Consider the following 144179-nt stretch of genomic DNA (forward strand, 5'->3'; position numbering starts at 1 on the left):
CCAAAGAGTCAAATTAGTTGGTTGAAAGGAATTAGTAGATTTTTGATACTTGACTGATAATGCTAAATTTCTCTTCAATAAAATTGTACTGAAAAAAATTCTGACATGGTATTTGAGAGGACAATCCTACTTGCCAACATTCTCATAAAAACATCCTTCTCAAAGGGTGTTAAATTACTTTGGTAAAGTAATTGACATCTGGTTTTGTTTTGAAAGTGAGAACGGACTGTTTTGTTTCCATTTGCATATGATCTTTTTCTTCTTTTATGGGTGAGTTGCCTAATTTATTTCTTTTTTGATTTTCTTGGGAGATCTCTTCAGCTTTCCTTAGTAATATGTTTTCCTATTGATTCTTATCATTCCTTCTTCATAAAGTACTGTAATTTTTAAGTGGCTATTGTAAGGTAGCATGTGTAAAGTAATGAGTTTCATGATGGCAATTTCATATGTATGTGCCAGCACATTTTGCTCTCATTTATTTCCCTTTCCCCTCTCTGGCTGGCTCCCTTAATTCCCCTAGATAGTTCCCACCTCATTCTGCTGTCTTATCCTTTGTATTCCTAATTTTTAAAAATTGAGTTTTCTTTTAACTACCTTTTTATTATTTATTTTCTATTAAACTTTCACATTTGTGTATTCAATCTTTTATCTCGCCTGGGAGTGATTCTTCAACATAACTTGCATGACAATCTCTGGTGGACTCATTAAACTGAGATTCTCAGTCCAACATTAGAATATGTTATTCAGTAATCCATTGCCATGGTTTTTCCCACTATTTTTAGCAAGAAGCCAAGATGATGCTGAGTGAAATAGTTTAATAAACTGTGTTGTCAAATATACTTTCATGGGTTGCACTTTTTTAATTCAACAACTCAAGGATCAAAATTATCCCCAAAGTGTAATTGTGTGTGTATTGAATATGGGCAGTCTTTTTTTGCCATCATTTACACAACATTTATTTGCATTTGGTATTATAAGTAAGAGCTGGCATAATATCAAAGAGAAAGTTTATATGTTGGATACAAATGCAGGTTATTGTATAGAAGATACTTGAATACCAGATGTTGGCATCTGTGGGGGGTCCTAGATTGAGTCCTGAGTGAATATTGGCAGGATTGCATCACATTAAAACATAGAAAGAGCATCACACAGTGATTTCTCATAAACATACATGTACTATTTTTGTATTCTCTCATGTTTTAGTTTTAGATATCTAGTTGTTTGAGTTATCTAGCATTCATATGTCAGAATACCTTACTGTTATAAGAACCATTTTAGCACAATTTACTGAGCAGACTGATAGGTCCTCAATAATTTACAATTTCAATTTTACTACATACTGCAACTGTATATATATTTGAGACAATTGCTAAGCTTGTTTTACTTTATTATTGATTTATTGGTTTATTAAAGTCTGGAGTTTTAACTGCTATAGAGTTTAGGTGCATATAGTGTCCTGAATGGTGACCTCTCCCTTACTTATCTCATTCAAAAGCATTTTTGGCAATTCTTACACGTAGAACTAAAACAATAGGCTGTTAAATTGATTGTCATGCATATTTTACATGCTAGTCACACTCACCTCCCTGCTTTCTCTTATTCCCTTTCCTACCATCACCTTGTCCCAACATGTTTCCACTCCCTATCGTCATATCTTCTTGTTTGTTTTTGGTTTGGTTTTGTGACTCCCTGGGTTTAACCATGGCCTCTTGCAGCAATTCCCCCTCTGCAGCATCCAACAGTTGTTCATAGCTCTTCAAAGAAGGGGAAGATCCCATCCATCTATCCATGGCCAAGTGTTTATGTGCCCTGTCACATGCAGGAATCCACAGCAGCTGTGAGGTCATTACTGCAATGGCCTTGTCATGCTTAGAAGACGGCATGTCCCCACCCTCGTCTCTGTCATGCAGATCTTACATTCTTTTTGACCCTCTTTTGTAATGTTCCCCATTGATGGCTGAGCATTCAATAGTCACCCAATCTCAGCATCTTGACCAACCAATAGCCTCTGCATTAACCTCTGTTCACTGAAAACAAAAGCTCGTTTGACACGGGCTGAAGGCAGCTGTAATCTATTGGTATAAAGGTGAGATTTATTTCCATTTACTGAAACCAAACCTAGGTTCTTCTGGTACCTAGGACTTCCCAAGTCATGGGCCTTCAACCAGGTCCACAGTACCAGGAATGAACTCTATTGGAATGGGTTTCATATCCAATCAGAATGTACCTGATTAGCCGCTTGAGCTTCATGCCATTATTGCACCAGTGAACACATGTTTCTTGGCATATTGTACTGTGGCATGCAGGTTCTGTAACTGGAGGAGAATCTTGATGACTTTTCTCCCTTAGTTGCTTCATAGTGAAGGGACCCGCTCCCCATTTCGGCAGCCATAACAGCCAAACACGTGCTTGTCTGACCTTGCCTTGGTCACCAAGAGGTCAGATGCCTGCCTCGTGGCAAGGAACCAATCAGAAGTTAGCTGGTGATGCTATGCTTTATGGCTCTGGGTGTGCTTTACGGACAAATGCACAGCAATGATGTAACCACCCTGGGAGGGCCTCTGGGCCATAACAACCAGTTGACCAATCAACACAGGGCAAGCCCTCCAAGCTTGATTGGGGTGACCGTGGTCCTGGGTGAGATCCTGGAGGTCTGAGCTTCCGGGGTTCTTACAATAGCAACTTCTAGAACTATGCAGATTAGAGTGTGGGGGAAGCTTCCAGCCCAGTTCCAGAATGATTTCTCTATGTTCAACATCTAAACATGTGGTACCTTCAGCCACAGGGGTTTATTGTCTACTTCTTGTGGACTCCTGGGAGCAGTGGAAATAGCCTGTGTTATTTTTGAGGATGTCTGGCACCTTTGTGGCTCACTATTTTGGAGAGGTATCCTGTACTTGTCATTGAGAGTTTTGTTTAGTGACTCATAGTGTCTGGATGAGCATTATCCACTCATGCAGGATTTCTCTGTCCAGACTCTGTTTTTTGAAAGTATATACATATCAGTTGTGTTAGAATTAAACACATAAATACATTAATTAGCTTAATTAGTTAATATGTATGCCAATTAGTGTTTTCATTCTCTATTGCTGTGATAAAACATCATGACCAAGTCAACTTACAAAAGAAACAATTTAATTTGAAACTTTTCGTTGCAGGGACTTGGAGTTCATGATGGCAAAGGAAGGACATGATGGCCTTTGCAGGGAGCTTACATCCTGATATGCAAGTTGGAGGCAAAGCCAGGCATGTCTTGTGGGAAGAAAGGGAAAATGTATGTCACCCCCACCCCAGTGACATACCTCCTAATCCTTCCTAAATAGTTCCACCAACTAGGCACATTCAAACTTATGAGACTATAGGGATCATTCTCATTCAGTTAGTTACCATATTGTTTCTTCATAAATCTCCAAGTTTGGTTAAATCTCCATTACTCCATTACTCCATCCCCTTGCCTTCATCCCTGTTTAAATCTTGCCATCCTTAGTAGTCTTTCCCTCTACTTTAATATTCTACTATCGGCATTCTTTATAAGTCTCCCCTCCCTCACCCCAGGCTCCTTAATAGTTTCCATTCTCTACAGATATTCCAAATTAAATTTACAAGTTAAAAATTTAAAACAATGATGCACGTATGAGGAAGAACATGTGGCATTTTCTTTCTTTCTTGGTCCAGGTAATCTCAGTAGAATATTCTTCAGTTCCATCCATTTTTTTTTTCCCACAAATATTTTTTCAACTTTTTTATTTGAATTAGAAACAGGATTGATTTACATGACAATCCCAGTTCCCTTCTCCCACCCATCCTCCCCTACCACCCTCCCCAACTAAAACTCTATCACATATCATTCTGCTCCCCATGGATGGTGAGGCCTTCCATAGGGTGTCATCAGAGTCTATTGTATCCTTTGGGATAGGGCCTAGGCCCACCCCCATGTGTCTTGGCACAGGGAGTATCCCTCTATATGGAATGGGCTCCCAAAGTCCACTCCTATGCTACAGATAAGTACTGAACTTCTACAAGAGATTTCCGAGGTTTCATCACAGAAACCCATGTTCCCGGGGTCTGGATCAGTCCCATGCCGGTATCCCAGCTATCAGTCTGGGGAGCAAGAGTTCCCAGATGTTTAGGTCAGCTGTTTCTGTGGGTTTCACCAGCCTGGTCTTGACCCCTGTGCTCTTTACTCATTCTTCTCTGAATCTGGGTTCCAGTTCAGTTCGGTGATTAGTTGTGGGGATCTGCTTCTACTTCCACCAGCTGCTAGATGAAGGCTATAGGATGGCATGTAAGTCAGTCATCAATCTCATTATCAGGGGAGGGCATTTAAGGTAGCCTCTCCTTTGTTGCTAAGATTGTTAGCTGGTGTCATCTTTGTAGATCTCCAGACATTTTCCTAGTGCCTGAATTCTCTGTAAACCAAAAATGTCTCCCTCTATTATGATATCTCCATTCTTGTTATCATCTATTCTTCCCCTTACTCAACCTTTGGCCCACAAATATTTTTAGCTTTGCCTTTCTTTATAGCTGAATAAAATCCCACTGTGTATATGTACCAAATGCACATTAGTTGATGGCTATCTAGACTGATTTTATTTTCTAGTTATTGTGACTAGAAAAACAATGAACACATATGTGGAAGTATTACTGAGGCAGGATATAAGTCCTTTGAGTATAAGTCTGACAGTGGTATAATTGGATCACAAGGTACTTCTATTTTCAGTTCTATAAGAAATCTCCATATTAATTCCCATAGTGACTGCACCTACCAACAGTATATAAGGATTGTTTACCTTCCTATGAACAGTATATAAGAGTTCCTCTTTCTTTACATAAAACTAATATTTGTTGTAATTTGCTTTATTAATAATAGCCATTACAATTGATTAGGAAGAGATATCAAAGTAGTTTGAATTTGTATTTCTTTGGTGGTTAAGACTGACCAACACTTTCCATGTGGTGGTGGCACATACCTTTAGTTCCAGCACTTGGGAGGCAGAAGTAGGTGGATGTCTGTGACTTTGAGACCAGACTGGTCTACAGAGTGAGTTCCAGGACAGCCAGGGCAGTTACACAGAGAAACCCTGTACCAAACAAAACAAAACAAAGCAAAACAAAACAAAACAAAAACAAAAACAGAAAAACAACAACAACAAAAAACCCCAAAACCCAGCAGCAACAACAACAAAAGAATGGCCAACACTTAAAAAAAAAAAAAGCGTTTGCTAGCCATTTCAACAGTTGTTCATTTCTTAATGTTTAGGTTTTTTAATTCTCTGTGTATTGTACTCACTAATCCTTAGTAGACAGTCTTCTCTGTAGGCTGCCTCTTTACTCACTGATTGGTACTTTCCTTTGTTATAAAGAATCTTCACAGTTTCCTGAGGTTCCCATCTATCAACTGTTGGCCTTATTTCCTGTACAGCTAGAGTTCTATCCATAAAGTCCTTACTTACATATTCTGTGTATCAAAATTCCTGTGTTTTCCTATAGCAGCTTCAGAATTCCTGATCTTACATTAAGCTATTTAAACTGTTTTAAGTTGAGTTTTATACAGAATGAGAAATGAGGATTTAAATTCAGTTTTTTTTTTACATGTTGATATTCAGTTTTCCAAGCAGTTTGTTTGTAGATACTATCTTTTTCTCTATGTATAGTTTTGACATCTTTATCAAAACTTGGACGAATGTGTAAGAGACTTTCTATGAAGCAGGATTTTGAAGGACTGTTCTACCTTGTCTTGGTAAAGTTTAGTAGTCTGTTTTCTTTGTGGCCTGCTTGTCCAGTTTGTACAATATACTGTCAGCAGTTCAGGCAGCCAGTTTTCTTCTTTTGAAATCCTTTTTACTGACTTCAAGTAGGTATTATTTCTTAAATTTTTTTAGATTTATTTTAAATGTTTCTATTTTAATTCACAAGTAAAACATTTTACCTGTGACCAGTTGGAAAGGGCTCCCACTACTGAGGCTCGTTTATAAGCAACGCTGGCCTGTAAAGGTTATCAGATTCATTATCACATGTGGAGAGCAGAATAAGAGAAGGGGAAAGCATATTAACCATATCAGTGTTTCCATGATCTCCAAGCCATGTTTATGACAAGGATTCACACATGACTATTTCTTTCTTTAAAAAGTATTATAAAACTAGAGGACTTGGGGGATCTTATTGTAGGACACATTGCATTACCTTTAGGGAAATAGAAGGAAAAAGAGCTACTGACTAACTCTGAGAGTGGATAAACCCTCTGAGTATGATCAAGTTTGCTCTGCTGTATAGAAAGATAGCCCATTATAATTGATTAGGAAGAGTTATCAAAGTATTTTGAGTTCGTTTTTCTTTGGTGGTTAAGAATGACCAGTACTTGCCATGTGGCACAGAGGGAGCCTTAGGAAGTTTCAAACTATGCTTATCAACTTGAGAAGCCTAACAAATATATGGTCATAGAATTGATAATTTGGGGCTATCTCAAGGATATATTAGAGACAGTGCAGAATCTTGTCCGGATGTAGTAGGGTCTCTTGAAAAAAACAAAAACAAAAACAAAAACATAGTGTGGAGCTCAGTGGACAGGAGGATGTTAAGGATGTGTGGTAAGTGCCAGGGCTTCTGTGAGAAACTATCCTAAGCCAGGATGCTGACAGCTATAGCAATCTATTGTCTTATAATTCTGCAGGCTATATGTAGCTGTTGGTAGCTACCGGCTACCTCTGCAATCTGTAAGATAACTCTTCTCTGCCTTTTCTTGTCCTCTTGTGGTTTGCCAGGAGTCTTTGATGTTCCTTGGATTGGGACTGCATAACAACCCTGCCTGTGCTATTACATTGTGTTCTTCCAGTGTGTATGTGTCCAGATGCACGTTTTCTTATAAGAACACCAGAAGTATTCAACGAAGGGTCAACCTACTCCAGTATGACCTCATCTTCTTACTAATTACATCTGCAACAGCTCTTGTTTCCAAATAAGGTCATTTTTTTTTTCCCTGGGACCCCGAAGGTGGGGTAGGGATTTAATGCAACTTTTAAAGGAAAGATATAATTTTATTCACAAAATATTAAATATGTGAGGTGTGATGTCAAAGACCTTGTATTTTTCGTCTAAGGAATGACCAGTGGCTTTTGAAACAGCTGAGATCAAAATGAATGTGAAGACAAGAAGAGTCCCTGTGATGAGAGAAGGGCATAATCAGACCGGCAAAAACTGACGGTTTGAGACTCTCTAAACATCCTAGCTGGTTATCTGTCTACAGGGAAAGGGTCTTGAGGGTTTGAGACTCTCCAAACATCCTAGCTGGTTATCAGTCTACAGGGAAAGGGTCTTCCGGCAGCAAAGATATTTACTGAGTGATGTAATATAGAATTAAATGCTCTGGCTCACTAAAATTTATATTTATACAGTTATGCATCAGGTTATATGCTTTCTATCAACATAAACTCCTATTCTTCCCAGTACTAAAATACTTGTATTGACATAAGCTGACTAGATTATCTGCACATATTATATTCACATGTTTATCCATATACATATAAATACACAATCTTTCATACTTTGTATCATTCTTCAAGATTGAAAATATTGATCCGTTACAGAAGGTAGCAAGCTTGTCATAGCATAGTGGTCTAAACTGGGAAGGACACTTACAGTTTACAACCTGAAAACATTGTGTTTCTCTAAGAGTCTAGAAAAATCACTCTATTTCATTTCTCTATGATTAAGTGAAAAGTTGTTCAACATTTGGGGTTCATGACAGTATGCAGACTGCTTGGTTTATGTGTACAAGACCCTGGGTTCAATCCTCCTCACCCCCGGAACTACAGAAACAAAACTGAAATCCCTTTGTCCAAACTCAGGAAGGCAAATAAAATCAACAGCCGTGTCTCCAGATTGCTCTTTTCCAGCTATATCCCTATGTTTAAATATATTTCATGTGTCATTTATGTTTCCCAGCAGAAATGGAATGTTTTCTATTGCTATTAGTACTTTCAGCAATTAATTAATCAATATGGAAACTGTGTATTGAAGGTTGCTTGATTCAGAATAGTAACAGGGTTTCTCTGTGTAGCTTTGGAGCCTATCCTGGCCCTCGCACTGTAGACCAGGCTGGCCTCGAACTCACAAACATCCGCCTGCCTCTGCCTCCCAAGTGCTGGGAAAGGCGTGTTCCACCAACGCCCAGCCAGTAATAACTTTTGATTCAGGATTCAGGAAAATTACTTAGAAATGAGTTCTATTTCCCTTTTCACATTGTCTCTCGAGAAAGCACCTGGGTAAGGATGTACTGAGCACTTCTTGAGGTGTGGCTAAAAGACTGTTTGGTTCACCTTTGGATCTGGCACATTTTTCTTTCAAGTCAATGAGGTTGTCCTCCTGAAAGCTCTGGCATTTGTCTTTCTTACAGAGAAGCCATACAGCCTGGAAGGGGAAAACCATCCTTGCCAGGTTCAATGTTGCCCCCCTCAGGAGCGTCTCTGCAATGGAAAGTTACAATTACCACCCAAGGGCTTGAAGGGCCGAGGTGCTGTCAAACCTCAGAACTTACATTTTAAAGAGCAAACAAAGTAAAATAGCAGAGACATCGCCGCCTTTCTCTATCTAAACTGGAGGCCCAAACAAATACTCTGTGCTTGCACGCACAGAACTGGCCCTGCCCCTGGGGGAAAGATGATGTCTTCCACAGCCTGGGAGGCAGCATTTTCTCCAACAGGCTGGCAGATGTAGGGAATTTTCTCGTGACTCACACTAGCTTGCTCCAGTCTAAGCTTAATTGGGCAGTCCATAATCTCTTCAGGTTCAGCTTTGGGAAACTGCCCTCCAATAGGCTTTAGGTGACAGGCAGTGTCTGGACTTAGGAAGCAGTGTAGCTGACTCTGAATGGACATGGGACTTTGGAGCCTTCTGGATAACATAGTTGCTTACCTTCTTGTTATCAGCCTGAAAAACTTATTCAAGTGACACATTTTCAGTCCCCTGACTGTCTCATGACCAACTGGAAGGTCTTAGGCAAAGCTCAATCCAGGAAGATTGTCATAAAATTGTTGACTGGACTCTGCCTCAGGAAAAGCGGAGCGTGTCCTGGCTTACGTTCATACCGCTGACTCTGAGTAGTCAAGGCTTTTCTTTGCCTTTTTATTGTCGCCTCTGCGGTCCTAGGAATGCACACACGGTAGGGAAACGTTCCATTACTCAGGTGTATCCCTAGCCTGAAGGATTAGTGGATTATGAAAAATAGCAATGTTCTGGAGCTCACGTAGAGATCCCCGTGTAGCAGATCCATTCTTGGTCTTACAGAGAGGCTGTGGAATGGAGGAACCATGGACTTTTTAAGGGTCAGTGATGGCAAGAATGAGGAAGGGTTTTTTACGTGGGAGAGAGACTCAACAAAGGCTAAGTCAACGCTAACATGCTTGCATGTCTCTCCTGTATTTCCACATGCCCAAGCTTGCCAGGCAAAAGACCCTGGAGTCCACTGAAGATGAGTGTTTTTTATCTGCTGTGATGTGACTGTCACTCTTTCAAGACATCTGCTCTGTTTCACTAATCACAATTTCATTTGAAAATACTAGTGCTTTCATTTTAATAGTAGGCTTTTGAGTATTTGGTTGAAGCTAAGATTTCTTTGTTAGACGAAAGAAAGAGTATTGTAAGATATAAAGCAATAAAATATTTGTTTTATGTAAAGAAAGGAATACTCAATTATTTTATTTACATTCCTGTACAGCTTGGGTCAGGCTGCCCCGTGAAGTTTTGTTTTCTAAAGGGTAAGTCTCCACAATGACCTCATCCCAGAGTCAAGTTACAGCAGAAATAAATTAAGTCAAGATTTTCTTTTACTATGCATAATTATTCTCAGTTTTATAGAATAAGACAAAAGATACGAAGTCTAAAGAATTTTGGACAAAAGTGACTTATTATCTAATTTAAAACGTTCATTTTTTTTTGAGATAATCAAGAAACGTTCCCTCCTCAGGTTAAAATGAAAATAGTAAACCAATCAGTTATATAATTTTAGATGCCACTTTATCAAAAATGTGGATCGTTAAATGACTGAAATATTTTCTTAACGATCCAAGAGAGTCAAGGCAGAGGAACACCTTTAAGAATTTATGTTTGTATAGTGCATTTATTTCAACTAAAGAGAAATGGGAGAAATCTGAAATAATTTTGGAAAGTTAAGCTGTGTTTTAAATATAGATAAAATAAAGGGATTTTTATGCCTTTTATTTTAAAGGCACAAGTAGGGCAGAAATAGGAGTGACCAGCAGGGGGCTTTTTAGGCTGCTGTTTACCTTTCAATGAACCAAACTGAAAGTTGACTTTACTCTTATTTCTGTAAGCAAATAGCAGTGGGGAAGCCAGTGCTACAGCGACCTTGCTGGTCCAAACAGTGTAGTTCTCCTCTGTTTAGTTATTTACTCTCTTCTTTTCCATCCCCGTTGTCTCTTCCAAGACCTGGTAGGTGTGACCTCTGCTGGACTGAGTTAGCACTCACATTCTGTCCTCACAATTCCACCCTTGAAAACTTCCTGAGGAGGAGTTTAATAACGGTTTTCACATAAGACATAGATTGAAAATTAGTTCGGAGCAAAAGGAACAGTGAATTTTATTTATGTGAATTTTGGGACAGTTACAGAAATTGGCTTTATCTGAACCATGCATTTGGGAGGGACTTTTTGCATCTGTGAGGAGTAGAAAGAGGGTTTGAGAATGGCATCCTTCTTGACTCATTTCATTCATTTATGTTACAGTTGCTGTTGTTTTGAGGCCAGGGCTTGATGTGAAGCTTAGGTTGGCCTTGAACTCCTGATCTTCCTGTCTCAGGCTATTCAGGTATGAGAGACACATAGTCTGGTTTTAATGTAACATTTGGAAAGAATGTGCTTTCTCAGTAATTTGGAAGTGTGTAAAGGCCTCCACTCTGGTGAAGCCATCTATTAAATTGTCATTGATTCTGTAATACAGTTCCCAATTATCTTTCCGTACATTCAAAAAATTCACTTGCTGTTTTTTTCTTTCTTTCTGGATCTATCGTATAAATGTAGGCACAATGTCTTTTAAATGAGGCAGAGCAATCCACAGAGAGTGAATACAACCTAGACATTTTGTGTTAACTGAGTGAAATCTCAAGAGAAGTTGAAGCTGACCTCATCTGATTTTTCAAATAAGAATTAAGTCTTGACAGAGACAGCCAGCAATATTTCTAAAATTAGCTTAGATGTTCCAAGTAATTCAAAAGTCAGGAATTCTCAGTTTAATGTGCAAGGCACAAAATTATTTTATGATTTTGTTTTAACTTAGAGAAAATGAAACTTAGATTGTTGAAATAAGGCAGATAGTCGAGAACAGCTTGCCTTAGGGTCACACTTACCAAACTGTGACACATGGCATTGGGACAGGGGTTATTATGACCAGAGGATGAGCTTGTGGCTTTTTTCATATGGTGGTAATTGATGTGTAAATTGGTATTGATAGCTACTGATTTAACTGACAAATAATTGTGTGCCTCCTTACACAGGACCTTGTTGTAAAGTAAAATTTAGAATTCAAATGGCCTATGACCAAATACATTCACTGAGATCCTCACCCCAGGGTGATGTAGAAATTCAGGCTGTTGTTGGGTGACTAGGAAACAAAGATAGAACCAACATAAATGTGACTAGTGCCATGGTGAAAGAGACCGCAGAAAGACCCCTTCATACTTTGTACCCTGTGAATACACAGCAAGAGGATGCCATATGAGTCAGTAGGCTGGGAGCTGAGGAGGTAGCTAACTCAATCAGCACTTGCTGTGTACAGTGTGAGTACCCTAGTTTGATTCCCTGCACCCACGTGGCTGACTGTGCTAGTTCATGCTTATAATCTCAGGTTGGAGAGGTAGAGACAGACAGCTCAGGTTGGAGAGGTAGAGACAGGCAGCTCAGGTTGGAGAGGTAGAGACAGGCAGCTCTATGGGGCTTACTGGTCAACCAGACTAGTCTGATTGGTGAGCTCTCGAATCCTGAGTGATTCTGTCACAAAAGCCAAGAAGGATGAGCATGGGCCCTGAGGAACAAGACCCAAAGTTGACCTCTGGCCTTCACACTCATGTATACATGTATGAACACATGTGTCTATCCTTGATGTGAATACAGAGAGAGAGAGAGAGAGAGAGAGAGAGAGAGAGAGAGAGAGAGAGAGAGAGAGAGAGAGAGAGAGGAGAGAGAGAGAGAGAGAGAGTCTCTCCTCAGACACCAAATCTAAATCTTGGAATCTCCTAATTTCCAGAATATTGAAAGAAATTTCCATTGTTCATCAGCCACCCATTGTTTAGAATTTTACTGTAGCCAGTGACATAGACAAAGACAATTAAACCATCCACTCTTAAGAAAATTTGACTATAAAGATCCAGTATAACTGGACTATCCTCAAATATATCAGCAAAATAGATATGTGGCAGGTGAAAAACCACATTTCTTATCTTTGAAGCATGGCTTGCTGATGTGATCTCTAGCAGGTCAGTTAGCTTTTCCTGCATCAGTAAAATTGGCCAGAGCTTTATGCCTGATTTAGTAATTATTAGACAATCGGTAGTATGGAGTTGAATATTACTTTAGATAATTTGTGAAAATAAAGGCATGCATATAAAATTTAATTCAATAATTATTAGACTATCTGTAGTATGAGTTGCATTTTACTTTAGATAATTTGTGTATATAAAGGCATATATATATATATATATATATATATATATATATATATATATTGTTTTAATCCAAAGCTTGGGATCCAACTGAATTGAAAAGGAGGGAGAGGGGCTGGAAGCAGAAGTATCATGACTTACTGCACAAGAGTAAGGGTGATTTATATGTGCTTGCATAGCTTTGTCCTTTACCATATCTTAGATCCCAGGGTTATCCTTCAAAACAGGGAGGGAATGTATTTTTATTACTGAATGATTTAACCAGTGGCCATGATTATATGACTTATAACCTTGGATTTTAAGATTGTCTTTAGGCGTAATTTGAGGCAGGAATTTAATAGGTTCCTTCTCTGGTTCTAAAAGAAGAGGTCAATAAGAAAAATTCTTTATCTCATTGCAGGTTATAAGACAATTCCTGGGAATGATATTGCAGTGAAATTACTTGGCCCAAATTACTACCAACTATCCCTGCATCTACCTCAAGGAAAGGATGCCCTTTGATGCTGTAACAGGCCTCTGATGATCACAAATGGGAATGTGCAACAGTAAACCTTCCAGTACCCTTTCTTCTAAGAAGTGCTGTACTGCTGTTTGTTCTTTATCTTTTATTTGAATGTGAATAAGAAATAAAATTTGGGGCTGGAGAGATGACTTCAGTTTGAGAAAGCTTGCTGCTCCTTCATAGCACCTGGATTCAATTCTCAGCACACACATGACATCTCAGACTTGTTTGAAAATCCCATTCCAGGGGTATCTAACACTCTCTATTGGCCCTCTTGGGCACTAAGCATGCAAGTGCAGGGCTCAACACCCATACAAATAAAATAAAGTCTTTATTGGTAAAATAAAATGATACAGACTTAGTTAAAACATTTGCCTCCCTACTTGGAAGTGTCTGAGGTAGCAGCAGCAGGATGTGAAGGCTCACCTGGGCCTCAGCAGCTAGACTTGGAGTCCCACTCAGCAGCTGAGGTCGCAATAAGATCACGTGCAGCCACTGTGCCATATGTTAAAAAAAATGTCTTTTCTCTGGTATCAGCTATTTGTAGTCAGTTACACATAACTAATTTTTAAATTTATTATTATTATTATTAATTATTATTATTATTATATGTTAACCTATGAATGGGCTCTGAAGTTTTCTCTCCTTCCTCTGTTGGCTCCTCTAGCAGTTCTCCCAACTGGGGTCATTTTGAGTTACTTGTTTCTGTTTCTTCTATGTGGATCAAGATGTGAGCTCTCAGCTACCAACCCATCTGCCTTCAGTTGGCTACCTCAGCTTTGTGTCATGAACTCTTAACCTTCTGGAACCCTAAGCCCCAAATAAACTTTATGGTCCTTAAGTTACTCTGGTCATGATATTATATAGAGAATAGCAATTAAGACAACTATCACCTCTACTCATGGCAAGCTCTTGGTGGGAGTTGCTTGACTTTTGGCCAGAGACTGGCCTTAGTTATGGCCCCTTCATCGTGGTAGCTTATTGTATCATAGCTCTCAAGAGAGAGAAAATCTGTCAGAAGTGTCAGTTTTCTGTAACTAAAGACCACTGGGAATTCCATCACTTTTACTGATTATGTTAGAAACAAACGATGAAGTCTACTACATGCAGAAGATTAGGGAGGCACATAGGACACGAAGGACAGTGGCACGGATTACTCGGATGCATCTTAGAAGTGTGCCTACTACAGCTGGAGTGATCTAGTCATCACTTTACGCTTCTTATCTATTATATTTAATTATGCACAGAATAAAATCACATCCAAATGAGACAATTTTCAGGCACATGCGTGTGCATACACACACACACACACACACACACACACACACACACACACAAACACTGGTACACCCCAAAACAAATGACATAAAATTTTCATGAAAGGGTCAGCATTTGTCTGTAGAGAACTCTAGTAGTGTTAGTGTCCAACAGTGTATTGCTTTCTCCTAAAAAGAGGAGAAAGGTGTTCTAATTGGCCTTTGATGTTAGGATATGGGGCAGATAAGAAAGGGAAAACAACATTACTGATTAAAAAAAAGCACGGTTAAAGAATATCATGATGTGTACTCACCACAAAGTCTTATTGTTTTTCTTGAGCTCTTTGATTTTTTAATAGCTTTGCAATAGCTAGAGCTGAGGAGTCAAAAATCTTTACACAGAGTACCAAAGTGAAGAATTCCCAGTATCAAGAATTCTCTGTAATTAACAATACGAGGAACAGACCATTTCAACAGAATGGCACACAGCACTGCAATGAAAGAGGAAAATTTGGACCAGGTCAGGTGAGAAATGTGTTGTTTCTGAGGGAGGCAAGGATGGGCAATTCTAGTGCTCACTAATAGCGTGTTCTTTCCCCATCTCCATTTACAGGAAGACACTACCTTTTCAGTTAGACAGGATCATGTAACTCTGGCAAGGAATTGCAAGCAAAAGAGATGTGCTGCTTCCTTGTCCAAAGTACAGAAGAAGGGACTGAGCTCTCCAGGAACCCCTCCTCTTGCTGTAGTGCTGACCTGTCCTCTTGGTTGACTATAGATAAGAAAAAGACCCTGTCACTGGCTGGTCTTGGATAAATACTTGAGCTATAATGGTGACCATTATGTTAAGGTAACTATTCTATTTTTAAGTTAATTCTATAATTCCCATGAATTGAGTGGCTTGAAATTGAGCGCATTTGTTATTTGTAAGTCTGAAGGGAAGGACATCTGAAATAAAACTGTAGTTAATTGTGAGTTCCTATTGGCTGCTGGTGGGAGAGTATTTTCCTTGCCTTTTCAAATTTCCTTCTTTCTTTATCAAGACAGGGCTTCTCTCTGTAACAGCTCTGGCTGCCCTGGAACTCACTCTGTAGACCAGGCTGACCTGGGACTCATGGAGCTCCACCTGCCTCTAGCTCCCGAGTACTGGGATTAAAGGTGTCTGCCACTGTACTCTGCTTGCTTTCTATCACTTAAAGGACTGAAGACTCACTTTGGCTTCTACTTTGGAAGTTTCAGCTCACAATTACCTAGCTCTTTGAGGGGAGGCAGGACTTTGTGGCAGAAGAACTTTTAGTGAAGTGGAATACCCACCTCATGATTGTTTAGGAGGCAGGGTGTGATGGAAGGAAGGAGGGATGGAGGGAGAGACAGAGGCTGAGAGACTAAGAAAGGGGAGGCAAGAGATCCCATTCCAGGCAGACCACAGTGACCTACTTTCTCCAATGAGGCCCGACCTCTAAAAGTTTTCACTGTCTATGAATAATATCCCACTTATATTATGAATTCAGTGCCTTGGAGCCTTCATGATCTAATAATCCTCCCCCTCTTAATTTTGCTGAATTGGAAACTAGGGCTTCAAAATGTGAGTCCCAAGGGGACACTCCAAACTCAAGCCATAGCATCTATCTTACCAGCGTTCTCTCTAGCTATGAAGCTGGCAGCATAGCATCTTCAAATCCAGCTTTTCTCATTTCTCTCTCTTTCTTATATACTCATACACATAAAAAATGAAAAAAGGGGGGAGGGACAAAAAGTCTTCTGTGGGAGGGACTTATAAGTTTCTTTAGTGAAAAAATAGATTACTACGGGAATGAATTAAATCTAAGAAATTTATGATAACATTGATTTACAAAGGTGCAAAGAGTCCTTTCCCATATTCCTCAGTGCTATAAATCTCTCCAAGAGAGAAGATTTAGAATAATTGAATTCTTCTGGGATTTTCCATTATTAGATAGAAAGTTTTATTGTTTCCTGATTATGCCATCTGAGGCCCATCTCCAGACAGGGAGGTGTCTGGTTGTCCTATATCCCACTGGGCCAAGCCTACCTTCCACCCTAGAGACAAGTCATTCTAGTTAAAAACAGTTATGTCTCATTTCAGGAGGTGGTATAAACTGGGATAAGGTATTTGACAAAATTGGGCTTTATATGATAGGAACTGTTAGTCACTTAACAAGGGACATTTCTAAAGACAAAAAGAGAAGAAAGACTAGTGGTTGGAGCAGACTCTAAGCCAGTCTATTTTTAGTACTGGGTCCCAGAAAGCAGTTGATTGAGGAACAGTGTAGATGTAGGTCCCTTGTGTACCTAGATAGCAGGATGAGGATGGCAATGGCCCACTCACAATCAGAGTCAGTTCTAGAAATAGAGAATAGAAACTACACATTGTCGTTAAGGCTCTGAGTGGCCACAATGTGATAATCCTTCCATTATATCAAGCTGCCCAGTGTCAGTTTCTCAAGTTGCAGGGGAGAGGTAGTTGTAGCTCTCAGTGATCAGTCAGAAGAGTGGGGGATAAACTGGGAATATTAAAACAGGGATCAACTGGGAATGCTGGTAAGGTTGTTATAATTTCCCATTATAAAACATTTCTTTTTCAATCACTCCCTTTCCAATAAAAGTAATTGACGTTCCAGTATCAATTTCATGTCATAACCTGACTATTTATATAAACTCAGCAAAATGAATGATTGGCTAAAGAGTCATTTTTGAGATTGCTTTGCTGGAGTTTCATAAGGGATCTTGGATTGGACTTTTAGAATCCTTTCGTCAAGAAATCAGGACTAAGAATTCACCTCCAGATTTTATTTCTTCTGCCCAACACTTGGGTAAATGTCCATCTTCTTGACATCCTTATGTGTCTTACAGTTCACAGATCTGCTGGGAAGTCAATCTCTTTACTTATCTATGATGTTGGCACAATAGCTGGGACCCAAAATGTTTCCAATGGCTCTAATACTGAAGTCTTGACTTGGGGCAATAGTGGAGCCTTTAAGGAAGATGTGCTATGTTGTTTCCTCTGAATTGAAACATTCAGAAATGAAAATGTAAAATGAAATTTACAAGGTTCAGAAAGTGAATTAGCCAGCTTCACCAAAAGAATAGAACTGAATGTGTGTGTGTGTGTATATATATATATATATATATATATATATATATATATATCTCAAGGCAGTTTATTAGTCTGACTGATAAGATGAAGATTCAGTTTCTAGAGAGCAGATCCTTATTGAATTTATGCAAATAACTATGTTGTCATGAAGTAGACTGCTTACTAAGAGTTTCCAAATTCTCAAGGGATCAATCAGATAAGAAGTGAGGAAGATAAATGCCTCATCCTGTGTATAAAGGATTAATCTCTGGGACTGTGATTTCACATATTACAAGAGAAAAAGTTCTCCTTAAACTTTGAAACGGAGCACGGAACCTCAGCAGTGTTCTATACTAGTCATAAAAGACACCAGCTCCAGACATTGTTCATCAGCTCACTTACTTGCCAGTAATTAATTCTTGTCTTGCTGGATCTCGGGTTCACGGTATTATAAACCTATCACTGTCTCCATTCATTCTGAAAACTGTTACAGACTTTAGTGAGACAACCTTAGGTTTCTTTTCACAATGTCATCAGAAGCTTGTACCCTGGAGTGCCTGTCACAGTCATTTCCACGGTGATTTAGGTAGTCCTTGCTGAAGACAGAGGGTTTTCGTTAGCACTCGATAGAGGTGCTTTCAGGAAGTCATGGAAGTGAATCAGTGACTGTAAATAATGAAATGTTTACAATGGCCATTGTGAAGGATCTGGTGGGAGGGCATGCTCATGCAGTTTGACAAGGAAATTTGTTTGCCCCTGGGTGCTGTAACACACACACACACACACACACACACACACACACACACACACGTCTATTCATCCCAGATGGAAGCACATGACAGACCAATGTATGCATAATGCAAAGTCCAACTTAGCAAACCAACTTTGAGTTTTATTGGAGTTACTTTGGAGTTACTTACATGAACTTAGGTGAGGGGTTACTTACAGGAACAGACATGATTCAAAGGCCACCTCCACCTGGTGACAGCTCATACAAGCTGGAAGCCTGGAGCACACTGTAGAGCCTGCAGGCAGCTCAACAGATTGGACAGTGTGTTCTTTGTTTTTTTTTCAGGCATCATCTTGGTTGCGCTCTCTCTCTCTCTCTCTCTCTCTCTCTCTCTCTCTCTCTCTCTCTCTCTCTCTCTCTCTCTCTCTCTCTCCTTCTTCAAAGCTTGGCGTGTCTGTGACTCGCAGTAGTTAGTAGTTTTTGTTGTTCATATACATTTGAGAGGCAGAGGCTTAGGGATTCTGGTCAGTTCCAGGGACTTCCTAAAGCTATTTTGAGTTGTTTGCTACCTCCCTTAACTTGCTGATTGGAATGTTTCAATGTCAGGGGACATTGTTGCTCCACAACTAAACAATGTGCAGCATTTGAAGAACAACAGGAAACACAATGTTGTGCCAGGGCATTGTTAGAGCAGAGGCCACAGTCAGTTTCTGAGGGCCATCTATAATTTTTGAAATACTCATCTTACTGTATATGCTCACAAAATTCATAAAATACAAATTGGGCTAGGAGTAGCTTCTCATTTGATTATGCTTCCCTTGCAATTTAGCAACCAAAAGAACTTAGATGGATAAACTTCTCTCTCCTTACAAGGTGAGATAAGTCTTTGACATTTTCCATGTACCATCTAAGGCATCTCAAAGTTTTCTTAAGGTCAAGAAGCTTTCATTTAGAATGGACCTGGGGGTCATTTGGGAAACCCCAAAATGTAAAAATGATCTAATCACCCCATTAAACAACACCACGGGTCACTGAGAGAAAAGAATTCTTCAGCCAAAGCACCAATAAAGACCAGGTTCATGTGGAACCTGTGTCTTTTTCTTAAGAGTTTTGAGATAGGGTCTCATTCTAGAGATCAAGATGGACTTTGGCTCATTCTAGAACTCAGGGCACCTTCAAAGCAGTGGTCCTTCAGCCTCAGCCTAGGATTGCAAGTGCTCAGCACATCCAGATCTTTTAATATTGAGAAGATCCAATTCTCCTAGGTGACAATGAGGCGATAAAGACAACAAAAAGCACAAAAACTGCTATGATGATTGACACACATGAGTTGCTGAAACACTAAAGAAAGATGTGAATTCTCTCTTGAAAAACAGACCAACAATTTAAGCCACTGTCCTTCTTTCCATCCTCCCCTTTCTTATTTCCTTCCTTCCTTCCTTTCCACCTTCCCTTCCTCCCCTCCCTCCCTTCCTTCCTTCCTTCCTTCCTTCCTTCCTTCCTTCCTTCCTTCCTCTTTCCCTCCCTCCCTCCTTCCCTCTCTTTCTTCCTTTGTCTTTGTGAGTTTCTTGTCTTTTTGTCAGTTGTTTGGTTGTATTGGGGACAGAATCAAATTTCTTAGTCCATGCAGGGCTTAGAGTCTTGACAGTTCCCCAGCCTCTGGCTCTGGAATGTGAGGACTACACACATGAGCCTCATTGCCCACTTTTTCAAACGCTTCCTTTTAACTCAGAGATAAACCTAAGCTCTGGTTTTACATTGGTGTCTCCTTGCTGTTAAGGTTCAATTTAAAACTTTATGATAATCTGCCCAATTGTAGTTGGCTTCCCCCTGTCTGCTTTCTCTATGTCTTTTGTTTTCCATAAGTTTTTGCAATGTCTGTGTACATTCAGGTTTCTGTCTTTCACTTTTTTTCTTTCTTTTTCTGGAAATTTTTTTCCGTTTTTTAAAATTTGAATTAGAAACAAGATTGTTTTACATGTCAATCCCAGATCCATCTCCCTTCTCTCCTCCCCTGCCTTCCCCCAACCAAAACCCTACCTATCACATACCCTTTCTGCTCCCCAGGGAGGGTGAGGCCTTCCATAGGGGATCTTCAGAGTCTGTCATATCCTTTGGGATAGGGCCTAGGCCCACCCCTGTGTGTCTTGGCTCAGGGAGAATCCCTCTGTGTGAAATGGGCCCCCAAAGTCCATATATATGCTAGGGATAAGTACTGATCCACTACAAGAGGCCCATAGATTTCCGAGGTTTCCTCACTGACACCCATGTTCATGGGGTGTGGATCAGTCCCATGCTGGTTTCCCAGCTATCAGTCTGGGAACCAAGAGCTCCCCCTTGTTCAGGTCAGCTGTTTCTGTGGGTTTCACCAGCCTGGTCTGGACCCCTTGGCTCATCAATTCTCCTTCTCCGCAACTGGATTCCAGTTCAGTTGAGTTCAGTTCAGTGTTTAGCTGTGGGTGTCTGATTCTATTTCCACCAGCTGCTGGATGAAGGCTTTAGGATGGCATATAAGTTAGTCATCAATCTCATTATCAGGGGAGGGCATTTAAAGTAACCTCTCCTCTGTTGCTTAGATTGTTACTTGGTGTCATCTTTATAGATCTCCAGAAATTTCCCTAGTGCCTGATTTCTCTTTACACCTACGTCTCCATCTATTATGGTATCTCTTATCTTGCTGTCCTCTATTCTTCCCCTGACTCAAATTTCCTGCTCCCTCATGTCCTCCTCTCCCCTCCTCTTCTCCCCTTCTCATTCTCCTAGCTCCCTCTCCCCTCCTCCATGCTCCCAATTAGCTCAGGAGATCTTGTCCCTTTCCCCTTCTCTAGGGGACCATGTATGTCTCTCTTAGAGTCCTCCATGTTTCCTAGCTTCTCTAGCGGTGTGTATTGTAGCCTGGTAATCCCTTGCTCTATGTCTAACTTTTAAATAATCCCAAACGGCCATTATTTCAGAACATGACTACTGCTGAACAAAATCACATCCTATGTTCTGTATTGCTTTGCCTGGTCTTTCCCCTCTTGGCCGTATTATTCCCAGCAGTTTAATTATGTGTATTCCCATTCTTAACCCTCATTACACTTTACTATCTACTGAAAATGAAAAGAAGACTTGTCAACAGTATGTAAGGAAGAAGAATTTCGTAAAAGACAAGGAAAGGCAGGGATACACTAAATCAGAACATCTGGAGACCTGGCTTTTACAGGACAACTGAACAATAGGGAGAAAATGTGCTTATCAGTGGACACAGACATCTATAATTTTTCTATGAAAATACATAGTCAAATGTAGTCCTCTGTTCAGCCATTAGTGTCTCAATATTTTATCTAACTCAGAAAAGACATACATAATTGATTTCTACTTTTAATTTAGTATGAATTTAAGTTCCAACTTAACAAAAATATCATGGAGCTAACTCTAGGCAGATTACAACATGTAATCATTACTGAAAAAAAAGCCTGCAGTAATGATTTGATTTAATTAACATCAAACCCCTAAGCTCTATACTCATAAAAGTCTAACAGACAAAACTACTTGTAAACTCAAATATTGTATGTTTCTACTACTTTTTTTGTTGATGCCTCTTTACATTCTTGTTTCTATTAAATAAGTAATACCAAATTAGTCTTATTGACTAATAATTTTCCAAAAACACATGAAGCTAAAACCACTTATGTATCAGTTTCTGTATTTTGCAGAGCTTCAGAGATACTTAATTAATGTGTATTTTATTCATTTTCTGAACCTTGGTCTCACCATGGCCTTGAACTGACAGTGCTCCAAGATTCCTATTCCTGAGACCTGGGATTATGGATGCCAATGGATTTATGCACACTTTTTGTTATAGCATAGACATCAGATGGAGGAAAGAGGGAGTCATATATTGTGGGAGCTTGCACTTTTTAAAAATGTATGTTGAGGCCTAGGCAGGATGGAAGGTCTATGATCGGCCTCCTTGAGACTAACAGCCTGGAGCAAATTGCTGTCTGAACATTTCTTTGCCTGAAACATAGTCCATCTTCTTATGTCCTGAGTTTTTTCCAATATCTGAAGTGTCTTAAGATGAACAAAGAAGTCTTTATGGTCAATAAGAAAAACGTGTGGGCTTTGAGTTATTCTTAGATACCCATTTCTGGTTTGCTTTGGTTTGTTTTTGTTTTTGTGTTTGTAGTGATATTTGATATTGACATTTAAGGCAAGAATTATTGATTTTTAAGTCCTTCTCTTCTCCTTTCTTACAAGCTATTTTCAAAGAGGTGGGGAGGCCTTTAACAATGACATTGGCCAACTTTTCTGGCTGTATTTCTTCAAGTGAAGAACATTTGAACAGAAAAGAGAGAGCTGCCTCCACTGAGGTAGGCGCAGAGCAGAGAATTGGGGTCTGACTGTTGGGACGCTGTCTTGGCCAGAGGCCTTTCTGCATCAGCTGTAACCTGGAAAGGCACACTCGTCACCATCGTCAAACTGAAGAAGAGAGAAAATAGTTCTATTCCTCCAATTATGTTGATAGATTTGGAGGTGAAATTAAATTGAGTAAATGTAGATTATCAAGAGAAAACAAAACAGAACCAAAAACCCTATTACTTATATTAACGTGGTAGCACTTGGAAGAGGAGACTCACTGAATGGAAAAGGTTAAAAGCACGCACACACACACACACACACACACACACACACACACACACACACACACACACACACACACACACACACACACACACACACACACACACACACACACACACACACACACACACACACACACAAACACACACACACACACACACACACACACACACACACACACACACACACACACACACACACACACACAACACACACACACACACACACACACACACACACACAACACACACACACACACACACACACACACACACACACACACACACACACACACACACACACACACACACACACACACACACACACACACACACACACACACTCTTAAAATGAGAAATAAAGGGAAGGGGAGAAAAAAATCAAGGGAAGAATACACACATTTCCGTAGGAAAGTCATATTCTTCTGTGGGCAAATAAGGCATGAAAAGGTTTGTGACACTGTTTGTTTAAACTGGTTTTTCTGGTCATTTTACAGTTTTCTTCACAGTCCAAAAGTCTTCCAGAATGGACTCCATCATAGATGGATTCTTTTGGGGCTTTCTGCTTTTTCCAGGAGGAAGGGGTTTGAGAAAGGTCTCCTCACAGATGAAGGCTTTCCTTCACCCCGCCACTACTGCATTAAGAATATTTGCCTTAGCAGGTAGGTTGACTCTGGAAATTGTCCAAGACACAATTTAAGATAGTCTCACAATTAATAACAGCAAACCCTGCTGTATTATTAAATACATCACACTTTATATATACTTCCAATCCTGACATAGTTGGAATGGTTGTGTTTTTTCCTCATGTTTGGTTATATTTGAAATGATGGTATGTTCTCGGAGATGAAGAAATCTTGATTTACACTTCAGATTTTCCCAATGCTGAGTGACGTTAGTGTCTTCCTTGAGACTTACTTTATTCTTACAGTATATGAGTTATTAATAGCCATCTGTAAGACTGATGCTAGAATTTTAAAGAAAATGGATCAGGAGAGGGCCTGGTGGGTAAAACCACCAGCAGTGCAATTCTGGCCACCTGAATTCAATTGCTGGAATCCACACGAGCATCCAGATGTGGTGGCACACATCTGTAATCTCAGGTCTCTGGTGCTGGCATGAGATGAAGAGATAGAAGAATTGTCTGGAAGCAGCCCTCTGGGGCCAATTGGCCTGGAGGATGTAGCCCTGGAACAGAAACAAGAGGAGCCCTGGCCCCCACAAGGTGGAAGGCAAGAGTCAACCCAAGAAATTTATCTTCTGCTCTCTGTACGATGCTACGGCATGCACATGAACACGCTGGCACAAAATAAATAAATAAATAAATAAATAAATAAATAAATAAATAAAAGAGATCGAAGGGATAAAATGAGATAAAGAACATTACAGGGCTTGACAGAGTGCCTGGTGTATAGCAGTGATTCAGCAAATTGCTGATGCCTCTCCATCTAGTTGAACACAGCTTTTCATGACAGGGATGACAATAACCCTATTATGATCCTCCCTAGTTTCCTTTTATCCCCTCTTTTTATAATTGTAATGTAGTTTAATCAAAGTAGAGATGCAACAGTGTGTTTTGCTTCTCAGTGGGCATTATCTGGTGTATCTTTACACTACATCAACACCACATTATTCCTGTTAAGGTCACTACACCATGTTGTCACTAAAAACCAGTCAAGTGGAATCACATAGTCATTTCCAAGCACTAGATATTTGTTTGGCAAGGTGGAGGCATAGACTTTTGGAACATAAATTAATGGCTAAGTTAATCTTCCTTTTTTAATTAAGAAAAGTCAACCAAGCATAAATGTTGATTAAACTGATGACAGACCCAGGAACCGAATATAGATAATATATGTTACACAAATTACATAGCCTGTATCTCTCCATGGAATGTAAAGAAATCAAGGTGATTACCTGAAATATGTAGGCATAAAATTTTACAAAACAATTTTTATTCCAATCAGTTCTATGATAATTTCCACTTATTGCCTGATCAGTTGGTTGAAAAAAATAACCCACTATTTTCTTCATAATTTTGTTTAAATATTTATTTTAATCTTTAAATGATGGTTTTTCTCTCCCACATTTTTAATCTATAAATATTGAGAAGCTAACACAATGCATATTTATCTCTTTAAAGGAGATACTAAGAATAAAGGAAAAATACAAATATAAAATTTCTAACTATTCTTGTTTTTGTTGGGTGTTTGCCTGTTGCTTTTCATCCTCATTTCTTAGTCCAAGGAGAAATGTTAAGAACCCAGCCTTAGTCATTTCTGTTAATGTCAGTCATCTGTTCTTCCTCCAAATGAGGCAGGTTGGAAACTGAAGTAAAAACTGTCCCAGGGTAGAGGTGGGCAACCTTCAGTGTGAAAAGTGACCTCTTTCCTACTCATCTTGATGCAGGGATCTGACAACCTCTAATTCTTTTCTTTTCTCCTCTGCCCTTCCTTTTTACAAGGATGGAAGGGATATAGGCAAAGGGGAAGGATTCAAAATTGAACCACTCAGTGGGTTCAGACTAAAGAAAATAAGGAAACAGGCGTTTTGTTCCTCTCCGTGAGCCCAACCGTTTCTGGGCCATTCTCCTACATTTGGCCTGTTCGGTTTTCTTCTGCTTTTTATTTTTTTCCTGTATGTGCTCAAACATCTGAATGCTGGTATCAGATTGCCTGTAAGCCTTGGGATTTGTATCCTCTTTCAAAAAAGCACAGCCTCTTGTTATAGAGAGCATTTGCTCTGCTGTGCAAGCAAGCGTCTCTCGATATCTGAGCTCTGAACCCAGAAAGGGGACACCTGCCCAGGCCCCTTCTGCTCTCTAGATCCTCCCAGTTTAAGAGCTTGCTGAGAACTTACTAGCCTGTGACCAGATGACTTCCAATTACAAGAAAACCTCAATTGTTTTATGTCTACTGGTTAAAAAAAAGTAAGACAACTGTAAAGTACCAAGATTTAGTTTACTGTCAACAACCATACCATGTAAATCTGCAGTTTATAAAGTCTGAGCATGATATCTTTAAAGGACTGTTTAGGAATTTCTAAGGTAAGAAAACAATAAGTAAACAATATTCTTACAGAATGTTCTGACGTTGTCTTTAATTGAATGGATATTTCTCCCCTCGCCCCAGCCAGTCTGGATTAGGGTATATTAAGGGAGGATTTTATTATATATTTACTTTTCTGTCTAGGACATTATTTCCTCATGTGACTTGACTTCTTTCTGTTCCTTTAAGTTTACACACTAATGCCACGGAAGGCCCTTTCCCTGTTGTCCTCAGGGCTTAGTCAGCCCTGGCTTCCAGCTCTTACCTGCTGTGTTACCTTTTTTGCTCCTAGCTTTCATCACTCATTTGACATTGTGTATATTTATTTATCTCTAGTCTTCCATTAGATTATAAACTTTAGGAAAGCAGGGATGACACTGGTTTTGATCTGCGCACTCCCACCCTCATCTAGAACAGCTTCTGGCACACAAGCCCGATAGAAGGGATGTTTGCAAAGTGACGAGGAAGTGGGATTTGCTTGGTTCTGATGCAAAACAATCTTGGAGTAGGGGAAATAAATAAGTTGATGAATGGTTGTTTGTTTGTTAACACACTAGGGGAAGGGCCTTCCTTTTCATTTGTATGCCTCACATCTGTTTGTGGTTTTGTTGTGCTCTGTTCAAATGTAGGCTCAGCCAGGAGGCTGTGTGCTGACTAATGAGGTAGAGATAGGGACCCAGCCCCGCAATATTCATACATTTGATATACGTTCATTTTTTCTCGGGTGACATTTTAATATATTTTTGGTGAAGATATTCCCAAGATAATGAGGATATGTCGAGTGAGCCTTGAAAGTGATGAGTCTTTTTCCCATTATGAAAGACAAATACAGGTGTGTAATATATGCGGAGCATTGAAAGTAGGAGAAGAAAATGAGAAAATCCCAATGAAAAGAAATTAAAGGCCTGCAGTAATTGACAGAAAGGCCAAGTTGAAAACATAAATCTGCGGTGTCGGCAAGGATTTACACTGATGTGGGCTGAGTGGACCTATGGCTTGCTTTCATGATGTGATTCATTTTGAGAGACTCTCATTTTCACTGCCAAGAATAGTTCATGGTGTAGTGAAAATTTCATCTTCAGGGTAATCGTATGAGCCAAGTTCTGGCCCTGTGTGTTATGAAGTGAAGAACGAACTATTCCTGAATTGTCTTTGGTATTCTAAACATAATATCATGGAGGGTAATCATAGCTGCATTGTAATCTTAGGGTACTTGCATTAGGCCATATGCTTTATTCTGAAATTTGCTTACAAAGCACATTAAACACAATGAAGACCTTTCAGCACAAATTTGGACATTATCCAAATGATGGGGTAAGACGTGAACTCAGAACAATGTTGCCTTGATGGTTAGATGAAGGATATGTGAATTATTTTCAGTGAACTGGCACATCAACTCGAGGGGGGGGGGCTATAGAAAGTTTATTTCAAAGCCAAGTCACCTCTGAATTGACCTGTAGAGATGACATCACAATGAAGATATGGCTTTAAAGGACAATAGCCATTGATGAATTTATTATGAAATTGATCATGATGTAATAGGTTAGACTAAAATATTTTTCTCTGATTACTGTCTACAGTGGTGCTGAGATGAGCAAGGAGTTTGCTTAGTTTCTGCTAATGTTTTTGTTTGTTTTCTACTAATGTTGAGTTTAGTTTTGCTTTTTCAAGACAGGGTTTCTCTGTGTAACAGCCCTGGTTGTCCTAGAACTCACCATGTAGATCAGGCTGGTCTCAAACTCACAGAGGTCCACCTGCCTCTGCCTCCTGAATGCTGGAATTAAAGGCATGTGCCACTACTGCCCAGATGTGCTGATGGTTTTAATGATTAAAATGAATGTAACTTTTACTAGGAGGATGGGGAAGGTATTTGAGTGGCCAGTTAGAGAGTAGAGCTAATGGAAGTAATATTCACAAGTGTATTCACTTGTAAGTCTTCTATTGTCTTGTAGAGCAAAACTTAATTTCAAATTTCAATTTTTCTAATGATTGAGCTGTTTAATATAATGAGAATTGATGTTCAAATTCTCTGGTGGGAGTAGAAGAACACAATAGCTTTTCCTTCTCTGCATCTTTGTGCTTTGTGATTTTAATCACTCTTCATGGCAATGAAAAAAATCACAAATAAAAAACTCATTAGTCTTAAATTGTGTACTGTTCCAAATAATATAATGAAACTTCACATATTCCCTTTCCACTATGCCCAGGGTATGGCCACCACATTGTTGGACATATCATTACTGTAGGTACTACCCATCCATTAATGGCTTAGTAGTCATCTTGTCAGAGCAACCGCTGTGTATAGTTCGAGTAAGTCTTCTATGGTAGCCTAAGACTATATCACAAACTTGTGTCACTCACCTCTCTTCATCTCTTCTCCTAAGTAAGGATGCTCTCTGACGAGCTGCCTCAAGCTCCTGCTGGCATCATTTTCCTGCCATAGTGGACTGTATCCTGGAATCGTGAGCCAAAGTAACCATTTCCTTCCTTGAATTGCTTTGGTTGGGATATTTCATCACAGTAACAGAAATGAAACTAATTTATTACATCACTCAGGAGGAATCTAGCTCAAGCTGACCATGACATTGTTACAAGTTGTGATGACATCACAGGTGATGCTCTCTCTGTGTCTTCATGCACGTCTGTCAGTTGTTTTTGTAAATCCACTGAGGCTTTGTTTGTTTGCTTATTTACAGAAGGATGCAGGTACAAACCAATATAATAAAATGTCATTTTTCCAAGCTTCAGCAGATCCTGTATTTCTATTGATTCTAGTCTGAATCCTGTCACAGTGGCCAGCTTCCCAAATCTGACTTAGCAAATAATAATATAAATTAAAACACACACTTGAAAAGCTTGTTGTATAGAGTAGGTTTTCTAACATGACATCTAATCTATATCTTTTTGAGATAAATTGATCTAATTACACTGTTAATTTGAATGAAATACTCAGAATACAGACTAAAAACAACATATAATTAGGTTTCAGTGAACTTGTAGTTTTCTCTAGCAGTCATGTATGGGAAAGAAAACACAGCCACGTAAAGACTTATTTTCCTGAAGTCCCATCTGTTATTTTTGTTTGAATTAAGCTCAGTGATTTAAAGGTTATGAATACTGTATAGCAATTAACATCATTACGGGAAATGTGTTACTTTTATACGTTAGACTTCGACCATTTATCTTAACTCTAATGCAGTATCCAGTTAAGTCTAATTTTACAAAGGACAGAGTTTTAATTGAATTCAGGGTTGTGGAGACACAAGGTAAAGGGGTACATTTGGTGACGCCCTTTGTGTTGTCCATGTCCTGAGATAAACCAGAATATCACACAGAAGAGACTTGAAGTGTGCATGTGGGCATCTATATGCTTGTCTGGTCTCTCGCCCTCTTCTCAGGAAGCCACCAGGATTCAACCAGGAGGCCTTCACATTAATGAATGTCTTGATCTAATCCTACCTGATCACTTCCTAGAGGACACACTTCTAAACAGCATAGTTAAATTAAGTTTTCACTGTCTCACTATCTCTCAAAGAAATCTCCTCCTTTACTATGTGACACCTTGGGGTACACTTAAGCCATATTCAAACCATGTCAAATGCCAAGAGTATTCTGAAACCCCCGATTTTTCAGAACTATGAATTATTTTATTGCTTTCTCTGTAATAGAGGCAGTCAACAGTGCAACAGTAATTTGTTTGTTCTAAAACAAAAATAAAGTTGGAAATTGTTTTGGATATTTTCCATGGGTTTGTTTTCTTTCTATACTGACTTCAAATAAAGTGGTTACCAAAATGTTATCAAATATTCATAAATTCTAATGATTTTCTAATGAAAGTGATATTTGTTGTTAATTATGAGAGAATTACATCCCTTACCCTGAAGAGACAATTTCAATTTTTCATTTTCAAACTTTAATTTTGTATATGATGTAAATATCACAAAATATTTACATCTTTTTAAATTAGGAACAAGCTTCTTTTACATGTCAATCCCAGTTCCCTCTTCCTCCCCTCCTCCCCTCCCTCCATCCCCATACCAAACCCTTTCTGCTCCCCAGGGAGGATGAGGCCTTCCATGGGGGAATCTTCAAAGTCTGTAGTATCATTTGGAGCAGGGCCTAGACCCTCCCCTGTATATCACAAAAATTTTACACATTATTTTTATCCTTGGGCAATAAAGCTAAGATACTCTTTTGAAATAATTTTGTAGTAATCTAATTGCATGGCATGTAGCTATGGACATTTTAGATTTACTTATTGTTTTTATGAGTATGAGTGTTTGCCTACATGTACATGTGTGTTGCACATATGTGCTTGGTGCCCACAGAGTATAAGTTTCAATGGAGCAGAGTGTGTGAAAACCCACAAGATTATACAGCAAGGCAGTGGTCTGGCCATGAACTTCATGAGAATCAGTACTGTCACTGGGCATGCTGATGAGTGTCAGCGATGGCCACCTGGTTAATTCATCCAGTGGCAATGATCATAATGATATATATTACTCAGTGTGTACTGAGTGCTTTACATAAATTAACTCATTTCATTATGACAACAAACGCTAAATGGTAGGGGCCAGTATTATCTCCCTTTCACAGGTGAAGATGCGGAAGACGTTTTATGGTCACAGGGGTAGTGAGTGAAAGACTTACATAATATACTACTGCTCGCTTAGCTTACAATTAGCAGAAATCCATTGCTGGTAGTATAGTGCCCATATATATTAAAATAATTAATTAATATATGTTAAATATAATATATATTAAAATCACCCTTGAAACAAATTCAAAACAAAGTTAACTGATATTTATATACAAGCCAACACACATATACGTATATATGATTTATATATTATTATAGACGTATATATAATTTCATCTATCTATCTATCTATGTATATATAATATATAAAATTTTTGGACACATTCTGGATACCTCTTCAAATCCAAGCAAGTCTGGACAAGAATAAAGAATAAATTGAACATTTTTTTTTGTTGAAAAAGTTTGGGGTGAATATGTACACTGTTTGCCACAGTTGAGTATTTGACAAATCCATTCTCCATACACAGTATTGTGTTCATGATAATCCTCACACAGGTATTTGCCATCAGTCTATCTTGTATAAGTTGTGCAATATAAATCAAGAAACAGTCCACTGTACTGACTTGGGAAAGCACCTGCCTTGCTTTTAAGAAAATTTAATTTTGGCTCAAATTAAATAGTGGCAGAGGTGTGTCTTCTCTCCTGAGAATCGGTGCGAAGTTTTAAGGCCTGTTCAAGCTCTCTTCTGTGCGCCCATTTTCAGTTCTATAATCTGTCCTAGAAAATAATGGTAGAAACGAAACAGCAAAGGCAGAATGACAGTTCTAACTATTTTCTGAGTTTCACGTGTAGGTTAGACATGTGCCTGCATCAAGTATGAACATTACACCTAAGTGGCTATTTCAGGGACCTTTCAGACAGAATTGCCATCATATGATTTGAAACGAGTACAGTCCACCTTTGGGAGAAAATCACATTTTTATAGACTGATAGGTTACAGAAATAGCCGTAGTTTCACACAAAATTCAGGGGCATGTTTTGTGGAATCAAGTCAAAGTGAGGCTCTGAGAAATGTCATTGCAACTACATAGCAGAACTTCAACCCGTGACCTTTGTCATGCTCTTTGGAGTCTCTATAACATTTCAGGTGACATATACAATTGCGCTTTATGGTCCCCTGAGAACTGCTGTACACCTTGTATGTTAGTAATGTAATTGTGAAATGATAGAGGATTGCAGGCTGATTCGGTCTGGCAACAGATCGGGTAGTGGGTAATTTATGGGCGTTTGATTGGGTCTCTGGATGTTGAGGTATTTGGCTAGACATTTTACTAGATATATTTGGGAAGGCATTTTTTTTAATGAGTGCTTCATATTTAAGTCAGTTGACTAAAGTAGATTGACCTCCGCAGTATAGGCTTGGGTCATTCCATTCAGTTAAAGACCTAAATAATACAATGTTGTGAGACAATCTTTTTGTACTCTGTGAAAATGTGTTTTGTCAAGGCACCTTCCGATTGGTTTAACAAGGAGCTGAATGGCCAATGGCTAGGCAGGAGAAAATAGGTGGGACTTCTGGGGAAAGAGAGGAACTTGAGATGAATCTAGGATTGTGAGAAACACCAGCGAGGCATTGAAGAAGTCAAACATATGGTACAGAGGAGAAGTAACCGAGCCAGCCATGTGGCAGAACATAGATCAATAAAAAAGTTTAATTTAAGTTATAAGAGCTAGTTGGGAAAAAGCCTAAGTTATGACCGAGCTTTCATAATTAATAATAAGTCTCCATGTTGTTATTTTTGACCTGGTGGCCCAAAGGAAAGTCTGAGTACAATATACAGAAAAAGACCATGCCTCCCCAAGTAAGAGGGACCTCTTCCTGCCTGAAGGCTTTGGTCTGGCATGCTGGTGTTCTCTCTTCTTGAGATTTGTATTTTTGGGCTTCTAGACTGAAATGATATGATGGTCATTCTGAGCCTCTGACACTGCCTACCACATCCTGCTACTCCTGGTGTGAGGACAGCACTTGGATCTTCCCGTACAATTTCCTTGCATACTGGCTGTAAGAGGCATCCTTTACACTCTCCCAATATGGGGGTGGTGTTGGCACTAATTTCCTCAGGAAAGTTTAATATTGCCATGGCAACAAGAGGAGTGCAATTTGAGCCCTAGCTGATCACACTCACACCTCAGAGATGTCATGTCACCTCTCACTTAGCTCAGCCTTGATAATGAAATATTGCTACAATAGCAAAGGAGAACAGCAGGCAAGACATGGCTGAGGGGAAGACCGAAGCAGGACTCAAAGGCAAGAAGAAACACAGTAGTCAACTTCTGTGCCAGCAAGAGACTTGGGCTCCAATAAGCAGGAAGTTAGAGCCCAGAGAGAGGCAGAAATCCTCACCATGTAGCTGCTCATCTTTGAGAAATTGCCCATTCATTTTCAACAAGAGAGAGAGAGAGAGAGAGAGAGAGAGAGAGAGAGAGAGAGAGAGAGAGAACATTCTAAGTTTAATACTGTGATCAATGTTGAAGACTGTGACTTGGCAAACCATTCTTTACACAGGAAACCTAGGTACCTCAACATTTCTACAAGAAAGAAAAAGCAATAGCAAAACTCAATTTTCTAATACTTAGCACCTATTGATCAGCAAACATTTTCTTTTTTTTCCATTATTTTGTTTAAATTAGAAACAAGATTATTTTACATGTCAATCCCAGTTCTCTCTCCCTCCCCTCCTCTCCAGACCCCCCCCAACTGACCCCCTATCCCAAACTGTTTCTGCTCCCCAGAGAAAGTACAAGAAGCCTACAGAACACCAGAGTGGACCACAACAAAAGTCCCCTAGCCGCATAATAATCAAAACTGCAACATAAAGAATAAAGAAAGAATATTAAGAGCACCTAAGGAAGATAGCACACATTTTCTTTTTTTATTTTTTATTTTATTCTTTTATTAGTTCAAATTAGGAACAAACTTGCTTCACATGTCAATCCCTTCTCCCTCTCCCTCCCCTACCCCCCACCTGCCCTTAGCCATCCCCCCTCCACTCCCCAGGCAGGGTTAGGCCCTCAAAAGGGGCTCCCCAAAGTCTACCACATCATCCTGGGCCAGGCCTAGGCCCTTCTCCATGTGTCCAGGCCAAGAGCGCATCCCTTCACATGTTCTAAAGATCTTTCTTTTTTCTTCAAAAAGCTAACAAAAATAGATAAAAGTTTGTAATCCACTTCTCTTTTTCTGCTTCTGTCCTCTTCACACATGTATGCATATTTGTCTCACCAAGTACCATTTATCCACTTATTAGTTTATTCATTCAAGACACCTTAAATTCTACTAAGATCCAAGTGCTGGCCTCACACCAGGAGTAGCAGGATGTGGTAAGCAGTGTCAGAGGCTCAGAATGACCTTCATATCATTTAGAAATGATATGATGGTTGGGCGGTGGTAGCGCACACCTTTAATCCCAGCACTTGGGAGGCAGAAGGAGGCAGATCTCTGTGAGTTCAAGACCAGCCTGATCTACAAGAGCTAGTTCCAGGACAACCTCCAAGGCCACAGAGAAACCCTGTCTTGAAATCCGTCTTAATTTTACTTTAAGATCATCGCATGAGCATATTTGGGCATATATTTGATGTTGGTTTTAAAATATGATTTCTATAGGTTGAATTCTTAGGAACTAGATCACTGGGGAGAACAATAGGGGTGTATTTTTCCTTTGTTTCTTCTAAGCCATTTGTTGTTATTTATACACAAGATATTAGGGAATGGATTTAATCTTAAACTTGGTGAATAAGATGAGAGAATTCTGCACTGAAAGCCTTTGTGAATATGGCTGGTTATGCTGTTCAATTGTTTTGAGATTGATCCTTTACTTCTCACATGGTTCACTCGAGATGGAGTTTCTCCTAGAGTGGGTGTGATTCCCAGCCAAAGTAGGCTCTTGACTTTATAGTTCTGCTGCTTAAGTGGCATTTGCATTTTTTGTCACTTATAATTCTTATAGAAGAAGAAAGCCAAGTGATGGTGCTATGAAACATTGAGAAAGTTAGGGTTTATTCTTAGTTTTGTGAGTTGAATGATGTCTCTTATTGAAAGAAAAAGTAAGTTATATTTTTGAAGTATAGCATCCATATGCCATTTATTATCAAAAGTTTGAAATGGAAGAAGCGTGTTCCTAAACATAGCTAAGTTATAAGATGAATCACAATATCATTTACTAAAGATTATTATTTTAAAAGAAATCCATAAGGAGATGAATCTACTACATAAAATTTGACAATTTGTGCTGAAATAATTAAACTCCATTCAGTGGCCTAATACTGATTATACTGCCTTTTCTCTGCTAGTGATTTTACTTTTCAGTTTTCAAGAGGTAGAAGACACCCAACATGCGTTTGGCTCATGTGTTTGAATAGGTTTCCACAGGGAAAATGATATGGTTATAGCTACTGCTTTTTAGAGACCCCTTCCTTTGAGTGGCTGCCTTAAACAGCATCTTTCATCACATGAGCACAAGTCCATGCATGGAACAGAAAAGGGCAGGAAGGAGCAATGGTTTGCAAACTAAGACTTAAAATTGCAAATCTCAAACTGAAGATGATTATTTTTGATGAAGTATGTGATGGCTTTACCATTTTTTTTTTAAATTCTAATTCCACAGTATTATTCTTTCCTATAAACTATTGCCTTTTGGCTTGAGAATTGGAGCCTTGGTCCAAAAGGCATCTCAAAGGACTCACTTACAAAAACAGACCATAGGGCCAAAATTCTTCATTACCCCTTGGCCTCTGATGCTACTGCAAGCCAAAAAAAAAAAAAAAAAAAAAAAAAGCCACACACTTCATCCAGCTCAAAATCTTATTATAAATATGATGTAATATAATTGGAATTATAATATAAATTGTTGATATTAGTAGATGTAAAGTTTATTCTTGCTTAACCAAGGTATTAGGCAGAGTGAAAACACAGTTTATTTGTGAGATGGAGCAAGAAGTGGCTTTTAGCCTAGAGTAGCCGAATCAGCTGGGATCAGAGCTGATGACAGCATCCACACCCTTCATGAATTCTTTCTCAGAGTTTTGCATCTAGAAACTTGTGGGCTCTGCAATAATAGTAAATACTAAAATTATACGTAGCAGCCTGAGTTGCATTTACATAATTTCAGTGGATATGATTAATACAAATTATATTAATTGCTTGTTTTACTGTCTTCGGCAGATTGGTTGATTTAGTAGTGGCTTTGGCATGTTTAAGAAATGATCTGAATTATCTTTTCATTTAAGTTATGGGACTAGTCACAGAAAATACACATTGATACATGGACGGCAAAAGTTCATTAACAGATGGTTTCCTTGGCTTCCTAAGTGAACTCTTAAATGAAACTGCAACATGTGTTTGGAGAGTTTTGCCTTATTTGACTGTTTCTCTGAGCTGAGTACCAGTCTTTGAGTATACATTCAAAGAAGATAAAGGTATATCATAAAAAGTTCATTGCGTCTCACTGTCTTCTTTTTTCATGTGACTCTGTATGCAATAAACTCTCAAATAAAATGTTGAGAGCAAAGCTTTTTTAAAATATACTTTTAGACCCTTTAACTTAATATTGTCAAAGAAATGAGTATTGTTTTGTCCTTAGTATTATTATTATCTAGCAATGATTAGCAGACAGTATGGTAATTGTTGAAGTATGTGTGCACACACCACCAACAAACCTTCTGTTAAATTGTAAGGAATTTATTATGCATAGGCTTCGTATACTTAATTGTAGTTTTCTGTCTATAGTACATTTACATACTTCGATCATATTCCTTCCTTCTCATTTTTGTTGGGTTTTCTCAAACACCATTTTTCAAAATTAATGTTGCTACTGACAGAAAAAAAATAGTTTATGGTTGTTAACAGTAAAATGTAATTGTGATTTCGAAGGTGGTGGAATTATAGTTTCCTATTTTCTTTATGATATGGTGTTTGGAATGTAGCATTCCTAAAACAGTAAGTACTCTGGGGGGAAATAAGTTGAGTAGATAATCAAGTAATTTGTCACATAAAACAGACTAAGATAGTGCCATCTGGCTAAGCCATTAACAGTATCTATGTAGTTCTAAGTGCCCATTAGAGTGACCAGTCAGAGCCCATCTACTTTATTCATGCTGATCTAATTGTACAGTCTGAATAAAGAGAGATTTGCTTCATTTTTTTCTGTTGGCTATGGGTGGAAGACATCAATTTCTTGTCTCACTTTTATCTTAATGGGTTGAAATAAAGATTCACATGCATGGCTTTTCAATTTCTGTTACAATTTTATTTTATTACTTGGTTATTTTAAGGTCAAAGATTTCCATTTCTAAAATACATAACAGAAATAATAAAGCAATAAAATGTGGACTTAGATAGTATGGACATTTTTCTTAAAAGTGTCAACATGATTTACAAATTATTAAAAAGGCAGTAAAACTTGAACTTGTATAGCATACACTTTACCTTAACCTGTCAGATGCATGATTTTATTTTATTAATGTCACTAATATTTTTCTTATCAATGTAGAAAGAGAAGTAAAGCCCACTTATCTAAGAAATCATGGGACCTGCACATGCTGGAAACTCCTATGTTATATAATTTGCATTCATTCCCCCAATGTCTATATTCACTTTATATATAACTAAGGGCCAAGTCGATATGGTCAACAGATGAAAAATATGAGGTTTTCTAGTTTCATTGGACTCCAAGCATCATTTCTGTATAACTTATCTGGGCAGTTTAGATGAGGAGATACTTTAGTTGGTAAAATGCTTGCCCCACAAGGAGGACCTGAGTTTGATCCTCAAACTTATCTAAGCTAGATATTTCTAATGCCAGTAATGGGCAGTAGAGACGACAGATCCTTTGGACTCATTGACAGCCAAGCTTTGTCCAGTGACTCTTTCTCAAAAAACAATGTGACAGTGACTACACAAAAATACCCCAAGTTGACCTCTGGCTTCTATATGCTCAGGCACATTCATGTGCATGCACACTGGTGCCTTCACACACATACATGCATACACACACAAACACACACACACACACACATACACACACACACACACACACACACATGCATGCTCACACACACACACACATTATCTAGAGACTTCATTCAAGAGCTATCTATACGACATGATGACGTCAATTTTCTGTTCATCTAACTTATTCTGGCCACAGGCTATCTGTTTCTCCAAAGTGGGATTGCAAACTTCCTGCAAAATTTGAAAGAGTGTTTTTTCAGATAGGTCACTACAACAGTATTGCAGAGATCCATTTGAAAAATAGTGTCTTCTGCATGTCTAAATTTTTTATGAGAAATGTATTACATAAGAAAACAACAGGCCCATTACCTTAAGAACATGTTAGTGAGGCAAATATGCTTTCTTTATATCAGCTATTTCTCTCAGACAATTTTTTTCAGAGAAGTCTTTTCAAAGTAGAATATAATTGGAAATAAGGAGACATGGTTCTGTTGAGAACCACTAAGTGACAAGACAGCAAGTAAAACTCACCCATTTCTGTGAGAATGGCTTGATCCCCAGGAGGCTTGGAGCTTTGGCTGTTGTAGAAGTGAATGCTGAAGGAACTGGATTTTCCCAACTAATGCTCTCCAATCACAGCATCTTTGCTGTCTCAGTACCGTGTTGTCTTACACAGTGCTTCTCAACCTGTGGGTCACAACCCCTTTCGGGCGAAGAGTAAAGACTTTTTCACAGGTGTCATCTAAGACTATTGGAAAACACAGAGACTTACATTACAACTCATAACGGTAGCAAAGTTGCAGTTATGAAGCAGCAGTGGAAAGAATTTTATGGATGAGGGTCACCACAACATGAGGGACTGTATTAAAGGGTCACAGCATGAGGAGGCTTGAGAACCACTGCTCTAACAAGTGGCATTCAGTGTATATAAATATAAATAGTAGCCAGATGTGACAAGGAAGAATTTCCTTCCCAACACCTGCTGCCAATGATCACTTCCCCTGGGGAGCGATAGGAAAGTCTTCCTTAAAACAGTACCACTGTTTCACAATAACCTTGCGCAGTTCATCCCTGGGAGCCCTCATGAAGAAGAAGAAGTACTCGGGCAAAGTGCTTGAAACCTTAGGGCACAGCAAAGATGGTTTTGAAATTTTTTTTTCTCAAAATGTATTTGTTGCCAGGACATTCCTCCTTTTCCATTTTACAGTCCACAAGTGGGGCGCTTAAAGCATTGTAATACAGGTCTCCCATTCCACATTGGGCAATTTTCAAGCTCTCGAGTCGGTAGTAAATGAACTGCTTGGCAGAGTGGTCCACCTCTCAGAATGCCCCTCTCCGTTATAGACAATTGCTTTCTACAGCAAAGGCCAGCCCTACAGACTGATTATAAAAACAGCGCTGCCGCGTTTGTGAGGTAGGCAACAGTAAAATGGGAAATGCAGCTATAGAAATATACTCACATATGTTCTCTGCACCGTTTACATACAAATGCTGCTAATCCTGTTTACTCAAATTAGTGACATGGTGGTTTATGCATAGCCCTTTGGAGGCTGCTATTGACCTTTGATTGGCACTATTTCAGACATAAATAGCACATTAGAGCACCCCTATCTTTTATAATTAAATTTCAAAATCATTGTCATGATACCTTGGAATATTGAAAAAATTCAAAAAATTGATTGATTATCAATTTTCACTGTGGGGGACTCGTTTTTTGTTTTCTGTTTTTTTTTTTTTTTTTTTTTTTTTTTTTTTTTTTTTTTTGGTGGCGGTGGTGGTGGAATCTTATTTCTCTTTTGACAAAATACCTGAGAAAAGAATTGTGAAGGAAGACTCTGTTTTGGCTCATGATTTATTTGCAGGTACACGGTAGGGAAAGAATGATGGCAGTTCTGTGAAGAGAGGCATTTGGTCACATCCCATTCACAGACAGGAAGTTGAGAAAGATGAATCCTGGTGTCCACTCTCTTCTCTGTTTTCATTTCTATTCATTATGGGATATCTCCCTGAGGGATAGTACCACCCTCATTCAGGTAGAATTTTCCTCAATTCCACATCTCTGCAAATGTCTCTGTTTTTTAATATTATAATTTAGTTACATTTCTCCCTTAATTTTCCTTCCTCCAAACCATCCCATATACCTCTCTCCAGGCTTCTTCAAATTCACAGGCTCTTTTCTGAGTAATTGTTATTGCACACATATATGTATGTGCACACACATATGTAGTCCTAAATATAACCTCTGAAGTCTATATAACGCGACATGTGTATGGATGCTTTCTAGGCTGGATGTTTGGCATTGTACAACCAGTTGGCATGCTTTTCCTGGAAGAAGACCTCTCTCATCCCCAGCTTTCCACAATTGCCTAGAGTTCTTTGTGTAGGATTGAGGCCTTGTGGGTTTTTTCCTGTCCAGTTTGACATATGTATTGGTATAATTCTTTTCCATGCTTGGGCAGTCATGTTGGGGAGACTTTCTGTGTGTAGCTTATGGTATTAGTAGGAGAGGGGATCGCACAGCAAACTCCCCGTGCCTCTATTTGTAACAATCATTCCTAGCCCCTTTCCACAATGTTCCTTGAGCCATAGATGAAGGATGGTTTTGTAGTTGTATCCATTAGGACTGGACTCCACAACTCTGCATTTTGATTGGTTGTGGTTTTTGTAGTCTCCATGCCTTGCAAAAAGAAGTTTATTTAAGACATTTCCAACTATTTCTGGCCAGGCAGTGGTGGCAAACACCTTTAACTCCCAGCACTTGAGGCAGAGGCAGGTGAATTTAGGAGTTTGAGGCCAGCCTGGTCTATGGAATGGGTTCCAGGTTGGCTGGGGCTACACAGAGAAACCCTGTCTCGAAAACCAAAACAGAACAAAACCCACATTTCCAGAGGTATGATTCTAAATCCTGAGAAGGTGACAGTGACTATTAATTATCATGGGGAAGTTTCTATTGCTTCTCTGAGAAGAATGTATTACTGGAGTAAGTCCCATTCTATGAGGGACACAGGAAAGCATACAGACACAAACATACATGAACTCACTTGGCTATGCTTTAAGAAAATACACTAGGTACAAGAAAGGTCTTCAGTAACAATAATAAACATGAATTCCCATGTGTTCCTTGCTACTGCCAGGGATGCATATGTTTTAGCAAGGGATCTTTTGAAATAGGTACTATAGGGACTATTCTGATCCCCACTCGATAGCTCAAAGAAAGGGAAAAAGGGTTAAGCAACCCCCTAGTAACTTGGCTGGATGGTAAGAGCTTAGACTTCAGCCCTGGGCTGTCTGACTTCAGAATCAATCCACAGCCATGCTCTATCTGCAATCTTGGATCATATTTGACCACAGGCTTCTAGCCATGCTGTCTTTTCTGCAGAAATTTTATTGGATTATTTGGTCTAACTTTGTTACTCTCTCTCTTTTTCTTTTCAGGAGGCAAGTGAACAAGTATCCATGTGGGTTTTCATATTTTCGTCTTAATCGAGTCTACAAAAACAATTTTGTAAACAGTAATAAAAAGTCACAGTTACTACTGAATTCCCATGTGAGTCAAACTTTCAAGAAATTTGTTCCAAGGCTTCATTTGTTTCTGGCTTCACTGAATCATCAGTCATGAAATCTGAATAAAGCTGATCTTATAGTATTGTCATTTTCAGGTCTTTAAAAATAGCTGTTGGAGGACATGACCTGCAGTTCTTATGGATTCTATTGAATGATGAGCTCAGCTCTTTGTATAGATTATTCTATTTGCTTTCTTCTTTAATACTGCTTATTGGCAAATCAGTGAGAAGTATTTTCCTTCTGTTACTGCTTAAAATAAAGGAATTTTATGTTAGCAAAATATAGTGTTATATTTTAACTGTCTATTACAGATAAAACCAGTAGCGTTTGCTGTGTTGTCACTATATTTTAATTGGAATTATTTTACAAGTGAATAAATAATACATTATTGGTGTTATTACTTTGACATAATTTTCAATATTGAGTTAAAGGAGCACAGCTAAATTCAGAATTTAGCAAATGGCCAAAGGGAAAAAATGACCTTTTGATTGTTAGATCAAATGCAGTTGAACTCTGACCTGTGTGTGCTGGCCTTGCCCACACTCAGTGACAAAATTGAACTATTTTGTTGTTGTTGTTGTTGATTTGGGATCTTTTTTATTCTTGGTCTGCTTTTAAGATCAATTTCACCTTATTGCTCAGATTGTCATGTCATTTATTTGATTTTGTCACTGAAGAATGAAGGACAGCTCACTTGTTAGTCAAGTAACATCTCAGCTAAAAAGATAAAATGAATATTGGATTACTCGGTGGATCAAACCAGTGGTTTGAGGACTCTAATTTTTTAGTATTTCACTTCATTAGACTGACTATTATATTTATTTCATGATAATTAATAAATGACTTTTGGTGTTTGGTGATGTTCTAAAATGCCCGCCAAGTCAGCTAAACAACCTCATAGCTTTGGGGTTATGAAGTGTCACAGAAAAGAAAGCATAATTTTAAATGCAAATTTAAATAATGGCTTTGTGTGGTACGAAGGACCAGATAATAGTCTTTAACAAAGGGGGTGAATAGGAGGTCAACTCTCCTTCTGGTTACTCAGAAGTAGTTCATCAAGCAGCTAGAAAAAGAGAGAAATGCCTATTAGTTGGCTGTATTTTAGATAATGAAGACATTCTAGGAGTAGCCTACACCATGCAAAAGTAGGCGAAGTAAAATGTGGACTGAGCAGTAAACTTCAGTAAATAGAAGGCAGAGCTAGTAAGATCTTGCCTATGTCCTCTGAAATCAAGTGATCTATACGTGAGAGTGTTGTGAAAACCCATGCTATACCTAGAAAGAATGTAAGGATTGTGTTCTGTTCAATTTCATTCTGTTCTATATTCACTACTAAGATTTTTTTCCTGGAGTGTTTCGATAACCTGTGGTTGAGGTACCTGTATTTGAGGTACCTGGAAAACTCATTGACATTTCATTTATACTTGGTGATAGGCAGATCATTTCCCAGAACATTGTCTAAATACTGCTGAGAGATGTAACTTGACTAGTAAATTAATGTTTTCTGGTGATGTTAATGTTAACATAACATTCCGAGGCATCGCTCATCAGGGGTGCGATACTGTGTTTCTCAAGATGCATGAGACAAAGGCACTTAATGAGTTTTGGCTGCGCTGCACATATTGTGCACAAGCCTGTTCAAACTGTTACCGGCTTCCTGCCAAGACATGGAGGAGAAATTGCTTAGAAGATTAGTAGAGAAATGGCCTCATTCCCTGCTGTGTATCCCTGTGAATGGTGTGTCAACAATGGTAGGAAATGTGGAGTATAGCAAGCAGTGTTGGTTCTCAAGAACCCTAGCTGCCTCAGGATAACTTAAGAGTACAGGGCCTCCTTGCCTTATGATGTATTTGTATTTAGATAACATCATTGTAAACTGAAAATATTAGGTCAAAAAATTATACAAGATATCACTATGGTGCTTGCATCTTGGCAGTAATCAACAGCTGTCTATCTGGATGTGCAGCCCATTCAGTGGGATTAATTTCATGCCCAGTACTGCGGATCTGGCCATCTACCCATGCTGGAGAGGTCACACACCTCAGAGGAAGACCTACTACTGCTCTTTTCCTAAACGAGTATAACTTCTAATTGTATTCTAAATACCATCCTTTACCCATAGATACATGTTGCTCTTGCTCTTATGGGAAACTTTTTATTGCAACAGATGGCAACTGGAACAGAGATTCACAACTGCCCAGAATGTGCTCACAAGTGTCTGTGGTGTGTTCAACTCCAAACAATACATAACTATACTTAAGGCTGTGGGAACATTACAGGAAGGAGGGAAGAGATTGCAAGAACCAATGGACCAGGATGCCTGTTGCTAGATAGTATATCCTAGACATGGTAGGAAAAATGCACCCATGAATCTCAACAATATGCTTGACTGAACAAGATTGGCATAGGCATAGTGACAATACCAAGTGATGCGCCAATGTGGATGAAAGAAATCATACAAAGTCAAACCCCTAGACGAAGTGCTCTAGGCAATTAATGGTTGCTTAAGAGGAGAATCAATTTCCTCTATGGGTGAAGTGTCACATAGATTGTCCAATTCCAAGTGGTCCACGCTGGATACATGTACATATAAGCAAAACTAAACGGACCCTGTAGGTTGTATATACATATGTATGCATGTAACATGTACATATGTGTGTGTAACATTGTATTACATATATGCCTATATGTTATTAAATCTTTCTTCCAAAAGCCGCTGAGCCCCACCACCACGAGTAAGCTTTTTGCCAGCCACCCGCCTGAGTTAGGCCCAAATGAATACACAGAAACTTGAAACTTGTATTAGGTTCAAAGCTGCTTGGCCAATGACTAGGATTCTCATCTGTTAGCTGTCTCAATTATCATAAATCTATACATTTTATAAGACTTATCTTATCGGATGCCTTATTGACGTCCCTCCTTGCTGGTGGATTACATCCTGCTGCTGGAGGAGGCAAAGGGGAAAGAGAGGCCCTTCCTGTTTCATCTTCGCTTAAATATGAGTCTCCTTGCTATGTCACTTCCTGCCTGGATCAGCACTTCTCTACTACATTTCCCAGAATCCTCTTTGACTCCTAGGTCCCATCTACTTGCTGTTTCATTGGCCAAACAGTATTTTATTTAACAATCAATAAGATAAACATACACAGTACATTCCCCATCACCTATATATAATGCCTACATCTATATGCCTATAATAATCAAAAAAGAAGTCAGAGTTTAGGAGGGAGAATGGGGAAACAGAAGGAGCTGATGATAGTTACATAGTTGTAGTACTTATATATAAAGTTCTCAAAAAAATAAAATAGTGTGAAAAATTGTACAAAAATTTCAAGGAATTAATACAAATATTATCTCAAAAAACACTTTTAGGGCTTAGAGAGATGTCTCAGTTGGGAACATTCTTGCCATGCAAGCATGAAGACCTGAATATGGGCCCCAAGCATGCAGAAGCCATGCAAGGAGGTAGGGTCTGTTACCACAGCTCTGGGAGTCCTGACAGCAAAGCTACTCAAATGGGAAAGCTCTGTGTTCAGTGAGAGACCCTGTCTCAAAAAAAAAAAGGTGGAGAGGGATAGAGGAAGACACCCAACAATAACCGTGAGCCTCCGCATGCACACACCACATCCATGCTCATTCATGTCCATTTGTACCTCCCACATGCAACAATATAAAAACATCACACACACACACACACACACACACACACACACACACACAGAGAGAGAGAGAGAGAGAGAGAGAGAGAGAGAGAGAGAGAGAGAGAGAGAGAGAGAGAGAGAGAGAGAGAGATGTGTGCAAACTGATGAACACTGTGGCCTATTCTAGGCAACCTTAACTGTGTTCAGACCACTTATATTACCTAGCCTAACCACTGGGTAAAACTACCCGTCACAAACCCCACTATATATAAAGTGTTGAATGTGTCATTAACAGAGTGACTATTTCTCTTTACAAAAGCCCTGTCACACTGTACATTGCTGGGTAATTTGAGGAATGGAATGGCACCAATTGGAGGCTGGATTGTGGCTTCTGGCTGGTTCATGGGAGCCGGCGGGGGGGTATCATGTTATGTATTCCTGGTGTAGACAACATTCAAAATTCCAAGGACAAATTTCTGTTGAGTACTACCGCTTTCCCACAACTGTAAAAGTAAAATGAAAAAATCGTAAGTCCAACCATGTAAAGTCAAGGACTGTCTCTAGTGAGTAGGACTACTTCATAGTAAGCTATGACTCCAGGCAGCAATGGCCACACCTAGTCATTGTTGGTATTCATTCACCCTCTGCATGAATATTTCCTGTGGGTAATTCATTTGATATACTTCTTGAAATTGGGATTGGCTAGGTAGGTTGCAATTTTAATATTGCATTTTTTGTATGTATAGCAAAAAGTTAAATTATTCATATTTTCATTAAATTTTAAAAATAAAAAACAATTAAATTTCATACCCATTAATCATCTGTAAATGAAAGCTAGCAAAGGCTGCTATCCTACGGGGCCGCCTGCTTGGAGGACACAGATGTGAAAGCTGTATTTCCATGTTGAAGAATCACCACAGGATAGAAAAATGAATCATCTATAAAAATTTAAACACAGAGGGGATGATTTTGTTTAAAATTTAAAAATCTTTCCCATATTTCTTTTCTAGTTATAAACATTTTTATATAGTTTAAAAAATAAAAATTCCCACTTTACCTATGTGTATACATCTATTTTTTTCAATATTACAAAAAATGAGTTGACATTTATTAAATGTTTGTTGTATGTCAGGAGAACTACTCAAGTGCTTCATTTATAGATACATATAAACATGTGCACACTCACACACACACACACACACACACACACACACACACACACACACACACACACAAAATAAGTCATTTAAAATTCTCCAAGGCCCTATGATATAATTACCATTACTGACAACAGTTGATACATGGAAAAAGTAAGATACTGAGAAAGTTGGGAACTTGTCCAGCATTTACAGTTAGAGATTGATGAAGTGAGGGTTCAGTCCTCACTGTGTATTTACAGGCTTGTGCACATAACCATGTTACCCGGGGTAGGTAGAAATGAATGGGTGTGTTTGTAAGGTGCATATATTCTATTTTGGAAGACACCGTACTTGGGCTGAGCTTGGTGGCACCGTTTTGCGTTTGGCACTGTGCTTTAACTATTTTAACCATTTCCACAGGATGACTCTGTATCATGGAGTACAGTCTTGCTGTTGGGCAGCTGTTACCACTGTCCATCTCTGGACATCGTTGCCAAATGAAATGTAGAAGGAACAGACCCAGGAAACAGCAGTTCTGTCCCTGTCTCCCCCATTCTACTCAGTTTCTCTCTTGTCCTATCTACTTTCTGCCTCAGTCGTCTCTGTGTGCACATTTGTTGATGTTATTATGAAGTACTCAGTTTCCATTCACTTTATACAGACTGATATTTTTAACGTATTCACATTTCAATTCTCATTCAGAGCACAGAGTTGAAGTTCAGCTCAGCCTTTTGCTGGATTATCAGGAAGTCCTTATTAAGTGCATTTAGATTACTGAGGCTTTACCAATAATTTCTGTTATGTTATCCTCCTACCATGACTGCTGTGCGTTAATTGAATATTGTTGATGCTAACTCCGTGTTTTAGACTGGGATGCTTGTTGTAATATGGCTTGTCTTTGACCTTCAAAAATATACCGGTCATTCTCGTGAGCGCTTGCAAACTATTTTAGATTCTTTTCAATCCTCTTAGCCTTTTAGATTATCAGAAGCATGAGGATTACCCATCAAGAACCAAATGGCAGATGTCAGGGATTCTGCCTATCTCTTTTAGAATGCCCAGACCATCAATTTCTTACATTATTGTTTTCAGGAACTCTGGGTTCCGAGGAATGGAGAAGAATGTTGATTTTGATGGAATAAAGCAACAAGGTTATAACTAACTCTCTCAAACAACCTCGGAGGAATGCATTTATTCTATTTAAAGACATAGTAGTAGAGCTTGGGAGATGGCTCAGTATACAGAAGTGCTTGCTACTCAAGCATAAAGATGAGAGTTCAAGTCTCCAGCACCGCCTTTAAAAGGTTGTGTAGTCAGTGTACCTAAAATCCCACTTCTGTGGGAGGAGGGTAGAAAGACAAGGACTACTGAAGCTTGCTGGCTACTAGCCTATCTGTAGGTTCAGCGAGAGATCCTGTCTCAAGGGAGAAAGAGACATAGTGAGAGATCAGTACACAGTAACCTCTTGATACAAAAACATGAACGTGTGTGTAGATACTACACAATTTACATACACAGATACACACACAAGGGGGTATAGTTGGAAAGAATGACTAGTATCAGCAAAATCCATCTCTCCTCTTATGTCATGATATGAGCTATAAGTCAAGTAATTCGGTGTGGCTCCTCCACAATGTGTGTGTGACGGAAAGGAAACTGCCAAACTAACTCGATATCCCCACCTACTAACTAATATTGACTAAGGGATTGCATAGAAAACAATCATGGGAGGACACTGGGTTTAGATGAATCTACCTGATGTCTTCCAGGGAACATTTCCTGGGCCTGGGTTTTCTAAATCATCCATTTAATGTCCTAGGAAGATCACTCCTCTACACAGGAAACCAGTGCCATCCACTGGGCCTCACATGGTAACTTCAGTACGTAAACTCAGATGTAGCTGAAGACGAATTGCAACAGAAAGGGAAAAATTACTTTATCTTAGCTTGAACATATTTGTTACAACATGCCTGGCAATATTGTTCCTTGAGGAAGAATAATAAAGAAAATTAGGTTTGGCATCATCTTTTATTATAGATTTGTCTGATTACAAGGAAGGAATCGGAAGGTTGAGTTTTTCTAAGTCGAACTCACGATGATTTGAACTGCAACCATCTCATTATTATCTTCTTACCAAAGACAAATGTTGTCATGATGCTGGCATGCATGCTTGTACACACACACACACACACACACACACACACACACACACACACACACACACATGTGCAAGTAGCATAGGAGAGGCAGAAGAATAAGTATGTTAGCAAGAATGGAATAGATAATTGCTTACTAACAGTATTTCTGGGAGAGGAGAGACAGAGAACGAGAGAGACAGAGACAGAGAGGGGGGGGGAGTCTAGCTTGAAAGTTGTGGTTGTATGAATTACAGTGCACTTGAGACTGTTTTAAGTTATCATTGTCCCTTCCAACCAGTTTTTCAGGAATTAAGCTAGAATTTTCAAAGGGTGATAGCCTGTACCATTTACAAAAGTCCCTTGGTGATTGTGTAGCCCTTAACGGTCACCCCAGGAACTCTTGACATGACCTGACACTTTAGCATTCAGGTATCCTTTGAGAGTCACTGACTGCACTTATCCTACTAACTAAAAACAAACAAGTAAACAAACAAAAAAATTGAAAAAAATCTAACCAATCAGTGGTGAGCTCAGTTCAGTTCATTTTTTAGAAAGTTTGGAACAAATATGACTTGGGATGTTTTTCAACTACATTCCTGCAAGACTATTGTAGAGCAACATGGAGAATTAGAGAAAGTTCTAGTATCTTTATTAAAAACAAACAAACAAACATGTATTGTCTAGGAAGGATGGACTTGAGAACTTAAAGCAAGAGATTTAACAGTCTGAATTAGATGCATGAAAATGAGCAAAAACATCAAAGTAAGACATGTTAACATAGACATTAAGTTATTTAAAGTGGTGTGACATCAATCACCTATTTTAAAATTTTCAACTGTTTTGGATCCTGGTCACTCCTTAGAGATGAATGTCCCATGTCACCAGCTTGCCTTGATTATCTTGGGACCCTATAATTAGCAGTGAAACTCGCATGTTCTTACAGTCCCTTCAGCCCTGAGTATTTTAGAATGACTTGCTGCTCCAAGTTTGAGACACCATTTTCATGATCACTACCTTATGACTTGTATGATGTACAAATGAATTTAATTTTGTTCTGTTTCATCAGCTTCCTCTTACTGTGTAAGAAATGTAATGAGTAGCAAATTGGTTTCGAAGCATGCATGCTTGCTTTCCAAGGAAGGAGACAAAATGCTATTGAAAGCAGTTATATTTGATGCTTAAAGTGGTCGCTCCTAAACTGGGATGCTTGGCCAGTGATCAGATATTCCAGAAAAGCATTTTAATTGATCACGGTGTCTGGCTTTGAAATGCCCTTGTATGTGCCTGGGAGATCCATTTTTTGGACACATATCTTTCTTAAGGAAAATTCTCTCCAAGGGAAAGGAAGAAGGAACAGGTGTGAAGTCATGTTCTCATCTAATTAAAGACTAAACATTTCTTTTTCTTACACAAGTGTTTCATACCATTCATTTCTCTCTAAGCCTTTTAAAAAATTGTATCTAAATATACATTCTGATGTCTTCTGTTGTCATTTTGTGAAATTTAAAAGCTAATATTGGACTGGAGATCAGGCTCACTAGCAGACAACTCGTTCAGGGCCTGACATCAATTCAGAGCAACATGATCAAGTTGTCTGTTGTTTTCACTTAATCATCAATCCACACGATATTTCAAAATATAATGCTTGGTCTACATGCATCACTATTGATGTGGTGCTCAACTCCGTGGTGGTAAAAAGTTCTTCTGTGTTTGGGTCTTCTTATTTGGTTTAAATGTCTTTCTTTTGTCCTATTTTTGTTAGATAAAAAATAACATAGATACAAATAAGTACGTTGTGGCACCATTATACTTAATATAATATAAATAGATAAGTATAACAATTACATATTTACTTATATGTGATAGCATCATATATTTACACCAGGTTAACCATCTTGATGACCCCATGGTGAAACATGCAGTCCACTTCCCTCTACCCTCCGGCAGGTGCAGGATATGAGTGCTGTCTGCATGAGGCTCATGTGCATCATCCCACCAGAACTGTTCTGTTGTTCTTAGCCTCTTACTCTTTGAACACCTCCTTATTTCTCCCTCCCCTCATCATTTGCCAGCTTCCAGAACTGCTACTCTCCTCTCAACTTCTATGGAAGTTCTTAAAGAGATGCTTACGCGAGTGAGAACATGTGCATCTTGTGTCTGTTTGCATAGTTTATTCAGGTCTATTGATGTCACACATGACCGGATTTCAATTTCTGTAGACAAATAATATCCCATTATGTATACACATCACATTTTCATTATGTCTTAGTCAGTTAATGGACATTTACAGGCTTTTGTTCATAGAACTGCAGTAAACTTGGATGTGTAAAATCTCTGTGACATAATGAGTCATGTTCTCTAGATACATACTTAGTAGTAGGATTGCTGAATGACATGGCAGTTAAATCCTTAATTTTTAGGACCCTTCATACCAATTTCTACAATTGTTGTATTTGTTGACGTCCCATAAACAGTATACAGGATTTCCTTTCCCATACTTGCTGATGCTCACTTATTATTATTATTCTTACAGCTTTACTTATTGGAAGAACAGAATAATGACATTTTGATATATATCTCCTGGATGTTGAGTTCTTTCATACACCTGCTGTCCATTTGTAAGTCTTTTGAGAAATGCCTACTTACATTTTCTGGTTCTTGGTATACCCAGAATGTCCTTTGCAGGTGATAAGAAGGTAGAAAGAGAAGTATTGGAAAACCATAGTAGTGAACTTTTCATTCATACCTGGGAAAACATTAAAGGAATGGTGTTCTGGGCAATACCACAGCCATAATGCCACAGTTTGCTAGAGACGCTGTCCATGATCTTTCAAGTAGTGATGAGGCCATTGACACTGGCTGTGATGATCAGAAAGATGCTGAAGTTGTGATGGGTGATGTTGGCCAGTGTGGCCTGATAGTTGGTGGTACAGGGACATTGCTGATACTCTTGATTTGAAGGTGTCTGTTTTCTTCAAAACTTTAACTTCATCTCATTCTCTGTTGACTAGTAAAGTTTCTGGGGCTAAATCTGGAAATGGTTTGATAATTGTTCCCTTGCATTAGAGTATCAATTTCTTCTTACTGCTCTTTCATAATTTTCTCTTTTCCTTTAAGTTTTGACAACTTAATTATAACATGCCTCCTTTGAGTCCTTGTTGTGCTCATCCTTTTAGGGTTCATTTGTTTTTGTGAATTTGGGTACAATTTTTTCTTGTTTTATTTTCCTTCTTTTCCTATTTTCTTCTTTCCTTCTTTTTTCATTGTTCAACTTACTGGAAATTTACAAGTGATTTCCCTTTCATTTGGTTCAATTAAATCTGTAAAAAACTTTTACTTGATTGTTTTGTTAAGATATTGAACTATCTACCTCTATTATTTCCATTTGGTTCTTTTAAAAACTACTATTTCGGTTATTTTTAAATATTTATTTATGCTCTCTGTGTGGGTTTGTGTGTGTGTGTGTGTGTGTGTGTGTGTGTGTGTCATGCAGAGGTATGCATTTATTCACATATGAGGAGGCCAGAATTGGGTGTTCTCTTCTGCCACATTGATGATGCTTTGGGGTAGAATGTCTCCTTGCAGCTCATGCTTTCAGAGAGAGACTAGAAACTAGTAATCACCAGTGATCCTCCTTTCCCTGCCCTTCTCAGAGCTGAGAATCTAAGTGTGCACAAGATGCCTGCCTTAGTACAGTGATTCTGGGATTTAAACTTTGATCATCCTGCAAGTATAGTGTATACTTAATAATGTATCTATCTATCCAGTCTTTACCACTATTTTAAGGAAGGTTTAATCTCTAAGGAAATAAATATTTAAGGTAAATCATGTGGATGAACCTTCAGTTGGTGTTTCATAGGGTCAAGATATTTTGGGAGAAAGATATGAAATAAAGTTTGAAACTGGACTAAACATGGGATTTTTGCACAAAAGTTTTGTAACAGTGTCTTAATATTCAACACATTGGGTTAAGATTTCTTGACTGAATGAGTGACTAAATACATGAACAATGAACAATGTTATACATACCTAACTTTTAATAACCAAGAACAATGGTTTGCAAAACAGGCAAACATAAAAGATTATGATTTGCATTTTGGCACTAAGAGGATTTTTGGATGACAGAGGGTTACACTTCTGCTACCAAATTTCAACTTTGCTAGCAATTAACTGTGTATATAATTATGTAACCTCTGAGTAGTATTTATACAATTGTTAGATGGATAACTCTAATAGTAGTGACTGGGATTTTTTCCAATGTTAAATAAAAGTCATTAATATAAAGACTCATCATTGGTCAATGAGCAGAGAGGAAGAGACTCTGGAAGGTTGATTTTTGAAAGAGACATCTATATCATACTCCTTCACTGCAATGTTCAGGGATCATTGTGAAGCAGGATCAAAAAGATTGTAAGAGTCAGAGATAGTAGACATCTGCCTCAAGGCAGTATGTGGGGGCCATCACAGGACCATAGATGTGTGAACTCCCTGTGGCTGTGATTACAAGCTCAGAACCCAGCAAAATCAACATAACCAAAATCGCAGCATGGAAATGGGAAGGGCTCAGGGAGTCCCCCTGCTTGTTGGGGATTCATTGGTAGTTGATGGCTGCTGGTAGATTGAAAGTGAGGTTTTCCTAAGGATGTGTTCTAGGAAAGGCTACATACACTCCAGTAGGTGGTCATCTACCCATGCAGCAGCACTAAATAGACTCATGGGTTTAAAAACGGGAACATAAAGTTGTAAAGGAAAACTGTTAGCCGAATATGGGCGGGATTGGAGAGAAGAGGTTGAGAGGTAGTTCAAAATTTATTACATGAAATTATTACATGAAATAAATAAAATAGTAAATGCAAATCTTTAGGAAGGATGTTTACAACTGTCATTATTGAAAGTATTTATAAAATCATTTTATCAAATTTTCAATACTGTTGAGGTCTTTCATAAAGATGGTTACTTTAAGCATACTCTAACAGTGTATGTAAACACACTCTTTGAACCTGGCCTTGAGAGCTCAGGCCAATGCGTATCAGAAAAATAATCTAAAAGTAATCTTTTACTGTTGTTATAAATGATTTACACTTGAAGATTATAATCACTCTTTGTCATGTTTGGTGACCTTGGCTTATTTACATCATTGTCAAAGCTCAATCATTATTGTATTTGTGTTCTTGACACCTATCTAGTGACTGCTCGAGTCGTCTTGTGTCTAATGTATTTGTGTTTAGAAGAATGAGCCTCTCCCTAATTAACTTTAACTGCTACGAAAAGATTATGCTGTGGGTTGACACTGCCACTCTATTTTATGTCGCTGTTTATTTGGCGCTTAAGGGTGCACTTCATCATTTAGTCTAATAAACTATCAAATGATAGATTGTTCTGGAAGACAGAATTGGCTTTGATAGTTAAAAACAGACTGCTTTACATAAAAGTGTTGAAATAATCTTGAAAATCATCACATGTCTAAAAAATGAAATCCATTTAAAAGACATTCAAAACTTTAATGAACATTGACACACTTCTTGAAACTTAGTTTTGTAAATGGCAATAAATTAGTAGAAAAGATGAATTTTGATGGTGAAGAATAGATTGTCTTTATGGGCAGGGATATTGTAGTTGACATTTACATTCAAGATCATGAAACACAAGGAGTATATGAGAGGGGAGAGATAAGAGCTTTTGATGTGGAGATTAGCATTTTGGTTATTGCTTTTTTAAAAACACATAATCCAGCATACTTATGAAAATGCTGATACTGGTAATGAGAAAGCAGACACAGCAAATAGAATCATAGATGTCAAAGAACTTATAGTAGGGTGAGATATAGCTACAGGCTGATAGATATGGGAATGAAGTCCCACTTAACCATGATACTTTGGAAATAAGAAAATTATATGCTATTTTTAGTAAGTCATAGAGATGATTCATTTTTTTTAGAACTTAAAATTTGTTCTTTCTATATTCAACAATAAAACATTGCTGTTCACTATTGTCCCCTCCTGTGAAATGGGCATTATTATCATGATTTGTATGTTTTGTCATAGTCACTGTGGGAATTAGATAAGAAAGAACCAAGTGTTAATGGTTCAGTATGTGAAGCTGTCATCATTAGTACTATCAGCTGCTCTACAGCCACCTTCACCATCATTATTGGAAGCCCTGAAGTCTCTTGGTCTGTGTAGGGTACCACAAACTTGGTAACTATGAGGAATGGAAATGTCTTTCACATAGCTTTGGAAATTGAGACGCTGAGCCCAACATGGCAGGAGATTCTCTGTGTGGTCCAGGTGTATTTTTGGGGAGTATAAGGAAAGGAGAACGATTGTAATTAAATAATAATCAGACAAAATTGTATCAGTGTGCTCATACTGAATCAATGATAATCCTATATTCTAGATATTCTCTATTACATTTATCTAAAATGTGGAGAAGTGTTGTGGCCTCCCTTTTGATCTGAAAGAAACAGTAGGGCCACTATTTTACCACAGCATGCGACATTATTCATCACAGCAAAATGAGTTGCACAGTATTAAAAGTAGAGGTTAGAGAGAGTGAATTTTTATATTGATAGGCATTGACTCATGTTTTAATATGCATATTTACAGACTTGACTTGCTATTGTTGGTTCTAATAAAAATTAGAAGACCCATACAATACTGATGTTAATTTAATGTTTAGGAAATTTTTGAAAGAATAAGAAAAAGGGATTTGTGGGTTTTTTGCTAACAAAGGTCCAACAGAGGGCATATTATACAGCCATCACTACAAAAAATCACTACAGCACCTTAAAACACACATTTATTATTTTGTATATTTTGGGGGTGAGAGTTGCTTAGCTGGATTGTTCTGGCTCAGGACCTCTCTTGCTTTCAGTCACTGTTGATCAGAATAGCAGTCTCCTCTGAAGGTTCCACCAAGGCCAATCTCACATGGCTGTGGGCAATTCTCAGTGCTTCAGACTGTTGCACTGGTAACACAGTCTTGCTGGTGGCCAAAGTCTGCTCATTCTCAATTCTGTGCCTCTCACAATCTACAAGCTGGTCATGGTAAAATGGGTAATCGATGAAAGAAAGGTAGGAAAGCATGAGGTAGAGAAGTAACTACCTACTCTTGCAAATGGCAATCTACCACTTATGGCACATTCTGCGTCCATGGAGACCAGCCCTGGTACAAAATAGGAGAGTCTTCTACAGATGTGTAAACAGCTGGAGGAAGGAAACACTGGGAGACTGTCATCCTCTGAGGTATTCTTTAGTTTGTAACTTCTGAGAAGAGCTGCTTACTCCTTCAGGAGACTCTCCAGGCTTTAGCGTATCTTGGCAAATGCATGAGAAACTTGTCCACACAGATGCTACTTTTCTTTTCTTCATTGAAGTTCTCCATGGAGGTCTTAGCTTGCTCTGCCAGCCTTGCAAAGATCTGAACTCTCCCCATAGCAAGCTGGAATGGTGCTTTATTGAGGCATTTATATAAGGTACTAACACACTGTCTGCAGCATTTCATCACTGGAGAACCCTCAGAAAGCTCTTTGTACTCGAGGCTTTAAAATAGCTCTTTGGAATTTAGGAGCCACTTTTCTTTTTAATGTATAAAAGAAGAGTGATCAACCTGTCACATCTCCAATAGATTCTATGGAGGAGGTCACAGTAAATTACTTTTGTGTCAAGTTGTCATGTAGAAGAAGTTTTGGTGAAGATAATTCAAAAATAATTCATATATACATATACATGTGTATAATATTCATGGCTTATGGGTACAATTGTAGTTGGTTAAACTTGGAGAAGTTTATTAAAATTATGTATGTTTTTCCTTCAGAGCAGATAAGTTGAGGCATATTTGCACTCTCCTTCCAATTCAACCTGGCTCTGCTTTGATCTTCAGTTATCTTCTTAACATGCAGACTTCATCCTTGCTGAGTAATTGATTCTAAGCATTTGATACATGACAGGCAAGCCACAACCCCAAGTTCTAAAGCCATAGCACTTTACATATCTATCTGTCTATCCTGTGTTTTACAGCTGAATGTGAAGAGTTATATAATTACACCAAGGGAGCAGTAACTTCTTTTCTATTTCCTTAAGCTGCGAATGGCTTGAGAATGGTGTCCAGGGAGAGAATAGCCTGGGTTTGAAGAACGATGCTTCTCTTTCAGCTTATTAACCACATGCGGTGGGTGATATTATTGTTCCCGGTGGTGTGCTCTTCACGTAAGACATGCATCCATCCCTTTGCCATGTGAATGCCAGTGTCTTCTACCAGGCGCAATGTACTTCCCATGCCATGTGATTTTTATCTATACAGCAGGATATAAATCACAACCCATAAACCCTTGTCTAGAAGAAAAGAATTCTCCATCGGCTTGAGCCCCGAACATACTTGTGGCAGGAACAAGCAAAGCTTCAACTACTCTCACTTCTGTGGGAGGGAAATAGACGGATGCTGTTTCAAACTACAGCGATTTTGAGGTTGCTTGTTTGCATAATCAAACAGAGTATGGTTGAGCTGTGCAGGAATCAGGTGCTGCCACGGACCGTGCAGACAACGATGAAGGCTGTCAATCATAAGATGTCTTGTTGCATTTCCTATAAAGAAAGAGCTGCTGTCTCCATCCATCACTTCACACACCATAAAATAGCAAGCAAGAGCACATTCAACTGTCAAGGATATTCATGGTCCTGCATTTCCTCTTGCTCTATAAAAGGTAATCAATAGGCAAGGGAGTGAGAGTTGAAGTTTTGTGTTGTGACCCCAGGGGGTTTAGCCAGCAGAGGGCGCTGCATATCTTCACTGCTCCTTGTCCTTGGTGACCCCAGGTGCAATGTGACCAGCTCCTGTGGCTGTGACCTTGTGTTTCTCCTCATCTATGACAATGGCGAAGTTTTTTTCTTTTTTTTTGATATTTCAAGACTATATTGACTTGATCACTTGATCATAAATAATTACTAATCATTGTAAAAACAGATCTACAATGAGAAAGAACAAATGAGGTGTAAAGTAATAGAAACACTCAGTTTAGAGAGGAAAGTAACATTTGCAAATTAATGTTGTAGCCCAGGGTTGTGCATACAAGGTGACAGATTAGTCCTATTCATCACTGAAATAAAAGGGCAATGGCAGAGAAGCGGGCTCTTACCCAGCAGTATACAGGCAAAGTTTGTTCTCTCAATGTTTTAAATGCAGACAACGGTGAAGTTTTGAGATGCTTAAAGAAGTGAATCTTGGTGCTGAATTTGCAGAGGAATTATCTCAACGTAAAGCTTGAGAACAGTGGCTCTCCATAGCTTGTTAGATAAATAAAAGTTACCAAAATATGGTAATGCTTTATATGAAATAAGTGTATTAGAACTTGTAATGTTATTCAAATACTGAGGTATACTTTTTTTTAATCAAGAGGTCTGCTAACATGTTGTGGTTGACATTCTTGGCTATGATGTTTTTGTTATTTTCATTTACGTTATGTATGTGTTTCTGTGTGAATGTATGTCACATGTATACATTCTTGAAGAAGACAAAGATCCCTTGGAGCTGGCATTTCAGGAGCTGCCTAACTTTGGTGCTGGGACCCAAACTTCAGTCCTCTGCAAGAACATCACATGTTTCCATCGAGCTTTGTTTCCAACCAGAATTTTCCAAACCAGAAAATTCCAAACCAGAATTTTCATTCTAAAGAGATAATCTAACTAGGTTGGCTCTCAGGGCATGGGGCAAGCCTGATTGTCCTCTAAGACACAGCTTCATGCTGTTGTTTTTCTCTGTAAAATGCTTATGCCTGTACAATATAATCTCAGAAGTCAAAAGGCATAGCTTGCATCTATTCATAGTAATTTGCACCTGGATTCTAGGATAGCTTGACTGTTGGTCCAAAAATTATGCTCTATTATTAATTGCATTTTCATATGTGAATTTGACACTTCATTTATAGGCACCATCAATTTAATATGAAATAGAATAACACTTCCCACGTTTAAAAATATTTCACACATACAGGCACCCAAACTTTGCAATGTTGGGCTGGTGGTTAGAATATATGTTATGGAGGAAGACAGAAATCATAATGAATTATCCCTTGCAGATGTATTTTTCATCAAATATGGGAACTCGTGATGGCATCATTTCTTTTCATTGTACGATAGCTGTTTTCCTATCACACTCTGGAAATAAGCACCATTAGAAATGTAGTAGGGACAGACATTGACAAGCCTGGCTTCCCGTCATGCTGCTTGTATTATTGTGCAGGAGGCATCAAACCTCTATAAAATTAAGATCCCTCTTCTGGAACATTTAGATAACCATTTAACTCATGGGATTATCCGTGTAAACTTGTTGTATAAGTGACTCAGCACAGTGTCTGTCACACTGTGAGTCAAGTGTTATTCAAGGATTTATTTTGATGAGCTTCTGTGTTCAGTGAAGGAAGTCTATAAAATTACATAAAAATCATCTCTATTCCACAGTCTCTTAATATGAGCGAATGTCGCACTAAGTGTGATGCCGCTGACCTCTTGAGTCCTTTCCGTTGTAAACTAGGACTGATGCTATAGTCAAAGGACTGCTGGACCTTATGTCAGGAGTATTCAATTTTTTGTAACTACTACTTCTTAATTTTTACAAATCTATATATTATTTTCCCTGGCAATTTGTGGGAGAAGACTCTTTTGTGGTAGTTCTTTATAAGTCCACCAAAGCGTCTGCCTTGCTTCCTGAGAAGACAACTGGCAGGGCAGGACAGACTGTACTCCCGAGTCTTGCATCCTCAATGGATGAATTGCATTGCACCTTGTAATGATCAGTTTGACTTGTCATCCCAATGGATCCTTTTAGCATCTGGGAGATGGACTTCTGAGCATTCCTGTGGGGAGAATTATGTCAGTTACCTGAATAGATATGAAGAGAAGCATTTCAACTGTGGGCAAGAGCAACCCCTAGGCTGGGGATCCTGAACCATCAGCATCAATTCCTCCTCCTCTGTTTCTCATGTCTTCTGACTCAGGAGGCCCGTGTGACTAGCTGCTCTGTGTTCCTGATGCTGTGACTTCCCAGCCATAAAATCCTGTAACCTGTGGAACTGTGTGTCCAATGAGCCTTTCTTCCTTTAAGTTACTTTTTTCAGGGTATTTTATCATAGCAACAGAGAAAGAAACTAAAACATACCCAAATTCATATGTTAGAGTCTCACCCCCCTCCCCCAATAATTCAATAGATGACTGTATTGAATATAGAGCCTCCAAAGAAGAAAGCACAGTTAAATGAAGTTATTGGGGTAGGCCTCAATTCATATGACCAGTGTCTCTGTTGAAGATTAGTATCCAGACCTGCACTGAGACAAAGGTCTGAAGACCACAGGAGAGCAGCTGTCTATAAGCCAAGCAGTTAGGCCTGCATACATAAACAATAACTAATGAAACCTTACATCTTTAATTATGAACTTACAATGTCCAGAACCATGAGAAGTACATTTGTGTTGTTTAAATCGACACGTTACAGAAACCTGACTTGCCCGCTTTGCAGCTACAAGTATATTGACACCTTTGCTCGCAGGCTCCTTCTCAGCATGACTGCTGTGATGGGGGACTCTGACATACACAGATCTTGTGAACTTAGGAGGATTTGCCTTTGTCTTGCCCTTTTATAAGCAAGAATCATATGCACCCATTTTACTTACTAAGCAGCACTCATTCAAAAGACTCCATTTTCCTTTAGGTGTCATGGTCACACAGTAAGTCACATATTAAAATCCTCCAAGACATGGTCATGGAGCAGACTGCTCACAGTCATTTTCCTCTACACAGAAAGGCTGTCTGAAACTGTGGAAAAAAGAGAGCAGACAGGCTGCTCTTTCTAGTTCGCAGACACCGACACATGGCTGTTAGATGCTCTCCCTAACCTAACAAAGACAGTGTGCATGCCCTCAAGACAAATATGCTCAGGAGTGCTTGTTTTTAGAAAGCTGAGGGAACAGCCTGGATCTTTTGAAGGTTACAAAAGCTCACTAGTGAAGACCTCGTGTTCTGAATGATAAATCACCTGTGAGCTCCTCTGCTGCCAAAGGGAGCAAGCTCATTTCCAACATGTGATGAGTGAAGCAGCTTTGTTAACATCAAACTCAGTGCATGCTTGCTGCTGCTGATACCAAATTGCTACCAATGCCAAGTTGAAAACAATATCAAGCCCATTGTCTTATAACCCTTGTTTCATAATCCAGGACCAGAGTCGCTCAGCCAGGTCCTCCCAGCTCTCCTGGTTACAAAGACTGATGACAAGATAATTTCCAGGCAGGCCCCTACTTCTCTGGAGATAGTCCACTTCCACTTACTAGTTGGTTTCAGAATCCAATTTCTCGAAATCAAGGAGCTGACATCTCTACTTCTTAGATCCCTGGTTCCCATCATACTCAAGCAAACAATGGGAGGTCAAGTCCTTTTGTGCCCTGACCCTTCAGTTCTCTTCTGTCTTAACCAGAGAATGAACACTGATCTCAAGGGTTCTTATGATTAGTGATAGACAAATGGACAATCGCCCAACTTTAAAGTTAGGCATTAGTAGCCTTATTTATGATTCTGGCAATGGTTGTCCTGACATTAAATGCATTCCTGGAATTAGCGAGGGAGAGTGGGTACAGGGACCTGGATTCTGCCCTCCACACAACCTTAGATGACCTCCTCTGTTTACTTGCATGAATCCTCATTACATTCTGGAAGACCTAGGAACGCGCAGGATTGTTACAATGGTGACATTTGGCTTCCAGAGGGGAGCTTTTAACTAATTTCATGTGACATAAATCTCTATTTCTTCTTCTGACTTAAAAACTCAAGCTCACTTCAAGCTGTTGGTACCAGTGGCACTTCAGGATTACCCAGGAAGCTCACTAAAGCATGGCGAGCCTGTTTCCATCAATTGGATGGAACCCTGACAGTTGGCATTTATCTGCGAGTTCCTACTGATGCTGTCATTTCCCACCAAGGGTTGAGAAAACATTATTTTTGTTTTATCTCTGTTTGCTCTGTGGACAAAACTCTCACAAATTTGATGCTTTGTGGTTTCAGGTATTTCTGAAAATATATGGGATTATTTTATACTTACCCTATCAACTACCATTTAAATGACAGAAACCTGAGGTGGGAATGTGAAAAGGAAGAAGTCTGTTCCTTAGTGATACTGAGGACATTTCCTTAGACGCTTACTTAATCACCTATTTATTTTCTTACTTTTTGTAAATTTTGCTCTAGGAAAACCAAGCATGGGCTACTGACGGGAAGGGCCAAATAGGAGCTGCAGAAAACAAACTGAATTGCTAATATTCAAGTGTTTCCACTGAAAGCAGGCCCTAGGAATACTGCTGTGCAATCTGATCTCAAGCCCATGCTTCATCGTGTTGTTGTATTTGAGGAGCAGGATGGGCTCTTTCTTATCTTCTAAAGAACAGTGAGCGAAAGACAAAAGTGACTTGAAACAATAAACTAGGCTTTGGATTCGCAGAATTCTATCAAGAAGACGTACAGCCCATCCACATCTTCATGCACCATAGTACCTGGTACTAAGGAAGAAGGAAGGCTAGAAATGGGTACCCATGATGAGCCAGGCACTAGGGTAGCCATGATAAGTCAGGCAGTAGGGTACCCATGATGATGAGTCAGGCAGTAGGGTGAGGCACATTTTGTTCCAACACTAATCAGTCTGGAAAACTGAGATGCAGAAAGGTCATGATGGGCTGTAATGCTGAGTGCATCTTGTCAAAAACCTGTTTTGCTTACCAACCTTCTACCATGATCTTACTGTATAGGCCTGTCAGTGACTCAAAATTCAGCCACAGTGACTCAAAACTGTCTCACAAGCAAAACAGTGAGCTAGCTTTAGATAAACTAGCTAAAGTTTGAGTATGAAAAATTTGTTGGCTTCCCAGGACACAAACACAGTTTCACAAGGGCACTGTTGGAGTCTCCAACACTACTTTCAACTAAGAAATAATTTCCCCCAACTTTGTGAAAGCCATCACAGCCATTTAATTTCAGTTTATGCAAAGTCCTTTGGGTGGAAATAAATGAGATGTTTTAACAAGGCAATTTCTTGCAGAAAGTAGGTAGCATAACAAATAACAGAACAATTGACTCCAGGAATAACTTTCTTGCTTTTTCCTTATTCTAGATGGGCTAATTTATTTTCAGTCCTTAAAAAGACTAAGGTACATTGAGCATGAATCTAATTAAAGTCCTGTCACAAGTGCCATAGTAATTTAGACCTGCTTGGAAGTCGGGATGCCTATTGCGGAGCTCAAACAGATCTGTTTCCCCCATTCTCTAGCTCATTCCCACATCTCATTTGAAGTATCCTGCTCCTTGCTGTGTTTTCAACATTCCAGGCTTCACTGAGCCCAGATCTTCCTCTAGTCCCTGTAGGTATCTTCCTGGTTTTTCCTTAGCTTTGCCCAGGTCTAGCCATTGAAGGTTCCATACCACAGGGGAGGACTGCTCTCTTTCTTTTCTGTCTTCCCGTTCCCTTTAGCTGTCTTCAAAGCCTTGGTGACTACATCACAGAACACCTTGCTTTGTATTGGTTCCTGCCTTCTCCCTCTGCCCAGACTCTAGACTTCCAGAGGTGAAGGACTGTGGTTATTTTGTTAGATGCATCTACTCCAGCCCCCATCACTGGACAATCAACACTGCATTTGGTGAATGTCACAACAGAATGGGCTAGTCTATGTGGCATTTCTTCAAATGTGTTTGATCTGAATTAAACTCATTGTAGAAATCAGAGATCAAGCAACAGGATTAATCGAAAAACTTTTTTCTCTGGTTTATTTATTTATTTGCCTTAAGTAACCATGTAGGCATTTTTTTCGGGGGGGGGGTACTGCTGGCTCCCCAATAAATTCACAGAGACTTAATATTAATTATAAATATTCGGCTGATAGCTCAGGCTGCTTACTAGCTAACGCTCACATTTTAAATCAGCCCATATTTCTCATCTACCCTCTGCCACCTGGCAGAACCTACTTTTAACATGGCGCATTCATGTTGCTTCTCTCTGCATCCTCTGCTTGCAACTCCTCAGATCCTGTCTTTCTTTTTCCCAGCATTCTCTCTGTCCCAAAAGTCCAGCCTGGCTATCAATCACCCTTTTATTAACAATGAGAGGAACACATTTTCACAGTGTACCGAAGGATTTTTCCGCAGCGTAACGGACTGAAAATTCCTAGGACAGGGTGAAACAGAGAAGCCAGCATTAATTTAATTAAAGAGGAGCCATTTAAAATAGCAGAGTCATTTTGACCCAGTGTTAATGAGGGAAAACTGACAACGCAGCTGGGCCCCTCTCCTGGCTGTGCTCACACTGATTAGCGAATACTAGCAAATACAGAGCACGTTCTGCTGCACCCAGGACGCAATGGCAGCTGGTGCTTCTTGTCAGGGCAGTTTGGAGCCTTTCCTGGGAGGAGGTCAGCCTCACAGGGCTCAGAGAACAAGAAGGAGCTCTTTGCCCTACGATGAGTCTTCAGGAGGAAAAATACGAGAGCATATCACGGCCCAAAATTCAGACGGAAATTTCCCAGACATGCAGTAACTAAATTTCGAAGTGACAAACCGATCCGGACAGGAAAGCAAGGGTGAGGTCGGATGATGACACACATCGGTTTCTGTCGTTCATTGACTGATCCGCCTGCCCTTTATCTTCACGGACTCCAAAAGACATTCAGTTCACTCCCGGTTCTCAGGTCTAGCCTCCAAATTTTCCGTGCACTGTGAAGACACGTTCTTTCACATGAGTGACATTCTTTTTCAAAATGGACCGTGTATCTTTTTCAAAATAACCTTCCTTAAGGAAGATCGACTACACGACAGTACTTGGCAGCAGAAATAGTGACCACAAAAAGAGTGTAATAAGGCATGATTCCTTTCTCTGGTGATGGCCTCTAAATGATGAGATAAATCCCAGGGAAGGGGTGCGATCAACCAGTTATGGGCTCCCTATGGACCATGCGTCAATAACCAGGGGAGTTAAGAAGGCCAGCGTTGGAAGGTGATATTTGAATCTGAGAGATGAATAGGACAGTTTATCAGGCAGAAATGTCAGGGAAAGGGCACGCTATGGAGAGGAAACAGCATGCTTCAGGTAGATAGGGCTCTTGTAATGGCAGGATTTTAGGGTTATGTATGTGTATCCACTCATCTGTATGTGCAATCCTTACAAGTATATTGTAAGACACTAACGTGTTATAGTATACCGGTTACACCTGTTGGAGCTCCCTGTTTTGAATTCCAATTGAAAAGTGTTTGATGCAGGGAGTTAGACTCACACTCACTGCCAAGTACTGAAGACTGTCTCAGTGTAGAACATGTACAAAGTAATGCTCAACTGCCCACTTCGGAGTACCTTTGCTCTAGCGACCAGCGGAGAACCTGCTCCCAAAAGTCCTGGGAGCAACATCTCCTAAATCATGTGTGATGACATCACTCGAGGGCAGATTCAAACAAACGGCCCAGGAAGTGACATTACCAGCTTTCCTTTACTCAGAAAACAGAATATTCTCAAGCTGTGGGTCACAGCCCCTTTGGGGTTGAACATCACTTTCACAGATGTTGTGTATCTGATATCCTGCATATCAGATATTTACATTATGACTCATAACTATAACAAAATTAGTTATTAAGTAGCAATGAAAAATAATTTTATGGTTAGGGGGTCACCATAACATGAGGAACTGTATTAAAGGGTCACAGCAATAGGAAGTTTGCCAATCACTGCCTTACAGCGATGAGGGTCGTACTGGCTTGACAGTCATCAAGCTCAGGGAAAACCAGTTACCACTGGCTGAGTTCTTGTTGTATGGGCTTCAAGGCAAAGCCTATGTTGGTACTTTGTCCAATAATCACTAGGAAAATGACTAGATGTGCTAGTCCCAGGGAAGGAAATAGGAAGTGAGTTTTACAAAGATTTGAGTGATATTCTGTAGCTTGTATTGCCAGGAAAAGAACTTTGTAAACTTAAAGAGGAAAAATACAAGGTACAAAAGAGAAAAGCATTTAAGTCTGTGGTGGTTATGTGACATTAAGACTAAGGAAAATAAAAACAGAAAGCAGAGCCAGGTGCTTCTGGGCATCCTCTTTCCAAGAACACTTAAGTTTGGTTTGATTGTTGTTGTTGTTATTGTTATTGTTATTGTTTTTTTTTAAACAAAACCAGTGTTATGCTTCAGAAGGCATGGGTGGCAATGGGGTGCTGGTGGGCTCTCTGAAGACAACCAGGGTGTATTTTGGGAGGAGGAATGGTGTTTCACTGACATGTTCACCTTTATTATTTTTAAATCACTATTCCACTATAAACAAAATTCTGTCTTTGCACAGGCCACTAGTAGATTCCAGGATAGACTGCTGAAGATTGTCCTTGCCCAATGTGGTGGATGCTGTGAAGACGTGACTGTGCCAGAGGTGGTCCGCTTCATCCCTGTTGTCTCTAGGTGGAACCATGTCACTGAATTCTAAGAGTAGCAAAACTCCAGACCTGGTTCCCATCAGTCTCCAAACCCTTCTGATATGCTCACCAGATGAAACTTCCTAGATGACCTTAACAGCCACTCAGTAGGATAGCTAGCAGTACAGGGGAAATGTCACCTTTGGAAGAGAGGCAAGTTATCATCTGGGACAGAGTAGAAGGAGGGATCTGAGGTTTAGCAGATAGTCTAGGAGGTGGGTCTTGCTTCTGATGGCTGCTGCTTTTCCAGTGAGGCAGGCGGTTTCACCATCTCTTATAAATGAATCTGGCTACATGATGTAAAAAGAACAGCAAAGGCTTGTAGCCAATACTGGAATGGATGTGATTGCTTTTTGGAGGCAAAAATGTTAGGCAATAGTAGTAATGTACCCATTATGAAAATGCATAAAACTACAGAAATCAAAACAATAGCTGTATTGAAACTTTATAATACTGAGGGAATATTTAAATTATGAATCTGAATTTTGTTTCAGCTTATCTAGAACAAAGCTGGTGATTTTTAATAAGCCTATTTATTTTGTTAAACCTATCTTGCACAGTAGTAGACATTGAGGTGGTCTTTCTCCATGGTTTTATTTTCTTCATGTCATTTTAGTAGACATTACATTATAAAACAAGAACTTCATCCCTTTGGTGAAATTATGAAGAAAGACAATTATTTTTAATTCTCTGATGCAGGCAGCAAATGTAAAATAAGGCCTATTTTGAAGAAACCATAAAAAAACTTACCAATCATGAAGTCTTATGGGCAGAATAAGAATAAAATAGATACTTTAAAAAGTTGAGTATCATAAAGAGCACCATGGAAATACAAGTGATGTCCTCTCACACTTTACAATACTGTCAGACATCTGCTTTTACTTAATTCTCCCTTTCCAACCTGAGTCCAGACAGCGATGGACATTCCTTCATTTCTTCACACGCAGAATTTTTATTGACCACTTGCAGTGCTGGGAGCACAATGAGGTAATAGTGGCATGATTTCCCTGTCTTCCTGAAGATGAATCAGTGAACACAGTGATAGCAAAGTCCTTTCCTTTGTATCCGCCTAAATTCCAGGCTCCTCTCTCAGTGATTTCATTAAACAGTCCATAGCAAGACACAGTTCACTCCTGCTTTTCCCACACCTGATTCCACAGGGTCTGGAGGGGAAATGCAGTGACCTGAACAATCGCAGTTTTATGTGTCTGGAGGTTTCTACTAATACTGTTGAGAATGAGGGAATCAACCTTCTGTAGAAGACACTGTGAGAGAAGCAGACAAAAAAAACTCACATATGATGACCCAGTAGCTACATGTAAGGATATTAAAGAAGTATGTTTCATTCTTTAATTATGACTATCTGCTACAGATGAACAGCTGGGGCTTCTGTCCTTGGGACAGGGCAGCCCAGAAGTGGTGCTGTGAACATCCTCATCTGTGAAAGTCCCTTCAGCTATTATTGTCATATCACTTATTTTCCAATGGCTCTCGCTTGGAGGACAGATGCTGTCACTACAGGATGGTGAAACATGAATCTTTGCTTTAGAAACACGCCCCTGCCTCTTACTATGCAGTGCCATGAAATTCCTGCTCCACATGGGAAATTAAATTTTTTGTGTACAATTTTATATTCTGTTTGAAAAATACACTGAGATTAGACAAACATTTGTTTATTTTTGTTTAGAATGAGCAAAACAGCCATATTAACTAAAATGATTTTATTTTGCCATGGCTGTTTTTATTCTGCTAGAGCCTAGAATATACATGCCATATATTTAAAACACAGTTTTTTCCTATTTTACTTCACTATGGCTAAAGTTTTGTTAATTATGCTGATATTGTTTTAAAAAGCAAATTCAAATAATGGCTTCATTGATTATGTCCTCTTGTTTTCCTATTCTCTATTTTGTTTACTTTTACTCCACTTCTATTTCTCCTTTTTCTTTTGCTAACTTTGAACCTAGTTTAGTCCTCTTTTCTAAGTTTCTTGGGGGGTGAGCTGTGTTGCTGGGGATTTTTCTTCCTGTTTGAATAATGATAATTCCTCACTAAAACTTCCTTAGTAATGTTGCTTTTGTTACACTCTGATGGGGAATGTACTCTGTATGATTATCTTATTGATTGTTAAATAAAATACTGTTTGGCCAATGAGGCAGCAAGTTAGATGGGACTAGAAATCAAAGAGGATTCTGCGAAATGTAGTAGAGAAGTGCTGATCCAGGCAGGAAGTGACATAGCAAGGAGACTCATATTTAAAGAAGGAGAAACAGGAAGAGTCCCTCTTTTCCCCTCCGCTCCTGCTCCAGCGGCACAATGTGATCCACTGGCAAGGAGGGACACCAATAAGGTGTCTGATAAGATAAGTCTTATAAAAGATATAGGTTTATGATAGTTAAGACTGAGCTAACAGATGAGAATCCTAGTCATTGGCCAAGCAGCTTTGTACCTAATACAAGTTTCTGTGTATTCATTTGGGCTCTATCTCAGGTGGGTGGCTGGCAAAAAGCTCACACATGATGGTGGGGCTCAGGCAGCTTTTGGCAGAAAGATTTATCATAACAACCCTCTATAAGTTTTTCTGTAGTACATGTCCATTTTCAATGGTCTTAACATGATTTTATGATTTTTTTTCTTTTTCTTTGCCATCTTTTTTTTTTGTGTGTGTGTGAGACAGTGTTTCTCTGTGTAACAATCCTGGCTATCCTTGGACTCGCTTTGTAGACCAGGTTGGCTTCAAACTCAGAGAGATCTGCCTACCACTGCCTCCTGAGTGCTAGAATTAAAGGCGTGTGGCACCACCTCACAGCTTCCTTGCAAATTCTAAGAAATATTACATCATCTCCTCACTTCTTTCTCCAACAGTTTCCATGTCCTCTTTCTGTACTTCTTCTCAAATCCATGGCCCCCTTTTATTTAATTATGATTTTTACATACATATGACTAATATAAAGACACATTGTGTCTGTTTAGTGTTGCTTCATGTATATTTCTTCAGAGTTGTGTTGTAGATGAGCAACTGGGCCTGCAAACCCTACTATTACTTTTCTCTACATTTTGACGAGTATGGGTCTCCATATGCTGCAAGGAGAAACTTCTATGACGAGGCCTGAGTGCTCTACTCATCTGTGTGTATAAGGATAAGTGTTTCAAATGCGGCTAGGAAGTACACTGATTTTGAAAAGTGGTGATAGCAGGTTCTCCTCTGAGATCACTGACATCACTAGTCTTTGAATGCTGACTAAGTTTATAGTACCAGACATGATTTCCCTCCTATTGAACAGACCTTCAGCCCAATTAGACAGCTGGTATTTATTGGCAAGATATCTGTGCCATATTGCACCTTTAGGGATATTTTGTCATGATGGTCATTGTTGGTCATAGGCATCACAATTGGGCAGGACTATTTATTGATTGCTTCCCCTCCCTTGGCAGCTTGCATAACACTTTCCTCTTTCTTTCTTTCTTTCTTTCTTTCTTTCTTTCTTTCTTTCTTTCTTTCTTTCTTTTAAAGAAACAATCATTTTACATATCTCCCCCCATTCCGTCTCCCTTCCATCCTTCCATTCCTAACAACTCCCTCAGCCCACACCCTACCTGCTCCCCAAGGATAGTGAAGCCTTCCATGGGGGGGAATCCTCAAAGTCTGTCGCATCATTTGCGGGAGGGCCTAGGACCTCCACCTTGTATCTGGGCTGAAATAGTATCCCTCCATAGAGAATGGGCTTCCAAAGTCCATTTGTGCACTAGGGATAAAGACTGGCTCCACTGTTAGAGGTCCCATAGACTGCCCAGGCCTCCTAGGTGGCACCCGCATTTAGAGGGCTTGGTTTGGTTCAATGCTCCTCCCCCAGCTTTACAACTGGGTTCCCTGTGCTATTACTGGGTCAGGTCAGCTGTTTCTGTAGGTTTCTCCAGCACAGTCTTGACTCCTTTGCTCATCCCTCCTCCTCTCCGCAACTGGATTCCAGGAATATGGCTCAGTGCTTGGCTGTGGGTACCTGCTTCTACTTCCATCAGCCACTGGATGAAGGTTCTAGGATGGCAATGAAGGTAGTCATCAGTCTCATTATAGCAGAAGGGCATTGACGGTAACCTCTCCACTACTGCCTATGGTCTTAGTTTGGGTCATCTTTGTGGATCTCTGAACATTTCCCTAGTGTCAGATTTCTCTTTTAACCTATACTAGTTTCCTCTATTAAGGTATCTCTTTTCTTGCTCTCCTCTGTTCCTCCCCTGACTCAGTCTTCCTCTTGTTCTCTTCCCTCTCGTCTTCTCTCCTCTTTTTTCTACCTCCCTCCTCTCTTCAACATGCTCCCAATTTGCTCAGGAATTCTTGTCTCTCTCCCCTTCTTTGGGGGACCATGTATGTCTCTCTCTTAGTGTCCTCCTTCTTTCCTAGTTTCTCTGGAGGTGTGGATTGTAATCCTTTGCTCTATGTCTAATATCCATATTGCATAGCCCTTTCTGGTATTATGAAAGCTAGTCCTCAGAGATGATTGTCTCAAGATGCTTTTTGATTTATATTTTCATTTATTCCTAGACACAACTATTATTATTCAATAGTATGATCTTTAGTATCCTCACATCTATGAATTTATAGCTTTATTTCTAAAATGAGTTTCTGAGATCACTCTACTTTGGTTGGAAATATATGGTGTATAATTTTATCATGTGAAAATTGTTAAAACTTGTTTCAGAAACTAACATGTAATCTATCATAGAGACTGCTTCATGTTTACCTGAGGGGAAAAACAATGTGTTTGCCCTGTTTTGTGGACTGGAACGAACTGCCCTTGTCTACTATATTCAGGTGGCCTGTAGTGTTCCTGTATTTTCTCAGTGATCTTCCATCTAATTGTTCTTTCTGTGACTCTGAGTAGGTAAATATGTCACTTTTATGTCTGTCCTGCTGCCCTGAGTTCTGACAATGTTTACCTTGTATATTTGGATGATTCTCATGTTAGATACATATGCACCATGAAGATCCATGTTGGATTAGCTATCACTATATAGTGTCCTTTGTACCTTTTGGTAGTTTACCACTTTTGCTGTGATTTGACATGAAGAAGGTCCCACCTTTTCTCTTTTACTACAATTTGCAAAGTATCTTCATTCCACTCTTTGATTGTCTGTGACTTTAACTCTAAAGTAATTTCTTCAATACATCTCTTCTGTTTCTCTGAAACAATCCCAAGAGTCTCTTGACTCCCTCAAGTGTTCTTCACTCTCTATTTTCTGTCCCTCTGACTGAGAAGACTGAATGACCTATTTTTAAGTCTGACAATTCCTTCTCCTCCCATAGTTACACACTGAACATCTCTATTGAATTTTGAGCTTATATATGTAATTTTTTATTCTTCAGCCCTCAGATGTCTACTTGGTTATTTTTAATATTTTCTCTCTTTGTTAACTGTCTTATCCATATAGAATTTTGTTCTTATTGATCATGCTTATGATAGTTGGAATTCTTTTAAAAGTAAACTCTATACTTAGAGCTCTAGTTTAGCTTCTAGAGACTGACATCTTGATTCTCTTGCCTATGATCCCCTTTCTCCGTGTGGTTTATAATTTTGTGTTTGCATCTTTTACCTCTCCAAGAAATATTCCCACTCATCACCCCAGATAGAGATTCTATGTGTGGCTGCAAATATAATTCTTCTTATGCAAATATAAGTCTTCTTAGACTCTCGTTTAGAGACTTACTTGTTTCTTTCTGAAAATCTGGAAGTTCTGTGGCCCTAGGTCAGCAAGCTTCCGAGAGCTTCTTCCTTCTCAGTCACCCCTCATCTAGAGATGCCAGATCCCCAGAGGATCCTGAGTCAATAGGCATATGTTAATCCTTTGGCAACCCTCTAAAGATTGGAATGCGGACTTGATCTCTTCTCCTCCTTGCTTGAAAGGGAAGCCTCAGGTTGTACACATGCTCCTGAGTGTACTGAGCTGGGCTGGTTGCAGTGAAGTGCTCATAGCTTCTTAGATCAACCAAGTAGTGCAATTTTGTCCACTGTTCCAAGTAAGGCAAGGCTGAGAATATTCCCTTAAGCTGTTTTGTGGTTAGAATGTGAACTGTGTAGGCTCATACAAATGAACACAAGGGCTCACTGCTAGTGACATCTTGGGGTGTTGGGGAGCCCTTAGGTTGTGGCTTTCTTCTGGTCTGCTGTCTGCTTCTCAGTCAGTAGAGATGTGAGCAGCAGCCGTATGCTCTTGTTGCTGCAGTCTGAAGCAGTTGCCACACCCATGCTGTCTCCACCATGAGAAATATATGCTCCAACTGTAAGCCAAAGTAAATATTTTCTCCTTAAAGTTGCTTCTGGTCTTTGCATTTCATTGTGCTGATGAGAGAAGTACACAAATTTGGTATTTAAGTGTGAGGTCATTGCTATTATTACCTGACCACATAGTTCATAAGCCTTTGGGACTGGTCCATGGGAGAAATGTGGAACGCTGGCTTAGTGCTCTCCTATACAGCTGTAAGCAGAACTCAAGAGGCTGCTCGGGGTGGCCAAAGGCTGTTAATATTCTGTCTGAAAGAAGATCTGGCAGGGTTCTGCCCATTTCCTGAACTTGGACTAAGTTGTCTGGCAGAGACAATTTCAAGACTGCATAGATTGCAGTTGTATGTGGAAAGGGCTACTCTTCTTTGTCAGATTTATGCTGAGAAAGAGTAGAGAGATCTAAAAACATGCACTTTGGTTAGAACTGCAATATGGATTTGATTACCTTACAGACAAAGCAGATAAGGAAGGACATGAACCAGGCAAGTTGTCTGGTAAAAAGATACGTGATACTGAAGCACAATTTTGCACTCTGTACCTAGACTATTAGGAAATGTTCTTGAGGGCAATACACCACTCACTGAGAAGTCCAGGCTGTAACAATGGACATGGTTTAAGCCATTTAAAAGGAAAGCATCTAGACAAAGACTCTTTAGGACATTGGGCTCCAGTAGAGCCCTATCTGGGACTAGTTTCCCAGGTAGAGTCAGGCATGACCCAGAGTACACTGCACTTGTAAAAGAAGACTGAGCTCTCTTGAAATTTTTCAAGAAAGTCATTTATGCCAGGGAGTGTGTCACGGGGCCCCATTCCCACCATGGAGCTGCTGAGTGGAATAGAAATGAAGCTGGGTGCTGAATCCTAGGCTGTGATGGGTATTAAAACTACCCAAAATGTAAAATATCCATCAAAGAAAGCTGCTCACTGTAGCTAGCTGAAGAGAAGGAATTTTTGTACTACAGGCAAGAGCCTCTGTGTGTGTGTGTTGGGGGGGGGGGTTCTGGAATCATTGGAACTCAGATGAGACCACTGGGAGCCTTGGAGGCCATAGCTAGAACTTCAGATTTAGTGTTTGCCTTGATAGGTGACTGTTTTGTTTTGACCCAGTATCTTTTTGCTCTGTGCCCATTCCTCCCATTTGCCCTGCTCCAGTGCATAGTGGAGGTTTGTAGTTTAGTGTTTGGTTGTACAAGGCTAATATATATTCTGAGGCTCAGAATTTGATCTCAGACTTTGCTTCGTGAATACGGTAGATACAATGTGATCATGTGTCTTATGACCTCATGGCTACACCTTCTCCCCCAGGAGCCCAAATAGATCCTTCCTCCCTTTAATTTCATCGTATCAAGAATTTGACCAGAGCAATTATAGTTACCACAGTAACCCAGGCAGCTCTCTGAAGAACAAGAATTCCAAACATTCTCCACCTTTCTCTGTCCATGTCAAGGAAGCAAGCTCCAACTGTGTAGCTTTCCCTGATAGCCATATGGTAGTGATGGTTGTCAGCATTCTGCTGCTTCCCTTTCTTTTTAGGGACCTCCCTTAAGCATATGAACTATGCCAGCTTTATTGGTGTGTCAATCAAAGCAACAACAACAAAAAGCAAATAATCACAAAAACCAGTTCCTGGGTGGTCATCTTAGAAGCAGGAATGTTTGAGGCACACTTGGTTTTTCATTTTCTCCTGGATGAAGAGGACAGCTTCTGAAGCATTCCTTCCTAGTGCTGGGTTGGAGAAGATCTCATGCTGTGACAGGGAAATCACTCTTGCTGGTTTCACTGTGACTGCCCTTGACTTTCATTCAACTCTGTACATCTTAGATGAAACCTGAACTTTCTATGAGGACGCTAACTTGGGCTGTCATGGTGACATCAGTGTTTGTGTATGGCAACAGGGCCAAGACTTTCTATTCATCTAACTTCTTTACTATGCTTATCAGAAATTATTTTGAGATGTGTTGATTTGTGAATAATTACTATTCAGATTTTTCATGTCATCAAGAAACTATTTACTAAGGCTGTCACAAACATGGGAGTAGCCAATGGTGTTGACGTTTAAGAATCCACTCATTCTGAAAACAAAAACACTTTTAGTTTGCTTGCTATTGTCTAGGTAGATAATTTCAGTTGATGTGAACAAGGTATTCTTTTTATTTCATTCCAGATATCTTAATTGTCTGTTCTAAAACATTTCTTCCCCAGAAGAAGATGGTGGGGACTAGGGGATGATGAATACCTGTTATCAAAATGAAGGCATATTTCATTAGAAATCATGGCAATATACATTTCAGAAACTTGTTATCTAACCTTCTCTCGTTACACTAGTGGGTGTTTGGCATTTATGCTGGTCAGCTTTTTATTACTGTAACACACATACGAGCCAATCAAGTTCCAGAGGAAAAAGGTTTGCTTTGCTTCATAGTTATAGATTTGACATGACTGCTTGTTCTTCCTGCTTTTTGGGTCTATAACCAACAATATACAGTGATACTAGCACATGGGAGGTCAAAATCTTTTATATGGTGGATAGGAATAGAAAGAACAAGAGGAAGGGCTGGGGAGACACACTCTATTCAAGGCCAGATCTTTAAAGACCAATTACCTAAAGTCCTACCTCTCAAAGGTCTTACTACCTTCTGATAGTACCACACAGGGGAGCTTAACACATGAGCCTCTGACAATTATCCAAATCATAGCATTATTTCCCCCCATGAAGAACTACCCCTACCTCTAAAGAGAAATCAATGATATATTGTTAACCTGTTTATAGTCCAGGAGGATTTCATACTTGCATATAATGTGTGTTTTTGCTCAACTCCACTCTCTATTCCCTCCCTTACACCTCATCCTACTGCCAATGGAGAGCTTCTGGGTGGGGGAGAATTAGTTCTTCATAGCACCATTTAAGCAAAGAAATGAATTTTATAGCCAACTAGACAAGAAAATGCTTATGTTTTCAATTTGTTGTTCTCTTTTCTTCCTTCTCCCTGGAACTGTCCATTTCTCTTTTCCTTTATGTAAGTCAGTTTGTGCCTGTGTCTTCCTCCAAACACTTTCATGCACTTTGTATTCTTCCCATTGGTAGTTACACATGCACTAATTGATTCCAGTTTTATCTTTCTTTACTAATGACTTGCTTTCTTTTTATCATTTATCTGTCCCTTTCTTTCCCTTCTTTAAAATTATAGCTGACTGCTTGCAAAGGGAGCCTGGACTGCCAGAGCTATAATTCAGGCCCTGATTTTTAAATGAGAATCCAAAGGTGGCATTTGAGGCTGGACTGACTGTGTATCTGCCATATGCCGCTGAACCAATCTATTGTTTATCACTGTTTTATTGTGTTCCTATTCAGTTTTAGACTGTTTGGGTGTGATCTGGCACTGTTAGCTTTATCCATTTCAAAATTAACCAGGCCAGCTGGAGGAGCGTAATTTAGAGGGCTAGCACATGGGTTTGTGAATGTCGACATCTTGATTGTACTCTGAGAGTGTCTCATGAGTCTTCCTACCCAAATAAAGCATGGAGATTAAACACACATTCACACTTACTTTCCCACATATGTATAAAAATCTCTGTATTGTTTGGATTTTTCTAAAATACCAAGCAAATTAGAAAAGCAGTCCATGGTGTATTTGACGGCCATACAAGTGTGTGGTGTGCTTACATATTCAAGATGCTGTGGTGTTTAAATAATGGCTTCATATTTTTCCAATAGTCTTCCCCATTTTTTATATACGTTTGTAGACATCGGTTTATATTCTCCATTTTCTTTTCACTGTATTTGATTTTTTTCTCCATTTGATTCCTCATTTTACTTCTTTCCTCTCAAGCCATCTGTTGTGACCCAGGGTATGAGACTACTGAGATGAATATGACAGGCAAGGATATGTCTTATAGGAAGAACACACAATATACAAACACACACACAGTGAGCAAGGCATGGCTTCCATGCTAGGAAGTTTTGTAAAGCAAATAGACCACAGCTATATGATAGACAAGGGAGGAGTGGACATTTTCTAGTAGAAAGTGAAAACGGCATCAAATAGGAACTGTCAGGCACAAGAAGACACAGAGCTCATTGTGTTCAGCTCATACATAGCAAATGTGAGCCTCACAATGTCTCAGAAACACAGAGCAAACCAAGATCAGTGAAAGCGGGCACAAGGGGGAGGATGTGACTTCAGGGACAGGAGTAGGATGCTTTGTTTAGCATGCTGAAGGTTATGGGGAAGGGGCTAGATTTTACTCCAATTGAAATGAGAAAACGTTAGAGGGTTTAGGCAGAGAGGTGATACGATGTGATTTGTTTTAGAGAGATCACTGTGGCTTCTGCATAGTGAATAAGGAGGCTAAAGCCAGAACTGGGAAATTCAAGCAGAGATATATTCTTTTGTCCTAGACTGCAGTGTAAGTCACAGAACAAGTATCCTTGTCTCTTGACTCCAATTCTCTTTATCATTTTACCCTGTGACCTCATCATCTTCTATTTATTTTTCCATCATTTTGTCCTCCAGACATGATCTTCCTTCGTATCTTCTCTGATGATTCTATCAGTTACTCAATTATCTTTTTATTTATTCTTCTCATGGACTGACCTTGCCGGGTTAGAGAAACATGTCGTATTATCTTTATTAAGGAATGCCCTCTATTCAGAGTTTGCTGAGTGTAAATGTTGCATATATAATTAAAAATTAAAATGTGGTCCTGGGTTAAAACCAAACAGATTAATGTTGTTCACACTGAGAAGAAATTGAGAAAAAAGAGGCAGTAGTAGGGAAAAATGAATTCTTAGTGTACTCAAGTCCTTATATTGATGGTTTTCCCCGATTCTATTTAATTTTCCATGAGAAATTATTCACCTCCATAAAAATAATTTTCATCTTGAGAAATTGGATCGCAGGAGATAATTAACACATGATCTGAAAACTGGAAGTTTTAGGTGAAGAATGAGTATTAGGTGGTCATCTTAATTTAGAAAGCGGCACCACTCTTCCATTTATTGCTTTTCTCTCATTTTATTCATTAACTTATTTACTGAATAATCACTTGTGGATAATGCCTGTGTACCAGGATTTGATGTTCTCCTGTAATTTGATCTATGCAATACGGAAATTTAGACATCTATCTTGCATATTGTCGTGTGATAGTGCATTTCCACCATGCTTTCCTTTATCAAAGTGTCCCTCTGTCTGCCTGGCCCTCATGCTCATGTTGTCCTTTCCTGATGGAGCTTCTGATCTTGGGCTGCATCTTCAAAACCAGTACATTCTCAGCACCTTCTCCTGCCCTCACACCAGAGGACTTTAAGGGTCTATCCAGAGTAAGCTCATAGGACAGGCTAGCCAAAGCCCAGCTTCCCTCCCTTGCCTCCTCCTTCCTGTTTTTGGTGGCTGTGTGTTCTCCATTTTTTAAATGACCAGTTTCTTACTTGAAATCCCATATTGACCCCCAGGAAGACACTTCATTATGCTGAGATTCCTACTGTTGAGCTGTGGTCTTCCATCTGAGCAATGCACCTCTGCCCAGTCTTTGGACTTGCTTACTTAAAACACTTCTCTGTTACTGTGGCCTCCTGTGCTTCCCTGGCATAGCTGACAGAGGAGCCAAGGTCTTTTCAGAGACCCATGTCTGGTCATAGAAAGCCACTACAGTTTATTCTTTTTCTCAGTCCTCTGCCATTTGTAAACTGATATTTCTGAGGTCACCCATTAACCGCTGGTGTAGCCATCGGGTGCTTACTCAAGGTTCCATCTGTTTGCTAACACTGCGAGCATGTGATCTCTTGTTTAATCCATCTGTGGGTTCCTCTCTTTTAACTTTCGTGGACCTTAGACTTAATCCCAACATTATTCACTCACTGAGCCACATTTTTTTGGACCAGGCATCATCATATTGATTCTAAGATCTTAAAAACTAAATTGCAGTTCTCTTCTTAATTTTTTTGTTGCATAATCTACCACTCAGTTTCATATCTACCTAACCATATATTGTGATATTTATTTATTTAATTAGGTAATTAATTAGTTCTCTCTGTGTGTGGTGTTGTGTGTGTGTGGTATATGTATGTGTTATGGTGTGGTTTTTGTATGTGTATGTGTGTGTGTGTGGAGTGGTGTGTGTGTGTGTGTGTGTGTGTGTGTGTGTGTGTGTGTGTCTGTGAGTGTGTTTGTATTTCAGTCTGGGATGCCCATAAACCACAGTGCACTTGTGGTTTATTTAAATTAGAAACAAGATTGTTTTACATGCCAATCCCAGTTCCCTCTTCCTTCCCTCTTCCCCTGCACCCCACCAGCCCCCATCCCATCCCCTGTCTGCTCCCCAGGGAGGGTGAGGCCTTCCATGGGGAACCTTCAAAGTCTGTCATATCATTTGGAACAAGACCTAGGCCCTCTCCCATGTGTCTAGGCTGAGAGAGTATCCCTCTTTGTGGAATGTACTAAGGATAAATGCTGATCTACTACCAGAGGTCACATAGATTGCTGAGGCCTCCTCACTGACACCCATGTTTAGGGTGTCTAGATCAGTCCTATGCTGGTTTTGCAGCTATCAGTCTGGGATCCATGAGCTCCCCCTTGTTCAGGTCAGCTGTTTCTGTGGGTTTCTCCAGCCTGGTCTTGACCCCTTTGCTTATCACTCCTCCCTCTCTGCAAATGGATTCCAGGAGTTAGAGTGACATACATGGTCCCCCAGAGAAGGGTAAAGGGACAAGATCTCCTAAACAAATTGGGAGCATGGGAGGGGGAGAGGGAGTTGAGAGAAAGAGAAGGGGAGAAAAGGAGGGGAGAGGAGACATGACGGAGCAGGAAGATTGAGTCGAGGGAAGAATAGAGGAGAGCAAAAAAAGATTCCATAATAGGGGGAGCCATTATAGGTTTAAAGAGAAACCTGGCACTAGGAAAATGTCCAGAGATCTACAAGGATGACCCCAACTAACAATCTAAGCAATAGTGGAGAGGCTACCTGAAACACCCTTCCCCGATAATGAGATTGATGACTACCTTATATACCATCCTAGAACCTCCATCTAGTAGCTGATGGAAGCAGAAGCAGACACGCACAAGATTTTCCTTCTTATTGCTTCTCTGTGAGCATATTCTGCATTGACTAGCTTGTAAACTTTTGAACAATTGCTGTCTGTCCAGCCATCTCACTACAAGACGGCTGGAGTTACTAATGCATAAGACTGAATTCAGCTTTTTATGTCGGCTCTGGGTATTGAACTTAGGCCAAGAGGTTTGAGCAGCAAGTACTTTTACTATCATAACTATCTTCCCATTACCCATTCTGGTAATATTTGGGGCTTATAGTCTCTTGACATCTTCTGCCACTTCTCTTGTGTTTCCATTATCTCATTTCTGGCTGCACCATCACAGCCACCTCTTTGGTAGTCTTTTTGCCCTGGTTTTCGGACAAATCACTCAGCTCATTGCCAGAGGCATTCTCCTGCAGGACCTCCAGTTCTGGAACACTATTAGTTCTCTACGATCAGCAGTGAGTGCTGTGTTTTCAAATCGAATCAAGAGGCCATTGCTGCATCATCTCCTCCTCCAGATGTGGACAGCTGTGTCGTTCAGTGCTATTCACTTCAAAGTTCCTTTACTGAGAAGTTGTTCTAGATGTCATGGTACTAAGGGTACTAAGGAGGCAAGACCCTCCTCTTTCTCTCTCTGAATCTAGTGGTAAATTTGAATTTTTTATGGGAGAGAAAAAATATATTGGCCTTAAAGTTTGAAAATTGTCTTTGATGGTTGTGAGCCCTACCTAGTAAAGACAGTTATAAAGCCTTTCAGAGACCATATAAAGGGGAATGAGTATCTTATCCCTTGCTTATTTATCTACAAAATGTTTATAAGAAGTGTGAAAGTTGCTTTTATTTTTAATCTACATAGTGTTGCTGATAGGAATCAGTGTTAAAACACTCTTCTCATGGCTAGCATTTTTAAATTCAAAAATTTAACACTACTTCAAGGAAGGCGGTTGTTTCTAAATACTTATTTTTTATTATTTTTATTTATGCACATGTGTGCATGTGTGTACATACGTGTTTGGTTGCATCCCAACTGAGGACAAGTGGTAATCCTATCCTCTGGCAGTGTTAGAGGAGGTTGCCAGCTGCCCAACATGCATGCTAGGTATTGAACTCAGTTTCTCTGGAAGACTAGCAGCTACTCCTAATTGCTGAGCCATCTTTCCAACCCCCAGATGTAGCTTTTTAAAAGAGGGCAAGAAAGCAAAGAGTTACATAGAAAAATTGGAAGGAAGTAACAGCAGTTGAAGATGAAATACAGTGTGAGAGCAAGATGTTTAATAGTAAGTCACAATAGTCTAAGTCTGAAGATGCATGTCTGTGGAGCGTCTTTATACATAAAGAAAATCTGAAAATAAAATGAGAAAATTCATAGAGAGAAAATAGTCTGCACACTATCACTATTTTAATAAAATCTTATTTTTATTAATTCTTTGAGAGGCACACCTTTAATCTCAGCTCTTGGGAGGAGGAAGCAGGAAGATTAGGAGTTCAAAGCCTCACTGGGTTACATGAGATTTAATCAGTCTAAAAGAGAAACGGAGCTCACACCTTTTATCCCAGTGCTAGCAAGGTGGAGATAGGAAGTCATATGGCTGGACAGTGAGAGGAATATAAAATGGGAGGAGACAGGAGCTGGGCCATTTTTTTGGGGGGGGGGTCTGAGGATTTCCTAGAGGTAACAACTTTAGTGGTTGGCTCCTTTCCTTCTCTGACCTTTCAGCATTTACACTGATATCTGACTCTGGGTTTTTATTACTAAGGCCAATTAGAATTCACCCTACAGGTTTTGGTCCCCAAGTCAGCATAAGGTGTGTTTCATCCCGTGTTGTAGGTTTAAAGCCAACTAGAAAGTACTTGGTTCTTCCCACGATGTTCATACCATTATTGTACCGGTGGGTTTATCTTGTCAGGCAAGTTGTCATTGTGGCTTGCAGGTCTCATAGCTGTGTAAGATGAATGATTACTCTTCTTCTCCAGCACTATGAAAGCCAGTCAGTAGGGATGAAAGTTCCAGGTCTATATCACCTTAATTTGCCTGTGTTCTATGACTCTGATATATGGTGTGTTTAGTTTCAGGGCATTAGTATCAAATTTTGGATGGTAGCCAATTACATTGGCAATTGCCTATACCATTTGGGACCTAATAGACCTCTCAGGCCAACCACTCCAAGAGAGGTAGCCTATTGCTGACATTGGCTGTAGTGTCTAGCAGTGGCGTTGTTACCCCACCATAGTGCAGCTCTATTTATGTTCTTCCTCTGTATGTATGTATTTATATCTTAGGAAACTTCTTTTTTATTTTATTTAAGTTTTACAAAATTATAATTTCACATGTCAATCCCTTCTCCCTCTCCCTCCCCTCCCCCCAGCTCCCCACTAGCCCCCTCTCCCATTTCCCCTCTGCTCCCTATGGAGGATAGGGCCCTCCACGGGGGCTCCCCAAATTCCAAAGCATCATCCTGGCTGGGCCTAGGCCCTCCCCCATGTGTCTAGTCTGAGAGAGCATCCCTTCATGTGGGATGGGCTCTCAAAGTCCCTTCTTAGACTAGGGAAAAATACTAATCCACTACCAGAGGCCCCATAGAGTGCCAAAGCCTCCTCGCTGAGTCTGGGTCTGGATCAGTCCTGTGCTGACCTCCCAGACAGCAGTCTGGGGTCCATTTGCTTCCCCTTGCTCAGGCCAGTGGTTTCTGTGGGATTCACCAGCCTGGTCCTGACCCCTTTGATCTTCATTCCTCCCTCTCTGCAACTGGGTTCCAGAGTTCAGTTCAGTGTATAGCTGTGGGTGTCTGCCTCTGCTTCCATCAGCCACTGGATGAGGGCTCTAGGATGGCATAAAAAGTAGTCATCAGTCTCATTATAGGGGAAGGGCATTTAGGGTAGCCTCTCCACTATTGCCTAAATTGTCGGTTAATGTAATTTAGGAAACATCTTTCGCAGTGGTTTTTGTAGGATTTAAAGTTCTTTAAAGTTATTTATCCCTCCCCATATTTCCTCCTTTATTTCCAAGAATTGTAATCATAACTTTTATAAATAGTGTAAAGAAAAAGTCAAGTGGCTGAATAGAAAACCAAGAAATCATCCCATCATTTTGGGTGTCAGATATATTCTAGAGTTTCTTTTTAAAATCAATTTAAGTGCACAAATTCAGAATTATTGGATAGTTTTGAGTTTTTTTGAAACTTGTCAAAAAGAAGTATTTTCTTATATTCCTAATTCTATCATGATAAAGTGTGCATTTTCCTTTCACCTTACTGTGTTCAAGGCATATAAAAAGCAACCAAGTAAGCCATAAAAATGGAGGCTACTTTTAGGGACAAAGCACCAAGAAATAAAAAGAAGTAGAGAGAGGGAGATGGGGAGGAACCTGTCTGTATGAAGTCATAGCATTTTGAGGAAACAGTTTGGCACAATTAATTTATTAATAATTGAGTATTCTTATCCTGTACAGGCGTTGAGACATGTTTTGTGAAGACTGCAGCTTATTTCCTTACACATTTACACTTCAGATTATCATGGGTATTAGAATGTTTGCAAGCAGCAACCCAGCTCCTAAGGTTAAAATCTAAAGCAGTAATATCAGGCACAGAAGGAAAAGAAAGTCTTCATGTAATAAAGCAGATTTTTTTTTTTTTTGGTTTTTCGAGACACAGTTTCTCTGTGCAGCTTTGGAGCCTATGCTGGCACTCACTCTGGCTGGCCTTGAACTCCCAGAGATCCGACTGCCTCTGCCTCCCAAGTGCTGGGATTAAGGGCATGCAACACCAATGCCTGGCAATAAAGCAGAATTTTTAGAAAGAATTTTGAGATGAAAAGAAGTTAGTAGAGTTCAATAGTAGTATCTTCCACTTTGTTACCCTTCTTACCTTGGTTGGTTTCAAAGGGAAGTGTTTTGTTTTTATCTTCACAGGAAAAACTCATCTCCAGAAGTCAAAGGATACTGCATGGTAGATACTTAAGAAGAGAATGTAGCTATAAAATCAAACCAAAGGTATGAGCCATATGGTTATCTTTATAGCTGTCTCTCAGAGAAATCTATTTCTCTTTATTTCCTAGTCCTTATTCAATTAAACCAATACTGGCTTTAGAGTTGGATTTGGCTTTCCTCCTCTAAATCCAAGCACGTTGTTAAAATAAACTTCAGAGTTACTGTATTATATCAAGAAGCCAATTGATGTAATACAGAATAGGGGAAAGATTAGGGACTGAATTTGTCTTTTCTTAGCTATTTCTCTCAAGGTATACACTGTCTCATAATTGTTATTTTCCCATGGTTGCCTTTCCCAGTATGCATACATATATAAGCAAACATTTCTCTGCTAACATTTATGTTGGAGTCCCACACAGCCAATGAAGACTCTGCCTGACAGAAACACCTGGATACTCCAGAAAGAAAATGAGCCATACCTCTTTGAGTACACTGGATCCAACTTTCTTCATTTTAACTGACACTCCAGCCAGAACTTCGGGTACTGACTTCAATCAATACAAGAACTTCAATCAAGATAAGGACTTCAACTTGGACCTTCAATCAAGCATCTCCCACCCGACAGACTGGATATAACCCATTCAGGACTTTCATTACACTAACATTTCTTCCCACAGGACCTCACGAGGTTGTTGTCGTCCCAGTTCAGCAGGGAGTATCATGGACAATACTATGCCCCCTTTCCCCACTGTTGACACCTAGTTATGGCTAGTTTCCTATTGTTTAAGATTGGGTTTGGAAGGAGGTGTTCAAGCTTGGCCATCTCTTTCAGATGTTTTTTTTTTTTTTCAGATTTTTTATTTGAATTAGAAACACGATTGTTTTACATGACAATCCCAGTTCCCATCTTCCTCCCAACCTCTCCTACCACCGCCCCCAACTAAAACCCTACCTATCATATATCCTTTCTGCTCCCCCTGGAGGCCTTCCATAGGGTGTCATCAGAGTCTATCATATCCTTTGGGATAGGGCCTAGGCCCACCCCCGTGTGTCTTGGCTCAGGGAGAATTCCTCTACGTGGATTGGGCTCCCAAAGTCCACACCTATGCTAGGGATAAGTACTGAACTACTACAGGAGGTCCTGTAGATTACTGAGGTTTCCTCAAAGAAATCCATGTTCCTGGGGTCTGGATCAGTCCCATGCTGGTATTCCAGCTATCAGTCTGGGGAGCAAGAGTTCCTGGATGTTCAGGTCAGATGTTTCTGTGGGTTTCACCAGCCTGGTCTGGACCCCTGTGCTCTTCACTTGTCCTTCTCTGCCTCTGGATTCCAGTTCAATTCAGTGATAAGTTGTGGGTGTTGGCTTCTACTTCCACCAGCTGCTTGATGAGGGCTATCGGGTGGCATATAAGTCAGTCATCAATCTCATCATCAGGGGAGGGCATTTAAGGTAGCCCTCGCCTCTGTTGCTTAGATTGTTAGCTGATGTCATCTTTGTAGAACTCCAGACATTTCCCTAGTGCCTGATTTCTCTGTAAAACCTAAAATGTCTCCCTCTTGTGATATCTCCATTCTTGTTATCTTCTATTCTTCCCCTGACTAACCTTTCTGCTCCCTCATGTCCTCTGCATCCCTCCTCTTCTCCCTTTCTCATCTCCTAGCTCCCTCCCCCCTCTTCCCATATTCTCAATTTGCTCAGGGAATCTTCACCCTTTCCCCTTCTCCAGGGGACCATGTATGTCTGTCTTAGGGTCCTCCTCATTTACTAGCTTCTCTGGCAGTGTGGATTGTAGGCTGGTAATCCTGTACTCTAAAATCCACATACGAGTGAGTACATACCATGTTTGTCTTTTTGTGATTGGGTTACATCGCTCAGAATGGTTTCTTCTAGATCCATCCATTTTCCTGCAAATTTCAAGATTCCATTGTTTGTTTCTGCTGAGTAGTACTCCATTGTGTAAATGTACGACATTTTCTGTATCCATTCTTCAGTTGAGGGGCATCTAGGCTGCTTGCAGTTTCTGGCTATTACAAATAATGCTGCTATGAACACCGTTGAACAGATATCCTTGTTGTATGAATGTTCATCTTTTGGGTATATGCTTAAGATTGGAATTGCTGGATCTTGTGGTAGACTGATTCCCATTTTCTTGAGGAGTCGCCATACTGATTTTCAAAGTGGCTGTACAAGTTGGCACTCCCACCAGCGGTGGAGAAGTGTTCCCCTTTCTCCACATCCTCTTCAGCATAAACTGTCATTGGTGTTTTTGATTTGGGCCATTCTGTCAGGAGTAAGATGGTATCTCAGAGCTGTTTTGATTTGCATTTCCCTGATGGCTAAGGATGTTGAGCACTTTCTTAGGGGTCTTTCAGCCATTTTAGATTCCTCTATTGAGAATTGTCTATTTAGTTCTGTACCCCACTTTTTAATTGGATTGTATGGTGTTTTGGAGAGTGGCTTCTTGAGTTCTTTGTGTAATTTGGAGACCAGCCCTTTGTCAGATTTGGGGTTGGTGTATATCATTTCCCAGTCTGGGGGCTGCCCTTTTGTCTTATTGTGTCCTTAGCCTTACAGAAGCTTCTCAGTTTCAGGAGGCCCCATTTATCAATAGTTGATCTCAGTGTCTGTGATGCTGGTGTAATGTTCAGGAAGCGGTCTATTACTTTTCTAATAAACTTCTGCTTATCAAACTTGCTCTGACTCCATCTCTATCCACATATATTGCGATTCACTTTAGTTCTGCTATGTTCCTACCACATGGCTAGCAGAATGCATCCTTGCTCTTGCTGCTGATGTGGACACCTTTCCACAGGGTTAAATTGAAGACAAAAATGTCCAACTCAATAGCCAACACTGCCATTCCTCTGTCATTTGTCATGGAAAAGTGAAGGGAGAGGTATTGGGTGTTGGACCAGGTCTTCCAGGTCCAGGGCTCTTGTCACAGAATCACATGTTTACCAAAATACTTCTGGAGTCTACGGGACAGATCTGGCTTCGTGTACATTATGAGCACTGGAGGAATCATAAGTATAGTGCAAGTAGCAGAAGGCATCAAAGAAGTTTTGTATAAGTACTAGTTTAAAAGTTTTAATATCAGTAATACTGATTTTTTGCTGTTAGCATAAATTAACAAGGTAGCCAATAGATACTGGGAACTTAGAACCTCCTGGTGACAGTTTTAAATACCAAATACACTTAATTCTCAAGACTTTTCTACATCCTCAGGGCGAAAATCACCACATAGACTGTTTTATTAAATTTTATTTTGCAAATCTTTACAGGAAAAATCAAAATGTAAATAAAGTGACCACTACCCAGGTTGTGAAATTGCACATGGTATATTCATTAAAAAGTCCCCTATGTGGTGCTCCTCTCTAGTCATGTGTCATCTATCCACAAAGGAGCCACTGGTGCTTATCCAGCATGCCCCTAATACATTAAGTACATAGACCTTGGATAGTATAAAATACTCTTATGTGCCTTAACAGTTTATCAAGTTGAGATAGCAAAAAGGAAGAGTGAGACTGAGAAACTTCCTGGTCATGACAGGAAATCAAATGTCTAAGGGAGTTTGCCTGGGCCCTTACTGATGGTATGTGTTCCATGGTGGTTCATTGCTATCAAGCCACTTCTAAGACACAAGTCCTGTGACTGCTCAGCGCTTCCGAATCACTTTATGGACAGGGCTAACTCAAATGTCATTGATAAAAGATTCAAAGCTCATTCTCTGAAAAAAAAAAAAAAACTGTCCAGAATGGCTTTCAGTAAGGTCATTAGCTCCTGCCTAATGTTGCTTAGTGATCTAAAAGGCCACTGAAGGGCCAGGGAGCCTTGTTTCTATTTCAGTGGGTATTCAATGCAGTGTATTGCTGGGACAGTTTGGAACTGTCCAAATCTACGGAACAAGCTACCCATGCACCTATGGAACTCAGTACTGAGTATAAATCTTGTAAAAAATAAAGTCTTGTCAAGGGGATGTGACCTCATTGATGGCTAGTGTTTCTTTTCTTATATATTTCTATGTTCTTTTGCAAACAAAATAGACAAATGTGGAAACTGAGGTGTCTGTGAGAATGTTTTTTGGTTGGCATTTCTCTCAGCAAATGAGGGGATGATGTCATGTCACAAGAGAGCTGTGAGGATAAGTGTGAGGGTTAGTCATCCCTTAGCAAGGAAGTTGCATGCACTGTTCTGAAACACAGCCATCATACATAGAAGTACTAAAAGAGAACAAATGGATCTGTCAGACAGACTGCTGATGACAGGCCCCTGACACTGAAATAAACAGCTGAGGATGCTTGAAGCTTGAAAAACTCTTGAGACTCCCCACCTGTTCAACTGCTTACTCGATGCTAAGCTATGCCTCTATCCTCTTTCAGGTGAGGTGTTGTTGATTTTTAAAGAAATGTTCCACACTTAGGACTGGGGAGATAGTTCAGTGGGCAAACTACTTACCATGCAAGCATTAAGACCTGAGTTTGATTCTCAGTTTTTACATAAAAAAGCCAGGCACAGTGGTGTCTTCTTAGGATCCTGCTGCTGAAAAGACAGCAACAGTTGCATCCCTGAGGTTAGCTAGCCAGCCATCCTAGCCTGTTTTGTGAGTTCCAGGACAGTGAGAGACCCTACATCAACAAACCTGACAAATGATACCCGAGGTTGATCTCTGACCTCTACGTGCATGTGTACACACACACACACACACACACACACACACACACACACACACACACACACACCACACAAACACCCCCTCACACACACACACAGTAGTTTAATTAAAACAAAGCAAACACACAAAAAGAATGCTTCTAGTCTGTCTTCTTCAGGCCTTGGCCTCTTTTCTTCCATTTTCGAAGGCAACAAATGCATCAGTTTGACTTCTGCTTCTGTCAGCATCAGTCATCTCCTGTTGACTTTCCTTGCAGTGTAAGGACTGTTATGATTACATGGGTAATCCAGGAAAACATCCACGCTTCAAGGTTTTGGTAGAATTACAACTGTACTTTTAATTTTGATCTATAAATCAATGCATTGTCTGAGCACCAGGTGTGGACATTTTGGAGGCCATTATTTCAGCTTAGTATCGAGACTACATAGCAAAAAGCCAGACAGACTTCAAAATGGAATGAAAGTTTTAATGCTACCATCCGTGATAACCAAGTGCTGCCTGGATACACTCCCTCAGAGTATATGAATTTTGTGAGTTTTCTGAAGCTTTCATTGCCCTTATTCCTTTTTAGAGAACTCTCAAAATAGTTGACACTAAGCCCCAAATTGTTGACTATAGACATGTAATTGATCCTTGTACTGTAGAAGAAATGTCTGCCACCACTGTTTCTAGAATAGACTGGACTTCTGCCTTTGTTTCTGGGTTAGTAACTGCTTTCATAGGTCAGATCTGTGAAGATCTCCTTTGAATTATCAGAAACATCATATTGGTGTCCTCATTAAATATCTAATTAAAAACAATCTTTGACCCCTGTTCATTTAGCCCACCAACAAGAGTCATGATGATGCCCTTTTAAAATTTATCCTTTAACTGGAGACTTTCAATTATACACAAAAGTGGAGAGCATAGCATAATGAAATGCTCATACTCAGGTTCAGGAAACCAAGTGAAGGCCCATCATGCCCTTTGCTCAGCTCCTTCATTTTTCTCCTTTTATGACTCTGAAGCAAGTGCTGAGGACCATAAATTTCACCCATAACATTTGTTATCAATCACTAATGAAAAGAACTCACTTAACATGACCAAAATACTAATATCTCACACAAAACATGCCGTAAATATATTACTTTTTGTTACAGGTATCAATTTGAATACATGCTAAGGCGTTTTATACACACTTTAAGCCTCTCTTTGTCCATGCAAGTTCTACATGCAATAAAAGTTTGAGGACACAAATAGATGTGAGCCCTGTCTCCTCTTTTCTGATATTTTGAGGCAAGACTTGAGGCTGGCCTGGAGCTCACTACGTAGGTGAGAATAACCATAACTTGGGATCCTCCTCCAATCCATCTCTGAAAGTGCCAAGAGTCTATGTTCTTGCCGCCATGTCTGGCAATATTTTACCTTTCCTTTAACTTATATGTTTTATTTCAGCACTAGTTGCCTTTTCCCATCTCCATGACAAAACACCTGACAAAAGTTCACAATTTAGGGGTACAGTCCAGGACAGGAAAGGTGTGGCATGAGAAGTTAGTGTCAGCAAATCACATTTCATGTCTACTAGGAAGCAGAGAGCAAATGGATGCTGGTGCATAACTCATTTGCTCTTTGTTACTCAATACAGGATCCTAGGTGCTCCCTATGTTTAGGATGAGTCTTCCCACAACATTTTGTCTATCTTCAATATCCTCACATATCTATCCAGAAGTGTTTCTCCATGGTGATTCTAAGATTGTCAAGTTGACAATATTAATCATGATACTTTCCTTATCATTACTGTTTTTCATCTCTCAATTTAGATTTTTTAAATATTCATGTTGTTGGTCTTGCATAGGCATTTGTATATTTTTCAGATTTGAATTTGGCTGATTTGTAGATCAAGGCATTGTACAGAGTACAAAACTGCCAAATTCATGGAGATGAGAAAAGTAACTAATGCAGGCCATCCCTGGGCAGACATATTCTAGAACTTAATCACTATCTACTTACTCTTTATTGTATTCCAAACCTCCTAGAAAGTATTCTATAAGAATAATATCATACTGTGATGACTAGTCTTCATTGTCAACTTGACACATTGAGAAAAGGGAACCTCAATTGTGGAAGTGCTTTGATCATATTGGCCTGTGGCCATGGCAGTAAGGTATGTCCTTAATTGCTAATTTATATAGGAAGGTTTAGCCCTGTAGGTGCTGCTACCCATGGACAGGAGGTCCTGGGCTACATAAAAAACATTGTCTGGGTAGAGAAGCAGAAGTCAAGGCAGTAAGCAGCATTACTTCATGGTCTCTGCTTCAGTTTCTACATCCAGTTTCCTTCATTAAGTTACTTTCTTGACTTCCCTCAATGATGGTGAACCCTTTCATCCCCAAGCTGCTTTTGGATCGTGTCTGATTATTGCAACAGAAAGCAAACTAGAACACATACAACAACAACAGTATGCTCACAGGTGTCATAGACATTCTTTTGGAACTCATAGCATACCCTACTGAAATGGAGTATAGTTTAAAAATTGTAGTAAATTTCTTATTCATGTGGTTGCATTGTCAATAGATTATTTCCCAGTGTATGAGTTACTTTCTATTGGTGTGAGAAAATATCTGATGAAAGCAACTTAAGGAAGGAAAGGTTCATTTTGTCTCGAAGTTTTAGGTTCATCATGGCAGGGATGGCATGACAGCAGGAGATTGAGGCAGCTGGCCACATTGTAATCATCCACAGTCCTGAAAGAGAGACTGATGGATACTGGTGCTCAGCTCAATTCTCTCTTATTTGCTCTGCCTCCCCCCCCACTGAATTGAACCAGCCACATTTAAGGCAGGTCTTCTAACATAAATGTACCCTAATCTAGAAATGCCCTCCCAGACATCTTCAGAGGTTGTTTTTCATGGTGATTCTAAGTCCAATAAAGTTGACAGTCAAGATTAGCCATCACACCTATGCCAAAATCCCAAGAGACATCTTATTTGACACATAGATTGAAGGCTGCTGGTTTAAAGAACTCTCATGATTTGTGAACCTTCTGCTGGCTACATAAGATTTATTTATTTACTTACTTTGTGGAGGAACATACTTTTGTTTAAACTCTTTTATATTTTGTTAGTATGCTACTATATAGTATATGTATATAGTATATATGTAAATGCATAAACTATTAGAATTCTATTATGCCTATATAGTAGAAATCCTTCTCTTGAATATAAAATACAAGAAGTCAAATAATATTAAGTATAAAAATGGAAAAAGTATTGGTTAAAATATGAACATAAAATTATTACAAATGGCTTGATGGAGTATAAGCTATACTATATTTCCATTTCTTGCTGTATAGAAATTAGAAATTGGGCCTGTGTGGTGGTGGTGCACACCTTTAATCCCAGCACTCAGGAGGCAGAGGCAGGTGAATCTCTGTGAGTTTGAGACCAGCCTGGTCTACAAGAGCTAGTTCCAGGACAGCCTCCAAAGCCACAGAGAAACCCTGTCTCAGAAAACCAAAAAAAAAAAAAAAGAAAAATTAGAAATTGGTAAGGAAATGTTTCAGGAAAAAGTCCAAAATATTCAAACCTAAATTTTAAGAATTTTCTAGTTGCTTTCCATTTTTACTTAAATTTTATTCCATATACCATTGGTGTTATAATTGAAAAAATCACAATTTATAATTTAAATCTTAAGTTTTAATCTTTAGGTTTTATATTTACATTGTGTAATGGCCAGTCATCATTTTGGGAACTAGTGGTAAGGGGCCTGTTGTACAAGCTAGAGAGCCTGGGTGCAGATCCACCAAAACCACACAAAAGCCAGATGTGGTGGTGTCAGATCTAACAAAACCACACAAAAGCCAGATGTGGTGGTGTCAGATCTACCAAAACCATGCAAAAGCCAGGTATGGTGGTCTATGCCAGCAACAGCTCCACAGGGTGGTGGGTTATGTGGTTCTGAAGGCAGAAGGATCCGCAGAGCTTGATGGCCAGCTACTCTAACCCACTGAGGAGCTCCAGGTTCAGCGAGAGAACTTGTCTCAAAGAGGTAAAGAAAGAAAGAAAGAAAGAAAGAAAGAAAGAAAGAAAGAAAGAAGAAATGAAAGAAGGAAGGAAGGAAGATGGAAGAAATGAAGGAAGAGGAAAGAAAAAGAAGAGAGCAATAGAGAAAGATAGATTGCATAGACCTCTGGTCATCACAAGAATATGCACACAACATATACACATGAGGACAGTATACACACACACACACACACACACACACACACACACACTAAAACTTGTGATATGTATTTATTTTCAGTGAACAAATCTAAAAATGACAGGTATCTGTAGGCTTGTTTTTATTATAATTTAACAAATATAGTTATTAATCTTAAATAATTACTTCCACTAAATTTAATTTGGAGAACTCAAGATTGTTTATCTTTTGATATTACTTTGATATTAGAATTCTTTAAGCTCTAGATGACATCAGTGATAATATTAGTAACCTCTGAGTATTATAAGACCCAGTGAGGTTAGTTGGTAGTTCTATTGCTAACGAGAATTGTAAGTGATAGAAGAGTTAGCTCTTCAAAAAAATGCTAAAGATTTTGTGGTGATATATTATTTATAATTTATTAAAACTTTTCTGATGACTCAGAGAAACACAGTCAAGACACAGACTATGGATGTCAGGCAATGGTGGAACATACCTTTAATCCCTGCAGCCACAGAGCTAGGAGGTGGTGGCACACATCTTTAATCCCAGGATTCAGGATTAAAAGGTAGACAGATCTCTGTTAGTTCAAGGACACACGAAACTGATCCAGTGCAAAGAGAAACAGTTCACATAAAGATGCTCTCAGCATTTGAGAGCACACACCTTTGGGAGTACTAGAGAGGTCTACAAGATAGGAGCAGGGTCTTCAAGAATCAGTTTTAAGATTCTCTAGCCATGTTGAGGAGAGCACAGCAGTCTGGGATTGCAGTCTGTGGTTTGGTGCATCCAGGATCTCCTTTCAGCCTGAGGGAGAGGTGAGAGCTAGCGGCCGGCTGCTTTGCCTTTCGGAGCTTGAGCTTGAACCCCCAAATCTGTCTCTGGGTCATTTGTTTCTTGTGCAACAAGCTTTGATAAGGCTAACTCCACTTTCTGATACTTTATTGAAAGTGAAAATAGCTGGATGCTAGAAGAGAACTCTATATTAAAACCTTAGAGCGGAGGAGTGGGCTGAGGGTGGGCTGCGGGGGAGGTGAGAGTTGTGCGAGGAGAGAGAACTGTGGTTGGAATGTAAAATCAAATAAAAATAAAACAATAAAACATCAGAGCATTGAATTGATGAAACCAACTTACCTGGCAGGATGTAGCTCCTTGCTCTTATTGGCAACTCACTTTTCCCTGTTCAATGTGGGATCCATCTTCAGTTTTGAATATAGCTCCTTCTTCCTCCGTATTTTTGGCTTAGCATCCTTGGAACACCCTTCACATTCTATTATAGCTTCTTCGTCCATCGACTCTTCCTCAAATGGAGCTGCAGTTTATTTACCACTGCACATCTGGGTCTCATAGAGGCTCTGCTAAGAACCATTGCTCTCTGAACAGTTATTGGATAAGAGTTAGTCAAAGCTTTTGGAACTAAGAGGCAGTGAGCCTCTTAGGACAGGTACCATACCCTTCGAACCCAGCACCTTGAAAGGCGATCTGTAACTGTTCTGAATGAAGAAATATAAGGAGAGTCAACATGCCATCCCCAGGGGGTGCTAAAGCCTTAGTCACTTTTACTTCCGACTTCAGCCAGAGAAAATCACTTTCAGTTTAATTCGGGAAACATCTTTTGAGTGCCCTGGGCTTCCTTAGAATTGTAGAGATGACCAAGAGAGTTTTGGTTCTCAAAGCATTTAGGCACTGGTGCAGTAACTCCTGAAGGTGTCAAACCACAAGACTTTCTGCTGACCCCAAAGGCCTGGCCTTTAGACCTGAGGAACTTCTCAGTACCGCAGCACCCAAGATACTTAAATGAAGGACACATCCATGACCAACCATGGGGAGGACTCTGAGTCCTGCACAACTGTATGTTAGGATTTCTCTCCCCCTAGCAATACTGTGACCCATGGGACAGGTCCTCATCGGACAATAGCCAGAGGTGATAGGCACTCACGAAGCTATCCAGTAGAGATGGGCTTTTCCTATTAGAAGTGGGACTGACATAAAAAAGTTTGATTAGAATGGGGACTCGTCGCCTCGTGGTCTTTTAACAAGTTATTTATTGACTGATGGTCAGTACCAGTCATTTGAATTAATGGTCACATGCACATGGCCGTATGCCCAGAAATCTGGAATGCCGGCAGAGTTACAGAAACAATGACCCTTTCCTGGCTATAGCTTCCAGTTGTACATGGCTATCGCATAAACTGGACAGAACCCAGAGAGCTACTTGGCAAAATTTTCTATAACCTGATTGCACCTTTATCTCTTTTTGACAATGACCAAAGTTACCTAGCTGTGCCTAGATACAAAGTATTGCTTTTAAATGACCAAGTCTTGAATTAATTATGAACAAAATACATATTACCAGTATCCTAAGTTCATTCTCCTGTACAGGAAAGTAATCATAATTGCTAAGGATTTTATGGTAGTTATTATTATTTTTTAATGTTCGGTTGCTACTTAGATAAAGTAGTGATTCTGAATAGGCATCAGGTATTTAACTGCTCATGCCTGCTGAAAAATGTTTATTCTTGTATCAACTTTTGTATACATTGTAAACAAGATACAAGCTAAGGTCTAGTAAAATGAAGGAAAGAAATCGCAACACCAGGTTCCTCATTCTCATCTACCTTTAAGCCATTGTCCACAGACATTGAATCTGGAGAGTTCAAAAGGGACAGAATTAGGAAAGACAGAAAGGTTACCTGAAGTGAGAAACAGGGTATTTTCCTTCCCATTACACAAAGAGCCAACACAGATGTTTCTAAATAATGGCTGGTTCCACAAAGCGTGGTCCTTTAGCAGCAAGAGTCATATTTGTATATTATGCTGGCTTACCACACATTTAAAACTGACATACATTGGAGCACTGCAAATTTATATCTTCATTTAGGCCACTCATTTAGTAGGTCAAATCATTATTATATTTCACTGGTGTGGTGGATTTTAACTCATTTCACATTTTAATCTTTGATCAGTTTTTCCTTTCAAAGGATTTCATAGTATATATGGGATTTGTCTAAATTTGTCTGCAGTAAATTTGTTCCATTAACAGTTTTATTCTTTCATGAGAAATTCATTTCAGTGCGTCTCACCATATAGCACTTGCACTTCCAGTGCAGCTTCGGGTCAATCTGTAATTGGTGCAAAAGCAATGAGCTATTAAAAGAAATGGGGAATACCCGGGATCGGAAAGAGTTCAAGAAGTGGGCCACTGTCAGGACTGTGCACCTCCCAGGGAGGTCGGGAGAGGTGAGAGTAGAACATTTAAATCCAAAGCCTCTCATGTTTTATCATTTTAATTCCCTCCTAGCCAAACAGTCTATTTTGTCCAAGCTTGTGATTTGAACACAAAATGAACAGCCTCACTTCCTCCCACCTAAACAGCCCCCATGTGGCTGTGTGTGTGCACAGGCTTTTTGTCACTATTCATTTGAATTAATGGGGCAGCATCTTCCAGAGGACATTCCATCTCGTCCCTCCCTGGTGTTGGCATTCATTAAATGATATTCAAATGATAAACATTAATGTAATAAATACAGTGACTATGCAAATGGCCCAGGGAAAAGGCACACTTGATCTCATTTTCATTCAGAAGGAGATGAAAATCCCCAGTAGTGCACTGCAGTTGGATGCAGAGAACTGAAGCATGGGAGAGCCCAGAGCCAAAGAGTGGAGGAATGTGCTTGCTTCGTGAACATCTGAAGAGTAAAGGGCTCTTGAGGAAGTCCTCTCTGGTCCCTAGAACCCTAACCCAGAAACGATTGTTCTTACGATAAGTTCTGTAGTAGTACAGTGGTATTTTAGACTGGATGGGAAAGTTACCAGAGGAATGACACTTGGAAATCCACCTTGGAATTTTATCAATGTCTCTTCAAAGTTCCCTAAGAAGGAAAGAACACACACACACACACACACACACACACACACACACACACACACACAGAGAGAGAGAGAGAGAGAGAGAGAGAGAGAATCAAGCAAGTCAGGAGGGAAGAAAGAGGCAGGAATGTATCTGTGATGTGGTCACCAGTTTTATCAACACACACTTTAGAAACTTAACTGTCCAATCTTCCCTGGTTATGGCATTGTGGTGTCTATTATGGAACATGTCTAATATGTATTTATTGAACTGAATTGAACTGTATCAACTTGAAAGAAGAATATTAGTAATGCCCAGATACATGATCCAATCCCATCCTCCCCTCCTCCATCAGCGAAATAGTGTAATCTGTGTACCAAGCCCATTTATGCCGTTCAAAGAATTACCTCTTTCCCCATCTGGCTAGGAGCAGAATGTAGCCCAGAGGAACAAGCTATTTCAATTGATGCAAAGATGATGATCCATGAAACAGTGAGAGGGTTGTTTGAAGGTCATGACTATTTCCACTCCATCGTTATGATCATTTCTCTATAGTCCTTTTAGTAGATTATGGATGGCCTGGTTGAGGACTAACTGTAAGAGCTGTGGCAGATTTTATATATGAATTTGTGAGTTTGTTGGGCCCATTGCTGGATTCTTCTGTGTTTAGGTAGGTTAGTGCTGGTTGGTTCAGGATTTCATACAATAACTGACTGAAATGGAGTTTACCATATTTCTATCTTTTGAAAAACTATCATTTTTCTTTAGAGGCCTACTGGACAAAAGGAAAAGGTGAAGAAAACTCAAGTCATTTGGGGCCATTGTCCCTTCAGGAGCCTTAAAGCTGTTGAGATTGGTTAACAACTTTTCAGTTCCATTTTGCTGAGGCTTCAGGCCCTTCAAAAGGCACTGTGGGTCCAAAGAAGTTTTATTACAGCAATATGAGAGCATCTATCTGAAGGCTAATTTTATTTGGGTCTAACTTATCAACCTAGCTGTCAACCTACAAATGGGAAGGTGACTTTCTCTGTATGGATTTTTTTTTATAACTTTTCATATGGTGATTGCCTACATTTTTATGTAGGTGCCTATTAGTGGAGGCTGACAGATGTTAAGAACACAATCAGAGGCCACACCACAGAACTGAGGAGACAATCATCCTTCCTCATGTTCTCCTCTATTGTTGTCCCAGACACAAAACTTTCTGTTAGGTGCCAAATCTAGAAGCACGCCCAAGTTTGTTTGACTGATTTCTCCTACCCGTTTACTTCTTTGCACATTGGCTATTCTTCTCCCCAGCAACCTCCTGCCAGCAATTTCTGGTTATGGTGTTCATCTAGGTCAGCACTCTTTTGCATATATATCAGTCAGTAAGAGCTCCAGTTGTTATGTGGTACAGATAAGAAAGTTTGCGGAACTGCAGTCATCATTTCTATGAAAGCTGAGCACTGGTGTGTAATACATCATTTGCCCGGGGTGGGGGGGTTAGATTGGTGAAGGTACAAAGAATTCTCACTGTTCTTTTTAAAGAGATAACGTTTATGTTATGGCAATGTTCCCAGCTTTCTACTTTCAGCCTACCTATGTTGTCAGAGTTGGGGTTTCTGTGGACAGCATCTACTTGGGTGATGTTGTCTTTAATCCATTCCTCTGAACTCTCTTCTCGTTTGTGTATTTAGATCCTTTACACTGAGGGAACCATGACACTGCGTACGCAGGATCATCTTAAGTTTCTTGCTTACTCCTTTTGCTTCTCTTCTTCTTGACAGTCTGTGAACTTCTTTACCATTTGGGGAATTCTTTTTGGTTTTTTTTATTTATTTATGCTACTTAGTATATTTGCAAAGAACCAATTGATGTGTTCTCTGGTCCCAGGGCTGAGGACCTGACTTTCAATGCAGAGGTATTTGGAGATAAGGCATACTGGTGATACAGAGGAGGATGTGTGGGGCTACTCTCAGATGGGGATTAGCGCCCATCAAGAAGATGGCACAGATTTTTCTCCCTTACTTCTAGAATAAGAGACAGTTTGTAAAAATTCCTGGCAAGATGATGGCCATCAGCAAGCTGAGTGAAAAGGCTACAGAATGAAGCCTAATCAAGCCGCCCCCTTAATTTTGGATAGCTTCAAGAACTATGATCACCAATTTCTTCTTTAAGCCATCTAATTTATGCTACTTCTTCCATGAAAGTCCAAGCTGACTAATACCATAATTGTGTGGTTTACTTCTGCTTGCTTCAGATTTTATAAGATGCAGATAAATTTCATCAGCATTCTGATTGACAATATTCAAACTCATCTCATCCTTCCCAGCTAGAGTTCAGAAACTTGCCCCAACTTAATGGAAGGGACTTTGTTGACTCCCATTGGAGCCCTTACCTGTTGGGAGAAGTGGATAGTGGTAGGCTGGGGGTGACAGGGGGTGGGCTAGAGGAGGATGGGAGAGAGAAAATTGGTTGGAATGTAAAATGAAATTTAAAAAATAATAAATTTAATAAAAAACTAGAATCTTATTTTCCTGAGGTCTCTCTCCTGATTTAAGAACTTCATTTGCTCCTTCCATTGGGTTTTCAATGTCTGGGAATGTCTTTGACCCCTCCATTCTTTTCTTCTTAAGATTAATTTTGTTTTGACTTATGTATATACCTATGTATCTAGGTGCTCTCCACTGAGATCAGAAAGGGAGGTTGAATCCACTGAAGCTGGAACTACAGACACTATGAAGCCCCCGATGGAGGTGCTGAGAATCACACTTGATTCCTCTGAATGAGCGGTATGACTTACCTGCTGAGTCATCTCCTTGGCATTGCCCTAATTCTTGGAGGATACATTTGGGAGTAATTTCCTTCTTTCTTCCTCTGCCTCCTTTCCTCCTCCCAATCCACCTCATCTTCCTTCCTGTCAGTTGAAAAATAATCAGACTTATTTCTGGTTTCCTTGTTCTCAGATGAGAAGGTAATCAGTTTGCTCGCTCAGCAGAAGGAAATGTTTTGTTTCACCCTAGCTACTTCCAAGGTGTGTGTGTGTATGTGTGTGTGTGTGTGTGTGTGTGTGTGTGTGTGTGTGTTTAGAATTCCAGTTATAAAGTATCTTGGTAAAGATTTTTTAAAACTCTATTTGGGGTTTGCTGAATATATTTGAAATTTAGGTACTTATGTTTGACCAAATTCAGAAAATACTGAGCAATTATTTCCTCAAATACTTCTCTTAATGCTTTCTTTTTTTCTCTTCTCTTGAGACTTTGCTGACATAAACATCGAACTTTCCTTGTTGGTGTAGGAATCTCAGAAGCCCTGCTACAGTAGTGTTTTATCCTACGTGTTTATTCAGCAACTTGTTTTCTCTTCAAATTTGTTGCTGACCTTTTTCTTTTGTCATATCTATTCTGCTATCAAGTTGTGCTAAAGAGCTTATATTTTAATTAATGTATTTGTTAATTCTATAATTTATATTTTCTTTTAGATTTTATGCTTTTTCCTTTGTTTCAAGGGTGCTAATAACTTGTAATGAATATGATGAAATATTTGTCAGAAAATTCCAATCTGTTGATGGTGGTATCTGCTGTCATTTCTTATTCTAGTTGTATGATCCTGGTTTTTGTTATGGAAAATTACTATTAGTTATACTATGGATATTTTGGTTACTAGTGTTGGGATACTTCAAGTGATTCTGTGCAAGCTTTCTACCTTTTTGTGTTGTCTCTTTTAAAGTTTAATTTATTAATTTAAATATTTCCATTGGCAAGCACAGTGTATAAACAATTCTCATGCACAGCATAGCATACCTTCGAAACACATATATATTGTGGAATGCACTGAGCTACCTCAAGTAGCCCTACTGCACGCAGGTTTATCATGAGCTAACGACCAAGTTGGGGAGATCAATGAAATGGATAGCTGTACCGTGTATTCCATTCAGATACCATCCTTCATTTCTAACTCTTCATGAGTATAAACTTTAATAAATCAGAAGTCTTTTATTAGATTTTTATTATGTTTATACAATTACTTACTTTTAATTAAATATTAAAATAAACCTGTGAGAGAAAATATAGAAAAAATCTAATGAAAATTTTATAGTAATTTTCTTTGGGTGGTGGTATTCTGGCTTATAGTTATTTTGTTTTTATTTTCTACACAAAGTAGTCAATATTAATTCATTTATTAAGAGAGGTGTTATTCAACAAAGAGAAGAGCAGTGCATGCAAGGGAAGTCAGTGTGTAACAATAGAAATAATAAAACAACATGTTTCACTAGCAGGTGCTGACCTTGGATGCTTCTGAGCATCTGTACTTAGCTGGTAAACATCATTAGGACTCTATCCCTAGGCACTTACAAGGAAAGAAAGAAAAGCAACTCCTAAAATTAAATCATTAAATTAAATGGTAGAAACAAGAAAGAAATAAGGATAGAGTCATCCTTTTATGAATGACAATCAATAAATTGGATATCCATAGAATATAATCTATATCTTCAATCTCTCTCTCTATTATCTACCATATATCTATGTATCTGTGTATGTATGTATGTATGTATCTATCTATCTATCTATCTATCTATTATCTACCATTGTAATCCATATATCATCTGTCTCTCTATATAGCTATCTATCCCAGCTCCTGTCTCTCTCAGTTACAACACTCAATGTGGAGGAAGTACAGATCTGCATATGAAAGGTAAAACAATGTCCTAAAGAAGAACCAATATTTTCAGAAGATAAATTAAGAAATAGTTTTGAAAGAAGACCTTGAATCAATAACCATAAAAGCAAAATTGATGAATTAGACTATATTTAGAATATATGTTTATCAAAAACACCATTTAGAGAATTAAAATCAATTCCCAGACTGGGAAAACAATATTTGCAAATCAATATTAGCAAAGTGACAGCAGACAGGGAATTTTAATGGACAAATGAGCAGGTGGTCAGGAAGTGTGATGTCAAAATAAACAATCACTTGTAGGCCCTTCAGAAAGGTTGAGAGCAAAAAACAGACAATGCCCAATGTCTTAAGGTACAGGAGGAAGCACATGTTAGTACAAACACATTGGCAGTGTTGATTTTAGTTGAAAATGCATATATTCTATTACGCAAAGTTTTCACACTTATGACAGATAGGCATCAAATATTCATCAAAAACATTTACAAGAACGTTTACAGTAACATTACTCATAACAGGCCAGCTATGGAAACCCTTCAAATATCTATCAATTATAGAACTGACACTATATTGCAGTACAATCACATAATGAAATATTATATAATGACTGAGCAAATGACAACTACAGTCAAATATGGATATTTCACAAGAACATGGCATCAAATGAAAGAAGCCAGAGACAAAAAGCATGTACTATATGATGGCATAATACAATGTTTAGATAAAGGCAAACATTCCCTGTAGTGCTACAAGTCTCCATAGCAGTTACAGTTTGAAGAGGAAGAGGGGACAAGAGAGGTGGGTTAGGGGATATTTATTGTTTTTTATTTGCAGTGGGTGTTGGTGATGTGAGTGTATGAGTTTACTTTTATTTTTTGGCACATTATGTTTGCACATTAGTATCTTTTAAGAAAAGATGACACTATATTTCCTTATTTCTTTCCCCCCATGCTGTGTAGTGCAAACATCAAAGAGGTGGATCAATTTGTCATCATCTACCAATCCCTGCCTTTTGTGTGGAGTGACTAACATGTTCATATTTAGTATAATTGACGGTAAGAAAGTATCTGGGATTTTAGTAGTAGATTTTTATGTCTTAAGACTTATATTTTATCCCTGCATATTGTTTACAATATCTATTATGTTAAATAGATATTTTCCAAAATGTTATGTTAATTCCTTTGTCATTTTAATTGTATATTTGAAATATTTTTAGTAGTTTCTGTAAAGAGTAATAGTATACATTTATAATTACACAGATCAGAAAAATGCCTTATTAGTTTTAACACTGAAAACTGCCCTCTCATTTATAGTACTACTGCCAAATAAATCACATATTGATTCATACATTACACATTATACACATTCTAAATTATAAGTCCATCAGTAGAATTTTACAATTATCATTTTATACAGTTGTTTTTCAATAAAATGAGATAAGAAAAGAATTAAAAGCACAAAATACAAGCTGTCTTTTATATTTACCTACTAGTTTACTTCATGCATTTTTTTTATTTTTTCATGTGAATCAATCATAATTTGATTTCATCCCAAAGCACTGTCTTTACTAGTAGTGGAAAATGACTAGCTTTTGCTTCTCAGACTATGACTTTATATTAATAATTTAATTATTTTTTGAGAACTTTTTTTTTTTACCAACTTTTGTATTTGAATTAGAAACAGGATTGTTTTACATGACAATCCCAGTTCCCTTCTCCCACCTGTCCTCCCCTAACCCCCCACCCCCATCTAAAACCTTATCTATCACATATCCTTTCTGTTCCCCCTGGATGGTGAGGCCTTCCATAGGGTGTCATCAGTGTCTATTGTATCCTTTGGGATAGGGCCTTGACCCACTCCCCGTGTGTCTTGGCTCAGGGAGTATTCCTCTATGTGGATTGTGCTCCCAAGTCCACACCTATGCTAGGGATAAGTACTGAACTTCTACAGGAGGTCCCGTAGATTTCTGAGGTCTCCTCATTGAAACCCATGTTCCTGGGGTCTGGATCAGTCCTAAGCTGGTATCCCAGCTATCAGTCTGGGGAGCAAGAGTTCCTGGATGTTCAGGTCAGATGTATCTGTGGGATTCACCAGCCTGATCTGGACCCCTGTGCTCTTCACTCGTCCTTCTCTGAATCTGGGTTCCATTTCAGTTCAGTGAATAGTTGTGGGTGTTGGCTTCTACTTCCACCAGCTGCTTGATGAGGGCTATAGGATGGCACATAAGTTAGTCATCAATCTCATTATCAGGAGAGGGCATTTAAGGTAGCCTTGCCTCTGTTGCTTAGATTGTTAGCTGATGTCATCTTTGTAGAACTCCAGACATTTCCCTAGTGCCTGATTTCTCTGTAAAACCTAAAATGTCTCCCTCTATTATGTTATCTCCATTCTTGTTATCTTCTATTCTTCCCCTGACTCAACCTTTCTTCTCCCTATGTCCTCTGCATCCCTCTCCTAGCTCCCTCCCCCCTCTTCCTGTGCTCCCAATTTGCTCAGCAGATCTTGACTCTCTCCCCTTCTCCAGGGGACCATGTATGTCTCTCTTAGGGTCCTCCTTGTTTATTAGCTTCTTTGGCAATGTGGATTGTAGGCTGGTAATCCTTACTCTATGTCTAAAATCTGCATATGAGTGAATACATACCATGTTTTTCTTTATGCAATTGGGTTGCCTTGCTCAGAATAGTTTCTTCTAGATCCATCCATTTTTTCTGCAAATTTCAAGATTCCATTGTTTGTTTCCACTGGGTAGTACTCCATTGTGTAAATGTACCACATTTTCTCTTATCTATTCTTCCGTTGAGGGGCATCTAGGTTGCTTCCAGTTTCTGGCTATTACAAATAGTGCTGCTATGAACATCGTTGAACAGATGTCCTTGTTGTGCTTCTTTTGCATATATGCCAAAGATTGGAATTGTTGGATCATGTGGTAGACTGATTTCCATTTTTTTTTTTGAGGAGTCACCATACTGTTTCCAAAGTGGCTGTACAAGTTGGCACTCCCATGAGCACTGGAGAAGTGTTCTCCTTTCTCCACATCCTCTCCAACATGAACTGTCATTGGTATTTTTGATTTTGGCCATTCTGACAGGAGAAAGATGGTATCTCAGAGTTGTTTTGATTGCATTTCCCTGATGGCTAAGGATGTTGAACACTTTCTTATGTGTCTTTCAAGCATTTTAGATTCCTCTATTGAGAATTGTCTATTTAGTTCTGTACCCCACTTTTTAACTGGATTGTTTGGTGTTTTGGAGAGTAGCTTCTTGAGTTCTTTGTATATTTTGGACATCAGCCCTCTATCAGATTCGGGGTTGGTGAATATCATTTCAGAGTCTGGGGGCTGCCTTTTTGTCTTGCTGACTGTCTCCTTTGCCTTACAGAAACTTCTCAGTTTCAGGAGGTCCAATTTATCAATTGTTGACCTCAGTGTCTGTGCTACTGGTGTAATGTTCAGGAAGAGGTCTCCTGTACCAATTAATTCAAGGGTATTTCCCACTTTGTCTTCTAATAGTAGTAGACAGTGTAGCTGGATTTATGTTGAGATCTTTGATCCATTTTGACTTAAGTTTTGTGCAAGGTGATAGGCTTGGGTCTAACTGCAGTCTTCTATATGTCTGCAACCAGTTATGCCAGCACCATTTGTTGAAGATGTTCTCTTTGTTCCATCGCATAAATTTGGATTGTTTATCAAAAATCAGGTGTTCATAGATGTGTGGGTTAATATCAGAGTTTTCAACTCTATTCCCTTTGTCTACCTGTCTATTTTTGTGCCAATACCAAGCTGTTTTCAGGTCAATAGCTTAGTTTGAATCAGGGATGGTGATGCCTCCAGATGTTCCTTTATTGTACAGGGTTGTTTTGGCTATCCTGGGTCTTTTGTTTCTCCATATAAAGTTGAGAATTGTTCTTTCAAGGTCTGTGAAGAATTGTGTTGGGATTTTGATGGGGATTGCATTGAATCTGTAAATTGCTTTTGGTAAGATTACCATTTTTACTGTGTTGACCCTACCTATCCAAGAGCATGGGAGATCTTTCTTTAATTTCTTTTTTTAGAGACTCAAAATTCTTATGGTACAGGTCTTTCATGTTTTTGGTTAGTGTTACCCCAAGGTATTTTATGTTGTTTGTGGCAATTGTAATGGGTGATATTTCTCTGATTTCTTTCTCCACCAATGTGTCATCGGTATATAGTAGGGCTACAGATTTTTTTGAGTTAATCTTGTATCCTGCCACTTTGCTGAAGGTGTTTATCAGCTGTAGGAGTTCCCTGGTAGAGGTTTTCGGGTCACTTATGTAGACTATAATATCATCTGCAAATAGTGAGAGTTTGACTTCTTCCTTTCTGATTTGTAGTCCCTTGATCTCCTTTTGTTGTATTATTGCTCTAGCTAGAACTTCAAGGGCAATATTGAAGAGGTATGGTGTGAGTGGACAGCCTTGTCTTGTCCTCGATTTTAGAGGAATTGGATTGAGTTTCTCTCCGTTTAATTTGATGTTGGCTGTTGGCTTGCTGTATATTGCTTTTATTATGTTGAGGTTTGTTCCTGTTATCCCTGATCTCTCCAAGACCTTTATCATGAAGGGGTGTTGAATGTTGTCATTTTTTTCAGCGTCTAGTGAGATGATCATTTGGTTTCTTTTCCTTAGTCTGTTATATGGTGGATTACATTGATGGATTTTTTGTATGTTGAACCATCCTTGCATCCATGTGATGAAGCCTACTTGATCATGGTGGAGGATTTCTCTGATGTGTTCTTGGATTCGATTTGCCAGGATTTTATTGAGAATTTTTGCATCAATGTTCATGAGGGATATTGGTCTGTAGTTCTCTTTCTTAGTTGTGTCTTTGTGTGGCATGTGTATCAAGGTTATTGTAGCCTCATAAAAAGAGTTTGGCAATGTCCCTTCTGCGTTTATTGTGTGGAACAATTTGGGGAGTATTGGTATTAGCACTTCTTTGATTTCTGGTAGAATTCTGCAGTGAATCCATCTGGCCCTGAGCTTTTTTTGGTTAGGAGACTTCTGATGACTGCTTCTATTTCCTTAGAGGTTATAGTCTGTTTAAGTTGCTTATTTGTTCTTGATTCAATTTTGATAAGTGATAACTGTCCAGAAAATTGTCCATTTCCTTTAAATGTTCAAATTTTGTGGGGTACAGGTTTTCAAAGTATGACCTGAAGATTCTCTGGATTTCCTCAGGGTCCCTTGTTATGTCCCCCTTTTCACTTCTGATTTTGTTAATTTGCAAGATCTCTTTCTGCCTTTTGGTTAGTTTGGATAACAGTTTATTTTGTTGATTTTCTCGAAGAACCAACTCTTTGTTATAATGAGTCTTTAAATAGTTTTCTTTGTTTCAACTTCATTGATTTCTGCCATCAGTTTGATTATTTCCTGGTGTCTGCTCCTCCAGGGTGAATTTGCTTCCATTTTTTCTAGAGCTTTCAGCTGTGATCTCAAATCTCTGGTGTGGCTTTTCTCTAGTTTCTTCATGTGAGCACTTAGAGCTATGAACTTTCCTCTTAGTACTGCTTTCAAAGTGTCCCGTAAGTTTGGGAATGCTGTGTCAACATTTTCATTGGATTCTAGGAAGTCTTTAATTTCTTTCTTTATTTCTTCCTTTACCCAGGAATGTTGCAATTGTGTGTTGTTCAATTTCCATGAGTTGGGAGATTTTCTGCTCTTTGATTTGTTTTTGATTTCTAGCTTTAAAGCATGGTGGTCTTGCTTTAAGACCACCTAAAGCATGGATAAGACACAGGTGGTTATTCCATTTTTTTTGTACCTGTTGAGGTTTGCTATGTTGCTGAGAATGTGGTCGATTTTTGAGAAGGTTCCATGTGATGCTGAAAAGAAGGTATATTCTTTTGTGTTTGGATAGAAAGTTCTATAAAAGTCTATTAATCCCAATTGGGTCATAACTTCTGTAGTTCCTTTGTCTCTTTGTTAAGTTTCTGTCTGTTGGTTTTATCCAGTGGTGAGAGTCGGGTGTTGAAGTCTCCCACTATAACTGTGTGAGGCCTTATTTGTGATTTGTGTTTTAATAATGTTTCTTTTACGAATGTTGATGCCTTTGTATTTGGGGCATAGATGTTTAGAATTGAGACTTCTTCCTGTTGGATTTTTCCTGTGACGAGTATGAAATGACCTTCTTCATCTCTTTTGATTGATTTTTGTTTGAAGTCTAACTTGTTAGATACTAGGATAGCTACGCCAGCTCATTTCTTGGGTCCATTTGATTGGAGTATCTTATCCCAACCCTTTACTCTGAAGTAGTGCCTGTCTCTGAAGTTGAGGTGTGTCTTGTATTCAGCAGAAGGATGGATTCTGTCTTTGTATCCAATCTGTTAGCCTGTGTCTTTTTATAGGTGAGTTAAGACCATTAATATTGAGGGAAATTAAGGTGCATTGAGTGTTTATTCTTGTTTGCTTTTGGTTTGTTGTTGGTACTGGTATTGTATGTGGTTTTACCCTGCCTTTTATTTTGTGTTCTTGTAGAGTGGGATTATCTATTGCCTATGTTTATGCGAGTGTAGTTAATTTCCTTAGGTTGAAGTTTTCCTTCCAGTACTTTCTGTAGGGCTGGATTAGTGGTTACATATTGTTTAAATCTGGTTTTGTAGTGGAATATCTTGCTTTCTCCATTTATAGTGATTGAAAGCTTTGCTGGGCATAATAGTCTGGGCTGGCATCCATGTTCTCTCAGAGTTGGTAGAATATCTATTCAGGTCCTTCTAGCTTTCAGAGTTTCCATGGAGAAGTCTGGTGTAATTCTGATAGGTTTGCCTTTATGTGTTACTTGGCCTTTTTCCCTTGCTGCTCTTAATATTTTTTCTTTATTCTGTACATTGTGGTTTAATTATTGTGTGATGAGGGGACTTTCTTTTGTGGTCCACTCTATTTGGCATTCTGTAGGCTTCTTGCACTTTCATTGACATGTCTTTCTCTAGGTTGTGAAAGTTTTCTTCTATGATTTTGTTGAATATGTTTTCTGCACCTTTGAGTTGGATTTCTTCACCTTCTTGTATACCTATTATCCTTAGGTTTGGTCCTTTCACGGTGTCCCATATTTCCTGGATATTTTGTGTTATGGTTTTGTTAGATTTTCCTTGCTTGATGAGTTTAATTCCTCTAGTTTGTTTTCAGCATCTGAGATTCTGTCTTCCATCTCTTGTACTTTGTTGGTTATGCTTGCATCTGTGGTTCCTGATTGTTTACTCAGCTTTTCCACTTCCAGCATTCCCTCAGTTTGTGTTTTCTTTATTGTCTCTAATTCATTTTTCAGGTCCTGAACTGTTTCCTTCAGCTGTTTAATTGTATTTTCTTGGCTTTTGGGGGGCTTTCCTTGATTTCTTGCATCTTTTGGTTTGTCTTTTCTTCCATTTCTCTGAAGGATTTTCTATTTCCTCTCTTAGGTTCTCTATTATCTGCATGAAGCTGTTTTTAAGGTTGCTCTCTTCTGCTTCTTCTGTGTTGGGATGTTCATATCTTGCTGGTGTAGAGTCCCTAGACTCTGGTAGTGTCATATTGGTTTTCCTGTTGTTGGATGTGTTTTTATATTGTCTTCCCATCCCTTCTTCCAGTGGGTACAGTTGGTGTCACTTCCTTTCCTGGTGTGTATGGGTCTGGGGTTCTCTTCAGGTGTGTGCAATTGACTTTGATACTCTGATGGGTCTCAAGTTGGGTTTAGGCAGGTCTGAGGCACTTGTTCTCCAGGTGAGTGAGAGCAGCACTAGCGCAGAGATGTCAGCAGACTCTGGCTTGCTTGGTCCTCAGGGGTCAAGTCGTCCTGTTGCAGACCCTTGGGTAGGAGTTCCCAGAGTGGGCAGGCAGAAGTTGAGCCCAAGGCAGGGGCTGGAGCAGCTCACCTCTGCACTCTCTGCACTCTGTCGGGGCCAGAATAGCCTAGCGATCTCAGCAGAGTCAGGATCCCAGGGTCCTCAGGGACAGATTCAATCTCTTTTGAGAACTTCTTACAATGTGTTTTGATCACATTTACCTTCTTTCTCTAACTCCTCCCAGTCTACCTCCCTTTCACACTTATCAAACTTTATGCCCTTAGGTTTTTTTTTTTTTAAGTGAAAAGTTCTATTAGAAAGGGAAGGGGGAGGAAAGAGAAAAGAGGTAAAGAGACACAGAGACACAGAGACAAGGAGAGGACAGAAGAGAAGAGGGAGACAGAAAAAGTCCTGTCTGCCCCAGGGGAACAGTGGAAAAGTGCAAGTTCTCAGTTTTTGAAACCTGGTGAGACCAATTTATGCTGTCTATATTCTTGGCTGTATAGTTATCACTGGAGCATGATTGATTTAGCAGAGACCCACCCTTAAAGGAAACAAACTCTGCCTAATCCAGCAGCTGTCATACTTCCTGTCTTTATTCTCACTCCATGCTGGGGTTATATTTGGCTTGAGATTGTGACTTTTGCCTCCTAATGACTTACCCTTACACATAAAGATCAGTGTATTTTTCATACTCCATCAGAAATTTTTTTTAATAAGATGGCAATTGAAACTGAGAGCACACAACTGTTGAATGTGAAAAGAATAAGAGATTATAGGGTGTTCATCCTGAAATGGAACATTAAATAACATTTCTTCCTCTTCCCAAAGCTCAGGGAGAATTGAGGAAGAGGGAGTAGAAAGATTGTAAGAGCTAGAGGTAGTGGGTAACTAAAATTAAACTGTTTTACAGACATAACAGGTCAGGTGCACATTTGAACTCACAAGAGTGTGACAGCATATACAAGACTTCTGGGAATATATTAATTTCTAATTTATATTTGAAGGATAGTTTTGCTGGGTGTAAAATTTCTGCTTTGCAATTCCTTAATCAGAATATGAGTATTATATCCCATATTCTTTTTACTTCCAAGGTTTACTCTAAAGCAGAACTTTTGCATATTAAGAGTTTCTTCTGTCTTTCTGCTTTTAGTAATTTTCTTGCAACAATATGAATATGATATATTTAAATGTGTGTAATCAACACCATCGATATCCTGACATTGACTTGGTTTTGCTGATTTTTTTTTTTTTGAGAAAGCTTCTCATGTGACCTACACTGGCTTTGAAGTCATTACAAACATGATCTGATACTTCTTATCTTCTTGTCTTTTATGAAGGAATTATTTTTACTGTGGCAGTAGAGACTGTCACCAAGTGTTTTGCTATTTTTAATAAGTTCCAAATGGTAGCTTTGCAGTCTTTTGAACCTAAGTTTATACATACACATCTTCCTTTAATGGAACCTCAATAGCATCTATCTAAATTAGCCACCCCTGTTGTTACACATTGAAGGATTTTGATTTTCATTTAATGTCTGGACTAGTTCCCTTGTAAGATTAGGGCTGCTTTTATTTTCCCTCTTGTTTAGTTTCTAAAAGATGTCCTTCAAAGTGCTCTTTGCAAGTCCTCTAAGAAAATCAATTGTCCTCATGCAAATAAATTTGATGATGTCATACTCAGCATTTTACAGGTTGATGACTTGCTTTTCCTCAAGTTCACCTTTACTTAGAAAAATGGTAGTTCAAGAGAAAAGATCTAATAGGGTGACTGACTGCTTCACCATGGAATAGATGAGTGTAAGTGATTATCACAAATGGAAAAATGGTTCATTTTGCAATTTATTTGCTGCTGTCTTCATACTAAGCATTTGCCTATACAGCACATAACACTGGAGCTCACTTAGTGTCACAATTGTTGGAGTGGCTAAGAATGTTTATGTTTATTAGTATTCCCTGTCTTTAAAAGAATTGTGAGCAGAGAAGAGAAAAAATAATAACCAGGTGACTGAGTAAGAAAGTGTATCATGAAACTGTCTTCCATCTGACTCCCTTAGATCTTATGTTGCTCTACAAACAGTTGTGTTTCATCGTGAAACTGGAAAGGACTTCATGAGAGATGATAAAGGCATCTCCTAAAAGCTTTTATTATTTTTAAATTGCTGTTGTTGTTATGTATGCATGTTATGTTGTGTATGCATGTTATGTTGTGTATGCATGTAAGGAGTCTGCCAAGTTCAGAAGAGGGAATCAAATTCCCCGAAACTGGACAACATAGGAACTAGATACTATGAGTACTGGTAATTGATCTCAGGTCCTCTGCAAAAACATCAAACATTTTTTAACCACTGAGCCATTTTTCCAGCCTTAGAAACACAGGTCTTGAAGGAACTTGGAACATGAAGAAAAGAGAGAGACACTGGGATAATGGATTATGTTTCCTTATGTAATATTTGGACTGAAATAATAAATGTTTTTAAGAGATCATTAGGTATTCTTTTTTATTTTATTTTAGAAACAATCTTATTTTACACATCAATTCCAGTTCCCTCTCCCTCCAATCCACCCCAACCCACCTCCCACCCACTCCCCAAGGATAGTGAGGCCTTCCCCGGGGATCATCAATCTCTGTCACATTCTTTGGGGTAGGGTCTAGGTCCTCTTTTGTGTATCTGGGCTGCAATAGTATCCCTCCATAGGGAATGGGCTACCAAAGTCCATTTGTGCACTGGGGATAATCACTGGTTCCACTGTCAGAGGTCCCACAGACTGCCCAGACCTCCTAGACCTCCCCTGGCACCCACATTCAGAGGGTTTGGTTCAGTCCAATGCTGGTTCCCTAGCTTTAAGACTAGGGTCTCTGTGTCCTCACTAGGTCAGGTCAACTGTTTCTGTGGGTCTCTCCAGTATGGCCCTGGCTCTTCTTCTCATCCCTCCTCCCCCTCTATAACTGGATTCTGGGAGTATGGCTCAATGCTTAGCTGTGGGTGCCTGATTCTGCTTCCATAAGCTACTAGATGAAGGCTCTAGGATGGCAACCAAGATAGTCGTCAATCTCATTATAGGGGAAGGGCATCAAAGGCAGCCTCTCTACCACTGCCTAGATTCTTAGTTGGCATCATCTCTGTGGATCCCTGAACATTTCCCTAGTGCCAGACATTGTGATACCTTGATAGAGGGAGTCAGTATAGATATTATTTTGTTATAAAACTTAACTCTAATAGCAGTCTATTGTTGCTAAAAATCCCTAAATCACAATTTATGAGTTGGGGTTGGTCTTGCCATGACATTAAGGTATTCTTTAATAAATACTGTTTTTATGGTTAATTTTCGTGGTCAATTTGACTAGATTTATAATCTCTTATTTGATAAATATTAAGATTAACATAAATATTAAGAGTAAAGAGCTGTAGAAAGAGATGATAATGATTAAAAGTGTGAAAAGTGATCTTGAATGTACAGGTGAAAGAAATAGTGTGTTTAGAGATTAGAAACTCAAGGAAAGTCATGTTCATATCTGTAAAAGTTACTGCATGTTTTGAGCATAGCCGAGAGCTAATTTTCACATCTGTACATACAGAACAGAATGAGAAAATACACTTCTTTATTTTTATCATTTAAAATACTGGCTTGATAATTAATTATATAGACATGAATAAGTTTATTTCTCATTATATCTATAGAATTCTCTGGCAGTAATTTGGACTCTTGGAGCTTGTATTTCCCCTTTTCAGTGTTCAGGCTCACCACCAATCAACACTCTTGAGCAACAGTCCCACATACTAGAGAGCACAGTATAACAGGATACTTGCTCGATGACCTCATAGATGAAACATTGAGTTATCTGGCTGAGGCTCCTGGGGGGAAATGGAATCCCAGAAAACAAAGGTTTAAAGGCTTCTTGATTATCTCCAGAACCAGACATGCTGCATTTTCTCACCAGCTCATGTATGCACTACTGCACACAAAGTCATTGCATACATTTCTGGAAACATAAGAAAGCAGCATGCTAGATCCTGATGGTAAGGGTCAGAGCAGAGAGAATTGAGTTGAGCAAGACACAATGAAGACTAAATACAGAGGTCATGAGCTGTGGCCACGAGTATTGTTTTCAACTGTTTCTTAGGAAACAAATTCAGGTAAATGATTTGAGTCCAGTTCATTTTCGTGTATGCTGATTTTTACTTATTTGCAAGTTTTTAAAATATTAAAGTTAAAAAGAATCAATGTTGCATGCTTATATCCACATATCTGCTCAAGTTGGTCAATGAACAGACTAACGTTTGAGTAGCATGATTATCTAATGATATTATGATTAGGAATGTAACTTAAGAAAATCGGTATATCTTCCTTCTGAAGAGAATGAAACCACTGTATTTTATTCTATAAATTATTTGTACTTAATTTTTCTTAGTAATATATATATGTGGTATTAACTCACAGCACAAAAAGAAAGTCCTAGTGAATTTAAACATCTTTTATCATAAATAAAATTTACAAACTAAATTTCTATATAGAATTCTTTTGCAATGTGGTTAAAAAAATAGGTCTGTGCTATCGTTATTCCTTTTCCTGCCTATGAATGAATGTAGGTGGTATCTATAATTCCAACTTTCTGCTTTGGAAATTGTACCTTCAGGCTGATGTGTCATTGCAGTTTGTCAGCGAACTAGTTCTCAGTTTGCTCTACTCAATCTCTTTTTGACAGACAAGAAATTAGATTTTTATAATGAGGGGTAAATGATAAAACCCTATTGTCTATAAAAGATTCCAGTAAAGATAAGAGCAGGAGTGTACAAATTAATAGCAATGGCACCATAGATTAAAAGAGAACATCAGAATTGGGGACATTGGAGATAAGACAGGCTCTGTCTACATGTGCATCCTGTTGAATACATGGTCATGGCAAAAATTAGTCATGGTGTCTTTCATGCTTGGATCAGTTTTCCCCTGATGGTAGTCATGTGGGCTGTCTACCTGACAGAGGCACGGCATAATAAATGTGATGTCACTTGACATCCTCTGTTAATTCCCAAAGGGAAGGAGATAATATTAGGGGCATAGTCTCCCTCCATGCCCGCCCACACTTGTACAGAATGGTAGGCTGACAGAATTCACAGAACTTAGACAGGAAACTAATAAGGAGAAACTAGGAATTGTTGATATGGAGGAGTTGCTTTTGTCTTACCCATTGGTAAAGAGAAAGATTTTATCACAGAATTTAACATTTGTGCCTTCATTTTCTAGTTGGCATATTTTATTTTATATTTTAAAAATGGAGATGCTGAAGAATTAAACCCAGTTTAATTCTTAATGTTAGCCAAACACCCAGTAGTATTCTCATTTTACTTTCTTCCTCAGAGCTCATAGTTCTTCCATATGAACTATTATATATTATATTGTCATTTTGCTTTGTAATCTACATGGGATCAACATCCACATTAAAAATTTATACAATATATTCTGATCATACTTTTCCCCTCTCTCAACTCCTCCCAGCTCCTCCCCATCCACCCAACTGCATGCCTTTTCTTTATTTCTTTTTAAAAGCAAACGAGCAAACAAAAGCAAAGAAAGCAAACAACAAAACAAAAACAAGAAATACACACAAAAATCAATAAAAGCACAAAAACAGAGAACAAAAATAGAAGCAAAAGACAAATAAGACAAAATGAGACCTGCCAAACAAACCAATATGAGACCAAAACAAACAAACAACCAAACAAATGGGCAAATGAATCCATAAATGTACCGTCGAGTTCATTTTGTACTTGTCTACACTTATCTGTGGTTAATATACCCAGTGAGACATCTTTGGAGAAAACTAATGTTTCCTTTGCAAGTGGGTGTCAATTGCAGATAGCTTCTTGGGTAGGTGGAAGCCGGTAGCCACTTCCTCCTGTTAGTGCTGGACCCTTTCTGGCTTGAGCCAGTGTAAGTCTTGTAGAAGCTGCCATAGTCTCTGCAAATTGATAAGTTGCATCTGTCCTGTGGTCTAGAGGATACTGTTTCCTTTGGTGTCACCCATCACATCTGGCTCTCACACAATCTTTCTGCCTCCTCTTCACATAGTTCCCTGAACTGTGAGGAGAGGGTTTTGTGAAGATATCCAATTTAGAATTGAGCGTTTCAAATCTCTCACTGCTATGATGCTGGTGGAGACAAGAACTTATCTCTGGGGATAGTAGAATGCCATCAGGAGTCAAATAGTACTCTTTCTTTCTTTCTTTCTTTCTTTCTTTCTTTCTTTCTTTCTTTCTTTCTTTTGGTTTTTTCGAGAAAGGGTTTCTCTGTGGCTTTGGAGGCTGTCCTGTAACCAGCTCTTGTAGACCAGGCTGGTCTCGAACTCACAGAGATCCATCTGCCTCTGCCATCCGAGTGCTGGGATTAAAGGCATGCGCCACCAACGCCCAGCTAGTGCTGTTTCTTTGTGCTAAGATTTTCTTCTAGGCCCATGGTCTGTCTAGTCCCAGGTTCTTGGCCACTCAAGCCATGCCAGGCATGGGTTACATCTCATAGAGTGGCTTTAAATCCAACCGATAGTGGTTTGTTACTTCCACAACAAATGCGCCTATGTTGCACCAGTGAATCATGTAGGCGGGTCACCGTTGTAGATCAAAGTGTTTGTATCTGGGTTGGTGTTTATGTTTCTTCTCTGATAGTGTACATAAAACCTTCCTATACAATGAACACTAGTCAGTATGGATGAAGGATCCAGTTAGGCACCAGCTCTACTTCTCACTGTTCAATGAGATGCATACATATTGTCTTCAGTAATAATTGATCTGCCTTCAACTGAACAAATTTTAGCACTTGTTTATAAAAAGAAGAATCCTGATCATGGATACCTTATATTAGAGATGAATATTCCCTGGATGACCTAGGAAATACTTGCCCAACATATACAGACAGATATATGAAAAGAATGAGGCACCAGCATGAGAATGACGAATTGTCATAAAGTATCTGACTGTTTTACTTACATAACCCCAAGCATCCAGATATCTAAGAAATACCCAGTTATCTGATTTGAGTGTATATCAAACATAGCTACTTAATGGTATTCATTGATGCATTTACTCACAAGATATGAGTAAAGATATGAGATCTTTAATTAGCTGAGTAAATTTGGCTAGCAAGTAAGATGTATTATATAGGTCATAAGAATTACATGTATATTCTCTTCCCATTCCTTGTCTGGCATGCTGCCAATCATTCTTCTGTCATTGTCAAGTTTTAAGCATGTTGTTCTATCAGTCAGGATGGGTAGGATGCAGGAATAAAGCATGAATCATGTACATAAAAGCATCTCCTATCCCATATCATGCATTTATCATCACTTGGCTGAATTTCAAGCCCACTGTTGTGGATGCTCTATTTACAGATTTATTGGACTCTTAAATAACAGTTGAGAAACTACTGTTGCTGACGAGGCTTATAATGATGATTCACAAGAACAGCTATTTGCTTCTCTGTATTTCCTTTCTGCACATCGTTCTTCCTAGATTAGCAAGCAGAAGGGATTGTGAAACCGCAGGGGAATAGTTTAAATGGAACCATTCAAGAATGATTAACAGTAATTTCGAAAAGGTGGAAGGTAAGCTGCTCATTTATGTGGAATGAAACAAATGTGTTTAGAATGATTAATAAAATACACTGAAAAAAGACAGACAGAGGAAGACACTCGGTTCTATTGGTTCTATTCAGGCAATAGCCATGTGAGGTATAAAAAAGTAAAGCTTTCTCAAATTTACATCATCTAATGGTAACTTCCACTGGACTGTGGCAGGAAGCTGTCACAGAACAAAAGACCCAGAGTGCTCAAATGCTAGCCATCTCACTTAATTAAAAGGCAGTTTATGTGAGGTGTACTTTTCCTGAATTAAAAAAAAAATCATATATAAGCTAGTGGAGCTCAAGTTTAACAAGAGCATTTCAAGAAAGCCTATAATTTCTTTCATGGCTGGTAGGATAGACAAGTGAACTTACACTTCCAATTATCTTGTAAAATAAAGGCAATTCATTCATCAATTCATTCAGTCTACATATATTTAACCTCTGTGTGAAACACTATTTAAGTGTTTTGAGAAACACAAAGGAATCTAATAGACTATTCTACAGAGCATAAACAAGGGTCTGCATCTTTAATGTGCATTTACTACTATCCAGAAATCCTTATTTCTCCATCAATTAGGTAAACGTAGAAACAACCTCAAAGTTCAGCAGCTACTATGGCAAGTGACAGACAGGCAAGCAGAATGTTTCTTCCTCTGTCCTTAGTCACTTCTGCTTCAAGGTACCCAGACCCTAAGAATCTTAGCATTTTTACCTAATCATACTCCATTAGTCAGAAAAATTAAACAGAGTATGCCAATGCCTTGGGAATACAGAAAGGCCCAAGATTTTTTGAATCTTAAACCCTTGATAATGAAACTATGACCCATTGACCAGTAGAATTGGTGCCATCTGGGACCTCTTTAGAAAAGCAAAGTCTCAAGTTATCCCTCCAATCCCATGATTTAGACTCTGCCCTCAGAAATACAGAGTCTGGGAAGCAGTCCATCAACTGTGGGGAAATCAATGGCTTGGAAGAGTCTTCTCCTGTGTCCTTAGCTATAGTTCTGATTAATTAAGACACAGTTGGAGAGAAGATGATTAGTGAGGTCTTAGGTCATGTAGTCAATTTAGGGCAGGGATTAAAATTTTCAGTGATGTTTCTGAAATGTTTAGAGAAGTAGTAACATGGAGCCAATGCTAAACAGATATACACTAAAGGAATTTGCACGGCCTCCTCAGCATCCATTAGAGATAAAAATGTAGACTCATTGAATAGAGATATTAAATAGAAACCTGGCATTTCAACTCCATTCCAAGTTTCTGAAAACACATTGCCTTCATCCTGTCTTATTCTTACATAAGCACATATCATTCAATCTGCAACATCCAACTGGGTATTTGCACTAGAGCCTTTTTCAGGACGCCAGAGTTTAAGAGTGAACAGGGATTTTCTTTGCCTTCATGATGTTTGTAGTCTAATTCTGTGTCAGTTACACAGGATGTGTGTTATGACAGATGTATCTACCAGTTGCAATATAAATGCAGGAAGGAAACTGAATTTACCTGCAGTATAATGGGGCCAAATCTTCAGAGAATGAAGCCAGGCTTAATGGAAGGGCAGTACTTGACATGAGAAGTAAGTGACTTGTCTAGATTATGAAAACAAAGCATAAGAGAGATTACAAAGCAACTGATTTCGGGAATTTGTAAAGACAAGATAAGAGAGGTGGCATCTGACTTTGCAAAACGGCAGCGAAGCCAAGTCCTGACCATGCAAACCCTCATGGGCACTCTGTGTGTACTCCATGCAACAGATGCTATGGGGTCACTGGAGAAACAGGAATAGCATGTGACATGATCACGTGTGCATCTTTAAGGAAATATGGTAAATGAAAAGGGCTAAAAGGATGTTAGTCAGAGTCAGAGAGAACAATTCAAAGGCTCCCACATTAGTTTATCATTGATAGAAACTATAGGAAGGAAGAGAGAGTACAAGAGAGATGTGAGGAAAGGAGATGACCAATGTTCTCTCCTGACCAAACTCACATGTCCATGGCCCTTTCTCAATCTTTTCACACCTGTGTTTCCCTCCACAAAGCCTCATTTCAGCAGAAATGCTGGCAAGTCAGGTCAGCTTCCCTCAATACCTGAGCATCCCTGCAACTTGATTCCATGTACTCCACCGTGTCCAAGGTAATGACAGGCCGTGACATTCTCCCTCCAGCAAACATCCTGCTTGTTTGCAAGGTGGGAGTAGATAGAATTCTCTCCTTCACTCTCATGTTATCTCTTAATGTTTTTTTTTTCATCTTATTGACCCTCATCTTCTTTCTTGGCTTTAAATTCTTGTCTTTATTTGTTGTGCTTTGAGTTGAATCCACTACAGAATTTCACTGTGGTGGTCCTTCTGCTATTCAGAATCACACTCCCCTTAATCATCTCACTGTCACTGTCAAGGAGTCATCTAGTCATTTCATAAGAAATAGATAAATAGCTGATAGAGAAAGACAGAAAGATAGAGGCAGACAGGCAGACAGACATACAGTAAGAACATTCTCAGGAAGGAGCAACGTGTTAGGTGAGGAAGCTCATAGGTATCTATATTTGTTCACCTTCAACAAAGTGAAGAAAAATTCCTCTTGATTGAATTGTTTTCAAAGTTCTAATGGACAATGACTTTTCATAGTCTTCATGGAAAAGGAGCCAATTATATTCTTAGCGCTTAAATTATATTTGGTCTAATCACCCAGCATATGATTTTATTGAGGTTTTTAAAATTGGTGGAGCATAGAGAAATCCTTACTAATAACTATGCAATCTTTTAAAAAAGAGGTTACCCTGTAAGGCGTTGTGAAGTTTAGACCACAGTGTAAGAGAGTTGATTATCAGTTATGATTGATTGGTTTCCTGTACAAGGAAAGCTGATGTAAATAAGACATCTCTTGTATGCTGACAGGGTCAATTATATAGAATGATTTATGAAGCCACTTTAAAAGCCTTTGCTAGGGCTGGAGAGAGGACTCAGTTGGGAAAGCACTTGCCTTGCAAGTATGAGCATCTAAACTTGTTCCTTAGAATCCATCAAAAAACAAACAAAACCAAAACCCAACAAACAAAGTCATAGTGGTCCACATTTAGAATTACAACTTTGGAGACATCAAGATGGATGTTTTCCAGGAACGATGGGTGAGCCAACATAGTGTGGATGTGGAGACAGGTGTTTCCCAGGATGCATGGGTGAGCCAGTGTAGGTGAACCAGTGTAGTGTGGATGTGGAGATGGGTGCTTCCCAAAAAAACACCCATCAAAAGGCTTACTTCCTGGGGCTCCAACTCCTAGTTCCTCTGGGGTGTTAGCCTTACAAATGTCACTCATACTCACTTCTGCAGGGGTGTGATACAGGGCAGGAAATTTAGGGTGGGACAGAGAAGTGGAAATTTTTGTCTTTATACTTCCATTACACCATGGGGGTATTCAACTATGTTAAAAAGTGAAACAGAATCTATTTGTGAGATTCTTTTTTGCTTTCAAAATTATCATTGTGTATAGTGTGTGTGTGTGTGCATGTGTGTGTGTGTGTGTGTGTGTGTGTGTGTGTGTGTGTGTGTGTGTGTGTGTGTATGTGTGTGTGTGTGTGTCCTAGTTAGGGTTATTATTGTTGAGGTGAAACACCATAACCAAATCAACTTGGGGAGGAAACGTTTATTACACTTCCAGTTGATAGTCCAACACTGAGAAGTCAGGACAGGAACTCAGACAGGGCAGGAAAGCAAAGGCAGAAGCTGATGCAGAGGCCACAGAAGGGTGCTGTCTATGGCCTTGCTCATCGTGGCTTGCTCAGCCTGCTTTCTTATAGAGCCCAGGACCAGCAGCTCACGGATGACACCACCCAGCATGGGCTGGTCCCTCCTCTCTGAATCATGAATTAAGAAAATGTCCTGGATTTTATGGATCTTATGGAGGTGTTTTCTCAGTTGAGGTTCCCTTAAGATGACTCTAGCTTGCGTCATAAGACTATCTAGAACAATGCATGCCCAATGTGTTAGAGCACATATGCAGAGGATATGGCAACTGTGGAGCCTGTCTCTCCTTACATCATGATATACATTCAATAGATCAAACTCATGCTATCAGCCTGTGCGGCAAGCACTATGAGAAGCTGAGTAATGTCTCCAACAAGCTATGGGAAGCATGCTCTCATAGAAGCCTTCCTGCCTTAGAAAGCAGGGGTCTACTGGCACAAATTACCTTGTTTTCTTTGTAAAGAAAAACACATTCATGATGATGTTTGAAAGACCCACAGCCAAATCTGTAAATTCATTAAAATAAAAAAAAAGTAAAAGCATTTGCAAAAGAAAGACAGAGAAGCTGGAAATGTTCCAGAGAGTTCTCATCTCAAAATGTATCTTTCTGCACTGTGATGCACACAGCTGATTTTGTTCTGGTCATTTCTAGACAATCTAAATAATTGCTCACAGTTTTCACTCCCAATAGATACATTCTGGTTGTTATTAGAAGAAAAGTGCATATGGCCAAGCATAATGAAAGATATGAGGCCTAAGTGGAGACATTAGACATGAATGACAATGCTTAGGGGACAATTAAAAGGTTTGTTCAAGTTATATTTATCACTGTACCTTCTTGCATAAGAGGTGGTGATTTATTTTTAATGAAAATTAAAATTTTACCAAATGTTGGCATTTTGGACAGCAACAAGGATAACAAATGGAAATTCCATCTGGCATTAGTTCAGTCCATAAAAACTTTTATTCTTTGCCTAAGGACAACAAATGCTTTGCCTGGGTCAGTTTATTTAGTTACTTAATATTGTAAATAGATTAAAAATATGTGGCCGAATCCTATTCCTTGGCTTTGAAAATTAAGCCCTTGGTTCTTTGCCTGCACTATACTGAGTGCCTGCACTTGCTTGACAGGCTGAGTAGAAAAAAAAAAAGAGGATTAAAACTGTCTTCCAGGGTCCTCAACTTCGTCCGGGATAACACAGAAATCTTTATCATTCATGTGGCCTAGGGAGTTCTAAAGCATTAACAATTCATCTAGCTTATGTATTATAAAAGCTAGAAAGTATATATTTTTAATACCAATCACCAAATCCAGCTATAATGCAAAAAGCATATTGCAAGTTTGATTGGTACCATTCCTCCTGAATGACTAAAATGGGGCACGCTCCTGGGAAGGCTGCTGTCCAAAAAACTTGACAATACAAATCTCATCCAAAGGGGTGAAAAAGGAACTTGGGGAAATGTGCTACTTTGCAAGAAAGGTACTATCTTTGATGTGTAAATATTTTCTTTTTTGAAGAGCATAAAGCATAGGCTTTTGCTAGGGCGAGCATGGGTGCGTGCCTGTGTTTGTGTGTGTGCATGTGTGTGTTGATCACAATATTCCTGGAGTTATTTCACTATTCCTTATCATTTGTCCAGAAGAAGAACAGCTTTTAAGAGCTGGCTTAGAACAGGCCTTACAGTGATGGCCTGAGGCAAACTGTCAAAAAGGGAAGTTTGTTGTTCAGTAGCCTGAAATGCCTTCCCACTACATCTCTGCTCCTCATTCTTTTTTGAGCTTGCTGTATGCCTTTGCTGGGGGAGGCAGGGGAATATCTATTCATCATCATTTCTTACAAAAACCCAAAGGTTTCTTACAGGAAAGGGAAAGCTATTTCTGAATACATCCATATAATGAGCAGTTAGTAGAAAGTCTCTCATAAACCAGGATTAATGTTTGTCAAATCTACTACATTTTTTCAAGGATCATTGTGCATGCTACATAGTGATTATAATTTATGTTTTATGTCCTATCAATCAATAGTTAGAAATGTTATGGTCTTAAGGAAGTACCTTCTAAGCAAAATTTCTAGTTAAAGCAAAATTTCAATAATAAAACAAAAAATCACAGTAAGTTATGAAAATAGATAATTATTCATAAAGTACAAAAACAAAAGCAAGACATTATTTCCCTCTATCACTCTGGTCTCTCTCATCTCACCCTTTCCTCTTTCCAATATTTTTCAAAATAAAGACTATTCAAATGAATAAGAAAACAGTGGAGAGTAAGTTGAATTAAATGCTAAATGACAACCCAGGAGATCAATCAGTGATGGAAGCACTTTAGATATTCTTGTTGGGCTTTAATAGTATGGCAGGAGATCTTCATACCCTACACTCAATCATCTGCTGGTCATTTAAAGCACCATGTCTGAGTCCTGTCACAGATCCTGACCACAAGGGTCATTTTAAGTGTTTTAAATAAGGCCCCCCTACAGTTGCTGTTCTCATCATGACTTGGAAACATTTATGTGATTCTGTTGTATGACCAACCAGCCTGGTGTGCTTGACCCACAGACAGCATCTAAGCCTAATTATCTACCTTTGCTTGGATCATAGAAAGCCTACAGTGTCATGTTATTTTACAAAGCTCTAGGTATTGGTTACTTCTTCTCAAACATCTGTTGCTGAACTGCATAATAACTAGGATGGCATGACTTAATGTTTTGCAGATCTCTGAGTCTCATAAAATTGTTCAAGTATATTATTCTATGAATCTAAGACATCAGGTATTCAAAGAAAATAATGAACTGTGTTGTGAATTAATGATAACTTTATTTACCTACTCAACTAAGGAAGGACTAAGTCTCAGTAATGTCTCAAATGTGAGGGCAGACCATAAATTTCTAGAAGGTAGACAATTTGTAATACTGAGAATTAATAAATAATATAGACATTATTGATAAATAATATAGAACAGGAAAAGACCAACTTTCTATGTTGTACTACTCTTTCTGAGATAGTAGCATACTTAATACTTGCTGAGTGACAAAATCTTAAACTTTTGTGAGGATAAAACATGGCACTAGACACTGCCTCTCCCTTCCTCCTAGACCTCTGTCTCAGTAGAAGTTCTTAAATAGCACCACTCACATCTTCTAGCTTGGCTACAATGGTGATTTGCTGCAGAGGCAACTCCCTACTAAGAATCTTGAGTGAACTAATTGGCTAAGATAATTCTGAATCCCCCAGGAGGGTCTCAGTAGTGACCTAAAGTGGTACCTGTCATAATAACCTATCTTTCATTGGTTGTCTTTTTTTTCCCTCTGTAACTTTTCCTCTTACCACCTGTGTAGGGCAAACTACAAAATAGCATATCACATATTCATGAACATTATACTTTTTGTTCTATGTAGCAGAAACACTTTGCCCAATTTATCTTCTTTTTAAACTGGTTTAAAGTAGGCTGCTGGGATTGACTTGCAGCTGGCTATGTGCATTTCCTGTTGTTTTGGCTAGGCTACTACAATACATTATCACACTAAATACATCAAAATACTTTTTCATGCTCCTAAAGGCTGTATATCTAACATCAAGATACATGGTCATGTTCTGATGGGTGTCCATTTCCACGCATAGACAGCTGTTTTCTTCCTTATCTCAGGACATAGGGGAAATGGGGTCAGCATATCTCTTGGCTTCCATTCAAACGTTCATTAATCCCATCATGAAGGTTCTACCCTCACCTCCCATGATGATTATTCTTGTCAACTTGAACTCATTTAGATGCAGCAGGGAAATACATCTTTGAGGACACTTTTGGAAAGGCTTAGCAGGGAGAAAGAGACCTACTCTGAATATGGGTGGCATCATTGTGAATGCTAGAGACCAGAAATGACTAGAAAAGAGGAAAATTGCTAACCACTAGCCTCTATTGTTATATTAGCTTCCTGACTGTGAGGGCGACATGATGAGCTGTGTCTCTCTCTTGCCACTATGCTTTCCTCATCACAATGGACTGTAATCTCAAACTAAGAGCCACAACAAATCCTTCTTTCTTATGCTGTTTTTGTTGCAATGAAAAGGGCAACAGTTACACCACCTAAGGTCCCCACCTCCAATCCGCAGATAGTGGGAACATAGGTTTTTCAATAATTATAACACTTGCAATATCAAATACAAATAACATGATTCTTGTCTCAGGATCTGCTTCTGGAAAGGGTCCCTCTAACATATAGACTACTTTAGTCTTTCATGGGGCAATCGTTCTCAAATTATATGAAGCACATCTTGGTGAAGAGTCAGCCAGCTTGTGCATTCTCTGGGAAACTTAGTATCTAATTTGGCTTTGTTTTTCAAGTCATTAGTGCAGGGCATACTACAGAGAGGGTGATCAGAACTCATCTGCTGAATAAATACACATGGTGGCAGTCAAGGAGCTACAGGGTCTGATAATTCCAATGATATGGCAGCCATCGAGACTGGGCTTGATCCATGCTGATCTAATAAGGAGACATTTGTTTAACAGCTCTCAGCCAACCAACATGTACTGTACTGTGATGGGTAGACCAGTTGTTCTTGCTGGTGTCTCTTATATGTGCATATTTCATATATAGGTAGTTGCTACATATTTTTATTTTTGTTGCTATTCATAGCTGTATTTGTTAACTCCTTGTTTTTAAATGTACTTGAACACTCTTGATGTCTGAAAACCATGTCATCATAGTTTTGTATGGTCCGCATATAATGTCTCATATCACCAATTCTTTAGCATGTGAGAAGAAGGAATTATCTTCCTCAAAAAAATCACAGCTTATTTCTAAAGCATATGCATCTGATCAATCATCAAATGCAAGCATTTGTCTTCCTTCTTGGGAACAGCATGTTTTATACTCACTGGCTGCATTGTTAACTTACCCTGTGCCCTGTTAAACTGAATTAGATATTAGTTGCAGTTGATACCATGAAACTATAACTTATAGGAACCTGGAAAATTTTAATATTCAGTGTTTAAATGCAATCTATCAGAACAGTATTTGTATAATTAACATACAGTGTCATAAGAGTGACCAAGGGATACATATATATATATATATATATATATATATATATATATATCTTTGATTTTCAACAGGGAATTTCAACAATGATCTTTGCCTTCTGAATATGTAGGATGCCAAGTTAAATGTGATATATGTTTCAGGAAAGCAATTTAACATTTATGCCTCATTATCTGGTTTGTGCAATGAGAGCCATAACTTCTTTACAGATTTCATGTAAAAAAAATTTAAGTACTCTTTGACATAATAGGTACTCAAAACTTTTATCTATGATAATCATCAATCTAACTGAAAAGCTGAGATGTCAAACACATGTAACAGCCTGTAAAACTATGTGACATATACCAGAGGCAAAGTAAAATTTTCACAGATACATCTACAGGGCTGGCATCCCAGAGAAGCAAGCATAGTGGCTGGAGAAATACCAAAAGGTATTTTGAAGTAAGTAGAATAAAAATTGATGCTCAAGAAAGGAAAAACATCAGGAGGCTGGAGAGATGACTCAGTAAGTGCTTGATGCACCAACCTGAGGACTTGAGTCTGCATCTCCAGCATCCAGGTAAAAAGTCATTACTCACAGTCATGCACAGTGATGATGCAGGGATCGGCATGAAACAGGAGACTCTAAGGCTAGCCCGGTGCTAGAATAGACAAATTGGTAATCACCAGGTTTAGTTTCAAAAAATAAGGTGGGGGCAATTGAGAAAGACAGTGAATATTAACCTCTGGCCTCTGTGCATACATACACATGCACCTACACATAAGGGTTTACACACACACACATACACACACACAGAGAGAGAGAGAGAGAGAGAGAGAGAGAGAGAGAGAGAGAGAGAGAGAGAGAGAGAGAGAACGATATCAAATATGTTTTATTTTTCAAAACTAGGTCATGTAAAGAGTTCTGGAGAACCTAGGATAAGTGCCATACTGGGTCATCCCAGAAAATCAGGTACTACATTCAAGGACAAAAAGAGTTTACAGCTCTTGCCCTTGCCCAAGATGAGGTCAAATTAGTAGGGTTTGAGTTTGGATGTAGCAACTACAAAATGAAAATTCAAAAGAGAACCCTAAAGAGAGGCTGAGCCATGAGAGGAGACATCAAGGGTGCAGGAGAAGGCTAGATGTTCTGCCAATGGACTCTCGATCTGTTCAGAGTGTGGTCAGCATTTTCTCACATGAGCCCTTCTTTGCTGTCATTTTCTCTTGGATGAGCACATACATCACAATCAAAACTTATTTGTAACGATAGTCTTCTTGCTCAGCAGTGGTGGTGTACACATTTAATCCCAGCATTCAGGAAAGAGAGGCAGGTAGATATCCGAGTTGGAGGCTATCCTTTTTTAAACAGAGAGTTCCAGGACAGCCAGGGTTACACAGAGAAACCCTGTCTAGAAAAGGAGATTTTTCTTCTTTATTTAAAAATAACTTTTGGAAACATGCTCTTGAGATGAGGGCTAGTTTGGCCTTGAACTCATAAACCCTTACACACCAGCTGCTTGAATTCTGGGATTATAGCCATGTGTCAACACAACTGTCTTTAAATCTGTTTTCTTAAATAAAAAAAAAAACAAGATTGATGCCACATTTACTAAACAAATGAAGACTCATTATTGTGTGCATTTCAGGTTAGTCTCTAATTTCCTTGGACTCTGTGTTCATTAATGAGACTGGTATTCTAATTTACTCCTTTGAGAAAATATTTAGTACCTTTTATTTTTAAATTGTCTTCAAATTTACCACATTTTAAAGAAAATATAGTCAAACCATAATAGAATATATTAGGCATGACAGCAGTATTCTAGAATCACTCCTAAAATCCTGTGCTGTGTAGAAATAAAAGTGTTTGTTAACTTCTGTCCTCAGATTCATTTTTATGTTACCAGACACAACCAATGCTGCCACTGAATTATAGGTATGAGAGCCATTATCTCGAAGGAGCACCTTGAGAAAGAGATGTCTAATCTCAATAATGTGACTTTTCTTGTTAAATAAATCCCCCATGTTCGGTACTTCTAGGTTCCTAACTAGAAAATGTCTTATCCTTTTTCTCATTCACCTCTTCTAATCTTAAAAAGAAAAAAAAACTCAAAGAAATCTGCATTTTCAATAGCGAATTGATTTTGTTGTTTTTTTCCTATTCAGTATTTCTCATCACATGCTTTTGTGAGTGTTATGTAATGAATGAATAAATTTGGAAGAACCCATTGGACTGCCAAATGTTTGCTATATAAACTATTTTTCTTCATATTGACTTCACTCTCCATTTCTTATACGGAACTATATTCTTATTAAAAAAGCAATTAGCCTAATAAGACTAGTTTAATCAACATGCCTCCAAGGCAGCATGTGGAACATGCTAGAGAGAGCATTTATATAGGAATTTGAAAGGCTCAAGGGAGCATTCACCCATGAGTATATGGGCAGCACAAATTGGACTCTGTGGGCTGTGCTTTCTTTCTTTTTTTTTTTTTTTTTTTTTTAAGAAGAACGTGAAGTTGGGAAGGGTTGAGGGTTTGGAGGTCAATATGAGAGGAATTAAGGAAGGCATAGGGACTGCATATAATCAAAATCCACAGTGTGGAAGCATGGAAAGTGGAGGTATTTAATGAAAATTTTGTATTTTTTTTAGGAAGAGAGTTTTCTGTTTTGCTTTGCAGATGAGCTATGACATAGGAAAGAGCATCCTGCAGAGGTTTTAGCTTTGAGAGAAAAAAAAAAAAAAAACACCACCAATAGCAAAGTCCCTACCTGCTTCTGTATGCTTCCAGCCTTCTCTGTGTTGCAGTAATGTGTGTCTTGGCATTGGAGAATATTTCTGACCGTATTTGCCCATCTTGTTATCAATACTGTAGTAGATATGGTTAACTGATTGTTTAGAATGGTCACAGAAAGAAATGGAAGCAAATAAAGAATTGTTTTACCTACACAATTGATGCTTATGGCTTTATTTATGTGTTTACTGAAAACCACAGAACTACTTCCCCACTCTCAAACACAGCAACTCCTTAGTGGATCAGAGTGTTGGTTATACAAAGGGAAAGTAGAGTTGAATATTCATATTAGGACCCCAACCCGGTGTCTTTTAAATTTTTAATTTTCCTTTAAATCTTACAATATCAGACATGTATACGATGCCTTTTAAATATATACATCTACCTGAACCCCTTCTGCCTGCATAGTTCACCTCCTGCAGTCATGACCCTTCTTCTCTCTCTTTTCCCCCAATCTCCCTCCCCTGCCTCTTTTTTTTTTGGAGTGGGGAGGTCAGGCCCCATTCAAGCAGTCACAATTGCAGTATATCCATGATTGCAACAGCTATGTCATATCCAAAGTTGAGTGCCCACCGCACTACACCCCAACATTCAGTTCCCACAGTCCTTCTCATCTTTGATGTGCCTTGGTCCTTGTAGGTAGGGGACAGATGTCAGATCCAGGGCTGAGCACTGAGTGGTCACTTAACCATTTGACCAGTTATGAATCCCCACTTTGACTATCAACTGCTGCTGAAGGAGGCTTCTCTGATTATGGCTGAGCGCTGCACCGGTCTGTGCAGATATATAAACTCAGGAATAGATCCCCTCAGAGGCCCCAGACCTCTCTCAGCACCTTTCATCCATTTCTACCAATGTCACTGTTTTCAGGGTGTATAACAAGGCTTTACTTTTGGTTTACTTATTTATTCTGTTACAGAGAGCCATGCAATCCATACACACACACACACACACACACACACACACACACACACACACACACAGTAGAAATGAAGGAAAGCAAATCCTGTAACCCAAGATCCTGAGTTCTTGGATACAGATTTCATAAAATGGCATATGCCTGGTTCTCATTTTAATTTAGCTGTGACATTATTTTTAGAAATTCAAGGATGTTTTCCTAGAGTCAGAATTTTAGAAGTAGACATGTTTTTACATAGTATAACCACCTAGCATTTGACTCTACAGGAGCGTAAAGGCAAAGTAGGACTCCATAATTGCCAGTGAAGTGCACATTCACCGTTGTTTTGTTTTAATGAGTTTCATATTAAAATTGTTTTGTAATACCAACTTTCCTCCTGAATACAATATTGCAAACAGTTGAAGGTTCCCAGGGCTAAGCAGGCAATCTGGATGAGCATGCCTGCCTGTGTGCATGCACCTTGATGCTCACTAGCCAAGCATCATCAACTCTGCTTGGGGGTGTTTAATGGCAGTTTCTTCATGGCTCCTGACACACCACTCTCCTATGAATCCACTGAGAACTTGCTTCTCTTAGTCACACTGCTATGTCTACATGCCAGGTTTGAAGGATGATCAGCTCTGACCTCCCATGTCTGTCCAATGCAGAAAAATCAGTCTAGATCTCTCGGGATATTTTCCCTTACACTATTGATGGGATCTCTACTTGACACTACATTATCACGTCATCCTATTTAGACCCACAGGCTAGTTTAGCTTCATAAAACACATGTCTTATTTTAGCTGGTTTCAGTTAATTCGCTGCCATCAGAAAATTAATTAGAAGATTCACTAAGATCATACCTACAAACCATAACTAAACTTCCAGTTGATTCAAACAAATTGGTGGAAAACCAGTGCAGTTATTGTTTAGCTTTTTAAACAGGACACCTGATTAATTTATTGAGTGACCTTTCACCAATTCATTGATGAGATTGTTAATGAAATAAAGAATTCCTATCATTGAAAATACAAAAGTGTAGAATAGAATCACACCATCATTTTGACAGTTTGGATCAGCAATAGTAAAACTCCTCCTTGGGAATGACCCCTAGAAGTTTCACAGTTACCTGCTGATAATTTGATTTAAATCACATATCCTCAATCTGTTGGTAAGCACCATATGCCATTTAGGATAAAATGAAGACGTGCATTTTGGTGGAACATATTGTATTGGTCCCCTCCCCCTATCCAGTAACTCTGTCAAAGTGACAGAAAAAATCTTATACAGATTTTAAAACTGGATGTCTGTAAACCTTTTCTTAATTGGGTTTGGTACATTCTAATTGAAGTCTCAGGCTCTATAGAAGAGGGCACAGGCTGATCAACTTGAATGTATGGAGAGTAATATTATTTTAAATAAAGAATAGCAACTGAGAGATCATTTATTTTATTAAGCGGGGAGGGCGAAGATCAGACCTCGTCAGAGGATTCAGGAAGGAGGGTTGATGGGAGAGATTAATCAAAGCAGAGCACGGGATTGATTTAAGGTACAAGATCTGGTGATTCACTCACAAAGATGCTTTTGAAGAGCAGGGAGAGCGGGAAGGGGGGAATGGCTTGGTGGGGGACACATATGTGGTGATAGTCAAATGTCAAACCTCATTAGAGAAGTTGTCCAAAACAGCTCTAATGAGCTGGAAACAATGTGCAACTCACCTGGTTCAAGGCTTTTTCGCACACATTCAAACTCAGGCCAGGTTGCTCAATGGGTCTTCGGAGAAATTAGGAACACAGGAGTGAATCCCAGCCAAGGGGAGCTGTGTTAGCAGACTTTGCCCGACCGCCTAACTTTGGCACTTGAACCAGCAGAGAGGAGTTTCATTTCTTTCAGGTTAGTATTGAATTGGCTTCGTTTTTGGGTTATCACTAATATTTGTTAGGAAAGACATTTGGACTAGAGAAACCGTGAGGAGAGGCACAAGAAACAACGCAGTTTTTCTGAAGTTGACAGGCTCAAGCAAGGCTGGGGGCCAGATATCAGTGAGCAGGGAGGGACATGATAAAAATCCGTGTTCCTCTGCCAAAGGAGTTAGCAACACCGAGCCACCTAAGCCATCTGTATATGCAGAATGACCTTGGCAGAAGTGGAACACAATGTTTGTTTCCATGCAATGATTCTTTTAAATTAGGTGACATGGTCCAGGGGGCCAGGGGGCGGGGGTAGATTGATCTTTCCTCCCTTTGCCTGCCAAGACCTCCTAGGTATCTGATAGAAAGCTCCAAACTTTGCTCAAGTTTCTGATCTTAGTTCCTCCTCCCTGGGTGCTTTAAATTTAATGGACTCAAAGAGTCAGCAGACCTCCACTTGTTTTTCTTTCTTCTTCTGCCTCCAATTACAAGGAGCTTTTGCAATCATGCTTTCGATTAAGTCATTGGCTTTAAATAACTTTAAAAACACTTGTTTCAATTTACATCCAAATAAAATGTTCTGACTCCCCCTCTGTCCATCCTGTACCTTGTAGTCCTGCTTTGCAAACATCAAAGTCCATGTCACAGCTGGGATATGAAAACCCTCTGTCTGGCCCTGCAGCTGTTTTATTTTCTTACCTTAAGATTTGCTGAACCCCGCCCCCCAAATTCAAGTATCTTGCAAATCCATCCTCATTAAACTGGGTCATTTATTTTCATTCACACTTTAGTTTTTGGAATGTTATTATGGCTCTTCTCTGCTACATATATGCCCCTGCTTCTGATGCTTGGCGGCCCATATGTACATATACAGTTCTTTTGCCATTATGTGTAAGTTCTATAAGAAAAGGAGCCATGGAGCTTTCTTTGCTATTACCAGATTATGAGATTCATCACTGCTTTGTATCATTATTTATCAAATTTGTATAACAGCAAATATCGCACTCCTATGGTCTTCTCTCAAATTTGTGTAGACCATGTTGCTTTGTTTTTTGATTAATCTCTTCCATTTGGTATTTCTTAAGGTCTCAATCTCAAGTCTTAACATGTTTCTTTTGAAATAAGCATAGAGATGGTCTCTGAGTGCCCAATGGATGGATTCAAATGGGCCAGGTCATGCTTTGGAAAACCTGGGCAGTATAAGGAAGTAGCCTATTTATGCCTCCCTTGCTTCCCTGACTTGTGAAGTAGCTCTTTACTTAGTCACATACTTACTGATGGCCACTGTGTCTGGTATTTTGTTTGTTGCACAAACTTCCAGAAGAATCCCTTTTCTACTGATCTATTTGTGTTTCAGAATTGCTCCTATGCGGCTGTGTGTCTGGTCTTTCTTCATTCTTTACTGACGATAATTATGTCACTAAAAATGCTTTCTTTAACAAGTATTTCCCAAATAAAAACAGTGTAATTGATAGAATTTTTCACTTCAGCCCCAGACTTGAGGCTGAGGCACGTTCTTGTCACATATTATAAAGGTCAAGATCTATACATAGAGGAGCTCTGAGATCAGAACCTGATGACCATGGGGACTCTGGATATGCTTCTGTAGACTCCAGTGTGTTTGTGGGCAGGAGCAGGACCCACGTTTGACAGAAATTCTCACATGGAGCCCAGACAACCTTTTCACAGAAGCCTGTCTTGAGAGACTGCTGTTAATCATATAACTACTCTTCAGTCACCCTGCTTTTCTGAGATGTGCCCAAACCAGGAATTGTAGTGCTTATTTAAAATACTTATAAACCAGCAAGATAGATAGATGAGGACATAGCCACTAAGACCCTGGTCCTGGAGGCATAAAGTCTTCCATTGTGTGGAAAATGTTCCATAAAGCACTTCAACATTTCTTCAAAAAGCTGAGGGACGGGATGAAGTCCTGCATGATGGGAACACTGTTCTTGCAATTCATTATAAACATGGCTGGAAACAAAAAAAAAAATGGGGCTGATGAAGTCCCTGTGGCATATCATAAGTATTTGTTGAGACCTGTGTAGGTGGGGAAAAGTTGAGCTTAAAAAAAAAAAAAAGATGACAAATTGATACGGGCTTCTTATTTATATTTCTAATTTGAGTATTATGTAAGACTGCCTCCCACAGAGCCAGAAGGAGCTTGTTAGAAATGCCCACAGGTCTGTTGGGTCAGCCTCCTCTGGTGCTTGTGTTCTCCTTAACAAGTTGTATGAAGTGGGTCTCAGGTTCAGCCACCGACAAACTCTAAAACAGTAAATCCATATCAAAGCACTGTGCACTGAAGTGTGGGAGAATAAAAAACCCACGTGAAGAATTCAAACTGAAAATTAAGAAACCCTTAGGTACCTGCCAGGAAGGTATGCAAGCTGGAGAGCTCTGATACTGGGCTTTCAACAGACTGCTTTGGGCTCCTTTACATGCAAATGCATTTCCTACCTAAAATGATTGTAAATAATTCAGTTGATTTAGAACAGTCTAAAATGATCCTTCTCTCTATTTCAGCTGGAGTTTGGAAAGCCATTTGCCTAAGTCAACTTCAAATTTGTTTATTATTTTTTTAATGTGGATGTGTATGTGCTTGAGTGTATGTTTGTATACCATGTGCATGCAGGAAGCCTGTGGAAGTCAGAAAAGAGGATTGAATTACCTGGGATTAGAGATACAGACAGTTCTGTGCCATCATGTATATGCTAATATCGAGCCCAGGTCCTCTGAAACAGCAGTAAGTGCTCTTAACAGCTGAGCAATTTCTTCAAGATTCAACCTCAGATTTCTTGAAATCTTTCTTTTTTCTTTTTCTTTCTTTCCATTTTTTACTTAAATTAGAAAGAAGATTATCTTACATGCCAATCCCAGTTCCCCCTGCCTCCCCTCCTCCCGTGCCCCCCAACAACTAATACCCTACCTACTCCATTCCCCTTTTTGCTCCCCAGGGAGGGTGAGGCCTTCCATAGTGGGGGGTCTTCAGAGTCTGTTATATCCTTTGGGATAGGTCCTAGGCCCACCCCTGTGTGTCTTGGCTCAGGGAGAATCCCTCTATGTGGAATGGGCTCCCAAAGTCCATACGTATGCAAGGGATAATTACAAGAGGCCCCATAGATTTCCAAGTTCTCTTCACTGACATCCACATTCAAGGGATCTGGAACAGTCCAGCTATCAGTCTGGGAACCAAAAGTTCCCTCTTGTTCAGGTCAGCTGTTTCTGTGGGTTTCACCAGCCTGGTCTTAAGCTCATCACTCCTCCTTCTCTGCAACTGGATTCCAGTTCAGTTTAGTGTTTAGCTGTGGATGTCTGCTTCTACTTCCAGCAGGTGCTGGATGAAGGCTTAGGATGGCATATAAGTCAGTCATCAACCTCATTATCAGGGGAGGGCATTTAAGGTAGCCACTCCACTATTGCTTAGATTGTTAGTTGGTGCCATCGTTGTGGATCTCCAGACATTTCCCTAGTGCTTGATTTCTCTGTAAACCTATAACGGCTCCCTGTATTATGGTAACTTCATTGTGTAATTGTACCACGTTTTCTCTATTCATTCTTCAGTTGAGGGGCATCTAGGCTGCTTCCAGTTTCTGGCTATTACAAGTAATGCTGGTATGAACATCCTTGAACAGATGTCCTTGTTGTATGAATATGTTTCTTTTGGGTATATGCCTAAGAGTGGAATTGCTTGATCTTGTGGTAGACTGATTCCCCTTTTCCTGAGGAACCACCATACTTATTTCCAAAGTGGCTGTATGAGTTGGCACTCCCATCAGCAGTGGAGTATTCCCCTTTCTCCACATCCTCTCCAGCATAAACTGTCGTTGGTGTTTTTGATTTTAGCCATTCTGACAGGTGTAAGATGGTATCTCAGAATTGTTTTGATTTGCATTTCCATAATGACTAAGGATGTTGAGCACTTTCTTATGTGTCTTTCAGCCATTTCAGATTCCTTTATTGAGAATTGTCTATTTAGTTCTGTACGCCACTTTTTAATCGGATTATTTGGTGTTTTGGAGACTACCTTCTTGAGTACTTTGTAAATTTTGGAGTTCAGCCCTCTGTCAGATGTGGGGTTGATGAATATCTTTTCCCAATCCGTGGGCTGTTGTTTTTGTCTTGTTGACTGTGTCCTTTGCCTTACAGAAGCTTCTCAGTTTTAGGAGGTCCCATTTATCAATTCTTGATCTCAGTGTCTATGTTACTGTTGTTATGTTCAGAAAGTGGTCTTCTGCACCAATTTGATCAAGGGTATTTCCCACTTTCTCTTCTAATAGGTTCAGTGTGGCTGGTCTTATGTTCTTATGTTGAGGTCTTTGATCCATTTGGACTTAAGTTTTTTGCATGGTGATAGGCATGGATCTATCTGCAGTCTTTTACATGCCAGCATCCAGTTATGCCAGCACCCTTTAGAGAAAATACTTTCTTTATTCCATTATATAACTCCAGCTTCTTTGTCAAAAATCAGGTGTTTGTAGGTGTGTGGGTCAATATCAGGGTTTTAAGTTGTTTCCATTGGTCTACCTGTCTAGTTTTGTTCCAATATTAGACAGATAGACCAGGACTATAGCTCTATAATAGTGCTTGAAGTCAGGGATGGTGATGCCCCTTGAATTTCTTTGTTGTCCAGGGTTGTTTTGACTGTCCTGGGTCTATTGTTTTTTCCATATAAATTTGAGAATTATTCTTTCAAGGACTGTGAAGAATTGTGATGGCATTTTGATAGGGATTGCATTGAATCTGTAGATGATATGATAGTCTACAAAAGTGACCAGAAAAACTCTACCAGGGAGCTCCTACAGTTGATAAACACCTTTACAAAGTGGCAGGATATAAGAGTAACTAAAAGAAAAATCAGTAGCCCTACTATGTACAGATGATAAATGCACTGAGAAAGAAATTAGAGAAACAACACCCTTTACAATTGCCACAAACAACATAAAATACCTTGGGATAACGCTAACCAAAAAAGTGAAAGATCTGTATCATAAGAATTTTGAGTCTTTAATAAAAGAATTAAGGAAGATACAAGAAAATGGAAGGATCTTCCAGGTTCTTGGATAGGTAGGATCAACACAGTAAAAATGGCAATCTTGCCAAAAGCAGTCTACAGATTCATTTCAAACTTCTGAAACTGAAAGCTACCCCCAGTTAATTGCTTTTCTTTGTAGGAGTTGCTGTGGTCATTGTGTCTCTTCACAGCAATAAAACCATAACTAAGACTAACTAAGACAGGGTCCCATTTTGCTCAGCAGTTCCTGTCAGTGCAACTGAGGAGACCAAACAGTCAGGGGCGTAAGTCAGATGGATCAACCTCTGATTTGTTATGAGAGATGTGAAAATGGCCTTTGGCTTCCCTGTACTGGTTTCCCTCATTTGGTGTGTTGAGGCAGTCAAAACAACCTCACAAGAAACAGTTGCAGCAGCATCACTGTTGGCACTTCTGAGGTAGGTCCACAGATGTGTTTGTGTCACAAGATGGGAATTGTCCAATGGTTCTTTCCTTACCACAAAACAGAATGTTTTCCAATGGTTTACTTCACCTGCTTAATAGGAACTGATGGAGAAGCTTCATCTTAGTAGAAACACTAACCACACAGCAATCCTATGAGGAATTATTATTTATTTTCGGCATTAGACACATGAGAAATCTAAAGCATAATGTCTCCCTAGGATCACTGCTTCACAAATCAAGGAGTCTTGTTCTGAAGATTCTGTTTGGTTTGCAGCCATTGTTCTAGTAGTTGCCACAAAGACTAGGGGATAGGAATGGCACATGGGCCCGTTACCCATGCTCCTTTAAAGGGCTTTCATTGTGTTTTGTGCAGTATAGGGCATGGTCATTGTTTCTGAAGAGACAACAGCCTGGCTCAGAGATATTTACACAGAAGTTTTAAGTCTTTGAGGTCATCCCTCTCAGACAAACAGAAGGAAGAGGTTAGCCAGGATATAAATTTGGGAGTGGATGTGCTGGTCAGCCTCATCTCCACACACACACACACACCCCTATTATACTTCCATAGCAATGGCAGCTCTCTGTTTCTCCAGGTCAGTTGAAAATCCCTGAGAGTACAGCCCTGCCAAACCAGCCTTACACACTCTCTCTCTTTGCTCTTTAGATCATTATACATTTAACTTTATTGCTTTTTAAATCCCTTTACAAGGTCTTCCAGGGCACAAATATGATTTGTGGCAGGGATTAATCTTGTTAAAGAAATAAACACTCAGGTTTGTTGCTTCTCAGTGATCAAGGATTTTTATCATGTCTTTTTTTTAATTATGGATTATTCAAAAACAACACACCATGGGCTAAGAATAACTAGAGAGTGAAGTATACATACAGCTTAGTATGTAACAGCCAGTTAGTTCCTCATGAACTGACTGATAGATATTTCTCATATTAATTCTTGATTTTGCCTTATGAGTAAATGGTTATATTTAGCCAGCTAGAGCTGAAATAAGGAGTTATATTTAGGGTTGGTTTCAATTGTTAAATTTTTCTAGTGCGCAGATTCTGCTGAACTCTTTAGGTAGCCGTGGAACATGAGTTCCTCCGTGGGACATCGGTTCCTCATTTCAAGTTCCTTTTGTGGTGAGCAAACATAAACTTAGCCCTGCTCATGTCAGACCTCGGAGCACACTTGAAGCACCATTCCTGTTTCCATCAAGCTGGCTTCTTCAGCAGTTCACTCCCAGCAACGTGCGGTGCCAATTGCCTGCTATTAATTAATTATTGCCCTGGGGATGATTTTTACTGATTGAAACACGGCTGTGAAACTTCCTGTCTCCACTTGCGTTTCTCCTTGCTCAGCTAACTTTTGTGTTTTCCTACCCAAGTTAGAGTACCTACCGATTCAGGTTAGACATCGTCAGGCTCTGAGCTGACCCGCCCAGATAAAATACAACCTCTCGGTGCTAGAGGATCATTTTAGTGGGATACAGCTGCTCCCAATAGATTTGGCCAGCGCTAAGGCAGATGTCTGTCCAGAGGCTATTAACAGACCAAAATTTGTCACCTGTATGTTATCATGGTGGGAGGGGCCAGAGCAGACATACTAGAAAAACAAATTTCTTGGTTGATTTTTGGAAGGGGCGTTGCAGTAGGTTAACACACAAAGCTGCAGGAGTTCTGTACATTCCAAAAGGAGAGGCAGCATGGATATGAGCATAGAAAGATGAGAGCATTGATACACTGAGGAAACCAACAGGAGTTAGGAATTCGGGTATCAGGTGACCATGGTATGACGGAAAGCATCTTGGGTTCAGTCATGAAAGTCTTAGACTCCTGGGCAAGCACTTGCTTTGGCTTTGTCCTCAAGGTGTTTCCCTGAAGAGTTTGGATCTGATATAAAGAGTGTATCTTCTCAAAGAAAAAAATGTGCAGACATACTCCCAATTGACTTCAGGAAATTTCCATGTCTTAAGTCTGTAATTTAGACAAAGCAAAACACTGGTTTAGTCAGGGAGTGACTTACCTAGATCTTTGAGCAAGGGAAGGAGCTTGTTGATGATAAAGAGAGTGACATGCACAGAGAGTCTGGTGTGTGACTGTGGAGATGGACACATAGCAAAGGAAGTGAGGGTAATGGTGATGTCAGATTGCTAGGCTGGAAGCAATACAAAATATTCACGGGCATGGCACGCAAAGGAGGCATGTGAGAGACGTGTGACATTAAGGGACTTGGAGGCTGCAGAGTGTGTGACCAGGTAGGTCAAGAGCAGTAATCTCATCAGCAACTGTCCTTTTGCATTTGTCTTAGGTTCCTGACTCCATTTAGTTGGAAGTATAGTCCACAGATGGGTTAAGCTAAGAGTATAGCATTGCCGTTGTGTGCATGTAGGGATAAACAGTTCAATCAACTGGAACAGCTTTAGAACTACTGCATAATTAATTTCACTAATTCTAACTAATTAGAGACATTCTACCATTACACATTTCAAACATGATTGCCTTGCCATCCATTTCCTTCCTATGTGATTCTTGTTTTGGGGTGTCTATTCTGAGGAAACTTTAATAGGCATTTCTATGAATTTTCCACAGGCAATTTTTCTAGACTCTTTCAGTATGACTTTCTTTCTGAATGGTGTGATGGAGTTGCATGCTATTCTTGATGCCACGAGCTATCTCACTTAATAGAGTCAATACAGTCACCTGCACTCATCAGGCCAAGGCAGACAATGTAGCTCACTGGTATTCTTTATAGAAGACTCAGTCAGGCTCCTCATCTGACTGGAACATCAGGAGGACCACTGTCACCTCCCATCCTCAGACTCTTCCCTAGTTTGTTACTGAATGTTTAATAAAGATTTAAGTTAAAACATATTAAAGCATCCTCATTTAAATAGTAACATACTGATTTTAAGAATTGGAAAGTTAAATTTATAATTCATTTAAAGCCTGCATTTGATAAGGAGAAAAACTTAAATTTGAATTTGCCTTGAAATATAAACACATATAAAAGCAATACTCTATGCAGCAGTGCAATTCCATTCATAAATTAATAAATGCACACTGAGTATAGACACTCATTACTTAAATTATATCATATACAAGGAGGGCATAAATTAGGAGCACCATATTTTATTTATTGATATGCCAGATTGCAACTGTAAAACCTTGAGTCCTGGCAGAAGGGACTTTTTGTTTTTGATATCATTACTGTTGTTAAGGAATGACTATTGCTATTCTTAATACAGTAGACTACAAGTAGCTATTTTTGTCAAGAAAGTATTTCAAGAAAGAAGGTAATACAAATGACTCCAATAGGGTGGTGAGATAAAGGATATCCTTGTTCTTCTTTCTTTTTGTAAATTTGATTTTCAAAATTTGTTTGAGAGATTTTTATACATAAAAATTGTACTTATTTACGTGCTTTTTCTACTCACTCACTCCAACTCCTGTGTGATCTGACTCCATCTTAAATTTATGATGTCTTCTATGTTACTTTACACACACAAACCCATACACATATATACTATATATATGTATACACACATGCACACACACACACACACACACACACACACACACACACCTATGAACAACCTTTGACTCCATTTGGTGTTGCATATACTGCATGCATTCCTGGCTGACCAATTGGGACTGACTTAGCAGGCAGTTTATCGCTGAAGAAAACCAATTCTAACTGTCTCAGCAACCATTGGCTCTGTCTGAAGCTCTTTATCTAGGTGTGAGGCCCTGTGAAACTTCCCCCATCCAAGTTGGCATGCCAACTGATTTTCCCATTGTGCAAGTCTTGTTGGGGCAACATTAATCTCAAATGTAGCTCTGCTTGGGTTATTTTTGAAATGTACAGGCTTAGTAGGTTTCAGTTTTTCAGATATCAGATGCAGTAATGTCTAATTTCTTGAGGTGCAAGAGACAGTTAACTAACTGGGAGCCTAGAGCTGAGACAGTGAATTTGCAGATATTAAGAACACTACAGCAACAGCTCCATTAGGATCTGAGCTTCTCTCAGTCTTGCCCAACTGTCTAGCATACTGTAGTTTTGATTTGTATTAAATAAGACACATTCTTTCTTATTGACAGGGGTGAGGGTGAACTTCCTTAGTCTGTTTTATTCATGGTAAGATTGAAAGGAATCTCCAAACTACAATAGTTTAACATGTTTTACACTGTATCATGTAGAATAACAATGCATACAGACATTTGTACATGAATTGAGACAAAATTATTAACCAGTTAAGTAACCAAATAAGGCTCTTTAAAAACAATTTCTGGGCAATAGTACTTTATATTTTATTATTTTTCTCTATTATTTAGAAAAAGGAAAGTGTTTTTGTTTCTCTTACAGTTGGTCATTCTAATAACAATTTTCTGAATGTTAAAGAAACACTATGTCAAGCTGGTTGAGTGCTCTCCTGCCTTCTGTCTGCTTTGTTAAAGTTTGGGTTTCATAAAATTGGTCCAAATGAAATAGAAGATTAAGCAATTGGCCACTTAATTTAAACTATGTTAAAAGTCAATCTAAGTCATTCTAACACAGGGCACTTCTGCTCTTTGAATTATTGATGAAAACAAATCTATAGAGAGGAATATTAGTCACTATCTAGGGCCAAGCTGGGTCTTTTGGGACATGAAGTGGGCAGTTTAGTATTTACAGCAAAGAGTATTTTATAACTAAGAATCACTTAGTTTTGTCAAATGAGCAATTTTCAATCATTTCCAACTTGCGTCCTCCAAATACTGTTTTGTTGGTTTTTTCCCCTTATCTTACATGTCCCATCAGGATTTTATGAGGATTTCTTTTTAATAAGTGGTATGACAGTAAAACAAATACATGCCACTTTGCTCATTGAGACTCAAGTCCTCCAATTTGCCTAAAAGAGTCATTTTGTAAAAGATTATGTTTTATATGAAAAACTTGTCCTTATTCTTATCTTGCAGATAAAGAGAATGGGATCAGGTCAGTTAGGCTGCTCATGGCCAGAGAGCCTGTTTCTAGTTGTAGTGAACTAGTTACAGTGTGCCTGCAATTGTTGACACCTGAAACTACTTCCTTTGCATGTTCAGCTTCTGTCCAAAGGTGATCTAGCTTCTCACACCTCGAATCGACTTTTGCACTGTGGCTCCTCTTATCTACTATGAAGAACTAAGGATACACATTCACTAACAATAGATAAGTAATGTGCAATTGAAAGTTGCTTTCCCCCTTTCCTTTCTAACTCCCTGAGAAGTCTAAAAATGTCCATAAGGACCCCCCTTCCCACCCCTGCTTCTGGCTATTTGGCAAATGTTCATATATCTATCTCTTTTCTATGTTGAGTGGTATCTTTGCATGGTGTGTCTTGGAAGGCTTTGTAGATTTGTTTTTTTTTTTTCACCTTTTGGTTGTTGAGTGAGTTTTTAGGAACATCTTTGGCATACATGTAAATTTTGTTATGCAATTGGGCATTACTGTGTTGCACAAAGTTTTAATCCATTTAACAGCTTTGAGCACATTTGCTTTTTTGGCAGGAGGGTGGAGTTGCCTGCTATTTCATCCCAGCAGCATTTCGTTCCAGAAATAATCACTGACCAAGGAGGATGCCAGCTTCTATTTGACAAACTTCACTCAAATAATCTGTTAGTGCCCATAGATGGGGTCTGATTGGAAAACTGTCATTCCTCATTTACCTATGACTGTGGTGCCATAAGGCCAGAGTTAAATGGTTATAAGATTACATGGGCCATATAGTCTAAAATAGCTACTGCCTAATCCTGGCTTTAGAACTCAGACTAGCCAACCTCTGCTCTACAAGACAGAGACAGCCTTTTCTCTCCCATTCTCTCTGTTTTTTTCTCTTTCTTTTTATGTTTTAAAAGATTTAGATACTTTTATTTTTTATTTGTATGAGTGTTTTCCATGTATGTATGTATGTATGTATGTATGTATGTATGTATGTATGTGTATCACGTGCATGCCTGGTGCCCAGTGAGGCTGAAGAGGCAGTTAGATCCCCTGAACTGGATTTGCAAAGAGTTGATAGCTGCCTCCATACAGGTGCTGGGAATTGAACCCAGGTCCTCTGAAAGAACAACAGCAACTATTCTTAACTGCTAAGCCAAGTATCCATCCACATCTTTGTTATTTTTTTAAATTAGTTTGCCAAATAGTGGGCTTCCATACAGTGTTCATAATATTTAATTTGATTATTTATCTGTACCCCACCTCATTTTTAGTATTTGGTAGTTACATACCTGTATGTAATGGACTTTAGTCCTTCTCATTCTCTATTACCCTGTCTCATGCCCACTCCTTTGCCTCCTTGCCCTTCTTCTTTATATCTGCTCCCATTTTCATGGTGTGTGTGTGTGTGTGTGTGTGTGTGTGTGTGTGTGTGTGAGAGAGAGAGAGAGAGAGAGAGAGAGAGAGAGAGAGAGAGAGAGAGAGAGAGAGAGAGACCCAGTGAGTTTATGGTTGTTTGCTTGGGAATGGGTGGAATGTCATTTACCGAAGCATTGACAACCTATCAGTGGCTATCCCATTGTAGGAATTAATATTATTTCCCCCAGCTACTATTAAATATATCAATCATCTCTCATGAAGGCATATGCCTCCTTAGTCCTTTGCCATCCATCATGAGACCTTGATGGGTCCAATCCTGTACAGATCTTATGCAGACAACCACAGCTGCAGTGGGATCATAAGAACATTGGTTGTATACTTCTCAGAAGACACTGTTTCATACAATGAAGGCTATGCCCTGTGGAACGAGCTCTCAAGTCAATACCAGCTTGATTTCTCCATTTCCTTTGGCCAAATTATGGTCAAAGGAATAAGCTTTTAGTCTCAAGTTCTGATGGGCAGCCAAGAATGATGACAACAGGCTCTATTGTGGGGGGGGTGGAGTCTCTCTGATAATCTCCTGACCAACAACTCAAAAGGACGTAGTCTATACTTGACACCTGACTTTTATTTAATAATCGGTGTGGCTTCTGGGGCTAGCAGGATGTTTCCCCCATTCAAATTTTCTTTTTAATTATAATATTTTAGTAAACCCATAACATAGTATGCTTCCTTGTGGCCTTTGCTAACATCCTTAGTACAGTTTTCCCTTCTCCAACACCTTCCTCTGCCCCTTTCTCTCTCTTTTAAACCGCTCCTCTTCATAATCGCTCTTTCTTCATACCATCTGGGTTCTACTCTCATCCTCCCTTTAGAACTTTCAGATATCTTCATCAAACTCCTCCAGCTACTTAGGTTTCAAATCCCCAAATAAGGTTTGAATGGCTCTTTCTCACTGAACCCCCATTGCTGTTTATTTATTCACTTACTTATCAGTCTTGGGTTCACCACATGTTGATTTGTTGGAGTCTTTGCAGTAGTCATGCATTCCCTTTCATCAGTCCCATTACCTTCTGGTGTGACTTCATGCTTCTCATCAGACGAGTTGCCACTCTACCCTTTTAGACCTGGCCTCGATCTTGGACCACCTAGCATAGGCCCAGATGGGCTTCATCAATTCTCCCTCAGGTGTCTCTTTAAGCAAAGGCTCCAATGATACCTTTGGTGAGAAGAATTTTTGTTCCCTTGTGTATGCCTCCTAGGATGCTCCTCTGTGTCCAATATCCAGCTGTGGCATATTAAACAGTTTGTTACCATTCCCAGTTCCCTGTAGGAAAACATAACTTCTCAACTATGAGCAATGGTGAAGCTATTACCCAGTTTTAACAGACATTAAATTTTTCCATTTGAAAAATGAGAAGTATGCTGGGTACTTGCAATGACACTGGAAAACAAGAAAGCACATTTGACTGCCTGACAGGAGGCACACACAACCAGAGAGCTTTTCCCAAACCCCAGGCACACTAGAGAAACTGTGCTCAGATGAGCTCAAATAGATGCTAAATTCAGTACAGCTGGATGTACAAGGTGACAATGACTTTTGTATCAAGTAGATGGTGGAGTTACTCTAGAGGACAGGTAAGTTGTGGTGTAGAAAGAATTAAATGTAGGAATTAATGGAAAGAGAAGATCTTAGGTATGGGGAACTATATAGGGAATGATTTGGAATTACACTGTGTGTCAGGTGGAGTTACCCTGAGAAAAAAGATTGAGAAAGGAATGGACTTTGGATTTATCATGTTTACAAAGGTATAGTTTCCCTAGTTATGCACATTTAAATCTTTTCCCTGTCAATTAATAAGCTAATATTCCAATTTATCTCAATTTTACTTCTAATGAAGGTAAGGTGTGTTGTTTTGTCATTCTGAAGGAGGTGAGTTAGGAACTTTGTGAGTTTGTAAATCCTCTGATATTCCATTAACCAGATGTTCTAACCCAGTTTTGAGGTACACAGTTTTAAATGTGAAATAATGTCTGAAAGAAATGTGTGGAAGCCATTATTCTTCCAAAAGAGGGTTCCTGTGTTTTATTTATGAGCATTAATTACTTTCCTTTTAGTGTGAATTGGGCCGGAAAATCACAAATGCAAGTCTTGAGGATGGTCTAATCCAAGCCCTGCTCATTTTCCAAATGATGAAGCACCAGAAAAGAGAGGTAAATGCCTTTCACAAAGTCATAGTTAGTCAGTGGTCAAAGGAAACTTACATGTCTGTCTAGATTTTGAATTTACTACTGCAGAAATGTCCTGTAGGACTTAAGGTACCCAAGACAATATTAAAGTGAAAGTAAATTTAGAGTCTTCCATTTACCTGAAAGGATGACTTTGTATAAAGCTATGGTAATTAAATAGTGTAACACTGCCAAAGAGACTGGGCAGACGACTTGGTCGATCCAGGACTGTCTGCTTACACATGACAACCTGAGTTCTGATCCCTACCACCTGTGCAAAATGCCAAGCATGGTAGTACACGTCTGAAATTCCTGTGCTGGAGCATGGGAGCTTTGTATGCCCAGAGACAAGAGGACACCTGGAACTCATTGCCAGACA

This window comes from Cricetulus griseus, chromosome 4 (assembly GCF_003668045.3).
Source record: "Cricetulus griseus strain 17A/GY chromosome 4, alternate assembly CriGri-PICRH-1.0, whole genome shotgun sequence".
Classification (NCBI taxonomy): Eukaryota; Metazoa; Chordata; class Mammalia; order Rodentia; family Cricetidae; genus Cricetulus; species Cricetulus griseus.